General features: G+C 47.8%; 1 long non-coding RNA gene across 1 annotated transcript; it reads left to right on the top strand.

The window, feature by feature from the left end:
• The first annotated feature begins 80930 nt into the window (after positions 1 to 80930).
• LOC144805800 (uncharacterized) lies at positions 80931 to 119689 on the top strand. Its single transcript, XR_013605603.1, has 3 exons — positions 80931 to 80983; positions 82744 to 82862; positions 118946 to 119689. It is a non-coding gene; the product is annotated as an uncharacterized LOC144805800 (long non-coding RNA).
• Positions 119690 to 144179: the final 24490 nt, after the last annotated feature.

Below are 144179 nucleotides of genomic sequence, written 5' to 3'. Positions count from 1 at the left end.
ATCCATGTACAGTGAATGAAGGGTCTGAGGGATATTGCATACATGTATCCATGTAAAGTGAATGAGGGGTCTGATGGATATTCCATGCATGTATCCATGTACAGTGAATGAGGGTCTGATGGATATTGCATGCATGTATCCATGTACAGTGAATGAAGGGTCTGAGGGATATTGCATACATGTGTCCATGTACAGTGAAAGGGAGGGGTCTGATGGATATTGCATACATGTATCCATGTACTGTGAATGCGGGGTCTGATGGATATTGCAGACATGTATCCATGTAAAGTGAATGAGGGGTCTGATGGATATTGCATGCATGTATCCATGTACAGTGAATGAGGGATCTGAGGGATATTGCATGCATGTATCCATGTACAGTGAATGAGGGGTCTGATGGATATTGCATGCATGTATCCATGTACAGTGAATGAGGGGTCTGATGGATATTGCAGGCATGTATCCATGTACTGTGAATGAGGGGTCTGATGGATATTGCATACATGCATCCATGTAACGTGAATGGGGGTCTGAGGGATATTGCATGCATGTATCCATGTACAGTGAATGTGGGGTCTGAAGGATATTGCCTGCATGTATCCATGTACAGTGAATGAGGGGTCTGAGGGATATTGCATGCATGTATCCATGCACAGTGAATGAGGGGTCTGATGTATATTGCATGCATGTATCCATATACAGTGAATGAGGGGTTTGATGGATATTGCATACATGTATCCATGTACAGTGAAAGGGAGGGGTCTGATGGATATTGCATGCATGTATCCATGTACAGTGAAAGGGAGGGGTCTGAGGGATATTGCATGCATGTATCCATGTACAGTGAAAGGTAGGGGTCTGACGGATATTGCATGCATGTATCCATGTACAGTGAAAGGGAGGGGTCTGAGGGATATTGCATGCATGTATCCATGTACAGTGAATGAGGGGTCTGAGGGATATTGCATGCATGTATCCAGGTACAGTGAATGAGGGGTCTGATGGATATTGCAGGCATGTATCCATACACAGTGAATGAGGGGTCTGATGGATAATGCATACATATATCCATGTACAGTGAATGAGGGGTCTGATAGATATTGCATGCATGTATCCATGTACAGTGAATGAGGAGTCTGATGGATATTGCATGCATGTATCCATGTACAGTGAATGAGGAGTCTGATGGATATTGCATGCATGTATCCATGAACAGTGAATGAGGGGTCTGAGGGATATTGCATGCATGTATCCATGTACAGTGAATGAGGAGTCTGATGGATATTGCATGCATGTATCCATGTACAGTGAATGAGGGGTCTGATGGATATTGCATGCATGTATCCATGTACAGTGAATGAGGAGTTTGATGGATATTGCATGCATGTATCCATGTACAGTGAATGAGGAGTCTGATGGATATTGCATGCATGTATCCATGTACAGTGAATGAGGAGTCTGATGGATATTGCATGCATGTATCCATGTACAGTGAATGAGGGGTCTGATGGATATTGCATGCATGTATCCATGTACAGTGAATGAGGGGTCTGAGGGATATTGCATACATGTATCCATGTACAGTGAATGAGGAGTCTGATGGATATTGCATGCATGTATCCATGTACAGTGAATGAGGGGTCTGATGGATATTGCATGCATGTATCCATGTACAGTGAATGAGGAGTCTGATGGATATTGCATGCATGTATCCATGTACAGTGAATGAGGGGTCTGATGGATATTGCATGCATTTATCCATGTACAGTGAATGGAGGGTCTGATGGTTATTGCATGCATCTATCCATGTACAGTGAATGGAGGTTCTGATGGATATTGCATACATGTATCCATGTACAGTGAATGAGGGGTCTGAGGGATATTGCATGCATGTATCCATGTACAGTGAATGAGGGGTATGAGGGATATTGCATGCATGTATCCATGTACAGTGAATGAGGGGTCTGTGGGATATTGCATGCATGTATCCATGTACAGTGAATGAGGGGTCTGATGGATATTGCATACATGTATCCATGTACAGTGAATGAGGGGTCTGATGGATATTGCATGCATGTATCCATGTACAGTGAATGAGGGGTCTGAGGAATATTGCATGCATGTATCCATGTACAGTGAATGAGGGGTCTGAGGGATATTGCATGCATGTATCCATGTACAGTGAACGAGGGGTCTGAGGGATATTGGGAATATTGCATGCATGTATCCATGTACAGTGAATGAGGGGTCTGATGGATATTTCATGCATGTATCCATGTACAGTGAATGAGGGGTCTGAGGGATATTGCATCCATGTATCCATGTACAGTGAATGAGGGTCTGATGGATATTGCATGCATGTATCCATGTACAGTGAATGAGGGGTCTGAAGGATATTGCATACATGTATCCATGTACAGTGAATGAGGGGTCTGATGGATATTGCATGCCTGTATCCATGTACAGTGAATGAGGGGTCTGAGGGATATTGCATACATGTATCCATATACAGTGAAAGGGAGGGGTCTGATGGATATTGCATACATATGTCCATGTACAGTGAAAGGGAGGGGTCTGATGGATATTGCATACATGTATCCATGTACTGTGAATGAGGGGTCTGATGGATATTGCAGACATGTATCCATGTAAAGTGAATGAGGGGTCTGATGGATATTGCATGCATGTATCCATGTACAGTGAATGAGGGGTCTGAGGGATATTGCATGCATGTATCCATGTACAGGGAATGAGAGGTCTGATGGATATTGCATGCATGTATCCATGTACAGTGAATGAGGGGTCTGATGGATATTGCAGGCATGTATCCATGTACTGTGAATGAGGGGTCTGATGGATATTGCATACCTGCATCCATGTAAAGTGAATGGGGGTCTGAGGGATATTGCATGCATGTATCCATGTACAGTGAATGTGGGGTCTGAAGGATATTGCATGCATGTATCCATGTACAGTGAATGAGGGGTCTGATGGATATTGCATGCATGTATCCATGCACAGTGAATGAGGGGTCTGATGTATATTGCATGCATGTATCCATATACAGTGAATGAGGGGTTTGATGGATATTGCATATATGTATCCATGTACAGTGAAAGGGAGGGGTCTGATGGATATTGCATGCATGTATCAATGTACAGTGAAAGGGAGGGGTCTGAGGGATATTGCATGCATGTATCCATGTACAGTGAAAGGTAGGGGTCTGACGGATATTGCATGCATGTATCCATGTACAGTGAAAGGGAGGGGTCTGAGGGATATTGCATGCATGTATCCATGTACAGTGAATGAGGGGTCTGAGGGATATTGCATGCATGTATCCATGTACAGTGAATGAGGGGTCTGAGGGATATTGCATGCATGTATCCATGTACAGTGAATGAGGGGTCTGATGGATATTGCATGCATGTATCCATGTACAGTGAATGAGGGGTCTGATGGATATTGCAGGCATGTATCCATGTACTGTGAATGAGGGGTCCGATGGATATTGCATACATGCATCCATGTAAAGTGAATGGGGGTCTGAGGGATATTGCATGCATGTATCCGTGTACAGTGAATGTGGGGTCTGAAGGATATTGCATGCATGTATCCATGTACAGTGAATGAGGGGTCTGAGGGATATTGCATGCATGTATCCATGCACAGTGAATGAGGGGTCTGATGTATATTGCATGCATGTATCCATATACAGTGAATGAGGGGTTTGATGGATATTGCATGCATGTATCCATGTACAGTGAAAGGGAGGGGTCAGATGGATATTGCATGCATGTATCCATGTACAGTGAAAGGGAGGGGTCTGAGGGATATTGCATGCATGTATCCATGTACAGTGAAAGGTAGGGGTCTGACGGATATTGCATGCATGTATCCATGTACAGTGAAAGGGAGGGGTCTGAGGGATATTGCATGCATGTATCCATGTACAGTGAATGAGGGGTCTGAGGGATATTGCATGCATGTATCCATGTACAGTGAATGAGGGGTCTGATGGATATTGCAGGCATGTATCCATACACAGTGAATGAGAGGTCTGATGGATAATGCATACATGTATCCATGTACAGTGAATGAGGGGTCTGATGCATATTGCATGCATGTATCCATGTACAGTGAATGAGGAGTCTGATGGATATTGCATGCATGTATCCATGTACAGTGAATGAGGAGTCTGATGGATATTGCATGCATGTATCCATGAACAGTGAATGAGGGGTCTGAGGGATATTGCATGCATGTATCCATGTACAGTGAATGAGGAGTCTGATGGATATTGCATGCATGTATCCATTTACAGTGAATGAGGGGTCTGATGGATATTGCATGCATGTATCCATGTACAGTGAATGAGGAGTTTGATGGATATTGCATGCATGTATCCATGTACAGTGAATGAGGAGTCAGATGGACATTGCATGCATGTATCCATGTACAGTGAATGAGGAGTCTGATGGATATTGCATGCATGTATCCATGTACAGTGAATGAGGGGTCTGATGGATATTGCATGCATGTATCCATGTACAGTGAATGAGGGGTCTGAGGGATATTGCATACATGTATCCATGTACAGTGAATGAGGATTCTGATGGATATTGCATGCATGTATCCATGTACAGTGAATGAGGGGTCTGATGGATATTGCATGCATGTATCCATGTACATTTAATGGGGAGTCTGATGGATATTGCATGCATGTATCCATGTACAGTGAATGAGGGGTCTGATGGATATTGCATGCATTTATCCATGTACAGTGAATGGAGGGTCTGATGGATATTGCATGCATCTATCCATGTACAGTGAATGGAGGTTCTGATGGATATTGCATACATGTATCCATGTACAGTGAATGAGGGGTCTGAGGGATATTGCATGCATGTATCCATGTACAGTGAATGAGGGGTCTGAGGGATATTGCATGCATGTATCCATGTACAGTGAATGAGGGGTCTGTGGGATATTGCATGCATGTATCCATGTACAGTGAATGAGGGGTCTGATGGATATTGCATACATGTATCCATGTACAGTGAATGAGGGGTCTGATGGATTATGCATGCATGTATCCATGTACAGTGAATGAGGGGTCTGAGGAATATTGCATGCATGTATCCATGTACAGTGAATGAGGGGTCTGAGGGATATTGCATGCATGTATCCATGTACAGTGAAAGAGGGGTCTGAGGGATATTGGGAATATTGCATGCATGTATCCATGTACAGTGAATGAGGGGTCTGATGGATATTGCATGCATGTATCCATGTACAGTGAATGAGGGTCTGATGGATATTGCATGCATGTATCCATGTACAGTGAATGAGGGGTCTGAAGGATATTGCATACATGTATCCATGTACAGTGAATGAGGGGTCTGATGGATATTGCATGCATGTATCCATGTACAGTGAATGAGGGGTCTGAGGGATATTGCATATATGTATCCATGTACAGTGAAACGGAGGGGTCTGATGGATATTGCATACATGTGTCCATGTACAGTGAAAGGGAGGGGTCTGATGGATATTGCATACTTATATGGTGAGTGAGACTGATTTTTTCACTGAAACATTTGTGGCATTCAGAGCACTGATAAGGTTTTTCCCCAGTGTGGGTTCTTATATGCTGAGTGAGACTGCTTTTTTCACTGAAACATTTGTCGCATTCAATGCACTGATAAGGTTTTTCCCCAGTGTGGGTCCTTGTATGTTTAGTGAGTTTGCTTTTTTCACTGAAACATTTCTGGCATTCAAAGCACTGATAAGGTTTTTCCCCAGTGTGGAATCGCATATGTGCAGTTAGAAGTGATTTAAGTTTGAAATCTTTTGGGCATTCAGAGCACTGATAAGGTTTTTCCCCAGTGTGGAATCTCACATGTGCAGTTAGATGTGATTTAAGTTTGAAATCTTTTGGGCATTCAGAGCACTGATAAGGTTTTTCCCCAGTGTGGATTCTTATATGCTGAGTGAGACTGAGTTTGTTTCTGAAACATTTCTGACATTCAGAGCATGGATACGGTTTTTCCCCAGTGTGGGTTATTGTATGTCGAGAAAGACTTCCTTTGTCACTGAAACATTTCTGGCATTCAGAGCACTGATAAGGTTTGTCCCCAGTGTGGGTTTTTATATGCAGCGTGAGATGGCATTTTTCACTGAAACATTTCTGGCATTCAGAGCACTGATAAGGTTTTTCCCCAGTGTGGGTTCTTGTATGCCGAGTGAGCCAGCTTTTTTCACCGAAACATTTGTGGCATTCAGAGCATTGATAACGTTTTTCCCTAGCGTGGATCTTTGTATGCCGTGTGAGACTACTTTTTAAAATGAAACATTTCTGGCATTCAGAGCACTGATAAGGTTGCTCCACAGAATGGGTTATTGTATGTCGAGAAAGACTTTGTTTGTTACAAAACCTTTCTTGGCATTCAGAGCACTGATAAGGTTTTTCCCCAGTGTGGATTCTCACATGTGCAGTTAGAAGTGATTTAAGTTTGAAATGTTTTGGGCATTCAGAGCACTGATAAGGGTTTTTCCCACAGTGGATTCTTGTATGTTCAGTGAGTCTGGTTTTGTAACTGAAACATTTCTGGCATTCAGAGCACTGAAAAGGTTTCTCTCCAGTGTGGCTTCTTCTATGATGAGTGAGACTGTTTTTGTAAATGAAACATTTCTGGCAATCGGTGCACTGATAAGGTTTATCCCCACTGTGGATTCTTCTATGCCGAGTGAGAATGTATTTGTCAATGAAACATTTCTGGCAATCCGTGCACTGATAAGGTTTTTCCCCAGAGTGGGTCTTTGTATGATGAGTGAGTCCTCTTTTGTCACTGAAACATTTCTGGCATTCAGAGCACTGGTAAGGTTTTTCCACAGAGTGGGTTAATACATGTTGAGAAAGACTTTGTTTGTTACAAAACCTTTTCTGGCATTCAGAACACTGATATGGGTTTTCCCCAGAGTGGATTCTCATATGTTCAGTGAAATAAGATTTACGGCTGAAACTTTTTTGGCATTCAGAGCACTGATAAGGTTTTTCCACAGAGTGGGTTAATGCATGTCGAAGTAGACTCGGTTTGATACTAAACCTTTTCTGGCATTCAGAGCACTGATAAGGTTTTTCCCCAGTGTGGATTCTCATATGCTCAGTGAGATAAGATTTACGGCTGAAACTTTTTTGGCATTCAGAGCACTGAGAGAGGTTTTTCACAGTGTGCATTCTCTCAAATTCAATGAGATGAGATTTATGGCTGAATCTTTTTTGGCACAGGTAACTTTTTTCCTCAACTTGGGTTATTTTGCTTTGATTGAGGCGGGTTTGAACACTGAATTTGTTCTCACAGCCCGTGTTTTTATAAGGTGTATTCATAAAGTTAATATCTCTACATTTAGTTTTCTCTTGCTTATATGCCACGGTAAGAGTGAACCCGATGTTAGATTCGGGCTTGTTTAGATAATGTTCAGCATTTATCGCTAAAAGAAATTGTGTGTAATCTTCTTAGCACTTGAATTGAGCAAAATATGTCTGGAAGCAGCCCTGTAACACCTGTCGAAATGTTTCTAGCAGATAGTCTTTTGGTTATAGCCTCTCCGGCAGCAACTTATTTTGTGCCTGAAGTTTTTCTCACATCTATTTGTATAGGTTCTTAGCAATGCAGTGATATGGTGTTAGTCTGATATTTAATGATTAAACTGAGAAGTACCTGTTTGCACTAACGTAATGGCAGTAACTGAGAACATTAGAACATGCAAAGTACTATTGTAGATCATCAGTCGCAGAACATCAGTTCCTTCTACCCTCTCTATGTTTGGTGTAAGGTTAAGGTTTCTAGTGCTGTAGACGAGGATTTATTTACATTAGCTATAGCACAACGGTGCTCATTTAATCAGTTTTTACAAATCACTCCTGCACAACAGATAATGTTGATTTACATAGAATTACAGTACACAATAAAAAAGGAAACAATCGGAGATGGTCATGAACACAATACAGTGGTGAATTTTTAAGGTTTACGTGAGAGTAAGCAGAGTGGGTCGAGGTGTAATATCCCGAGGCAGATAGTCTCAAACTTGTGTAACTGGTTAAAAATGGTTGTTGAACAAAGGTGACTTTCCAATCTTTTGGTTGGTAGCATGTCAGCTTCGGAGTCTTCTTTCAGCGTCTTTTCTTTGATGGTCTGCAGAAGAAACCTTTTGTTATAACTTTCTTTTATGCAGTGTGTGCTTCCTCTCTGGAATTACATGATGCTTTAGCTGAACGTTATTCCGTCATGCTGAGGCAATTTGTCTTTCTGATAATATTTCAGATGAGGATGAGGTCGTTCTGGGATTATTTCTGATGCTGTGTGCACAGATATGACTTTGCTCTGGGTTAATGAAATGCAAAATTAGAGACTTCACTTACAGGTATAGTACTTTCCTCAGCTCCCACTTCCTCGCCACACCGAGATTTTGGAAATTGTGTTTAAACTTAGAATGCTGGATGTCCATCAGTTTTTCAAAATAATCCTTCTTATGGCACTAACATTCAGTTGCCTGGTGCTTAATCTTGCTTTCTTCGTCAGTAATTTCAATCACCTATAGTATTAAAATTAAATAGTCAATACATGTAAATTTCCCCAAAAATAATTTCCAAGCCATATCAATGCAGAGTTGCAGAATTTTGAAAATGTTGAGCTGTTCTACAGACAGAGAAGAGTGTAGAATGGTAGCCTGAGAGTACTTGAATGTAGGAGTGAGGATTTGTAGAATTTTCAACATTTTATTAAGCTCACAAAGGATATATGTACCCTATGGACTTGTAAAATAGAATCTCAAAGGCAGAAATTAAAGTCATATGGACTGGCACCAAACAGACATTTAAAAAAGAATACTATTAATTAATTTTTTTGGGTTTTAAACAGAGCTTTATTCATCCATATAGTATTTTACACAGCTTGTTGCCACAACCCAGGGGCCGGCAGCGGACATCTCAGTTGTATACCCCCATGGGTCTGGTTGACACAGCCATTTAGCCGACAACCCGGAGGTTTGGCGGCGCATGATCAAAAAAAATGCATAAGAAACAGGATTGTCTTGTACCCCATCCTCAGGGCATATGTTGAGACTTAATGAACGTTACGCTTCATGTCCTGGCTGCTCTGAGTACCAGATCTATACAGCATGGAAGGTCTACCCTGTGTGTCCCAAGCTAACTTTCCCGCAGACTAAACCCCCAACAGTCCCGCACCCCCCCCATGTCAAACCCACTCCCCACTTAGTAAACATCTGCTCTACTCTACATCTACCCGTGTGTCCCTGTGACCCCAGAGAGGTCCTCTGCTCTGTCGTAGTGGCTTAAGTCTCAGTTACCACGTCAGCTACGTTTAGGTGTGCCTGGGCCTCGACCTCCTCCGTCCGAGCGTGTCCTTCCACATCCCTCACTCTCAAATATTCCTGATATAGACCCCAAAAATTCTTAGGGCGGCTCACAGGTGGGAGAAGTTCGCTATAGCACTCTGTTTGTGTACAGCAGTATAGCATGTCATGTGCCCACCTTTTCATGGTAGGAAGTGGCCCTCTCATCCAACACATTGCAATCACCCGTCTGGCCATCGGCATGCCCATATCCGTCAACCGTCGCAGGGCTTTTGGGAGGCCCCTGGAGTGGCCTAGAAGTGCCAAAGGCGGATCGGACGCCAGGTCAGTGGCTAAGACCAAGCTCATTTCTGCAAACACACTGTCCCAAAACTTGCGGATCCCGGGGCACCACCAAGCAAGATGCATAAAATCCGCAATCGGTTTGCGGCACCTATCGCAAGCAGCCGACTGTCTAAGGCCGTACCTATGGAGCCTCTCCGGGGTATAATACACTCGTTGGAGATATTTAAAGTGAATCAGCCTATGTCTGCCGTTTAGTGATAGTTTTCTGGTACTTGAACAGCAATATGCCCACATACCATCATTTATTGTGATCTGAAGATCTCTCTGCCAGTCCATCCTCGCTTTCGAGAGCGAGTGCACCCCTTGCTCTCTGTTCATGCTATATAGTTTTGCCACCAGTCTCCTGGGGGGAGACGTTTTAATGACATATGTGAGCTCCGGGATCTCCTAAGGCTCCGCCAATTACAGGCCCAAGAGGTCCAACATGGCACTGCGGACTCTGTGATATTGAAATCGGAGTAGAAGTGAGGCCCCCTCTGGGCTGGGCACGGCTTGGTCCCAGGTTTTCACTGCGCCCCCAAGAAACAAGTCACCTGCAGTGTGAATGCCCATCGTTCGGAGTGCCTGTACTACTCCCCTCTCCTCTATGGGAGACAACCACAATGTCCATTCAATAGGCATTAGAGGTGAATACAGTAACGCTCCGTCGCGAGCCCGCAGCAGCGCATGCCATGCGTGATTGGTGGTCGTGATCAAGTCTACTATGCCAATTCTGCGGTCCACCGGTTGGAAGACCATGGCAGGGAGCGGAATGGGGACCGCGAACAGGAGCTCCAATCGGACATGTGGTATCATCTCTTGCCCATGTATCCACGTATGCATGTGGGCAGCTTGAGCCACTCTAAAGTATCGTTCCATGTCCGGGTCGCCAAGCCCCCCAAGTTCGTACGGAAGCATGAGAGTCGTCCATTTCACCCTGGGCTGTTTGCCACCCCGGCCAGTTTGATCAGAAGTTGCGTCAGATTTTTGAAAAAAGTCCTCGAGAGCACTATGGGCAGATTGTTAAATAGGAATAAAAATCTAGGGAGTACTACCATTTTCATGATGGCCACTCGACCCATCAAGGATAACGGCAGTTTACACCACACTTCCACTTCATCTTCCAGCTTGCTGTACAAGGCACCATAATTGTCGCGTACGAGAGTTTCCGAGTCAGTATGCAGCATAACTCAGAGATATCTGACCGGTTCTGTCGTTCATTGCAACGGGTATTCCATGTCGAACTGTGTCGTTTTCGGAGTCAGTGGGAACGCCACAGACTTTGCCCAATTTATCTTGAGACCGGAGAGAGCCCCGTAGCGCACCACCTCCCTCAGCACCAATGGGAGGTTCATGTCCGGGTCGCGAACGTATAGCAATGTGTCATCCGCGTATGTTGATATGACAATTTTGTACGTAGGGAAGCTAATCCCTTCATGACTATGATACTCCCTGAGGGCGCAAGCAAATGGTTCAGCCACCAGCGCATATAATAGCGGCGATAGCGGGCATCCCTGTCTGGTGCCTCTGCTAATCGAAAAGGAGTCTGACACTCGATCGCCTATGCGGAGTCTAGCCGTGGGGTGGTGGTACAACGCCCCTATCATTTGTAAGAATGGCTCGCCCAGTCCCATCCTCCGCAAGACTGGTACCATGAAGGGCCATTCCACCGAGTCAAATGCTTTTTCCATATCTAGGAAGATGGCTATTGCTTTTGTGTCCTGCCTGACATGCTGTATAGTGCCCAGTACCGTCCTGATGTTATAGGTGAGATTCCTGCCAGGTACAAACCCTGCTTGTTCCGGAGCTACCAACTCCGGAGCCAGTAGTGCCAGTCGCGTCACCAGCACCTTAGCATAAAGCTTGGCATCGACGTTTAATAAGGACAATGGCCTGTAAGAGCTACATGAGGTCGAGGGTTTGCCAGGTTTGAGGATGGTTACAATCAGTGCTTCCCTCATTGATCGCGGCATACTGCCTTCGACACACACGTTGTCAAACAATGTGGATAAGTGCGGGAGTAGAATATCCTGAAATGCCTTATAAAAACTCACAGTGAGCCCGTCAGCCCCTGGGGCGCTGCCCAAACGCATGCTCGCCAGCGCCTCCGCAATTTCATCCCTGTGTATTGGTTTCATCAAGAATTCCCGGTCGGAATCCTTCAGAAAAGGCAGCTGTATATGGCCCAGGTAGTCATCTATATCGTCCTCCATGTTCCCAGTTTTGGAAGTGTAAAGCCCCGAGTAGTATTTTTTGAACTCGTCCACTATCTCAGCTTCCTCCGTGAGGAGTAAACTGTCGGCCGTTTCCAGCTCGGATATGACCTGTGTGCGTCTGGAGTTTTTCAAGATCCGGGCCAGGAGGGAACTAGGGCGGTCCCCCTCACCGTAGGACCGGGCGGTGGCATACTTTCCCATGTGCCGCACCTCCCTATCTGCTTCTTCGTTGTATTCCGCTATAAGGGACTTGATGTCCTCCGCCACGTTGGCAGTAACATTGCTCAGCTGTCGCTTTTCCAATTCTGTTAGTTGCTTCTCTAAGTGTTGTAGTCTCTGGCGAATGGACTTGAGGACACTCGAATGTTTTGACATTGCAATGCCCCGGATGTACACCTTGAATGCCTCTCAGACTGTGTGGAAGCTATCAACCGACCCTATGTTAGTGTCGAAGTACCTCTCTATTTCTTCCGCTAGCTCCCCCCTAAATTGATCATCTAGTAAGGAGAACGGGGGAAAGCGCCATGTGAAGGGTGGGATTCTTGTCGCAGGGGTCTCCAGTGTCAAGAGAAGGGGCGAGTGATCCGAAAGAGTTCGCGCCAGTACCGTGCAGGAGCTGGCGCGTCTTGCTACTGGGGAAGAAGTCAGCCAGTAATCAATTCTGGTGTGGATGTTGTGGTAGGCGGAATAGTGGGTGAACCCCTCCTCCCAGTGTGTCTACTCCTCCACACGTCCACTAGGTCTAGTGTAATGAGTTCCGATTGAACTGTCAGTGCAGCGGCCGAAATCTTGCGCGGCGGGCCCGATGACCTGTCTAGCTCTGGGTCTAACACTAGGTTAAGGTCTCCCCCCCCCAGAGCATTAGTGCGTTAGTGTAAGCCCGGCAGTGTTGAGCCAAAGTATCGTAAAAGTCTGGGGAGTCATAATTAGGACCATAAACATTTACCACAATGAGATCGTATCCCTTCCCTGTGCATCTGGATATTAGATATCTGCCATCCGGGTCTGCTCTCAGCAATGACAATGACAATTTAGATTTAGGGTTTACCCATGTCAATACTCCTCTGGAATGTGTCGTGAATCCTGCCACCGTGATGTTGCCCACAAGCCCCCTACTACAAAGCATTTTACTTGTGATCTGGAGGTGTGTTTCCTGGATGAGTGCCAGGTCCACGTCCTGACGCTGTAAATAGTTCACTACCTTCCTAAGTTTGCGGTGGTCATTCAGACCCCTCACATTCCACGTCAAAGCTCTGAATGTCCCCACCTCTCTCTCCATAGTCACTTTGTTTGCTGTAGACATCTTAGCAGTGTGACTGGTCTATATATGTCAACAGGAAGCACAAGACTAGCGCAGGCAGTGTGAGCAGACAAAAAACACAACATTGTACCAAAAACATTCCCCGGCCCTCCTCCCCCTCCCACAGCACACCCTCCCCAACTTGGCCTCGCCGATCCCCGACCCGCCCATCCCAACCCATTGTCATACCACCAAACATGGTGACTCGAACTTCAACAAAGCATTGCGCTCGGGGACCAAGGTCGCCTAACAGCTCATGTCCCTCAATATTCTCAGAGTGTTAAGTCAGGCCCCCTCCTCCCTCCGCCATGCACTCCCTGCATTATAATCAGAGCTGCTGTATATTACCACCAATTGTCATACAGGGATACCCCTTCCCCCCCCAAATCGGCAGCGTACTCCTCCCTTTTACGTCTCCATGAGACATTATGCATACAAGTCCGCCTCAGTCTTTCCACTTTCGGTCATCTACATATAGGTCCTTTACAATTCCCTTATTCCTTATCTTTACTTATCTGCAAGGCGTCTGTCCGTCCGTGGAGTGGGTCGCTCAGTTATCTCCATCTCTTCAGCCAGACGGGAAATGTCAGCAGACGGCGATGGTCCGCATTTAGTCCAGTCTGCCGCAGAAGTCCGAGATCTTGGTCACTCCTTGTCATCTAGATGGCTATTGTCCCCTTCCTCCTGCACATCCGCATTACCATGTCTCTTCTCTCTTGACCATTTCTTCAGTGCTTGCTGCAGTTTGTAAGGGTTTGTAAATATGTGCGAGTGGCCCTGTTTGTTGACATGGAGTTTGGCAGAGTACAGCATCGCGTAGTCCAGTCCCAGTTCCCTGAGGCGTTTCTTGTGCGGGGCGAAGTGTTTATGTGCTTCCTGCACTCTGGCCGTGAAGTCTGGGAATATTGATATCGCTGACCCTTCATATTGTAGATCCGCTTTGGTTCTGGCCAGCCGGAGTGCCGTGTCCCTGTCTCTGTAGTTGAGCAATTTTGCTATGATTGGGTGGGGGGGGCATCCCCGGGCGCGGCTGGGGGCCCAGAGACCGGTGCACTCGTTCCACCACGAACAGTGTCGAGAACACCCCCTCGCCCAGGAGAGTAGTGAGAAGCTTCTCAATGAATAGTTCCATCTTGCCAGTCTGAGTGGACTCCGGCAGGCCCGTTATGCGGAGGTTACAGCGTCGCGAACGTGCCTCCAGGTCTTCCGTCTTGTCTTGGAGGGATCTCATCAGGTTCTCCACTCGCTTATGGGCCGTATCCAGCTCTGTCTGCGCCTCCTCGACTTCCGTTATTCTCCTTTCCGCCATGTCATGTTTCTCTGCGTGTTTGTCTAGGCGTTCGGCCATGTGGTCCATCCTGTATGTCATGGCGTCCATTTTGGTGCCCAGCGCAGAGATGCTGGATTGCAGGCTCTGTTCCATGGAGCGAAGCATGGACTTGATGTCGGAGTCCTCCGCTTGCTCCTCTTCCGGGTGTGTGACCTCCCCACGCTGCGTAGGAGGACTCTGTATCTGCACTCGTCTCTGCGCAAAGGGGAGTCTGCTTTGCGTCTTGTCCCCTTTTCCCATCGTGATGGGCCGGTCGTTTCCCAAAGACCAGTACCTTGGAGCCGGCTTCACCGGAAACACCCACGCCTTGTCCAGTCGACACCCCCCGGAGCAGGTCACAACCGAGTTCAGACTGGTGTCTGGCGCAATCCACTTGTTTTGGCGTTTTCAGCAACGTGCCAAAGTTCGGCACCGGTTCGTCTCTGCGTGTCCCTTTAGGATAGGCAAGGTCCGACCTTCACACAGGGCTAGGCGCCGTGAATACAATCAGCAGCCCTTCCAGCACGTTCCCAAGCACTCAGCGCTGCAGCTTGTGCGTGCTGGCCAACGTCGCCTCCACACTTCTGGGTTAGCACTATTTGCGTGTCGGCATCTAGGAGTCGTCGCCACAGTCACTCTATGGGTGTCGCGAATTGGGCCACGGCTGGGGGAACCACCCTTAGGATATCCGTGCTTAGTGTGCGGCTCCCCGCTTAATAAATGTCCCACCGTGTCAAGTTTTTGTATAGTAGGGCACACTGTGTCAACCAGGGGCTTCCAGATGTGTCCCCGGTCCGGCCCCTCAGCCCCCGGCCCCGCCGATTCAAAGTCTCTCTCCTTGCTAGGGCTACCTCCGGTAACGGTGCTTCCCCACGGCGTTTTACCTTCTCTGCCACCCGGGGCTTCTAGGGTGCCTACAGAGGAAGTATCGTCCCTTTCAGGACTGCGCCGTTAGCCTCTCACAGCGCGTCCCTGCTGGGCTGTTGAGAACCATACAGCGTGGGGTCCGTCCGCAGGTCCCCGGGGCAGTCGCGTATCCTGCAGCCGCACGTACGGGCACGTCACTCGGATCGATGTACTGCTGGGGGTCGCGGCTTGCGGCCTACTAGCGCACGGCTCTCCGCTGCTCCGTGCACTCGTCCCTCCGCGTCGGATCTACTCCGCACTGGGTTCCCCGGAGTCTCGGTCGCTTCCGACGTCTGGGGAGGGGGCTGGGGGGTCAAAACGGCAGCTCTGTGCGAGGATATTTAAGGATGTTTGGCAGTGCCTGATGGAGGTGCGGGATTAGGCGGCCATCGTAGCTGACGGCAAGCTCCGCCCCCCCTATTAATTAATTTTTAATGTAGATTTCTGGGACGGAAATTTCCCCTCCACGGACAACAGGCGTATTCCCCTGCCCTGAGTTACCACCTACTTGTATCTGGTATCCTGACTTTTGAGTTGGCCTCTGCCGCACGCAAATCTATTGTGTGTTGTGAGGGCTATGCCTAGACCTATCCCTCAACTATGTCCAGAGTGTGAATCAAGGGCAATGAAATTAGGGGGTACTTTCATGTGTTCATTTTCTTCCACCTGATTATCAGTTAGGTTTTTCTGCACCTAGATTTACCGGGTGCCGAAAAACAGGACACCATTTTTTTTCCAGACAGAAAAATTAGACTGAAAAGACCCACAAGACTATGGGTGCAGCAGAAGCAGCCAAGACCTATGCTATGTTTTTTACCAACTGGGGGAAACACACAATTCTTCCCTCAGTTACAAAATGCTTTCCTCTTCCCTCCCCTGCTTCACCCATCTCCTCCCAACCAACCACATGCATATATCTACCACCTGCTTAAAACAAGTGGTAAATAAAAGCAGAAAAACACTATGAAATAGTGAATGGCATGTGGTATGACAGGTAGAAGAATCCGTTCCTCGTGGCAACTCCCCAGTCCATAGCGCCAAACTTTTAACTGCACATTACTGGGGTAAATATACCACAAAACAATTACATGAGATTTTTCTGCCACCCCAGTAGTTTGCTACTTCTAACAAGGGACTATGAAAGGTCTTGGACCGGTCCTGTGACCTGGTGGGTCACACCAAGTGTGCCCTTATTTAAGACAGAGGACTGTCATTGATTTAACAGCTAGAGCAGTGGTGGCAATGCACCCTGTTTTAAGGCTCAATCGCCTGATGAGATCTTTGCATCATTGTCAGTGGAGTGGTGTCCTGCTGACACACCCATGTAATGCTCCATTTCTATGCCTGTGCCCAGACTTTGCGCTAACATCAAGTGCGTGTTTAGGGTGTTGGTGTGCGTGGCAGAAAAGCAATGTGAGAGTGCGACAGAGTAAACCACATTTCCTGCCTGCCAGTTGTGTATACAAGTGGGACCATCTATCCCTCTTTTATACCCCGTTCAAAGTCCTCTGTTACCAAGGAATAAAGTGCTCTACAAAGTACCCAGGTGCCTGCTGTGACACCAGGGATGGTGTCAGCCTGACAGTCTATCTAAGTTGAAGGGACATCACCTGCAGGCTGAATTACTTAGTTGAGAAGCTGTGTACCTGTCCTGAAGAGCCTAGAAGTCTGCCTAGAAGCCTGCCTGTCTGGTAAGAAAGGGAAGGGAGTTTGACTATACAGCAGGAGGACAAGATTGTCCTGGAAGAAGCAAGGTCCGACACATCTCCGTTATCTGTAGGGCGGACCGGAAAGCCATCCTGCAGGACCAGCTAGTCTGAGGGACCCCCCAATCCCCGCCAAGACTCTCCCAACAGTTCAAGGCAGAAAAAATAACTCTATAACAACATGATTGTTGAGGTCCAGTTGGACGATTGTGTGCTGCCAACCGGCCCATTCCAGGTTGCATTTGCCAAATTCCTAACACAACAGGGTCTGAATCTACTGGCTTCCTGGCGAGCCTGTGTCGGGCTTTTAGCTGCTGAATTTCTGACTACTCTGTGTCAGAGGCCCATGAGGGACTACACCTACTCCAGTGTTGAACACCCGGTCTGAGCTTATGCCTGTGGTCCAGCCGGCCACAGTGTGGGCTCAATTGCTGACGGTCGGGTCTCCAGAGGGGCTGCACTTACCGACAGGCCAGGTGTGACTGCTACCTTGGGACTGCTGATCTTCAGGCAACTGCAAAGAAAAGACAGATGGGGTGCCCTATTGAATGCAGCCCTACATCCAGGACAAAAGCACTCCACAAAAGCCTGCTGGTGGGTCACTGCTCTCTCGAGTCTTCTGGCGTGCCATTCAAGTGCCGGGAAACAGGAAAGAGACCCAGACAAGACTGACTCATCCTGTGAAAGGGTAAGACGCTTACGACAGAGCATACACGCATTGGGGTGACTGGAGTGACAGAACTGACCCTATACTATATTCATGATAGCCTCTTCCCCTCTAGGGGCATTTAGGAGTATCAGAACCGGACGCACCAGTCTGCAGCACATTGTAGTCTGGCATGCCTGCACTATCTTTGCAGCCAGACTGTCCATAAAGATGATTTTAGAGGTGCTATGCACGAATCTCAGACCATTCACTGGTGGAGTTGCAACTCGATGGTCCAGTTGTAGACTTCATGCTACCCCCAAGGGTTGATCCGTGATATTTAAAAGACAAGACGTTCAAAGCTTGTATGAGAGATGGAGCAGACTTCTATTTTAAGGAGAACGGGCGGCCTGTTGGATCAGCTTGCGTGCTATAGGCCTAATTTATCTAGAGACGCTGACGGCCATCTTCTTGCCGGGCGCTTGCTGAAAATGCGAAAGAAGTTTATCAGAGCGTGAGGTCCACTATACATTGCACTTTATCCTGTTGCGTGTATTATAATCACCCCGCTCTGAACACTTCGGGGCATTATTTACATCATGCAGTGACGACCGCCGGCCATTTTCTGCCGGGCCTACGTGATATATCTTAAAGAAAGTTTACCAGATTTTGAGGTCCCACACATATCGTCCTAGAAATCGTTTCCGAGATTGATTTTCGTCAGCAACGACTGACTTTATCAGGGTATTTTAAAAATAGAAATAAGTTCCTTGCTACTAGAGCTTCTAACTACAATCAAATGCGACTAGGAATACAACGCTTTTTTACTACCAATGAATTTCGAACAACCTTCTGATTAGACTCCACTTTGGACTATTGTTTCTATTCACACAGGTATATACAAACTATTCCTTCTTCAGACATTTTCGGAAGGTTCTTTCTACAGAAGAAAGCAAACTTTGTGGTTACTCCTGAAGAAGGCGTTTTACACGCCGAAACGCGCGTCGAGACAAAATTACGACTTTAGTGCCACTTTTTATTATATGTTTTTTATTTTTCATTGATTGTATACTAATTATGTGGATTTATATGTATGAATTGTAATATATTATGTTGTCCCCATTTTCTGGAGATTTTTTAAACAAAACTAACTATTAAAATGTCAATGTACATTTTGCACTTTTTGCCTCTCCACTGTCTTTAGTTTACATACTGTACTGTTCTATTTTATTGTCTATTGAAAGTTCTATATCTCAGATTGCCTAGGACTGTTTTTCTCAAACAATAGGATGAATTCAAGCCAGTGATCCTTGAGGACACTGACAACAAGGGGACGGAAATACTGGGAGAGACTTCCTGAAAGACCTGACCCTGCCAATGCTAACGAATGAGGACTGAGACGCACTAGACCAAGACCTGACAGTAGACTAAATAAATAAGACAATAAGAACCTTGCAAACAGGGCAAGCGACGGGGCCTGATGAGCTCCCCATAGAATTATATAAAAGCATGATGGATAAAATCAGGGAGTGCCTCCAGAGGAGGTTTCAGACTGCCTGAAAATAAGGGTGTCTCCCAGAGGACCAAAGAACGTCTGAGGTGGTGGTCATCACAAAAAAGGACGAACCAGCAACTGAGTTGGGTCTTATAGACCTATCTCCCTGCTTAATTTTGAGACTAAGGTCCTTGCATAGGCCCTGGCGATCTGCGTGCGGAGAGTAATTGCAACAGTGGATCATCCTGATCAATCGGGCTTTATGCCACACCAGGGAACGCGCTTAAATCTCCGACACCTTAATGGAGTACCACATGCGACAGGGGATTCCTTTGCTGAACCAGTGGCGTTGCTGTCAAGCTCTTGTATGTGGACCCTCTAGTGTGCATGTGCGTCAATAATACAGTCTCCTGAGTCTTTGCCGTCCGACAGGGATGTTCCTTGTCTTCTATGCTCTTATCACGTGCGTGGGTTCGCCAGGACCTCTCATGTGGGGTATTCCAGTTGATCAAGGGTGGGATGAGAGAATCTCCCTCTACACTGATGTTTTGGTGTGGGATACATAATCAGCCTTCTCGAGTGAACAAATCCTACAAATCTTTCACATATTTGGAGATTATTAAGGATATAAGATCAATTGGAAGACGTCCTTAATATTCCTGCTGTTGGCAGGGACCCTGCGGCTGGACTCTAGGTGCACAGTTCGGGTGGCACTACATGGCTTTGAATATTTGGGCGTGTTCATTACAAGAGAGCACAGGCAGGAACATACTCCCGAAATTAGACCGGCTTCGCTGGAATGCCCCACACTTGTGGGCGCTCCCGCTCTCCTTACTGGGCCGAGTGGCCCTATTTAAAGTGATGACCCTCCAGGGTTTCCTGTACATCGTGCAAAAAACGTCCTTTAAGATCCCACCAGACATTTTCTTTTAAAAGGTAGACTGAGAACTTTGGCTCCTGTTGTGGGATGGTGGTGCTTTGCGCTAAGTTGCAGAGGGGAGTTTAAGGTGGACTGGCGGTCCGGAGCATTCTCAAGTATTACTGGGCCACGCAGCTGGTGGCAGTCAACAACTGGGTTTTTGTGGACCGTGAGGATCCTGCTTACCGGGTAGATAGATTGGCCATGGGCAAGAGAGGTTACCCCACCCTAGTGCTGTATCGAAGAAAGTATGAGTGCACCCTGCCTACTCATACCTAAACAGTGGTAAGGGTGTGGAGAGAGGCTACCAAGTGTTTAGGCTGAGAAGGTAAGCGGACTGAAATTACTCCACTGTATAATGGTGATCTCTTAAGTGCAGTGGGAGGATTGCAGGGCTTCACAAAATGGGGATTGATTAGCTTAGAAGGCCGGGCGATGTGTGGAGGGGACAGGCGTTTGTGTCCTTCACGATCCTACAACAAAAGTATGAATTAGGTGACTAAAAACGGTTCTGACATTTGCAGGTGGGTCACGCTCTGCAAGGTCACATCTGGGAAGGGGGGAAGTTGCCTGATGCATCCCCACTGGAGGACCAGCTGCTAACTAATCCCCAACCGAAAAAGCAATCTCAACCATCTATAGAAAGTTGATCTACAATTCTCTGGATCCCTTGGGGATGTTTCAGGCGGCCATTCACCAACTTTTGTGTTTTTCAAAAACAAGCTTCCAAAGCTGGAGTTTGTTTTTAAACACCAATAACTAATCACTCTCACACCCTTGGAACTTTCTCCCTGATTAATTTACTCCCAGGAAGTGGGATTCATTTAAAAACAAATTCTCATCACGACCGCTAGGTATTCCCTGGTGGTCCTGAATAGGAGAAAAATACCTCAGACTGCCTGATCTAGAGAGGAAGGGCCATCCAATGTATTTACAGGCAGACCATCCGTTAGTTGGACAGGATACTCCACCACGCTTGTGAAGGAGTACCCTGCTCACCAAACTCTAAATCAAGACCTTTATCTTGTCTGTGCTATGCATGTATATCTAGGTCTGCTTCATTATCTCCATCAGTCTTTGTATTATCTACCTGTCATTGAGGCTTGTGTGTTTAGTACAGGTTTAATCTTACGATGTGCGTGGGTTTATTTGAACCCTGCGGTTTAATCTGCACTTGTTGTTTATGCGGTGTTATGCGGTGTTGTCACACCCTTGTAATCATAAAAAGTATGTTACAGGCGACCAGGTGCCTCTTGCCCGTGACTTCTGAGGAAGTAATGGTGCACAGTTAACAGCAGCAACATTGCAAAGTGTCAAGAGCTTTATTTAGAGTTCGCAGGCCGGGGAACTCAGACACAAACGTGATGGATATCCTGGCTGCCGTATTACAAGCACCGCTGAATATATTATATGGGAGCCTCATTTCTTTCTTTCGTACTTTCTATTTCCCATGTTTTTATTACCTTTATTTTACTCTTTTTTTCTTTCTTAGTTTTTTTTTCTGTTTCTCTCTATTCCTGGTTTATCTTTCATTCATTTCTTAGTTTAAGAGTGCTCAGCCTCCTAAAGCATTTTATTCATTCATTTACATTTCTTCTTTCCTGTCATGGGGATGACTGCACAGATATCCTTACTAGTAGGATCTTCTGCATTCTGCATGAACCTACTTACTAATGGTCCTAGTTGAAGGTGTCATTTAGAAGTTAAACATATGTTTCTTATGTGAGGTACGGTGGGTATGTGTGAGAATGTGTGTGTGAGAGAGAGACAGAGAGAGAGTGTGTGTGTGTGTGTCTGGTCTGTCTATGTCTGAGTGTGTGTGAGTACTTGAGCGTGGGGAGTCGGCTCTCAATATACTATACCAAAAAGAGGTATAGTGTGCAGAGAGTCCAGTGGATCCCCAGAGGTTTTACAGAGGCTAAAGTAGATAATAATAATGCTCTTTTGTGGTAGTGTGGGGGAGCAGTTAGACGTATACAAGGGTAGTTTTAAGCATTTGTTGTACACACAGTGGCAATAAATGACACACACTGTTGTACACACAGTGGTAATAAATGACACACACTCAATGAATAAATCTGAGACCACTTTATAAAATGACACTTGGTTAGATTTATTTTGCGGAACCACAGAATTTCATCCTGAGTAAATACGTTTTGCAATAGAAATTCTGTTCAATATAAAAAGTGGACAATTAGTGCAATTTCCAGACTTTGCAATGTTAACCTATGGGGTGAAGAAAACATTCAACATATATATAGGCAACATCTACTTACAAGACCATTCTTCGGAAGTTAAGGTTAGTATTGGACAAGGTTCAGTTCAGAACCAACAGAGCACCACCAGTGGCACGTGGGTGCCCGGGTGCAGGTGCAAGTTCAAGGTTGGAAACCTAACACAAATTAAGGGGGACTGGGGCAATCAGACAGAGGTTGCTTACAGGTAGGTAACACCAGCTTGGGGGAACTAGTCTCTGGAGGTTGAGGCCAACACTGGACATGGCCTAAGGCAGCGCCATGACTACACCACACCACCAGCGGCACAGGGACACAGGGTGCAAGATGCCAACACAGCATCAAAGACAGGTCAAGTTGGAAAAGGTCTGCAGGCTCAGGCCAGGAGTCCGGTCGAAGGAAACCAAAAGCTGTCATGGTAAGTTTCGATTCTCAGGAACATAGCAACACCCTTTGTCCTCACCAAAGCCCAGGATGTATGGTTGCAAGGGTTCCTTTTGGTGTCAGAAAAGGCATAACAGAGCACGTCAAGGTTGAGGGGGTCTCCTTGCAGAGGCTGCAGGTAACGTCGAGGAGTCCAGACGAGGTCAGCTCATGGTGGTCTCTCGCTCTAGGCTGACTAAGGGCTGAGCCCTGAATGCCAGCTCTTTGACATGGTCCACCAAGATCCCATGGTCGACCCTGTCAAAGGCGGCCGAGAGATCCAACAGCACCACGGCCTGAGGAGTACCGCTGTCAGCTCTCTCTCGCAGGGAGTCCAATACCGCCAGTATAACGGTCTCCGTTGAGTGGGCAGGCCGAAAACCAGCTTGGTGTGAGTCGAGATAGTTTGATTGTTCTATAAAATTGGACAGGCACTTCACCACATGAGCCTCCGGTACCTTTGCCAGGTACGGGAGCAAAGAGATTGAGCGGTAATTCAACAGGTTCTGGGGTCTGCCCCTGATTTATTCAGAAGGGGAACCACAATTGCCTCTTTAAAGGCCTTAAGGACACAACCCTGGAATAGGGACTCATTCAGAAGAGAGCGGGCTGGACCCGGGAGGCCGGTGAAGGCTTCTTTTAGGACGTGTAGTGGGCAGCAGTCCGTAGGGGATCCAGATTTTTTTTTTTTTTAAAAGGTCCCGGAACACCTGTGTACAGTAGTCCTCTGCAATCTTCTCTACTGGTGCAGATTGGTAGTGGCCAGCTCTTCTTAGGTGGTCAGGAACTGAAGTTCAGAGACTGGGGATGCCACCTAAAAACTAGATTTAAGGGCGCTACAAGGGAGTGACAGGCGGTGTCCTATGGGCCCTTTGCCTGGGTGTCTAGGCCCTCTAACATGCCCACCTTCTGTGAGAGGAGGACACAGTCCTAGCCCTAACTGGATAAGTCCCATCGTCTTCAAGATGGTGGGCACTGAAAAGCGTACTTGACCTAGCCTCCAGCACCCGAGGGCTGCAGTTGACAGAGGGTGGGCACTTCTCCTCTTCTATCACAGGTTCCCACCTGTCCTGCCGCCAAAAAGGGGGTGAGGACAGGATGGAGGCCAGCTCCTTCGAACAGGAGAGGCTGGGGTTGCATTACAAAGGGGGCAAGACCTCTGAAGCTCCCCACCACGGATGGCTCTTCCTGTCCAGGGGAGACGTGAACACCTCCAACCAGGAAAGGCATTGTTCTCAGCCTCAGAGTGCGCAGGCACTCTCCCCTGAGGTCAGAACACACTCTGGTGGTAACAGGCTGGCTCAGGCCAGTCAATGACCACACTAAGGATTGGTAGGTTTCAGGGGACCCCTCTAAGGGGCCCTCTGTGTGCAATGTTTAATAAAATCTACACTGAAATCTGTGCAAGTTTATTGTGTCGGGATGCTTGGTGTCGTCGTCAGTTGTGTATGCGTCTTCCGGGTGATGAGACATCGATGCCACCGGAGGGGGCGGCCTGATAATCGATGAAGGAAGAGGAAGAGGCGTCTGTGGGACAGATGAGGCCGACTCTGAGGGAGGAAATCGGCTGTAGTAGCATCAAGCACATGTTGCAAATTAGAGATGAGAGACATGGGTATCTGCACAGTTGGATTCTCAAGTGGTGGTTGAGTATTAGGCTCAGGGTAATAATCATATCCTTGGTCATCATCAATATCTTGCCATTTGATGAGAAGCTCGGAAAGAGTACGAGCAGCACGGAACCGGTCATCCTCTTCCGAATCCTCCTCATTAGCCCCATAGTCAAAAAGCTCCACAGAAAGATTTGGAGATGGTTGAATTGGCAATAGATCCAAAGAAGAGTTCCTACGTTGAAGTAGGGAAACATCCGTAGTTCCTGAAGGCAGCAAAAGTGTTGCTGAAGATTTCAAGGGGACTAGAGACATCAAAGCTGAAGGTGGAACCAAGGATGCCGCGGCCGACTCAGCGGTCGACGATGAAGAGCATGGTTGAAGTTCCGTAAGGAAAGTCTTCTGTGCTGTCAACGAGGCAACTGTTGACGAAGCAACCGTCGACGAGGCGCCCATCAACGACGAAGCAACCTTCTACGAGGCACCCATCAACGACGAAGCAACCTTCGACGACGAGGCATCTGTCGGCGAAGTAGGTAGAGCCTTGAGAGCCATCGACCGTTTCGTCGGCGAGGAGGCATCCATCAACGACCGACCGGAGACAGTTCTCTTTTTCCTCGACGTGAGGGAGGTGGCAGACAAGCGAGGCTTCACCGACACCATGACAAACATCGACGGAGAGGGCGCCGATGACATAATCATTGTATGTTGAGGAGAAGAGAAGGTGGAAGTCATCTTTGTAGCAGTGGCGACGGAAGTCTTCATCGGCGAGGAACCCATTTTTTTAGGCAAATTTGTCTCAAGAAGAGACTTAGATGCCTGAGACTTAGAGGCAGATCTCGGAGGCTTAGAGGGCATAGGTAGTCCCTTAGAAGGAGCAGGAGCCCTTTTTGAGGAAGAAGTCTAGCCTTCATGAGTAGAGGTGTGGTCTTACTTGAGCACCTTAGCCTTAGCAGATAACATTTCTGCCTCCCCAGCCCTCTTCTTAGAGATGACAGTCCTGAGAGAGGAATCCTCTCAACATCTGATAAGGGATTATCCTTTCTCTTGAGTTTCTGTAACCACAGAAGTAGACGTCCCTCTCTGTCTCTTAAAGTCTTTTGAGGAAAAGTCCTGCAGATTTTACAATCTCTCACCTGATGTTCAGGGTGGAGGCAGAAGATACACTTTTTGTGCTGGTCTTCGGAATGAAGCTGGAGTTTTCCTCAAGACTCACAGTGTCTGATGAGTGACCTCTTTGTAGTAGACAAAGCAGTGAAGATATTCTGAAGAGTTTCTGAAGAGAAAAGGTAGAGGTACTGAGCAGAGCTCAGAGAGACTCCCTTCACACGACGTGCGGTAGAAAATCTGAGAGCCTGAGCCTCTGAGGACAAGGTTCCAGAGGGTGCTGTTTCCTGATTGGCTGGAGTTTGTACCACATCTAATGACTTGGACACGTTATTAAAGTGACAAGTTTTTTCCTATTAACATCCATGTTACAATACTTCCTATTGCTCTTTTAGCTATGCTTTCACTATGCTATTGCTATATTGCTATTCTATGTACCGTGGGAATCCCACTTCGACGACGGGCAATAATTCAAGCATGTGAATCTATGAAAGATACCCCATTACTGGAGAACAGCAGATTTCTCACTCCTGAAGCTCTTACCCAAGTTGCTTTAGCCTTACTCATCTCTCACATTGACTACACTAACTCTTTACTTTGGCATTCCGGGATATCAATCTAAAAGACTGCAACTAGTTCCAAACCAGGCTGCTAGATTAATCTATCGCCAGCCAAGAATGCAGTATGTCACCCCTCTTATTCAAAAGTTATGTATTCAAAAGCACAGTATAACATACAAAAGTTGCACAATATGGATGAGGGCGAGGGGCCACTCAGACCATATACTAAACAAGTGGTATAAGAGATACCAATCGAACAGTGGTTAGGCCTAGGGCCTAGGGAATCGCTGGGAGCAGTCAGGACAAGCAGTGCTGAAGTCGGGAAAAGCCCGCGGGATTCGGGTGCAGTGCAGAAAGCACACGCATGCACCAATGTTAACCAATGGTGCGTAAAAGTTACAAAGTTAGAGTTTAAGGACACTTCCGCTGAACCTAGAGGAACAAAACTCAAGACACAGACCCTAGAGGTGTGTACCAGTGTGGGAACACCGGCGTTGCAAAGTTACCTCACCCACAGGAAGCGGGTGCACAGGGTCGAAGTTGAGTCTGGTTTCGTCACGCAGGCTCTTGGTGCTTGGAGCTGAAAGGGCTGCAGGCGGTGTGAAGGAGAAGTGTCCGGTGGAGTCCAAGGGTGGACTCAAGTCGAAAAGTACCTGAAAGCAGAGGGGACAGAGTCTGGGTCACTCAGCAGTGACCAGGGTGGAACCAGGACGGAACCAGGCAATGTCGGGCGCAATCAGGTGGTTGTCGAGGAGCTTCTCTCCGCTGTCACGTGGGCTCTGGGGCATCTGCGACGTCCAGGAGCAGGTCACGATCTGTCCCACGAGGGCTCTCACCGTCGGCGCAGTCGGCTTCAAGATTGGAGCAAACAAGACTTGGCAAGAGCAATCCACGCAGGACCGGGAGATTGCTTCTCACTCGAACCAGGAGGGTCAGAGTGGGGGCTCCTTTTTAGGGGAGCTGGTGCAAGTCTGGAGCAACCAGAATCGCAAGTCGTTTTCAAAGTTTCGTCGGCACAGGGGCCACTAGCCAGCTGGCAAGTGACTGGGCCAACGCGTTGAGCCAAAAGTAGCAGAAGGGCCCCACGCAGCACTCGGTGAGTGTAGAGGGGTGAGCTTCGGTGCAAGAGTGGCTCAGGGTGGGGGCTTCTCAAACCCCGGTGTACAGCTTCGAGGGTCACTCGTGGGCTGCACGGTCAGAGTCTCGTGGTCTTACCAAGATGGCGTGCCCCACGCTTCCGGTCGCCTCCACGGGTCTCAGCTCTGCAGGGACTGTGTATCGGGCTGTTGGAAGGCAGGCAAGCTTGATCTCGTCGATCTCTGTCGCTCGAGTTCCGGCGGGAACTGCAACAAAGCAGACGTCGATGGCTGGATGGTGCCTGTTTGCACAGGGTGGTCACTCCTTGACCACAAGGGAGATTCTTCGGGCTTCTACGTCGAGTAGGATGTCGAAGGGTCCAGAGTTTCGGTTCTTATGTTTCTTCAGGGTAATCTGAAGTGCTTTGGCACTGCTCCCATTCTTATACCAATCTAGGAGGCTGGATTACCTGCTAGGTCCCCTCCTATGGGTGGGACCCAGGAAGTGGGTGGATACACCCCCTTCCTTTGATCCAGGCCACGCTGGCACGAGGGCTGGAGTGCCCCAGAACCGGTTTGGCCGGATTATGCAAGGGGCAGCCTTGTGCGCCCCCAGCACTGTCTGGTTTCTTTCAAACCACCCTGCTACAATCCACTATCTCCTGTCTGGGGAGGTGTAGCACCTCCCTGCGACAGGAAACCCTTTGTCCAGGCCTCCTTGGCTGAGTTTCGGTCAGCTACAGGGGGTCAGACTCGTGTCTGTGGCAGAGGCATCCATTTTGTGGATCTAAGGCTCTTTTAGAAATTAACCGCATTTAAGTAAAGTAACATGTCTTCTCCCTCTAGAGGGGTGGAATGCTATCCCCGTCGCCAGAACTGGCGAGGGGATAGTATTCCAAATCGTATGACACCTTACACGACATGTTTTGATAAAGCCAAACCAGAGTTGCTATATAACCGCGAGGATTATAAGGCACTTAAGAGTATATGGTATGGCATTATCCTGAAACAGCTTAGGGAGTTGTTCCCGACAGCTGCAGACAGGCTCAGCTCATGCTAGAGCTCCATCTCACATTAAACCACGCACTCTGCCTCCAGGATTGATGAGGCCTTCCATAGGAGTGGCTCACAGGTTTATATGTGTCCAGATATAGGTTTAGATATAGGTATACTATATCTAAGCAAGGGGTGATTACACCACCTTACCCCAGCTGAGTGATCAGCCAGTTGTGTCAATTTAAGAACCAGCCAGGGGTGGCAAAAGATATGCTGCAGCCCCTGGTAGGCCTTGGTGGCTCCTATGCCCTGGGCACCTATGGTGCATTATACAGGGGCTGACAAGGAGTCCATTTCCAATTGTGGTATGTGCCTATAGCACATGTATCATGTAATTTAGTGAGAGAACAGCAGGCTGGGGGTCTGATCAGCAGGCCCACAGCCTCAGAAGTCTAAAACCAGTGAAGCAACAAGCAAAAATGTGGGGTGACCATAGGATAGCAGACCCTACTCTCCTACACAACCCCCCCCCCAAACGCAGGGACATTAAACTAACCTTGACCAGATAAGTCTTCATGTTCTAAGTGGAAGTACCTGGAGAGACCATCTGCATTACCATGGTCAATCCCTGGGCGGTGCTCCACTGTAAAGTCCATCCCCTGTAGGGAAATGGACCACCTGAGCAGTTTGGGATTTTCACCCTTCATCTGATTTAGCCACAAAAGGGGCTTATGGTCTGTCTGAACTAGGAAGTGAGTTCCAAACAAGTAGGACCTCAACTTCTTCAGGGCCCAAACCACAGCAAAGGCCTCCCTCTCAATGGCTGACCAACGTTTCTCCCTGGGGGTCAGCCTTCTGCTAATAAAAGCAATGGGCTGGTCTTGACCATCTTGATTAAGTTGTGAAAGCACAGCTCCCACCCCCAACTCAGAAGCATCTGTCTGTACAATGAACTGTTTGGAGTAGTCAGGACTCTTCAGGATAGGTGCAGAGCACATGGCCTTCTTCAGGTCATCAAATGCCTTTTGACAGCTAACTGTCCACTGAACCTTTTTTGGCATCTTCTTGGATGTCAAGTCATTTAATGGTGTCACTATAGACCCATAGTTTTTCACAAACTTTCTGTAATACCCAGTCAGGCCCAAGAAGGCTCTGACTTGTGTCTGGGTAACTGGAGGAGCCCAGTCCTGTATGGTCTGGATTTTGCTCTCCAGTGGCTGAACCTGACCTCCACCTACTAGGTGGCCCAGGTATACAACCTTACTCTGCCCTATCTGGCACTTGGTAGCCTTGATAGTCAGGCCTGCCTTTTGCAGGGCCTCCAGAACTTTCTTTAGGTGGATCAGGTGATCCTCCCAGGTGGAGCTAAAGACAGCAATATCATCTAGATACGCTACACAAAAGTCATCCAACCCAGCAAGGACTTGGTTCACCAACCTTTGGAAAGTGGCAGGTGCATTCTTCAAGCCAAAGGGCATTACCACAAACTGATAATGTCCACTAGGGGTAGAGAATGCTGTTTTGGCTTTTGACTCCTCAGCTAGTCTGATTTGCCAATAGCCAGCTGTCAAATCAAATGTGCTCAGAAACTTGGCAGAAGCCAATCTGTCAATGAGCTCATCTGCCCTTGGAATGGGATGTGCATCTGTCCTAGTGACAGCATTGAGACCCCTGTAGTCCACACAAAACCTCTTTTCTCTCTTTCCATCTTGGGTATGAGGTTTTGGCACAAGGACTACTGGGCTGGCCCATGGGCTCTCTGATGGCTCAATCACTCCAAGCTCCAACATCTTTTGCACCTCAGCCTTGATGCAATCCCTGACATGGTCAGGTTGCCTGTAAATTTTATTCTTCACAGGCAGACTGTCACCAGTGTCCACTACATGAGTGCACCAGTCAGTCTGACTGGGTGTGAGTGAAAACAATGGCCTGTGGGCCTGCAAAACTTGTCTGCAGTCCTTCTGCTGCTGGTCAGTGAGGCTGCCTGCCAAGGCTACTCCATCAACTGAACCATCATCAGGGTTCTGAGAAAGCAGGTCTGGGAGAGGGTCACTCTCTTCCTCCTGTTCCCCATCTGTGGCCATGAGCAAGCTCATGTCCTCCCTATCCACAAATGCTTTCAAACGATTCACATGGAGCACCCTGTGGGGGCTCCTGGGGGTTCCAAAGTCAACCAGGTAGGTTACTTCTCCCTTCTTCTCTATGATAGGATAGGGTCCACTCCATTTGTCCTGGAGTGCTGCTGGGGCCACTGGCTCCAGTACCCACACCTTATGTCCTGGTTGGAACTCTACCAGAACAGCCTTTTGGTCATGCCAAGCTTTCTGTAATTCTTGGCTGGCCTCCAGGTTTTTGGATGCTCTTTCCATGTACTCAGCCATCCTGGAGCGGAGACCAAGTACATAGTCCACTATGTCTAGCTTAGGCTTTTTGAGAGGTAACTCCCATCCTTCCTTTACCAAACACAATGGACCCCTCACAGGGTGGCCAAACAAAAGTTCAAAAGGGCTGTAGCCAACCCCCTTCTGTGGGACCTCTCTGTAAGCAAAGAGCAGGCAAGGTAAAAGAATATCCCATTTCCACCTGAGCTTCTCTGGTAATCCTTTTATCATGCCTTTTAGGGTCTTGTTAAATCTCTCCACAAGCCCATTGCATTGTGGATGGTAGGGGGTGGTAAACTTGTAGTTTACTCCACACTCCTTCCACATTGCCTTCAGATAGCTAGACATAAAATGTGTGCCTCTATCTGATAATACCTCCTTTGGAAAGCCCACTCTTGAGAAAACTGCAATGAGGGCTTTGGCCACCACAGGTGCTGTGGTGGTCCTCAGGGGAATAGCCTCTGGATACCTGGTGGCATGATCCACTACCACCAGTATAAATCTGTTCCCAGATGCTGTTTGGGGGTCCATTGGACCCACAATGTCTATTCCAACTCTTTCAAAGGGTACCCCCACCACAGGTAGTGGTATCAGGGGGGCCTTTGTTGTGCCACCTGACTTACCACTGGCTTGGCAAGTGACACAGGAGCGACAAAACTCCTTGACATTTTCTGACATGTGAGGCCAGTGAAAGTGTGAAACAAGCCTGTCCCACGTCTTGTTCTGGCCTAAGTGTCCTGCAAGGGGAATATCATGGGCCAAGGTAAGAAGGAACCCCCTAAACTTCAGAGGTATAACCAACCTCCTGGTCGTGCCAGGCTTGGGGTCTCTAGCCTCTGAGTAAAGGAGTCCATCATCCCAATACACAGTATGGGTACCTTGGGCATCCCCAGCAGCCTCAGCAGCAGCTTGCTGTCTGAGGGGTTCAAGTGAAGGGCAATCTAATTGAGCCTGCCCCAAGTCTGCCCTAGAGGGTCCCCCTGTCCCCAGGAACGCAACCTGATCAGGTTCAGGCTCCTCAGAGACAGTCTCCTCTTGGACTGCAGAATCAGTTTCCTGTGAAACCTGATCCTCAACCTGGGGCAAGGTGGAAGGCTCAGCCTTTCCTCTCTTGCTCCTCCTCTTGGGTTGTGGTTGGTCTATTGTTCCAAGATCCACCACTGGTTCAGGAAGGCACTTCTTAGCCTGAGACCTTGTCACTGCAAGGACATGAGCTGAAATCCCTAGCATTTCTGCATGAGTCCTGTACTCCACTTCTGACCAAACTGAGCTTTCAAGATCATTGCCTAACAGACAGTCTACTGGGAGGTCTGCACTCACAACAACTTTCTTTAGGCCATCTACCCCTCCCCAGGAGAAGTTCACAACAGCCACACTATGTGTAGAGGTGGTGTTGCTTGCATTGGTCACTAGGTAACTTTCACCTAGTACAATTTGTCCAGGGTCCACAAAGTCAGGTGTCACCATTGTGACACTGGCACACGTGTCCCTGTAGGCCTGAGCCAGTTTCTCATTGATTAAAGGCGTCTGCCTATATTTGCCCAGGTTACTGGGGCTTACTGTAGTGGGCAAAGTCAAGTCCACATCATATAGGAGAACTGCCTGAGTAGGGGTTCTGACTAGGCCAGATCCTACTTCCATACCCAAGGTTAACCCTGCTACACCCTTGGACTGTGTTCCACCACTGCTTACTGAACTAGGGGGTGCAGTTGCTTTAGGAGCTGTAGTGGTGGGGACTGGATTTGTCTTGGTGCATTCACTGCCCCAGTGTGAAACTGATTTGCAGTTATTACACCAAGGTTTCTTTGGGCCATTATTCTTCTTTTTCTTGTTTCCATTTTGGGAACCACCCTCCTTATTACTAGTTTGGGGGCCTGAAGACTTCGGGTCCCTTTCTTTATCTTTCTGATTTCCACCCTTCTGGTCTGTTTTCTTCTGGTCACCACCTTGGTTCTGGGGTTTCTGCTTAATCCTTGTTCTGACCCATTTGCCCGCCTTCTTTCCCAATTCTTGGGGAGAGGTCAGATCAGAGTCAATAAGGTATTGATGCAACAGCTGGTTTGTACAGTTATTAAGGATCTGTTCTCTCATCATAAGATTGTACAATCCTGTATAGTCTGAAACTTTACTTCCCTGCAACCAACCCTCCAGAGCCTTAGTGGCACACTCAACAAAATCAGTCCAGTCTTGAGTCTGTGCTTTTTGGGTGTCTCTGAACAACAACCTGTATTGCTCAGTGGTTAGGCCAAACCCTTCAATAAGAGCACTCTTCAAGACAGAGTAGTTTTTGGCATCCTCAGGTCTAACTGTGAGGAGCCTGTCTCTCCCTTTCTCAGAAAAGGAGTACCATAAAATTGCAGCCCACTGATCCTGAGGAACCTGCTGTACCATGCAGGCTCTCTCAAGAGCAGTCATCCATTTGTGGATGTCATCACCTTCCTTGTAGGGGGCTACAATCTTTGTCAGGTTTCTATTATCATAGCTCCTGTCTTTTTCTCTAGGAATATTGCTGCCACCAGTGGCATCTAAGCCACTTAATTTTTGCTCTCTTGCCAAGGCAAGTCTAGCTTGGGCCAGGGCTACCTCCTCCCTCTCTATCTGGAGTTTCACAGCTCTCATCCTGGCCTTATGCTCTAGCTTTTGAGAAGCAGTCATGCCTCTCTGAGATTCTCTTGAGGCACTAGAAATATGAGAGTCCCCTGAGGGAGATCTCACTCTTCTGTTGCCTGGGAAAATGCTCTGGTGGGGTCTGGGGAGGTGCTGGCCCTCTCCATTCCCCAGTAGGCCCAAGTTGGCCTGGCTAAGCCTGGCAACTTTACCTTGGTTAACCCCTAGTTCCTGATCATCAGGTTCTTCTATGTCTGAACCATCCTCCTCCTCTTCCTCCTCTTCTTCTTCCTCCTCTGGAGTGATATCAGTTACAGGGGGGTTCACTCCATCTCCTGATTCTAAGGGAGCTTCATTTCCCTTCTCTAAGTCATCCTGTTCTAGAATGGCTATCAGGATAGGACTGGTGGGACTTCTGCCCCTTTTTAACCCTCTTGATATGCACAAGGCAATCAAGTCCTTTCTGGTTAATTTGTCATAGCTGGAAGCTGCCTTGGTAAGGTCAGCTGTCACAGGTGCAGACCCTGAGGCCTTACCTGCGTCAGACATGACTCTAGTGTGGTGTAAGTGATGCACCTACCTACACTAAGTGTTTGCCTACTGTACCTGGCTAGTGAGTTGTAGTCAGGGTGTGCTAATCCCTTCAACCTACAACTACTAAGTTCAGTAGAACTTAAATATGCTAAGCTTTTGATTTATATGTACCTAGAGGTACTTGATGTGATCTTTCAATTTGATAAAAAGATTGCAATGGTAAAACAACAGCAAGCTCAAATCCGCACCGCTGCTCACCAATGTGAGAAGTTGGCCTGATAGGTGATGTTTCCAATTCTGGAACCACCTGATATCAGACCAAACAATCCCTTATGGTGTCTGGTTGTAAGTCAACCTTATTAGACAAGCTATCCTAGGGGTAGCATGGACTAAGCAGCCTAAAGGCTTAACTTAAGAGGTCGTGTTAAGCGAGCTGTTTTACCACATACAATCCTGTAATATCAAATGAAAGGACACCACACAAGTATATATTATAAAAATATATGTATTTATTACTAAAACAATCCCCAGTATTCTTTATGAGTAAAGGGGCACAAGCGTTAAATCAAAAGCACAGTATAACATACAAAAGTTGCACAATATGGATGAGGGCGAGGGGCCACTCAGACCATATACTAAACAAGTGGTATAAGAGATACCAATCAAACAGTGGTTAGGCCTAGGGCCTAGGGAATCGCTGGGAGCAGTCAGGACAAGCAGTGCTGAAGTCGGGAAAAGCCCGCGGGATTCAGGTGCAGTGCAGAAAGCGCACGCATGCACCAATGTTAACCAATGGTGCGTAAAAGTTACAAGTTAGAGTTTAAGGACACTTCCGCTGAACCTAGAGGAACAAAACTCAAGACACAGACCCTAGAGGTGTGTACCAGTGTGGGAACACCGGCGTTGCAAAGTTACCTCACCCATAGGAAGCGGGTGCACAGGGTCGAAGTTGAGTCGGGTTTCGTCACGCAGGCTCTTGGTGCTTGGAGCTGAAAGGGCTGCAGGCGGTGTGAAGGAGAAGTGTCCGGTGGAGTCCAAGGGTGGACTCAAGTCGAAAAGTACCTGAAAGCAGAGGGGACAGAGTCTGGGTCACTCAGCAGTGACCAGGGTGGAACCAGGACGGAACCAGGCAATGTCGGGCGCAATCAGGTGGTTGTCGAGGAGCTTCTCTCCGCTGTCACGTGGGCTCTGGGGCATCTGCGACGTCGAGGAGCAGGTCACGATCTGTCCCACGAGGGCTCTCACCGTCGGCGCAGTCGGCTTCAAGATTGGAGCAAACAACACTTGGCAAGAGCAATCCACGCAGGACCGGGAGATTGCTTCTCACTCGAACCAGGAGGGTCAGAGTGGGGGCTCCTTTTTAGGGGAGCTGGTGCAAGTCTGGAGCAACCAGAATCGCAAGTCGTTTTCAAAGTTTCGTCGGCACAGGGGCCACTAGCCAGCTGGCAAGTGACCGGGCCAACGCGTTGAGCCAAAAGTAGCAGAAGGGCCCCACGCAGCACTCGGTGAGTGTAGAGGGGTGAGCTTCGGTGCAAGAGTGGCTCAGGGTGGGGGCTTCTCAAACCCTGGTGTACAGCTTCGAGGGTCACTCGTGGGCTGCACGGTCAGCGTCTCGTGGTCTTTCCAAGATGGCGTGCCCCACGCTTCCGGTCGCCTCCACGGGTCTCAGCTCTGCAGGGACTGTGGATCGGGCTGTTGGAAGGCAGGCAAGCTTGATCTCGTCGATCTCTGTCGCTCGAGTTCCGGCGGGAACTGCAACAAAGCAGACGTCGATGGCTGGATGGTGCCTGTTTGCACAGGGTGGTCACTCCTTGACCACAAGGGAGATTCTTCGGGCTTCTACGTCGAGTAGGATGTCGAAGGGTCCAGAATTTCGGTTCTTATGTTTCTTCAGGGTAATCTGAAGTGCTTTGGCACTGCTCCCATTCTTATACCAATCTAGGAGGCTGGATTACCTGCTAGGTCCCCTCCTATGGCTGGGACCCAGGAAGTGGGTGGATACACCCCCTTCCTTTGATCCAGGCCGCGCTGGCACGAGGGCTGGAGTGCCCCAGAACCGGTTTGGCCGGATTATGCAAGGGGCAGCCTTGTGCGCCCCCAGCACTGTCTGGTTTCTTTCAAACCACCCTGCTACAATCCACTATCTCCTGTCTGGGGAGGTGTAGCACCTCCCTGCGACAGGAAACCCTTATCCAGGCCTCCTTGGCTGAGTTTCGGTCAGCTACAGGGGGTCAGACTCGTGTCTGTGGCAGAGGCATCCATTTTGTGGATCTAAGGCTCTTTTAGAAATTAACCGCATTTAAGTAAAGTAACATGTCTTCTCCCTCTAGAGGGGTGGAATGCTATCCCCGTCGCCAGAACTGGCGAGGGGATAGTATTCCAAATCGTATGACACCTTACACGACATGTTTTGATAAAGCCAAACCAGAGTTGCTATATAACCGCGAGGATTATAAGGCACTTAAGAGTATATGGTATGGCATTATCCTGAAACAGCTTAGGGAGTTGTTCCCGACAGCTGCAGACAGGCTCAGCTCATGCTAGAGCTCCATCTCACATTAAACCACGCACTCTGCCTCCAGGATTGATGAGGCCTTCCATAGGAGTGGCTCACAGGTTTATATGTGTCCAGATATAGGTTTAGATATAGGTATACTATATCTAAGCAAGGGGTGATTACACCACCTTACCCCAGCTGAGTGATCAGCCAGTTGTGTCAATTTAAGAACCAGCCAGGGGTGGCAAAAGATATGCTGCAGCCCCTGGTAGGCCTTGGTGGCCCCTATGCCCTGGGCACCTATAGTGCATTCTACAGGGGCTGACAAGGAGTCCATTTCCAATTGGTATGTGCCTATAGCACATGTATCATGTAATTTAGTGAGAGAACAGCAGGCTGGGGGTCTGATCAGCAGGCCCACAGCCTCAGAAGTCTAAAACCAGTGAAGCAACAAGCAAAAATTTGGGGTGACCATAGGATAGCAGACCCTACTCTCCTACAAATGCGATGTGAGTAAAAAGTTTACATAAACACACAATGCCTGCTGCAGGTGTCCCCCTGCCCTCTCACAGCAGAGTACACACCGGGGCCGCAATGTTAAGTATTTTCGTTAAAGAAATAAAACGCAATGTGCGGAACACCTCAATCGAGCCCCACACAAATTAAGATAATCAGAGCAACACAATTGGGTGCAAGCACAAAGTCGTGCCCCCCGCAGAAACAAGCTTTAAAAAAGATGCACAGTTGTCACGCGGTACCGACACATAAATCGTGCCCCCAGCAGAAGATCTTAGGTCAGCAGTATTGCAAGCACGTACCCTTGTTCGTAGGTCCAGAGCCTGACTTTCCCCTGCATTAAGTAGGGAGGCGGCGGTGTGCTGACTAGACCGCTCACCCCCGCTTCTGCCGGAAGTGGAAAGGGATAGAGAGACCTCCCTCCACCCACGAGCGAGGCTCGGGGAGGAACGGGGAGGGGGAAGAGCAAAGTTCAAACAGTGAGTGTTTCTTCTGTATTTAAAATGCGATGTGAGTAAAAAGTTTACATAAACACACAATGCCTGCTGCCGGTGTCCCCCTGCCCTCTCACAGCAGAGTACACACCTGGGCCGCAATGTTAAGTATTTTCGTTAAAGAAATAAAACGCAATGTGTGGAGCACCTCAATCGAGCCCAACACAAATTAAGATAATCAGAGCAACACAATTCGGTGCAAGCACAAAGTCGTGCCCCCCGCAGAAACAAGCTTAAAATAAGATGCACAGTTGTCACGTGGTACCGACACATAAATCGTGCCCCCCGCAGAAGATCTTAGGTCAGCAGTATTGCAAGCACGTACCCTTGTTCGTTTGCCTTTTGGCATTACCAGAGCTTCTGCAGCTAGGCTGTCTTCAATGTTTTTGCTTGCTTTTTCCACGTACTCATACATACTGGAGCAATCGCCAAGCACATAGTCCACTATATCTTGCTAAGGTCAACAAGAGGTTTCTCCAATCCCTCCTTCGCAAGGCACAGTGGTCCCGACAGGAAATCCCAAACAGAAGCTAAAATAAGGAGGACCCCACTCCTTTCTGTGGCCCTTCCCAATAGGCAAAAAGCAGGCATGGAAGTAAAACATCCCATCTTCTTTTGAGTTTTTCAGGAAGTCCACCAATCATGCCCTTCATGGTCTTGTTAAATCTTTCAACAAGGCCATTACACATAGCAGAGTGGCTTTGGCCACACTGACCAGGACGTATGCAGCGGGGGGTTGGAGGTCCCACATTTCGACCCCTAATATTATGCCGTTCAATTGCAACATGCAGCTCGATCGCTCAACACAGTCCCTAGTTGGGAAATGCGGCTCTCGGCAGGAATGGTGGACGCTGGTTGTTTTCCAGAGCTGTTAATGGAGGAATCAGGTACACCGAGAGATACTCCATATATTGTGCGACAGACGGCCAGAGTATGGCAATGGTTTGTAGTGAGAGTACTTAAGCGCGCACCATTCCATAGGGAGCTCCCAATCTGGATATTAAAACCAATCAGCCAGATGGCACTCAGTATGTCCTTCCAGGCATGGAGGAAGGGGGCTGCGAGCAATAGGGTGAAATGTACCCAGATGAGACTTATCGCCTTAAACATGCCCGCAAAGAGTTTGGTCTAAGCCAGGGGCAATTTTTACAACATGCGGGCTTGCCTGACGTAACTAAGCACACCCGGCCATGCTATTCGACAGCTCCGCCGCATACTCAAACACTTGAGATACTGCTAACCTATGGAGCGTGTAGACACCTAATTATGCATCTTTACAGAACAATGCGATCAGATACAGTAGGCACTACACACGGGCCCGAGAGTCCTGGAATTTAGACTTTGACATTCCAATGGAAGATCAAGACTGGCAGCGGGCCTGTGAACTAACATGCATAATTTCTAGTAATGCCCATTTTCGACTGATACATCATAATTTTCTGCGAAGAACCTACTTAACGCCACAAGAACTTAATCGAATGGTCGGGTCTTGCCCAGATATATGCCTGTGCTGCAACACTGTGGGGGCCGATTTCTTACATTAACCATGGTCCTGCGATGCAATTCACTCCTTCTGGCAACTAGCTGTTGAAGAAATGGTGCATGCCACACAACTAAGTATTGAGCTGACACCCAAATGCTGCTTATTAGGCCTGTTTAGATGTCAGAAGGGCGCAAGATAACCTACACATTTGGTCAGTTTCTATGGTACTGGCATGGCGTAGAATTGCAATCACATGGCTGCCCCAGCATGCCCCACCGATTGCGCTCTGGCATAGAGATGGGCCTCTTCTACGGCGGCCGCTTCTATCTCGTCTTGGTCAGATTCTTCCCCAAAGATATCCAGAGTTTGTTGAATGCTTTGACGCTGCCTCTCTCGTCATCGAGCCTGATGATCAGGTAGAGTCCTCTTGGACCGGAACAACTTACAAGCGTCGCAGTCTTCCTCCTTGTTCTCCGGTGAGAGGCACAAATTACAAACTTGATGTAGGTCGGCGCGAGGGTACTTGGCGTGGCACCCAGGACAGAAACAGAATGGAGTCCGTTCCATTTGCAGATGGCTGGCCCTACGCAGCAAGGCCTGACTGTTGCCCACGAGGTTTTCTATCGAAAATGGAAAGTTTGTCGATCGATTTGAAACGAGAAAAACAGGGAAACGCGTACTGAAACAATACTGTTGAGGGTAGAGTGGACTGCGCACTGAGGGGAACCCGAAGAGCGGTTTCAGAGTGCAGCAATACACATCCGAACCCGTTTGGGGTAAAACAACAATCTAAGAATGGAGTCGATGCCCATGCGCACTATCACCGAAAGGAGGAGTCACCTTACCTCGTGGCTGGAAAGACTTCTTCAAAGAAAAACAACTTGCAAACATCCAGACCCAACACAAAATGGCAGGAGTATGCAAAGCAGGTACATCTACAGGGTACATGCCTCGAACAGAGGATTAATGGCCCCCAAATCCCTGCCGTGGTATCTTGTCATGTTGTGGCTGAGTGTGCCATGTGATGTGGCAGGATATAGTGCTTGGTGTGATTTGGTCATTTTTGATAAGGTGGAGTGCTGAATGGTTAGGCAATTTTTGATTTTCTTTGTTTTTGGGATCGTGTGATATGGTGCGGTACCTACCGTATGATGTAAGTAAATAAATTACATTGCTCTTATACGGTAAGGATGTGGGGGTGAGTGTATTTAGGGGCGAAGCCTTGCCGATTATATGCAGAATAACAGGTCCGGGAAGTCACTGCTGACTAGGGCAGGTTAGCCGCTGCACAGGCCTTGGGCATTGATCCTTTTGAGGATAATATGTGAAGGGCCACTGGTGACTGGAGCTGGCTAGCAACAACGCTGGCCTCTGGTATTCATTACAGGCAGGGTAACAATGCATGTCAATATTGACCGGAACTGGTTGGCAGTAGAGTTAACCTCTGGTTTTGAATATTTGCAGGATTTAAGGTACAGGGGTCACTACTGACTGGAGTTACCTAGCAGGATAATAGGTCTCAGGGGGCCAATACTGACTGAAGCTGGTTAGTATGATCACTAGTCCCAAGGTGCTACTAATGACTCAAGTTGGCTAGAATGATAACAGGTCCCAGGGGGCAGTACTAACAGGAGCTGGCTAGTAGGCTTACATACAGGTCCAAGGGGCCACTACTGACTGGAGCTAGCTAAAAGAATAACAGGCCCAAGGGTGGTGGGGTGCGAGTGGTATTGATTAAATGCAGGATTCCAGGTCACAGGTGGCACTGCTGAATACAGCTGGATAGCAGCAGTGGAGGCCTCTAGGAAGAAGGAATTGACAAAACATAACTGGATATGCTGGTTTCTTTAATACCGATAATTGGGTACACATGAATGTCACAACGTGCATTGATATATTACATTACCAAATTACAGTATTATTCTATTAATTTGATGTGTCTGTTCGCCTTAATATGCCTGCAAAGTTACATGATTCTATTAGGGCCCAGAACCATTTTATTTAGTGATGTCCATCTGCACACTTTCCTGCATCTTGCAGTAACTTGAACATTGACAAACAGAAGTGTTATTTCCAGAAACAGTGAAATCTGCAGCTTGTCTTTGTATCTTTTATCTGCACCTCACGGACTCCTCACATTCCTCTCGAGAGAAGATCCTGCCTCCTACTCATTAGTGTTGTTTCAGTAACTGTTTCTATCACGTGTTCATGTTTCATTGACTTGTATTAGGAGAAAAGTATATAAAAATACTTTGTGTACCATTAGCATTATATACTCCAACTTGCTTTAGAGTGGATGCTCTAGTCCATTGCAAAGACAATTGTCACTTGTTAGTTTGCTTGGCCTTTTGCTATTTTTGCATTAAATGTATGATAGACTTGTTGGCCTCCAGGTGTGTTGTGTTTTATTGTACATATCACAAGAGATGATGAGGAAAATGACAGTCCAGTATACACATTCTTCATATGAATCAGCTTAGAGTATACTGTTCTGGAGGTTCAGTTCCAGAGACATTATCTCTAACTGAACGCAGGCACCCTAGGAAGCATGTACATTTCAAACCAGTTGCCCTCTGATGTGGCATCCTCGCTATTGGATAAGTCAGTATGTCCCGAATTTTAGAAGGGTTACCGTATCTAGTGCACTCTGTTAGACAGCGCTCACCTGTGGTAGTAAGATGGTACTAGGCACCTTAGCACCTATGCACGGCGCAGGGCTTTGAGTTACAGAGCTCCTCACGCTGTGGAGAAGATTAGGCCACATTTCCCCATTTTCCCATATTTGGTCCTGATGAAATGCCAACAGATTGCACCATGACTACACAAGGCATGAAAAACGTTGACCTGAAGTATAGACCCCAGCTTACCAGCAGGTCCATAGGTGATCGACACTTTCACACAGTGATAGGGGCCATTAGTTCCTCGATTTCTCTGCCACTGTTTTTAATCTCAACATGGACCAGGAAGATCACATTAACTATATTGTGGCAACTGGTCGATAATTGATCTTATATTTAGACTTCACCAATCTCACATCTTATGACACAACATCCTCTGTCCTACTATGCTCCTCCGGCGTACTTAATAAAAGATCTGCGACAAAGTGCCCTCTAGTGGTGCCCACCAGGAATTGTAGCGCCGGCTTGGTGTGGAGTATAGCCCAATGATGAAGCATGTCACCTTCAGGTGAGTGAACGCAACTTGTCTTAAAAGCACCTGCTTCCTAGGGTGTCTGCATTCAGTTACAGACAATGTCGCTGGGACTGAACCTCCGGAACAGTATACTGTGATATGATTGTGTTTTATTTTAACAAATGTACATAGCAGATATTGACCCTTCCTTTTTTCACAAAAATGATCGGATACCTGCCTCAGTGCGCACTTCTTACAGACGAGTATGGGGTTATCATGTTGCTGCTACAAGCTCCTTACCTGTGCGAGTTATCGGGAACGATGCAGGGGGCAGACCCAAACCAGCCACACATGGAGATCAATGACAAATACTGAAGAATGAACAGAGCTTCCAAGCTGGTGACCATTACTTAATTGATCCTGAAAATAAAAGACGTTTTTAGTATTCTGGTGACTCATGACCATAAAAACAAAGGTTATAAATTCAATATTGTGTCAAATACTTAAAAAATGGAACTGGATGTGCTGAATCGATGTTGCCCCAGGTCATGCGTAACACCTTCCACCACTATTGCTTATGGGACTTGTAGTTTTGTTTTTCTCATTAAAAGGATGGGTTCTAAAGTCCCAGTGTTCTAAGCGATGTTAGTTAAAATCAGAGGCCTGAGTGAGGGTGAAGCATGAAACTGCTCTGCTTAGCAGTGAGATGAATGATAGTTCCTCAGCCCTTCCATTCTTTGACAGACAGAGGCTCGTCAGCCGTTGATATTTTCTTGCAACGAGAAAGAAACTTTTATTGCAGCTTGTGTCAACGGAAGAGAGAAAACGCCTGGGCGCGTTTCATTAACTACTGACAAACAAGAACAATCAAGAACATGAGTTTCTGGAAAACTATCAAGCACCCAATCAGAATCAGCCGCCCTTCACACCCAGGAATTCTTGAGACTTTGGAGAGGGTGAATTGCACGTGGTATAAGAGGAACACTACATTGACTCAAAGCTCACTTCTCAGGGATGTACTGAAATGCCAGCCTCATGGCACACTTAGCCAGCTCTTCATCTCCTCCTCCTCAAACTGTTGACCAGCTATCAGGGCAAATGAGCCTGCAGCAAAGCATCGCTGGCTTGGTTCCACACCGAACCAGGCAAGGGGGTCATCTCCATACTCCTCCAAATCAGCAAGCACTCTGGCCGAGCCAGTCCTAACCCCACATGAATGTTCCCCATCACAACTATTTTAATAGTACTAAGTTATGTTTCTGCTAAATGTAGGAGCCAAAAAGTGAAAGATTTTACTAGGAAGTACTGAAAGAGAAATCATGAAGTTTTTCAATATTTCTGAGTCTGCCACAGTACACAGGAGCATTATTTCTCTACAGCAGCAAATCATGTATGTGCCCTGTAGAAAGCATGTACGAATGAAACATGGAATTTATTGCAGCCTAGAATTCATGCAACAACATAGAGTGCAAGATAACTTGTGTTATTATTCCAGCAGAACGAAATGCCATTCCTAATGTGTACGTCATTTTAAAGACAAACCCAGAAAAATGTACGGTCAGTGTTGTTCTTCTGCCTGTTAAAAGACAATCTCCATTAATGTGTCAGGAAATAAAATACAATGAGAAATCCTACTCTATGGCAGGGTGCTGCCTGCCACTATATTGCAGGTTACTTCCAACATAATCTGATTTATACATACATACTCCAGGGTGCTGCCAGCTATCGGGTCTGCACACAGCAGTCTGGAGCTACTCAGGAAGGAGGTAAGCTCTTCATTTCATCTTAAGCCCTTAGGTTACATTCACAGCCTGATGGGTCCGGAGAACTTTATCCTCGCTCTAACTGAGCCGACGCAGCCCAACATAGTCTGTGTTGTGTGCTGGGTGATGCCTGACATCTTATTATCGTTGGCGGGAGGATGAAGCTCTGATAAGAGCTACTACAAGAAGAGCAGAGAAACAGGACCACAGATCGCCACAGAGTGATAACTGCCCAGAAGCTGAAGAAGGAACTCTGGAACAGCAAACCTCCTCCACCCTGGAGATTCTCCAGAGTAAGCAAATGATGGTAATGAAATGCAAATTGCAGCATTAAGGTCACTGTAACACTGGGCAGGGGACGGGAGGAAAAGAACCGGATAATGTTGAGTGGTGGCGTAGTGAACTGATGTCCTCCCCCTCTCTGCCTCATTATCAGCATGACTGGAACAGGGGAGAAGCCTGTTCCTGGGAACTAGCCGACGAATTGGATGACGGCCTTTTAACTGGAAGACACACGAGTACGCAGCTCCGCTCCCTGATGACGGCGCGGGATTCCTAGGGGGTAAAAACGCGTAAGAAGATGTCCTGGCGTGTGACGTCACCGACCGAGGATCGAGAGTGGGAGAGCGGCCCGGAGGAGCAGAGAACAGAGCTTTTGGAAGCGAACCTGAGGCCGACAGGAGTAATCCAGGAGGCCACTGGATCCGTGAATCGCCGTGCCACACTCCCAAGGGAGGAGTGTGGCTACAACAGGTACGGCAGCGTTTGGCGGGCTGGGTAGGAAGACGGGGTTCTTCTAAACCGTAGCCGCGTGTGTGCCAGAATATCTGCCCAACCTTTCTTTGTCCTCACCGTGTAAATATACCCCACCTCACCAGTAATCACGCCTCTGCACCCTCGCACGTTTAATAAAGTGTTTAGCACCTTAGCACGGGTGTCTCCTGCACTTGCCCGGTTCCCTGTGGGACAGTCCAGATAGGATACATATCCTGACGATCTGTACCTGTTTCTTTTCCCTGGCGGAATCCAACTAGGAGTTAGGAAGAACGGAAAATCCCCTGAAGTCTGCTTCTTAACCATCTGGAAACAAGACCATAACCAGACGCCATCACGGACCCCAGAGCTTTTCAGAGAGACACCTTGACAACCCGACATAAAAAGACGTTTTCCAAAATAAAACCTTACCTACCCCGAACTGGTCATAGGTCTCTTCTTGATCCCACGCCACAGTCACACACTACAACATCTTTCCCTTTAAACCGAAGATAACAGCCCACAATAAAAAACTAAACAAAATGCAACAAAACTAGAAAATGCATTTCCAAAAGCTGCAAAAGAGAAACTGTTAATACAAATGAACAATATTAAACTTTGTTGGTACCTTAGTAATGTGCTCACTTCTGGGCTTCACTCCATCTGCAGCAATAACGCTCTGAAAGGAGAAATTACTGCTGTGAGTCTCAGAGTCTTCAGTATTACTGGTCTCAGTCACGAAGACTGTGGTGTCGGAAGATAGATTTCACCTATTTGGCTTTATAGATCCACCAGTCACGCCATCGCTATTAGCAGACAGGCCACTGCCAGCAGCATCATAACTTCAGGCAGACCAGCAAAGCGGATCTCACCACTCACATTGGGTGAACAGACTCGCATCTGCTACATACATCCACTTTGTTCTCAAATTTGCTTGGGGCTGCCAAAATGCAAAGAGCTGCAATATATTCGCCACACTTTCCTGACTACCTTGTTTTAAAAAGTTGTGACTTTCAAGCGTGATTCTTGGTTCATCTCCAAGCTGAATTTTTTTAGAGGTTCTATTGCCACACAATACTGTTCCCATATTCCAGTTTGCCCACAGGGTGCTTCAACCCTGATAGGTTATCAACTGCCTGTTTTGCAGATAATTTCAGATAGTTTCTGTAAGAAACTGAATTAATATTTACGGTAGATGAGGAACAATCACAACCGTTGTCAGAATGAACTTTCAAAGCCATTCAATTAACCTAGGATCAACCCCCTGGTACCTAAGCACGGAACAGGCAGGCTTAACTTAAGGTAATATGTAAAATATTTATGCAGAAACCAAAAAAGTAAAAGTCAAAATGCAAAACAATAAAAAACCCAAACCAAAATAGAAAAAAAAAAGTAAAATGTATTGAACAAAATGACACTAAAATGACAAAATCCAATAAGGGGAATGAGATATGAACTGTAACGCTGTAAGAATCACAAGGTGCCAATGGATGAGGGGCCCGGGCATGGATTAGTCTCTCTGGAGTTGACTGCCAAGTCTGAGTGAACTTGTTTTCCCAGTTCTGCAGGAAGTCGCTATACCGGAGGAAGGGCTTTAAGTGGAATGAAAAACCTTGTGATGGCTCCCAGAGGGACGTGGTCGATGTAATGAAGGGCGTGGCTTAAAAACCCAAACTGAAAATCCATGCTCGGCATAGTGTGTCGCCCCACTGGTATTTTGCTGCTTCGCCATTCCATCCATATATAACAAGTAACATTACATCTACTACAAGCCAGGACTATTGGCTTTGTCAATGGTTGTTAGTTGCATAAGATAAATATGCAACAGCGATGGCTTCAAAGCTTGAGGGGGGCTGCTAAGGGTGAGAGGGGGCTGCGAGAGGTGAGATTACTGTAGCTGGTGTGAGAGTGGCGCTGCAAGGGTGTGATGGGTGCTGCGAGGGTGTGATGGGCGCTGCAAGGGTGTGATGGGCGCTGCGAGGGTGTGATGGGTGCTGCGAGGGTGTGAGGGGTGCTGCGAGGATGTGAGAGGCGCTGTGGGGGGGTGAGAGGACGCTGTGAGGGGTGCTGCTGGGGATGAGAGTGGCGCTACTAAGGGTGAGAGGGGCTCTGCTGGAGGTGAGAAAGAACTCCAGGTAGTGTGAAAGCTGCACTGCTTGAGCGAGAGAGGGCCTGGTGGGGGTAACAGATGTGCTGAAAAGGGAGGGAAAGGGCACTGTAGTAGACAAACAGTAATTCGGGGGTTAGAAGGGTAACACAGGGTTCGGGGACGGGGGCTGCAGAGGGCAAGGGATGCCCTGCAAGGGGGGAGAGGGGACATTGCTGGTGGGAGAAGGACACTGACGTGTACCTGGGAGCTGTGCACGAGAGGGGATCGCTGCAGACTTCATCGAGGGCATTGAAGAGGGGAGGCTGGGGGCACTACCACAGTGAGGAGTGCCATGGCAGTGGCTAACAACAACAAAAGGATGGAGCAGATAGTGTGATAAGTGTGTAAACGGGCGCCCCTCTGAGGTGAGATTGGATGCCCCACGGAGGGAGGCCGATCAGCGCATCACTGGTTGAAGGTGTAACTCGGGGAGTGATCAGAGGTGGCCGTCTGGTAGTGAGCAGCCACAGTGAGATCTTGAAAGGAGTGAGTTTGTATGGGAGGGGAAGTCCCTGTCTTCCGGGACTGTGTGTGCACGCGTGTGGTTGAGGTGTGAATAGGGCGCACACTGCAAGAAGTCACTGTGGGGAGAGTGGATGTGTGCACGGGTGATAGTGAGTGTATGGAATCACCGTGTGAAGGTTGCATCTGTGCAGGTGGTGAGGAAGCAAGGAGAGGGTGAACCAGTGTGTGTAATGACTGTCTGCTGGAGGGCTGTGTGCAGCGATGAAGGGCTGCTCGTTGAAGGTGTGTGTAGCGTGATTGTGAGGGGACTGTGAGTGCAGGTAGTGTCTGAGAACAACTGTCTGCCAGCAGTGCGTGATACGTCACCGATGCCCTGAAAACGCGCTGGCGGTATATATATCGCTGTGACACCCCTCATGGAAAGTGCGTGCAAGGCGCGTGTCTTCAGAGAAATGTGTGCACCGGGAACCATTGTGCAGACGTTATATCAGAGGGAGTGTGTCAGTGAGATTGTGCATAGAGAGGCTTCTTGCAGAAAGTCACTACAACAAAGTGTGTGCAGGGGGAGTGCGTGTATGGGGGGGTCACCATTTAGGAAGTCACCACAGCCGATTAGGAAGTCACTGCAAGAAAAGTGTGTGCAAAGGGGGTCACCAGCTAGGTAGCCACTAGCCACTGCAGGGAGAGTGCGTGCAGGGTGAGTGCGTGCATGGTGAATACCAGCTAGGAAGTCACCGCAAGGAAAGTGTGTGCAAGGTAAGTGCATGCATGGGGGGTCACTGGCTAGGAAGTTATTGCAACAAAAGTGTGTGCAGGGTGAAGGCATGCATGGGGGTCACCAGCTAGGAAGTCGCTTTAAGGAAAGTGTTTGCAGGGTGAGTGCATGCATGCGGGTCACCAGCTAGGAAGTCGCTTTAAGGAAAGTGTGTGCAGGATGAGTGCATGCATGGGGGGTTACTGGCTGGAAAGTTATGTGGCCTACACTGCCATCCACTCGAAAGGGTGCTCTGTTCTGTATTATTATATGTGTGGTATACGAGGCTCCTTGTCCACCACCACCACCACATCCACCACCACCACATCCACCACCACCAAATCCACCACCACAATGTCCACCACATCCACCAATACCACCATGTCCACCACCACCATGTCCATCATCACCACCACGAGGCTACCACCACGTCTACCACCACCACATCCACCACCGCATCCACCACCACCGCGTTCAACACCACTGCGTTCAACACCACTGCGTCCATCACCACCACGTCCACCACCACCACATCCACCACCATCAACTCCACCACAACCACCACGTCCACAACCACCACCATGCCCATCACCACAACATCCATCACCACCACGTCCACATCGTCCACCCCCACCATGTCCACCACGTCCACCACCACCATCTCCACCACCACCATGTCCACCACCACCACCATGTCCACCACCATGTCCACCACCATCACCACGTCCACCATGTCCACCACATCCACCACCACCACCATGTCCACCACGTCCACCACCATGTCCACCACCACCACATCCACCAACACCCCATCCACCACCACCACCACCACCGCATCCACTATGTCCATCACCACCACCACATCCACCACGTTCACCACCACCATGTCCACCACCACCAAGACACCCACCTCCACCACCACGTCAACCAGCACCACACCCACCACCACCACCACCACGTCCACCATCACTACCACCACCACCACATCCACCACCACCACGTCCTTCATCACGTCCACTACCACCACATCCACTACCACCACCACGTCCACCACCACATCCACCACTACCACATCCACCACCACCACGTCCACTACTACCACGTCCACCACCACCATGACCACCACCATCACGTCCACCACCACCACGTCCACCACTACCATGTCCACCACTACCATGTCCACCACCACGTCCATCACCACTACGTCCACCACCACCACCGCGTCCACCACCACCACCACGTCCACCACCACCATGTCCACCACCACATCCACTAACAACACCATGTCCGCCACCACGTCCACCACTACATCCACCACCATCACGTCCACCACCATAACATCCACCACCACCACGTCCACAACAACCACATCCACCACCACCACATCCACCACCACCACGTCCACCACCACCATCACGTTCACCACGAGGCCACCACCACGTCTACCACCACCACGTCCATCACCACCACATCCACCATGTCCACCACCACCACGTCCACCCCCACATCCACCACCACCACGTCCACCACCACGTCCACCACCACTGTGTCCAACACCACTGCGTCCATCACCACCTCGTCAATCACCACCACGTCCACCACAATATCCACCACCACCCCCACCACCAGCATATCCACCACCACCAAGTCTACCACCACCACCACTATGTCCACCACCACATCCACCACCACCACCATGTCCACCACCACCGCATCCACCATCACCATGTCCACCACCCTAATTTCCTATGCAATGAATAACGTTAACAGATTTTTCAGTGGCGCATCTGCAGAAAAGTCCTCTTCCTGTTGGAAATTAAGAGAAACTTAACCCCTCACCCAAACAATACATTTACGAAAAAAAAGGACTGAATGAGAGCCGTGGCCTGCGGCCTTGGTGCTACAGTAATAGTACACCTGGAGGCCAAGAAACCAAGCGCGTAGAAGCCCTGAGAGCACGGCCGCCGCACCGCAGATGCACGCACCGCGGCGGCCATCTGTGGGTTCTGCCCCGGTAGCTCGCGTGGTTTAATGTAACAGGCCATTGGCTTTGAATAGATCCCACGGGCTTCCCAGGGGCGGGATACACTTACAGGGGCAGATTTAATCTTCCATGAAAAATCCGTGGGATGCCAGTGGAGCATGTGACAAAGAGGCGCGAGTGGTTTATAGCCGCTGCCAAAAGGACCACTGGACATAACTTCTTCAAACAGTATATGTCCATCTTCACCTTTGACCCAGTAATGCACACCAGAACCGGAGTCCTCAAGGACAACTGTGGCAATCAAACCACACACACAGGTATCTAGGTAATCCATAGGATTGGTTCTGTTGTGGGGTGGGAAGGGGGAATTCCATAAATCTAATGCCATTTGAATATAATTAAATTGGGGACTTTACTATAAGGACAACAGTACTTCAAAGAAGTAAGCGGCCACTGAGGCATTTATGCCACATACATGTTTATTTGTTGACAGGAAAATACACTATGCAAAATGTTTCAGTAACTGACAACTTTTGGTTAAACCTGGGCAGAATCATTCAAATTCAAACTTTGTTGACAACAAATTAGAAATGTATGGTTGTGTGTACAGCGCCCTAGGCCATAAGAGCCCACACAAAAGCTTCACATTTAAGTTTTCTAATGTTACTAAAAAGACCATGAGACTGAAGATAACAAACATTTGCAATGCAAAAGGTAGCGCATTTACACGAGTTTAAGCTATTGGGATTGTAAATGACAAAGCATTTTATTTATGTTTTGAAACCCAAAACATAAATAAAAGGCATTGTCATTTACAATGCCAATAGCTCAAACTTGCGTGAATGTGAGACCAATTGCATTGCAAATACTTGTTCCAGTTTGTTGTGTGTCCAAACACCCATTTGGTAGCAAGTAGCAGGTTTACCCCGACTGCCTGGTATTGAGTAAACATCAAATGAATCGCTAGTGGGCTGCCAACTATCAGGGTCGCACTGAGATAGAGAATATTTACGGGCACCAAAATAAAAATGCTCACCATTAGTGAATAGCTGAAGAAGTGGCATCTATAAGCTAACTGTAATGCACAGCTATCATGCAAAAGGAAAATAATAATAGACTACTGCGTAGAATATCTGTGCAATGCATAGATATGCAAGTCAGATTCAGAGAGCACTATATTCATTCTATATCATGCATTACAATATTTTAGCTTTCTCCCACTGGAAACTTGCTTTGCCCAATGAAAGTCAATGTTAACATGTTCCCCCACGTTTCATTAAAACTCACCCACATTGTTGTACCAAAATACATTTAAGCCTTCTTTATTCATGTACATGAGGGTATACGCTGCTCATGTGCGTGCTTATATTACATGAATCACGGTTCATTACCATTAAAGAGAGGCCTATTAGACTTGCAATGTCCCTCTCTGTGACATTACTGCACACTGCCTATGCTAATTTGCAAACCCTGCCCCTCTAAAACCTATTTTTTGTTTTGTTTAGGGCTCGTGCCCCCTGTACTTTTCATTTTTGTACTTGTGGTTTGCTGTTTTCAGTATCTGTATGGACTTAAATATACAAAAGTGATGTTATTACAATCCTTAAAATAACAAATGTGTCACAAATTGTGGCTCACGTGAGGACGGAGGGACAGGAGACTGATTAGTTAAGTGGTGAATAAATACACCAGCCTCGTCACACTCACACTTCCTTGAAGACTTGACAAGCCTGTCTGCTCAACTGCGACCCCTTTTCGAAGAACGCGGAAATACACATGTAGCTGGGGAGGTCGCCGGGAGGATCTAGATCAGTGATACTCAAAGTACGGCCCGGGGGCCGCATAAAGCCCTTCAGGTCTTTACTTGCGGACCCCTGGGCAGCAGCAGCACTGCTCGAGTCAGAACTAACATGAACAAGAAACATACATATACAGCAAACACTTATTTAAAGGTTAATTGCAGTTAGGAAAAGGAAGTAACTAGGCCTTTAACTTTAGGAACACCTTCATTCTTAAAGGCAGCCACTAGATATACATGCTTTGTTTTCCTACCCCGGCTTTACACCCCCGCTGGCATCAGGGCAGCCCTCGGTCACACCATAGACCAAACTTTGCGGCCCCGAGAAAATGTTTGTGAGTACCCATGACCTAGATCAACAAAATGCGGGAGTAGTTAGACACGAGGACGAAACAGAAGCTTGCATCTCTAAAAGGCACAAACAGGAACCAATGAAAAGAAGCATTGGCATAGCCAATAGGTCGCACCTTTGGGACCTTATACGTGTTTCGCCATGCAACAGTTGATGTTGTTGCACCAAGGGTAATGTGCTGGATAACTAAACACGTATAAGGTCCCAGAGGCGAGACCTACTGGCGATGTCAATGCTTGTTTACCTGATGGGCATTGGTTGACCGCTGCCTGGTTGCTGAGGCCCTAGTGAGGTTGAGACATATTTGGGGGAGTTTTAGCCTCATCAGTGATGCTGTGCACGCCTAAGCCCAGGTACAATGTGGCGCAGTCGGTGCTGCCTGGGAGTGCGTTCTTTCACTTTCAATTGACGGGGCTGCCCCCCTTCACTCTGGTGAAATCCCAAAAACGGAATTCTATTACAGGACCGGAGGCTTCGTATTATGCTTCTCTCTCTTTTATTTGCTACTCACAGCAGCCAATGAAAAACGTTTTGTATGCAAATAAAATTACATTTCCCATGATGCTTGTCCCTACATCACATCCTGTACAGCCCTATAAGAGCCACTGTATCCTGTTTCTCTTCCTCTTTCTTTGCTGCTCACGCGGCCAGTTAAGTACCTTATTCTCTGATTGCATTTTGTGCTGTATATATGGCTTTATTGAGTATTACTTGTATGCTAATATGTGGCATTGTTGACTGCTTGGTCCCTCTGGACTGTGTTGTTGGAGAATCATAATTTGATTTTGCCTTCTTTGATTGTTCATTGATGATTATGTATTTGACTTAGCATATTTGCTCTGCTTACACGTGGATGGTGCTACGTTTGAAACTCTTCTGTTTTGCGTTGTAGGCACGCCTTGCACTGTTAGCTAAGTTCCTCTGATTCAGCCTTGCTATTACTGCACTTCGGTCGCAATCCTGTACACTAGCGCAGCTCGCGCTGGGTTTAAACCTTTCTGATGTTGGGCGCATGCTTCCCGCTTCCCGCCGGCCTTCTGCTATTTCAGGCTTGCTCAAATGCTCCAGCCGGAGCGATAATTTCAGGCGGCTCTCGCTGAGGGCGCAGCTCGAGCGTCATGCGGGCGGCTTCCCGGGCTCATATTTTTTCACCCGTGGAACTGGTATGCGCCGTGTCAGAGGTGCTACCGCTCTTCACTGTTATCCTTGAGTGTTTAAACTTTTCTTCCAGACGGCTGTGCCGAATTACTTGACACGCGAGCGCGAGCGCGCTTTGGCCCTTCTCCCGCCTCCGGCGGGCGCTACGGAGGTTTTCGGACTTCCAGCCTCGGAGCATATGGGACAGCCTCACGTGACGATAATATTGCGCTGTCTTTGGCGGCAGGATTCGGTTTACGCCCGCTAGGGGGCTCCGTATTCTCCCACTGCGGCCCACGTGGCCGTCTGTCGGACTTCCGCTGCAAGCACGTGATATAGCGGATAGCGCTGCCTCTTTGGATGTACAGCGCGTCTGGTGTCGAGCCTCTGCTATTCCTATTACGACGCTGGCTCAACCTTTTATCCTCTTTGATGCCTTACTCTACTGTTCACATGTATTCAATGTATTATGCCTTTTTTGCAACGAAGACCTGACGGATCTCTGTGTTATATATTCATGTATATGTACGCCTGTTATAGCAAAGACCTTGTAGCCTTCTGTGTTATTTACTGCTTCACGCCTCTTAAGGGTTCCCACCTGGAATTGTTTTCGCCTGCTGGCGAGATGGTGGAAATGTTCCCTGACCAGTTGGGTTCTTTAGCGATGTGCGCACCAAGTTGCACTGCCTCTGTAAGTTGCGTTACACGCTTCATGCCTCAAATGCTTAGTGGATGAATGAGTTTTACCACGAAACGGCTAGCCCATTGGTCACACAGCCTTAAGACGCTCCAGTGGGAGTTGAGATGGCATGCTCTCATCTTGTATGTTGACTCTGCATATTTGGCCCAACTGGTTACGGAATTCAGACGCGACCTGAAAAGCATGGCCCCGCGCGGGTTTCCAGCGTTACTACTATGCCACTTCAGTTTGTGGTCAGGTATCTAACTAATATCACATGTTACGTGTTTACTGCAGGTATGTACTAGGTTTATTCCACATTATAACTTCACATTGTACATCCAGGGGTATATCGGGAGTATTCCTGTCATGGCGCAGTTTCGCGCTTATCCGCCACAGGCCTTCCCTAGTGGTCGAGTGCGGATTAGAGCCGATGGCGCTCCGGAGGGCGTAACCCAATCAGGTTAAATTTATACCAGTTTGGATTACGCCCTTCGCACGCGTTCCCCAAGTGCTCCTAATGCCTCACGTTCCGACGGAGCACTTTTTGACTTACGCCTTCCCGGCTGTAACAACAGGAGGGCCTTCGGAGTGCGCACACGCTCCTTATACCTTGACATGGCTCTTACGCCCTGGTGGGCTGCAATGATTTGGACTACAGCTTTGCTGAGGAGTCGGATATTTTATTATTATTTTACTTCTAGTGTGCAAAGGGTTGGCTCCCCCTCTTACTCCTCCGTGATTGGTGCTTTGCACGACAATATTGCATTTGGACACCCTTACACAGGCAGTATGCCCCATGACCACCCATCATTATTATTTACGCATATCCTTTGGGCGTTGTTATTTGTCTTGTTTTTCTTTTTCCTTTTTTCTTTTTCCTTTTTTCCTTTTTTATTTTTTCTAACGTCAAGGTCGGTCTTCTTCCTACCGTTGACACCTCCTCCCTCCTGATTCTAGATCTTAATAGGAAGGATGTTTCCAGATCTGTCGTGCTAGATAGTTCAGTCTCTCTGGTGGTTCCGCAGGTTGCAGTGAACGCGATACGTTTTTTCGTGTACATCTTCCCCATCTCCTTCAAGAGTTGTAAATCCTTTTTCGGGAACATGGCTAATTATCCAGGTCAAATGAGTGACCGTTCATCATTAGCTTTGTTGCACGGTATCGAGTGTATATGGGCATGTTTAGCCTTCCCCTAGATTTCCGAGGATACGTCATAATACCAGTCCTTACATTTGTATTTTCTTATGGTCATTTTTTCGACTAGAATCCCTTATGCTTCAGGGTTTCAACTTCCGGTCCCCTTTCGGGTATACGCAAATTCTTGGGCGGATCTGGTTACACTTCAGTTCCCCTATGCCTCAGGGGGTTCGTCCTCCATACGGTACCTCGTTCTCTGGCACTCGCTGATGGTGCAATCCTTCACATATTCCCTTCAAGCTCAATCTGGAGCTCGCCGTGCAAGAATTCCTTTGGGCGCTTAATGGTGTTTGGTATTATTACATTCGTTCCCATTAGTGTCTCTGACACTTTACGATATATTTTGTGCCGGAGCTATCACCTAATAATTAGCAGGTTCCTGATCTCCTTACTACTGGAGGGGTAAACTCCGACTCCCTCAGACACCCTTCCAATACCTTATATTGGCAAAGGGTGTGACGCTGGAATCTGGGGGTCAAGGTTCGATCCTCGGCGCCAGATTAGCCCGTTACCATGTGACTTGGGCGCTAGCTTGCTTGTTCTTCCTGACGTCCCCTACCTCTCGAGACCCTTACCAAGTAGCTCTACTCAGAGTAAGGCTTGTAACTTTGGTGGTGTCCACCCTCAGAGGCCAGGTTTCGAATCCTGCCAATACTGTAAAAGTAACACCAGGTGGTATTTTGCGGGTGATCGTTCGCGCTTTTCATATGTGCATTATTATTACACTTTCACTGGCAGCAGCACCAGATCCTTACATTTCTGATATAGGAGGACCTCTACACCGACTTCAACACACATGGCAAAGGTTGTGTCCTGCTCGGGGTGCTTTGTACCCTTTCACAAGACTTCTCGCATGTCCACCGTCAAGTAAGCAATCACCCCTTTTGGGTTTAAGGTTCCCGATAACAACGGAAACTTGCCAGACGCTTAACTGCGTGCTGACGCTCCTTTATAACTCCAGGTTCTTCAGCCCATGCGGGTCTTCAATGTGGAGTGACCATGTTAGATGGCAGATACATCACACATGACTTTACTGTGAGGTTGACTTTCCCCACAGGACGGACGCTTTTCTACCTATAAGTGTGTGTATATTGTTTTTCGTTCGGCCTTACTACGGCCGTTGGACCGTTTTTCGGCTAGTTCTTTCCATCGGAGGGTGGATGGATGGGCTTGCGCCAATATTTTTCGTCAGATATTCCTTTCATTTCCTCCCAGATCAGATTATTCCTAAGGGGACCACCCCCCCCTTTTTTGCTCTAGTCTTCCTTATTGATAATGTCCTATTTATACTTACTACCCAGAGTTCGATTCCAGTTCATGCGGTGATGTTAGGTCTTCATAACTGTCGCGGTTCCTACAGCAGGTAACACTACACTGGATTTTTACAGGTACGGTAGTCTCTTCAAACAAGGTTTTTTCATTTCGCTTTATACCAGGATCAGAGCTTATCAGGATCTATACATTCCATACTTTTCGATTACAAATTATGGGTTACTGTTTTGAAATTTACAAGAGGTCCTAGTTAAAACCTGTTACTGCGGTCTCAATAGCCTCTGGCTCAAGTCTGCTATAAAGGCAGCAGGGATACCTATTCAACATGTTTGGGGACCATTCAGTTCCAGTTACTTCAGTATCCAAGATATAATTAATGGTGGTTTGTGTTGCAAAGAATCTTTTAACGTGTGCCAGCGACTATGCTAACCACATGGTTGAGGGCGATTAGGCCAGGGAATGATTTCATACCAAACGTTCAATTACAATCTGTTCATGATGCCAGGGTTCGTAATGTTATATGATTATTTCTGATTGTTCAAACACCTCAAGTCTGAATTTCTGTTTCACCGAGTATTACAGATTCGGTGGGTGATATAAATGTTGTTGTGTATTATAAGCGTTAAACTAGCATAATACGAAGCCTCCGGTCCTGTAATAGAATAAAAAATTAGCTAGCTATCGCGCCAAGAATTTTCAATTCTATTAAGGACACGGAGGCGAGGATTATCCCACCCAGTTTATTACTGAATTGGTAATAATTACCCACCCGCAGGTATTTGATATGGTGCTTAAGCAAAAGTTACGGGGTTTTCCTGTCTCATTCCTTTCAGGTTCAAGAAAGACGACGGAGCTGGTGCGCTTCTGGTTTGAGAGAAGTAAACTTCTCAGTCGGCTTGTGGTGTTTTCCACGTTGGAGGATGGTTGTTGGGATTCCTTCTCCTTGTTTTTGGACTACAATTACTAATGTTATTGACTGTTGCGGTTCAAGCAAAGAAAGAGGAAGAGAAACAGGATACAGTGGCTCTTATAGGGCTGTACAGGATGTGATGTAGGGACAAGCATCATGGGAAATGTAGTTTTATTTGCATACAAAACGTTTTTCATTGGCTGCTGTGAGTAGCAAATAAAAGAAAGAGAAGCATAATCCTCGCCTCCGTGTCCTTAATAGAATTGAAAATTCTTGGCGCGATAGCTAGCTAATTTTTTATTCAAGTCGATCTTTTCATCACACAGACTTTTAAGGTGAAACAAATGTCACCGTTTGCTGAGGCCTTGAAAAGAGCGACCCAACTCCAGCAGCGAGGGCCAATGAGCATTGTTGATATAAAATAATCATCGATCGATGCAACAACAACAACAACAAACATGAATCCCGGAGCAGGCTCGAGACCCTCCAGCACCAGACAATCTTTGTATCTCAAGACCTCACCTGGTCCTGTGGCAATAACACACCGGAACACACTCCTCACAGGCAGCTGGGCCCACGGCGTGCCCCCACATCTCCCCCAGGCCCTGCAGCCTCCACTGCGCGGTGCACAAGGAGAGGTGAGGCACTCTAATCCCAGTTTCCAAGCTCCATTTGTACTGTACTCTTTGCGCGTGCTGGAGACAGTGTCTGTTTTCTACGCATGCGCAGTTGCACGGCACGTGAGCCTGTCTATTTTAAGCCTGGCTGCAGCATCCCCGTTTCTAAGGTGCATTGGTGCGCTTTGTATCTGGGACATTTAAACAGCCACTGGGGCTGGGAGAAGTTTGGAGCTGCTGGCTGCCAGGCTGCCAGCGCTCCCAGTGTGGTAATGGGACGGGCGGGGGGAAGCATTGCAGTGTTGAAGAAGCTGAGTCAGTCATCGGTCACTACTTGTACAGACCCTCCGAGTGATCATAAGAGTGGCAGTAATTTGATGGTTTTGTAGATTATCTTTTCTGAGGAAACCAAAGCCCCCTGCAAGTTGCCGCATTTGTCATACACCAGCACAGCTGCCAGGGTTTCAGATGTGCGACATTTTCTTAATTTCAGTGTAATTGTGAGTGACATTTATATAACTATGAGTGACACTTTCTCACAAGCAAAATCAAGCAATGAGGACGAGGGAAACAAACAATTATAAGAAATGACACCCATTTGAGCAACGAGAAACTCCTAAAAAGATCTTAAAATATATCTGCAAAGCACCAGAAATTGAAGGGCACAACCTAGTGCCCTTGTAGCCTGTTCGGTCAGCGGTCAAAGACTCTCCGCATCAGGCAAGGCTCAGGAGAGTGAGACTGAGGCACACATAAGTTACAGTCAGCCAGGCTCACTGCTGCTCTCAAGCCTGTTAATACTGGACGAACGCTTAGTCAACAGTGGAGTCACTAAGATAGGTGGTAATTCAATTCAGTTGTATGACTTTGGCCATTGCAGAAAAGCACTCGCCTTGTTGTCAGCTGTATGTATATTATTATATCCAGGGCCGGCTTGTTTGTTTGCTGGACCCCCAATGACCGGCGGAGGAGGAAAAGCCGAAGAAGAAGGAGACCAGATCTCAATGAAGGATGCATAGTCACTACGCCACGGCCCCGGAGGGACGTGGCTCTTCCAGGTGCGTCTGGGCGTCTGAAGGGGTTTTGGAAAGGGTCTGAGTCAGAGAGGGACGAGAGGGGAGGCGGAGGGGTGAGGGGTGAAAGGGACCCAGGGAAAAGGATATAAGTGAGACGGAAACAAAGACAAGAGCAGAAATCATTGGCTACTCTTTTTCTTTTTTGATACTCCAACCTCTACCCCCTCCCTTCACATTTATGCATAGCTATTATTTATCCCTCACATACTCCCTTGACTAAACCATAAAGCAAAAACACTTACCTGAGCCTTTTCCTTCTGTCCGAGGGACGACGGCGGCCGATGCTCACCTAAGGGACTGAAGTGAAAGACCTTGTGGGAAAGAAGAATATAAAAGCGACAATCAATCATTGTGATTTTCTGTAATACTAATAAAAAGTGCATACCAAGAAATTATTCAATGCAGTGAGCTCCTTCTCGACCGACTCTTCTAAATACTTGGTGTAGAATGTGGGCATAATACAACAACTAATTCATGGTCAAGAAAAAATGGAATGGGCCATAGAGAGACAGATGACGACGGCCCAAGTGGACAGGGAAATGTTCAAGGCTTCGCTCACCCAGCAGGTTGAATGCATACATAAGGTTGCTGACAGTCAAACGCACTAAACCACGAATCAACAGAGCCACCATGGGGTACATGCAGGGCACCCCAACATATCCCTCTAGAAATATCAACCGGGCGAGGACCCGGATGCCTTCCTTACGAATTTTGTAAGGGCTGCCACAGCTGTGGATGGCCGGAGGGGAAGTTGCCTTTCTTTTTAGCACTGCTAAGGACGGGGGAGGCCCAGGCTGGGTACCAAGTGGCTAACCCCACAGGAAACACTCCTTACAAGGACATTAAGACTGTCATATTGGAACATTTGGGAATGGATTCCTAAGCATATCGGTCAAGATACAGAAAGGAACGAGGTAACCCTGGAGATACCCCAAAGACAATATTTTTAAAGTTAAAGGCGGCTGCGGATAAATGGTTAAGACCCAAAGAGAACAGCAAGGAACACATATTGGTGGTCATTTATCTGGAGCAGTTTTGTGAGGCCTTACCAACACCCACCCAGAGGTGGCTATGTCAACAGCCACATCTCTCTGTAGATCAACCTGTAGAGATGGCAACGTCCTTTGCTCGGGCCAAACCAAAGACACTAGCTTTTGAACCTGATAGGTCCTCACGGTATGCCACAGGATGCATGCAAAATGAGAAGAAAACCGGGCCACCCCAGGAGTCTCTGAAAGGCAAGCTCTTTAGAGGTGATGCCGCTCCGTTCCAGGGACCCCAATGCTACGAGTGTTGGGAGTGTGGGTATATAGCCAGGACCTGTCTGCCAAAAAAGTCAACGGAAGAACCGATGGATGTCAGTTGTATACCCAAAACCATTGTATATACAGAAGAAATGGGTTCTGGCTTCTACATAAGTTTTACACTCAATGGAAAAAATGTGATACCCTTACTGGATTCGGGTTGTAGGCAGTCCGTCGTACAGAGCACACTGGTGAAAGACTTTCAGATCTGCCCGGAGCAGTGCTCAATTTGTAAAATATTAGGTGCAGGTGCTCACATTTTTTTAGGAGGCCACACCCACTCCCCCTGCCCCGCCCTTTCCTCAGTGGCCCCACCCACTTCATGTATTAGCCCCACCCACACCCATAAGCCTCAACACATCAGAGCCGTCTCCTCATCTCTTGAGTTCCGCAAGAAGCTGAAACCCTGGCTCTTCACATAAGCACCTTGGGGGCCTCACACCTACACACCTGTCCAAGCGCCTGGATACCCTCTTGAGTGATTAATGCACTATGCAAATCAATAAAACATAACATAATATTATTATATGGGAACGAGGCTGCAGTGCGCCTGGTTCTGTGTATAACCGAAGGTTGAGTTGTGTGGGAAGATGGTTTGATGGATAAGTGACCGCCATCCTACCGCCAAGGAGTCTTCAGCGGTGATGGAGGCTGGCGTGGCTGCCAGGATGTAAACACAAAACCTGTTGTGTACCTTTCTTGAAACACGCTAACAATTAGCAAATATTAAAGCCAAGATATGGCACCAATGCTTTTATTGATGAAATATTAACTTCTATACTCAGTTTCTTAAAGATATATATTTTTTTAAGTGCTGAGTTGCGGTCTTAGTGATTACAAAAAGCAAGTGATTATGGTTTTGTGTGTCAAGCCAGGTGTGAAGTCACGCCTAAGTGTTTATTTATTGAAATGGCAAGAATGTCAACTTAGTTTTTGCCTAATACGCACAAATTGTACTCCGTCCTCTTCACTTCCTTTTGCCAATGCATTGTGTATTTTTTAAAGGAACATAGCTGGTAAGGTTTAAAAAAAATCAACGTCTGTGAGATTAACTTTTTTTCTCTGGCCATGATTGGTCATTCTTCTGTTCTTGTGTCCAAATTACGCAGTTTGGTACTGATGCAATAGAGTTTTCCTCTAACATGTCTATATATTGCCCACAGTGTAATCAATATCTTTTGAACCTGTTAACCATCTCACCTTCAGGAGTCACCTCAAGACCTGGTTATTCGAGCAGTAGCAGCACCTCCCCACCCCTCCCTTCAGCACCTTGATACCCTCACGGGTGAGTAGCGCTCTCTACAAATGTATTGATTGATTGATTGATTGACCATTGCAAACTTCAATTTTCACACTTCATTCAGTAAATAGCTGTTTTTGCATATCAGGCAGAAGTGCAAATGTCGGTGCAAAATGGTACAGCAGGAGAGCAAAGTGTATGACTCCTGACCATGGCAAACAGAAGTGGGACACAGAGGTTGAGTAGCTTGATCAGGGTACTATCTTTTTGGAATGGGAAGCCTGTGGTATATAAATAAATAATACCGGATCTATTTTTGAATGAATGAATGAATAACAGATAGCTCAATAAAATAAGAGTCAAGATTCGAGGTAGTAGGAGTTTCTGCAGGTTTATTACAGCATAAGGACAGGATCAGGACAACCTGCATAGGATGACCCAGCAGCTGCTGGGGCTTGGTCTGGGATGAGCGCGCTAACTTTTAATAACAATACATTGACTTATATACATAGCGCAAACACATAGCATTACATTGCAGTAGGCGTAACAGTGGGTGGAGCAGAAGGCATGACGCGTAGCAGTCGCGAGAGATAACAGTAAAAGTAGGTGTAACTGGGAGTATACATAGACATGTGATGCAAACGTAACAGAATATGTCATGAATGGGCGGAAACATTGGAGGGGGCTACCTAAGGAGCCGGGACCTCTAACCTAATGGTGCGCGAAAACTGGCAATGACGTATTACTAGGAGAAGCTGGGGGCTATGAACTCTGTGCTAGGAGCAGAGACTAAAGTCTGGAGGGTCGGAGCGACATGTACCTAAACCCTATCTGGTATCTGGTGTTTAGGGAACATGTCGATATAAACTAGAAGTCATGAGGGGAAAAGCTAACTTGACTCTAAGACTGGACCATGCATTATTCTACATGTAGTGCGTGATGAAGAATATTAAATGACCATTAATACAGTATTTTCTCTAGCGTGGAGCCGAATAGGCTAGACAATGACGGAAACTATTGATGCAGTTCAGTAGTTTAGGAATGCAGAGAAGGAGGACTGAACTGATAACTGGAACTATAACATACTTTTGGCAGACTCAGAGGCAGAGCCAAGCTGCACCGGGCACTGCGAGGCAGGAAGTAAGTGAAGGGTCGAGGATACAGGTGGGGGCTGTATCGCTCCTCAGCGAGGCTTTCAGGAGACAGGAGCTGAATCTGATGTCCGGGCCCTTTTGAGGCCTAGAAACGGGGACTTTATAATGGAATAACGTGCACACTAAGAAACGTGGCAACATTACTTTACATAGGCCTGATATTCGTAGTATTCACGAGGACTGGAAACTGACATACCAGAGGTGGACACAACTGTAATTGCGTCATTAAACAGACATGGGGAATAACATATGCATATTGGTCATGCACACATAACATATGATGGATGAGGCGTAGGGACACAGAACATGGCAAAATTTACTTTTCCACATTCCCTCCTTGTCACTACGTTTCCATCAGGAAACATCAATTTTCATGATACCATCTATCATTTCATACAGTATCATTTGCTCGTCTCGAATTGTCTTGGAACGGGATTTAGAACGGGGCTTGGGACTAGGAATACAAGAGGTAGCACACATGCTGCAAATCGCAGGGCCACATTGTATACAGAGGCAGCAGCTAAATATGATCGCTACTGCAATACCTAGAAAGGACAGGACTTTCCATCCCCAGGCGGAAATTATATTCCAGAACCAACCGGACCATGTCCAGGTGCCTGGATCTTGGTGTAACAGATGGGCAATTTTATGGAGTCTGGTTATAGCTGAATAAACAGACGGTGCGTTATTTGGAATGAAAATGCAGCAACTAGATCCGATGACTCTACAGGCCCCGCCCCTATCGGCCAGTATGACGTCAAGGACGAGACGATTTTGCAAAACGACAAATCTCATAGCAGATTGTTCTTCGGTTAAGTTACCTAGAGCAGAGGCAGTCTCATTTACTACAGCTTCAAGGGTTCTTGTTAACCTACGGATCAGTTTACTATTCTGGACAGGTCCTACAAAGAAGAAGAAACCTTTATTGAAATCTGTATACTGTTCTAGAGTAGTTTCAGTATAATCGACAATTGGGGACTCCCTTCTATGTCTAATGTGTACTAGATGTGTGTTTCTGTGATAATCAGATGGGGCTAGGAAAACAGGTGGCAGTAGGAAGGCAATGTAACAGGTTCCCTCCCAATCGAGGGGCAGACGAACATATGCGGTTTGACCACAAATAAAATAAGAATGACGTGAAGCTTTGAAAACAGATTTCCCACTGTCACTATACTGGATAACAGTAGTACATTCACTATGACCTACATGTATGGAACCATAACTACGGACACATAATTCGCCTTTAACAGGTAGTACTGAAATAGCAGGTAAGTCTGGAGTAGTATCAGACTGAACATTCAGGACCATGAAATTCGACGAATAATTACCTAAATTATATACTTCATTTTCTAGATCTAAACCTGTTCTGTGGGGGAGACCTTTCTTGTCTGGAAAACATGTACTGTTAAGAAAAGACATATCTGTTGAGGATGACGTTAACGTGGACCATGCTCCACACGAACCATTGTGTGAGAATGGATAAGGAAAAAGTGGCAGAACTCCCTTCGGTGTCTGGAAAGGGGGGAGTCGACCACACACCCAACAATTAGTGGCATTGCTGGTCTGGTGTGAATAATGTAACATACGGATAAATGTGTTGTTACGCATAGCGAGGCGGTAAGAATATTCGTGAGGAGGCAGATCACTAAACGTGTGCTCTACTGTAGCATTAGCAGACATATTTACATGAAGAACTGGAAAATACAGATAGAACGCATAGCTGGTGCAGGAAATCAAAATGCTGATGAATAATATGAAACTCAGAAAAACAATACATCGGTTTGCGTTTAGACTGACTCTCTCACTATGGGGGTCTATTTTATACATGTCAGAAACAATCTAACCGTTTCACCTAGGGGAGGACTTATACAATCAAACTGACTGACTTATTTTACTAGACCTGAGCTTTAACTTATACTCCTGCTGCGGAGTTTTCTCTAACAGGGGAGGGGTTGTAGTAATGTCTTTTGCGGGACAGTCCTTTAAAACAATGTTTTGGCAGTCTTTAGAATCTTGGGAATCCTTGGAAATGTTCTTGGAGACTGGTTTCAATCCATTGAAAAGTTTTACATGAGAAAGATGGACCCACCCCTTCCTGCCTTCCAACTTGACGGCAGTACGGGTGGTCAAGAGGACCTGACGTGGCTCCTTCCAACGTGGTTCCAGCGGACTTGATCTGTCAAAATTTCTGATCATCACCAAGGAGCCTGGAACGATCTCGTGCGGTGCCACCTCGGTATTGTCTGGAAAGGCGGCAGCAACCTGTGAACGACATGAGTTGAGGGCAGACATCAAGGAAGCTAGGTAATCTGTCAACATATTACATGAAACATCGGTAATACTTCGGGGTCTAGGAGTACCCCACATGTTAGGGGGGCGGCCGAATACGACCTCATACGGGGACAGACCTGATCTGGAATGTGCAACCATGCGCATATAAAATAAAGCGACTGGCAGAGCTACTAGCCAGTCCACACCTTTTTCTTTACAAACTTTGGCAATGCGGATTTTCAGGGTCTGATTATGTCTCTCGACCAGACCGGCTGCTTCAGGATGGCGTACACAATGAAACTTCCACTGGTACCCTAACAAAAGGGAAACGTGCTTCATTAACTCTGAGGAGAATGGCTGACCGTTATCAGAATATACGACTCTAGGGAGTCCGTATCTAGGGAAAAACTCACGAACCAACTGCTTGGCAGTGGTCGCGGCTGTGTAATCTGGGACTGGATATGCTTCTGTCCACCTGGACAAAGCGCATACAACTACAAGGACATACTTGAAACCTCGACATCGCTCCATCTGAATATAATCCATCTGGAGGACCTCAAAAGGGTGGTCAGGGGGCTGGAAACCACCTTGTTCCACCGGGACACTTTTACCTGGGTTAAACTGACAACATATCATACAGGTACGGACTTTCTGCTTGGCTGCAGCTCGTAAATGCTTGTTGAACCAAATGTTCTGGATACTGTCTAACATAGCTTTTTCTCCTAAATGTGCTGGACTATGTGCGGTATTGATAATGACTTGAACCATAGAATCGGGGAGAAACCATGTGGCTCTACCCTTCGTTAACCATCCTTGATCTGTCTGGACCCCTCCTTGTTCGGACCATTTCTTGATTTCTTCAGGAGTAGCATGTAACTGGATATCTATGACATCTTGTGTAGGGTCCTTAACTGTCATGCATGTAGTCGGATCTGGAGTATGTGTCATGTTAACTGGAATGTCTGGAGTCTGTGCTGTAAGCTTGGCTGTGCGATCTGCTAGATCATTACCTTGGGAAATAATGTCAGTAACTTTCGTATGTGCTTTGCACTTCATGATAGCAATAGATGTCGGTAAATGTATGGCATCTAACAGGGCTTGAATAAGGAGACCATGCTGAATCTTGGTTCCATGAGAAGTCATGAAACCTCTCTCCTGCCAGAGCACTCCGAAGTCGTGTACAACTCCGAATGCGTAACGTGAATCTGTGTAAACATTAACTTTCAGGTTCTTGGCATGTATACAGGCTTGTGTCAGAGCGACTAGCTCTGCTGCTTGAGCAGACAGGGTATCAATACGGTGTGTTTCAATAACGTCGGTGTCAGTAGTCACTGCATACGCGGCGACTAGTTCTCCTGTACTAGTTCTCATACATGAACCATCCACATAAAGTGTCAGGTCGGGATCTGGTAACGGAATGTCTGTCAGGTCTTGTCTTGGTTTTGTCGTAATATTAACTACTTCCACACAATCATGTGGGTCTGGATTTGAATTAACTGATGGTAACAGTGTAGCAGGATTCAGGACGTTGCAGCGTCTAATTTCTATGTGTGGCTGGAACAGTGTCAATTCATAACCTGTTAAACGTGCAATTGTCAAGTGCTGTGTTTGTGTTCGGTTCAAAAGAACTTCTACGGAGTGTGGAACTTGTACTGTCAGGGAGTGTCCTAAAACTATGGAATCACTTTGTCTGATAGCTAGTGCTGTGGCTGCAACTGATTTGAGGCACGCAGGCAACGCCTGGGCGACTGGATCTAATGTGCTCGAAAAATAAGCACAGGGCTTGTATTGTCCTGCTTGATCTTGTGTGAGAACAGATAATGCTGTACCTTCACGTTCAGTAACGAAAAGTGTAAAAGGCTTACTGTAGTTCGGTGTAGCTAGAACTGGAGCTTGACATAGGGCTTTCTTTAACTCGTTGAAACTAAGTGTATGGTCAGATGTCCAAGGGAGGACAGTCGATACGGCTGCCTCCTGTGTCGTTAACTGTATCAGTGGCTTGGCTAGAAATGCATACTGGGGAATCCATTGTCTACAATAAGAAGTAAGGCCGATAAAGGCACGTACCTCCTTCTGGGTTCTGGGCTGGGGAAGACTCGCTATTAACTGGATACGGTCGGGTGTCAACTGCCTACCCCTCTTGGACAGTAAGTGTCCTAAGTATACCACTTGCTGGACACAGAATTGAAGCTTCGAAGGTGACACCTTGTGCCCCATCTCGGCTAGAAAATACAAGACTGTAAGGGATGCTCGCTCGCAGTCACGTTCAGAACGGGCTGTGATCAGTAGATCATCGACATACTGGAGCAGGGCAGTGTCAGTTGGCATGTGAATGTTGTCTAGTTGTCTCTTGAGTGCTTGACTGTAAATACTAGGACTTTCTGTGAAACCTTGAGGAGCGCGTGTAAACATATAGCTCCTTCCATTTAAACAAAATCCGAAAAGAAACTGGCTGTCTGGATGAATCGGAACACTGAAAAATGCATTCTTGAGGTCTATGACAGTGAAGAACGTGGCTTCGGAATCAATGGCTGTTAACAGGGAAGAGATATCTGGGACAACTGGGTACTGAGGAATAATACATTTATTAAGCTCTCGTAAATCAATCACTAATCGATATACTCGGGGTGCATTTGGATCAGTACGTTTCATGACTGGAATGATCGGAGAATTGCATACATTGGAGTCAGTTTCTACAACTACTCCTTGAGCCATGAGCTCGTCAATAATTTTGGATAAGGCTGCTACAGCCTCAGGTGGCAATCTGTACTGTCTGATTCGGGGTAACACTACACCTGGTTTGAGAGTCACACGATGGGGTGTGATTTGCATGTAACCTACATCAGTTGGACCTTGCGCCCATAAGTGCTGTGGAACTTTAGACAATCTCGAATCAAAATCTCGTAATACATAGTGACCCTTAAAGTCACGTAGGAACAGACGTATTCCCTCTGGGGAACAGCATATGACTGCACCTAACTCTTTCAGTGTTTTAATGCCTAATAGGTTTTCTGGACATGACTTAGTAAGTAACAGATCAGTAGTACGGGACAATGGACCTACTTCTAGAGTAACTGGCTTGGATATCTCATTAACTATTGGCTTTCCTGAAAATCCAAGGGAAACATTTCTTGAGCCTGAGAGCGGAGCCCCTGGAACTTCGGCGTGACTAATTGTGGTCCTACTTGCCCCTGTATCGATCAAAAACTTTCTATCTTTCCCTAATACTTGACTGTGAACATAGGGACCTTCTTGATCTACAGGTATCTCGATGAGAGGCAAGCCTACCTTCCTCTCTAGGCTGTTTCATGAATATGGCTGATATTCTGGATACTCAGACTGTGCATACTGGTACATCTGCGATGTGACATGCTGTGTTGCAGCTATAGGCTGCGGTACTGTAACTGTCTGCGGTGCATTCTGTGACTGAGGAATCTGTGAAACTTGTTCTTGTCTAGGCGGACGTGGTCTTTCTTTAGTCTTACCAGTAGCTATGTTATGTTTCAGAACTGCACACTCATTTATAAAATGATCTGGTTGTTTACAATAATTGCAGTTCCCTTTAACGGGAGCTGCAGGATGACTGGCTTGATTCGGACCCCTCTTCTGACTGTCTTGAGGAACAGATTGTGCAACTAGCACTTTCATTTTCGTGTCTTTCATACGTTTTCTTTCGTGTTCTTGTTCTTCTCTGATTCTATTCTGGTGATACTGGAGCATCTGGAGCATCTGGGACGGGGTATTTGCTTGCCAGGTGCTTTCGACTTTCAAAACTCGATTTTTAATTTGTGGACTTGAATTCTCGACTAATTTGGTAACAAAAAGATGAGGGTATGACTCACTACTTGTCTTGAGACCACTGTTGATACTGAAACATTTCTCAAATCTAGAATAAAAATCACTAATATCTTCATCTTGTTTCTGTTTACAGGCTGAGATTGCATCCCAGTCTTCTTTCCTAGTTGTCAATAATCTGGGTAAAACTTGAATCAGTAATTCTGGTAATTCTTTACATCTATCTCCAAGACCGGTACCTGGTACTCGTGCCTTGTCTTCAGCTTCTAGAGCTGTCCAATCGATCTTTTTCTCTCCCACCTCCCATTCCTTTTCCTTTAGCTTTTCATACACCCCTGCCGGTAACAGGACCTTTAACATTTTAATGATGTCTGGGTAAGTGTATTCTCCCATACGGAGCATGTCTTTTAATTCTCTATGGAACCCTGCTGGATCTTTGTCATGACAGGGAATTAATTTCTTCATTTCAAGAAGTTCCATCTTTGAAATCGGAGTGTATACAAACACTCGTTGCATTACGCCACCCGCCCCTTGGACTGGGTGGACTTCTCGTAACGGATTCTGTCTGTCTATGTAGAATGATTTACTTTCTGGGGGTGAGACATGAACAAAATGCGGGTTCAGAAACGTTCTATATTTGTGGCGCTGTTCTAGAATGACACTAATTAAATCGGTACCTAGACCTCTCCATCTATACTGGAGTAACTCGTTCAGGATATCATGCAACGGACCTGGACCCGGACATCAGAATGTTGACCCTCATACAGAGTAATGAGGTGCTGGATCATATACATACCCACCAGTCGTTGCTCGGCTGGGGGCAATTTCAGAAACATTTGTGCCACTATTTCGTCTGGAAAAGTGGTAGAATCAGTAATCCATCGGACTGCTGATCGGGCTAGTTCTTGTTCATGCATGGTACTTAACTCACTATAACCGATTCGTGATTTCAGGATGTGATCGGTAGCTTGAAATACTTGTTCTAGAGAACCTTGTTCTGGTGCTGGATGATGAAAAATAGACTTGTGTTCTAGACGTAAATGGCGATCTGGAAATCTAGATTTTCCTACATACGCTATTCTGGCGGGATTCTCGTCTTCCTCTTCAGGATCAGAGATACTTTCTTTCTCGCTTACTTGTGCTGCTTTACGCTGTTCGTGTATCTTTATTATTTCTTTACGGATTTTCTTGTACATACTTTCCATGGCACCGACGGTCTTGTGCTTACCCTCGGCTATATTATCACTCCACCTTGTCAGGATTCTCATTTCGGCAGAATCTTTAGACGGGTAATCTTGTTCTCTTATTAGACAATTGATCAGGAACTTTAATATCATGAGCTGAATCTCGGCTTTTCTTTGAGACATAATCTCACCAATACTTTCTGGATCATCCCCTGTACGGATGAAACGATATATTCTGTCTAGATCTTCTTTCATATTCGGTAAGGTGACTAGATACTCGGTCACTTTTCTTACGCGGAATGAATATAAAACCATATTATCCTCGCCTGGGACTGGATCATAGCAACATTCGGCAAGGGATTTTCTTATTTCTGCAACAGACTGATATCTAGGCGTACGCTGTGATGCTTGTGCATGTAATTCGGCTAACGTTAAACGCTTGTGTGGCGGCGGGGTTTGAGGAGGACCTCCTCCTGCGGCCCCTAGACTAGAATCGTCGACTGACATTCTTCGTGGCGGAGCGGGAAGTTGAAATGCTGGCTGGACCGGGGGTACCGTAGCAGGTACTCCGGTGTCTGGAAGAGCGGGAAGTGCCTGATTTACAGGGACTGGCGGAGTGCGAACAGGATTTGCATATTCTGGGACTGTGTCGTCCAAATAGGACGAAATAAAAATATCAGCTGCGGTCGGTTTATGACGTAGCTTGGTCGGAACTAATGGTGGCGGGAAATTACTGGATGCCTCTGGGGTCGCTTTTGGCAAACCTTCGGCAAGAAGAGGATACATACCCTTAATAAGGGCATGCCTCTGTCTGTCTGACTGTTCGGCTTTGACTTGTTCACCTATCTCGATTAATTCTCTTTCTTGGGCTCGTTCTTGGGATTCTCTACTTAACTCTGACTTTCTGACTTCCTTTTCCGTTCTTCTATGCGCTTCTTTACGCCATAACTCGATGGCATCCTTTTGTGACTGTCTGGCTTTCTTTTTCCATAATGCTTCTTCTACTCGCATGATACATTCGGCATCCCATGTACCCGATACGGGCCATCTATACTTTTCTTCTAACTGTTTGGTATACTCTACCCATAAATCTAGATACATTATGGCGCTTATGCCATGTTTCTGATACATAAAGTGACCTGGACTGTCCCTAGGCGGGACAGGAACCGCTTCCTCTAACAGACCCTTTCTAGTTTTTATCTGACGTAACTTGGAAAAGAGCGGCATGACTGAACTGTAATCTGGACACAATACAATACACAATAAAAACACGAAATCACATCACACTCATACCACAACATTAAAATACATGAAGAACATTATAAATAACAGTTTGAACAGAATATTACCTGGAATACTGAAAACAGAAATACAAGAATTTCTCGAGAACGGAACAGACTAGAATTACTGGATGCACTGCTATAACAGTACGGAACATACCGGTCCCATAAAGGGACGCATCAAGACCCGTATCCACCTAGGTGAACACTTCGTTTGTGAGTCTGGGCACCACCAACCCACGGACCAGGAGTCAATTTAGATTGGTCCTGTCTAGATACTACCCCAGCAATGGTACTCACCGGGCAGCACGGAACGGAAGGCCTCGGACTGGACTGGACGACGGACGACGAACTTCAGTTACAGGTGGGCCTCCGGATACCTCGGACCTTGGACTCTCGGCTTGGGCTCTGGTCGGGACTCGCCGCGTTCCTCCACCGTCTCGTTCGGATGCTGGACCGCCTCCTCCGTCTCCTCCGTGGGCCTGAGGGATACTTGGAGCAGAAATATCTGCCAGTGCACGGTATGGTTCCGTCACGACTGCAGAGGGTCAGGGGGTCGGCGTGGCTTCACCGACGCGTGGGGAAAGGGCAAGTCCCTGTTCGGGCGCCATTATGTGGTATATAAATAAATAATACCGGATCTATTTTTGAATGAATGAATGAATAACAGATAGCTCAATAAAATAAGAGTCAAGATTCGAGGTAGTAGGAGTTTCTGCAGGTTTATTACAGCATAAGGACAGGATCAGGACAACCTGCATAGGATGACCCAGCAGCTGCTGGGGCTTGGTCTGGGATGAGCGCGCTAACTTTTAATAACAATACATTGACTTATATACATAGCGCAAACACATAGCATTACATTGCAGTAGGCGTAACAGTGGGTGGAGCAGAAGGCATGACGCGTAGCAGTCGCGAGAGATAACAGTAAAAGTAGGTGTAACTGGGAGTATACATAGACATGTGATGCAAACGTAACAGAATATGTCATGAATGGGCGGAAACATTGGAGGGGGCTACCTAAGGAGCCGGGACCTCTAACCTAATGGTGCGCGAAAACTGGCAATGACGTATTACTAGGAGAAGCTGGGGGCTATGAACTCTGTGCTAGGAGCAGAGACTAAAGTCTGGAGGGTCGGAGCGACATGTACCTAAACCCTATCTGGTATCTGGTGTTTAGGGAACATGTCGATATAAACTAGAAGTCATGAGGGGAAAAGCTAACTTGACTCTAAGACTGGACCATGCATTATTCTACATGTAGTGCGTGATGAAGAATATTAAATGACCATTAATACAGTATTTTCTCTAGCGTGGAGCCGAATAGGCTAGACAATGACGGAAACTATTGATGCAGTTCAGTAGTTTAGGAATGCAGAGAAGGAGGACTGAACTGATAACTGGAACTATAACATACTTTTGGCAGACTCAGAGGCAGAGCCAAGCTGCACCGGGCACTGCGAGGCAGGAAGTAAGTGAAGGGTCGAGGATACAGGTGGGGGCTGTATCGCTCCTCAGCGAGGCTTTCAGGAGACAGGAGCTGAATCTGATGTCCGGGCCCTTTTGAGGCCTAGAAACGGGGACTTTATAATGGAATAACGTGCACACTAAGAAACGTGGCAACATTACTTTACATAGGCCTGATATTCGTAGTATTCACGAGGACTGGAAACTGACATACCAGAGGTGGACACAACTGTAATTGCGTCATTAAACAGACATGGGGAATAACATATGCATATTGGTCATGCACACATAACATATGATGGATGAGGCGTAGGGACACAGAACATGGCAAAATTTACTTTTCCACAAGCCAAGGTTTGATTTTAGAACATTTGGTTCCAATAGCGTAGCCAGTGTGTCATGGGCCCTAGTGCAAAGCAGAAAATGCCCCTACCCACACCCCACTCCTAGCTGCTGTTTGGATTGTAAACAATAGCACTAAGCCAACTGAATGAGCCTCAGTGCTACTGCACCTGCTGCATCAATGGAAACAACGTTCCTGGTTAATTCAAAACCAAGAAAAGTAGTCCTAAGATCAGCCCCTGCAAGTAAAATCCTAAATAAATACTCTCATCCCTCCGTGTCACCACAACAGAATCATAACTCTGTACCAGCTCCTCGCTGAGGAGTCACTGGACCTAGGAGGTAAGAGTGTGATTGAGAGGGTGGGCTGTGCCTGTGTGGAGCTTGTTCCAGAGTGTAACGCTGCTCTCTGTGGGATGCACATTCCTGTGGTGGCCATGGTGGTGTGTTAATAATGCTCGTCATTGCAGCATGAATGACTGGCCGTGCACTCATAGCACTGTCCTATGAAGCCCGGGTTCTGCAGCGCACCCGTGTGCACAGAGTATAAGCGATAGTGAAAGGTAGACTGGAGTCCTCGGCACACGACATTTGCCTCCGCCAGCGCCAAGCACCATCTCTGACAGAGCGCGCACCACATTGGGCCTAAGGGCAAACTGCCCCTTCGGAGAATGACTGGAATGACTAGCTGGGGGTGGCGGTTAGAAACGCTGGGCTTGGACTGGTCTGTGTGTGCCTTTTTGCATTTATAAAATTCAGAAACAGATCTTTCGGGGGAACACCAGGCTCTTAGAAGAGACTACTTCTGTATTAGTTAGGATCTGGCAAGAGGACTTTTTCCCCTTTTGCTCAAGAAAACACCCCTCCTCCCCCGCTACCAGCACTCTTTCCATCCCTGCCTCTTTGCAACATTTTTTCCTAATGCGTACGCAAAATATGGCATTTGACAGAAATCATCGGCTACTCTTTTTCTTTTGGTTACTCCAACCTCTAGCCCTTCCCTTCACATTTATGCATAGCTATTATTTATTCCTCACATCCTCCTTTGACTAAACCATAAAGCAAAAACACTTACCTGAGCCTTTTCCTTCTGACCAAGGGATGACGGCGGCCGAGGCACACCTAAGGGACTGAAGTGGAAGACCCTATGGGAAAGAAGAATACAAAAGAGACAATCAATCATTGTGATTTCCTATAATACTAATACAAAGTGCATACCAAGAAATTATTCAATGCAGTGAGCTCCTTCTCGACAAACTCTTCTTCAATGGGGAGCTACAAACTCTCCCCCCAGGGAATGGGAGACAGAGACACACACACACATACACACACACAGGAAAGCATCGTAGGAAAACGTCGGATACAGTTTTTATATGCTGGCATATGTACATTGTTTTAGAAAGATGGTGGAACTATTAATTTTGTTCAATGTGCTTATACTGCTAATTACTTTTATCACCTTTTTCCTCACCGGCAGAACCCAGAGAGTCCGCCTCCCCCTTTCCGATCCAAAGCCACCACGATCACCTGTGGCGTACCCCAAGGATCATCCCTCAGCCCTACCCTCGCCAACATCATCCGAGCACACCACCTCAACATCATCTCGTGCGCCGACGATACCCAGCGGATCCTCTCCCTCACCAAGGACTTGATCACCGCCAAATCCAACCTCCAAAAGGGAATAAAGGCTGTCGCAGACTGGATGAAGACAAGACGGCTGAAAGTGAACTCGGACATGACAGAGGTCCTCATTCTCAGATCCACCCCCTCCGCATGGGACGACTCCTGGTGGACGGCTATGCGGGGAGCTGCCCTGACACCCACCAACAACACATGCAACCTGGGGTTCATTGTGGACTCCACGCTCTCTATGACCCAGCAAGTTAATGCTGTTTCCTCTTCCTGCTTCAACACCCTCCGCATGCTCTGAAAGATCTACAGATGGATCCCCACCAAAACCAGAAGGACGGTCACCCAAGCAATCGTCAGCAGCAAGCTGGACTATGGCAACGCCCTCTACGCAGGAACCACGGCCACACTCCAGAAGAGACTCCAACACCTACAAAACGCCTCGGCACGCCTCATCCTCGGACTCCCTCGCAACAGCCACATCACCACCCACCTGAGAAACCTGCATTTGCTCCCGGTCAACAAGAGGATCACCTTCAAGCTCCTTACCCACTGTACAGCAGCACTCTGCAGCACCACTGTACAGCAGCACTCTGCAGCACCACTCTGCAGCACCACTCTACAGTACCCCTTTACAGCACCAATCTAAACCACCACGCTGCAGCACTACTGTACAGCACCACACTGCAGCACCACTCTGCAGCACCAATCTAAACCACCACTCTGCAGCACCACTCTACAGCACCACACTGTAGCACCCCTCTGCAGCACCACTGTACAGCACCTCTCTACAGTACCCCTGTGGTTGGGTGTGGTTGTGTGTGTATTTGTGGTTGTGTGTGTGGGTGTGGTTGTGTGTGTGGTTGTGTGTGGGTGTGGTTGGGTGTGTATGGTTGAGTGTGGTTGTGTGTGGATGTGGTTGTATGTGGTTGTGTGTGTGGTGTGTGTGCATTTGTGGTTGTGTGTGTGGTGTGGTTGTGTGTGTGGTTGTGTGTGGGTGTGGTTGTGTGTGGTTGTGTGTGTGTGGTTGTGTGTGTGTGGTTGTGGGTGTGGCTGTGATTGTGTGTGTGTGTGCATGGTTGTGATTGTGTAAGGTTGTGGGTATGGTTGTGTGTTGATGTGGTTGTGTGTGTGTGTGTGTGTGTGGTTGTGTGTGGTTGTGTGTGTGGTTGTGTGTGTGTGGGTGTGGTTGGGTGTGGCTGTGGTTGTGTGTGTTTGTGTGTGTGTGTGCATGGTTGTGATTGTGTAAGGTTGTGGGTATGGTTGTGTGTTGATGTGGTTGTGTGTGTGTGTGTTTGTTTGTGTGGTTGTGTGTGGTTGTGTGTGTGGTTGTGTGTGTGGTTGTGTGACTGAGTGTGGTTGTGTGTGTGGTTGTGTGTGATTGTAGTTGTGTGTGGTTGTGTAAGGTTGTGGGTGTGGTTGTGTGGTTGTGTGTGTGTGTGTGGTTATGTGTGTGTGTGTGGTTGTGTGTGTGTGGTTGTGATTGTGTAAGGTTGTGGGTATGGTTGTGTGTTGATGTGGTTGTGTGTGTGTGTGTTTGTTTGTGTGGTTGTGTGTGGTTGTGTGTGTGGTTGTGGGTGTGGTTGTGGGTGTGGTTGTGTGACTGAGTGTGGTTGTGTGTGTGGTTGTGTGTGATTGTAGTTGTGTGTGGTTGTGTAAGGTTGTGGGTGTGGTTGTGTGTGTGTGGTTGTGTGTGTGTGTGTGGTTATGTGTGTGTGTGTGGTTGTGTGTGTGTGGTTGTCATTGTGTAAGGTTGTGGGTGTGGTTGTGTGTGGGTATGGTTGTGTGTGTGGGTGTGGTTGTGTGTGGGTGTGGTTATGGGTGTGGTTGTGTGAGTGTAGTTGTGAGTGTGGTTGTGTGAGTGTGGTTGTGTGTGTGTGGTTGTAGTTGTGTGGTTGTGGGTGTGTGTGTGTGTGTGTGTTGTGTGTTTATGTGTTGGTTGTGCTGAAAGGCTAGGCAGGGAAGGGGGTTCGAACAGAGGAGGAGGGCTGCGTGGGAGGGGATGGAGGAGCATGCTGTAAGGCTTACTGAGCCATGAAAGAAAGGAACAAGCAACTTAATGACCCGTGACTGAGGAGACAGATGGCGGCTGCAGCGTGTGCATGCTCGTGTGAATGCAAGGCTGTAGCCAGTCTGTAGCATTTTTAAAACTCACTTACTAAAGTCTCTCTGAGCAGCGCATGCACGCTGACTCAGCGAGACCTAAAAACACACTGACATTTTTAATTGGACCATTCCAGTTTGGACCCAGCCATATGCAAATCAATCTTGACCCTGCACCCAATGGGAACAGTCCAGCCCAAAAAGCCAGGGCAGGCCCTCCCTGAACTGGAAATAAGCATCCTAGGACCGGTTTCGGGCTTTCAGTGACTGAGTGTGAAGCGTATACAGGTAGAAGCATCTCCGATAAGGGACTGATTTTTAAGCGGACACAGGTAAAGAGTATAGGCTCATAGATATCAATATTGAGTAAACGATGCTTTTCGGTCAACCACATGATACCCCTTGATTTATCTTTGTAATGTGCAGTGTACTGCAGACAGATAATATATTGATAAAAGGTCATCACCTGTGGACTGACTGTCAAGCGTATACAGGAAGAAGCATCTCCGATAAGGGACTGGTTTTTAAGCGGACACAGGTAAAGAGTATAGTCTCAGACATATCAATATTAAGTACACCATGCTTTTCGGTCAATATATATTTTGGAGAATATAATGACAAAAGGTCACCTGTTGACCGATAGTCAAACGTATCCAGGTAATGTGTATGGACTCTTAGATACAAATATTAAGAAAGTGAAGTATTGTGTGGTTATCTCCATAGTTATCTCCTTCTCTATCCTTTGTGTGTGTAGTTTCCACATTCACCAAGGCCTTCAACATTAGGATCACTGGCGCCAGGCTCAGGTGCTTTTTGTGGCAAATATATCTTGTCACCTCTAGTGATCTATGTGAACAGGAAAGGCAGAGCTTTGCTCTTAAAATAGAAAATGCAGAAGAGAGATAATTAAACATATATGGAGAGAGAGGCGTCCATCTCTAGAGTCGGGCCTCTCTGTTCTTTCCAACAGTCCTCGTTTGTGAGCCTTCGAGATGACATACCCTGAGAATATATAGGTATAAATAAACATAAAAGCAAAATCGAACAGCTTTGTAACCTAAATACCAGATATTCTGTCTCCTCTGATACTTCTGTTGGTGAATGTTTTCATAAATTTAAAATCACGCGCGTGTTCAACTTCCGGCTTTCGATCCCCTCTGCTTGAGCACCGGAGAGGGGGGAGGAGAGAGAGGGGCCGTGAGGAGGAACAAAACATCACGTCTCACGACTGCGCACGCGCAAAACTGCGCGTCACAGCTGCGCACGTGCGAAGCGCAGACACTACTTCTCATGGCAGAGCAATCACAAGGTGTTGGGGCCTCGCACAGAGTGCAGCCTGTGAACAGCCTTTGACAGAGGACACGGCCTCACTGCGCCTGCGCAGAAGAGAGACCCGCCCAGGGGAGCAGAACTAAGGAGCTCTACAGTGAAATACAGCTCAGCGTTTCCATACATCTCAGCGCGTGCTGCGGCGCGAGGCGCCTCGTGCTCTGCGGCGGACACTGTCATTGTTGGGCTTGTGTCCCTGCGCGGAGCCCGTCCCACCTGTGCTGGCTCTGAGCTGAATCCTTTGCTGCGCTCCGTGCTGTCGGGGCCGGTGCTGTGAACTAAGTAAAGAAATCTTTCTTCCACCGACTTCTGGAGTTGGATTGTCTTAACGGCGGTGTCTGTCCCCTGCGCATGCGCAGTTGTTAATGCAAGGCCTTCCTTTGCTCGCGTTCCGCGGCGGGGCGCAGTGTCTGTCCTCAGCGCATGGGCAGGTAATTCAAGGGCTCTTTAGCCCACGCCGTGGTAAGCAGTATCTATCTCCAGCGCATTCGCAGTTGTTCATCCAAGGCCCTCTTTAACCCGCGCTGTGGGAGCAGTTTCTATCTCCAGCGCATGCGCAGTTGTTCATCCACAGGCCTTCTGTAACTACGCTGTGGGAAGCAGTGTCTATCCGCAGCGCATGCGCAGTTGGTTAATTCAAAGCCTTCCTTAACTCGCGCTCCGCGGCGGGAGGCAGTGTCTGTCCCCGCGCATGCGCAGTTGTTAATTCAAGGCCTTCCTGGCTCCCGTTCCGCGGCGGGGCGCAGTGTCTGTCCTCAGCGCATGGGCAGGTAATTCAAGGGCTCTTTAGCCCACGCCGTGGTAAGCAGTATCTATCTCCAGCAGGCGCAGTTGTTCATCCAGTTGTTCATCCAAGGCCCTCTTTAACCCGCGCTGTGGGAGCAGTGTCTATATCCATCAGGCTCTCTGTTAACCTGACCACAGCAGGGCCCACAGCACCCACACATACATGCCAACATTTAAGGACCAGGAAGTGGGAGATTTAAAAGAAAAAATCGGGAGAATGAAAATTCCCCATTGACTTTTGTTGTAGAAAATGCAATTTCAGGCGGGAGACAGCTAAAATAAAGCCATTTTTGGCTTTTAAAATCGGTAGTCTCCCGCCTGAATCGGGTCTGTTGGTATGTATGCCCACATGAAACCCCAGGTGAGGCCACAAGATACAAAGACTGTCTGCTGGGAGGGTTAATTCCCAAACTGATAACCTCCATGGGCAGCATAACACAGGTTATACCCGTAGCCTGAGACCAAACCTAGGACATCCGGTGACCACCCCACAGGAATGGCATATAGCACACAGAGGGCAGTAAATCCCCCCCACAAGAAAAGCCCCCTGGGTAGTCTACCACCCGCAAGCTTACGAAAGGGGGACAGGGAATGGGGGAACAGACGGAGAAAAGTAGCACCTCAACAAGCACCAGACACGGAACCTCCACGCCAGCCCCATGTGGGTTTTCCTTCTCATAATGTTTTTCTTACAAATGTCCCTAGATTGAAACCAGGAACCAGGGAGGATGGGGACTCCCTGGTTAACAAGGTTATACATTGGATAAGGACCAAGCGCCTCTGCCTTTCTGTTATCAAATCTGACATAAAGAGCGCCGATCGGCTACAGCAAGAAGGAGGGGGCTTACATGATATTAGGGTGACCGTATATTCAAAAGTTATAGCTGATAACTTAAAAACCTTGAACCTAATCAATTCTAACATTTCCATTCGGCAAAATCAAACTGATAGAATGAGCAGTAGTTTCCCCCTTAACCCTGGAGCCCCTGGAACCATCCTGATTCCCCAAAGCGGCCTCGAAGCAGCAGATTGACTAAATTCATCTACTGACCAGACAGCAACAAGTCTAGGGACACAGCTTCTCTGTTGGGGAACTCACAGGACAAGAAGTTTGAACAGGGAAATTGCTTAAGATGATGATGCTAAGGGCGGACCCATCTTTGGTTCGAACCAAGGATCAAACTTAGATCGGGATAGGGGGCAAAGAGAAGAGATTAGTGCCCCCAATATAAATGGTGTTAAATTATTGTCCTGGAACATTGCTGGTTTAACAAAAAAACTCCTGGAACCTGACTGGCAAGACTATATAGACAAATATGACCTATGCCTCTTCCAAGAGACCTGGGCGTTTGGAACCCCTATATAAGGTGGGATATCGAACATTCATTATCGAGGGAATTCAACCAAAAAAAGGCAGACCCTCCGGCGGGCTCTTGAAATGGGCTGAAAACCAAGTAAACATCAAAATAGTCGTCCAGTTCAGATGATATCCAGGGTGTATGTTTAAAGTTCTCCAACAAATCTATGATCTCTCTCCTTAACATATACATAAGACCAAGAGATCATTCTAAAGAATCACCATTCATTATCCAACTAGGAGGGATTATTGATTCTATTTCAAATAATAACCCCATTGTAATTGCTGGCAATTTTTATTGCTGTTATGAACCACTAAGGGGCATGGAAACCATACTGGAAGAAGAAAACCTTGCATTGGGCATCCCATTACTCAGCTCTGAAAAACCAGAGAGGTGCACCGCTTCAGCCCTGCAGATCTTTAACTTAACAGTAGAAAAAGGGCTACGGGCTTGGAATGGGAGATGTCCCTCTGATTTTGAGCCCACAAACACTTTTCTGAAGCACCATGTGGACAAACTGGAATATGGAACTAGTATTGTGTGGCAATAGAACCTCTAAAAAAATTCAGCTTGCAGATGAACCAAGAATCACGCTTGAATGTCATACCTTTTTAAAACAAGGTAGTCAGGAAAGTGTGAGGAATATATTGCAGCTCTTTGCATTTTGACAGCCCCAAGCAAATTTGAGAACAGAGTGGATGTATGTAGCAGAGACGAGTCTGTTCACCCAATGTGAGTGGTGATATCCGCTTTGCTGATCTGCCTGAAGTTGTGATGCTGCCGACAGTAGCGTGTCTGCTAAAAGCGATGGCGTGACTGGTGGAACAATAAAGCCAAATAAGAGAAAGTTATCTTCCGACACCAAAGTCTTCGTGACTGAGACCAGTAATACTGAAGACTCTGAGACTCACAGCAGTAATTTCTCCTTTCAGAGCGTTATTGCTGCAGATGGAGTGAAGCCAAGAAGTAAGCACATTACTAAGGTACCAACAAAGTTTAATATTGTTCATTTGTATTAACTGTTTCTCTTTTGCAGCGTTTGGAAATGTATTTTCTAGTTTTGTTGCTTTTTGTTTAGTTTTTTATTGTAGGCTATAATCTTCGTTTTAAAGGGAAAGATGTTGTAGTGTGTGACCTTATTGCTGCAGTTTGCATTTCATTACCATCATTTGCTTATCCTGAAGAATCTCCAGGGTGTAGGAGGTTTCCTGTTCCAGAGTTCTTTCTTCAGCTTCTGGGCAGTTGTCGCTCTGTGGCGATCTGTGGACCTGTTTCTCTGCTCTTCTTGAAGCAGCTCCTATCAGAGCTTCATCCTCCCGCCAACGATAATAAGATGCCAGGCATCACCCAGCACACAACACAGCCTATGATGGGCTAAGTCCATCTGCTCGGTGTATTTAGAGCGAGGATAACGTTCTCCGGACCATCAGGCTGTGAATGTAACCTAAGGGCTTAAGATGAAATGAAGAGCTTACCTCCTTCCTGAGTGGCTCCAGTCTGCTGTGTGCAGACCCTATAGCTGGCAGCACCCTGGAGTATGTATGTATAAATCAGATTATGTTAGAAGTAACCTGCAATATAGTGGCAGGCAGCACCCTGCCATAGAGTAGGATTTCTCATAGTATTTTATTTCCTGACACATTAATGGAGATAGTCTTTTAACAGGCAGAAGAACAACACTGACCGTACATTTTTCTGGGTTTGTCTTTAAAATGATGTACACATTAGTGATGGCATTTCGTTCTGCTGGAATAATAACAGTTATCTTGCACTCAGGGCACATACATGATTTTTTGCTGTAGAGAAATAATGCTCCTGTGTACTGTGGCAGACTCAGAAATATTGAAAAACTTAATGATTTCTCTTTCAGCACTTCATAGTAAAACCTTTCAATTTTTTGACTCAGTCATTTGGCAGAAACATAACTTAGTACCATTAAAATAGTTGTGATGGGGAACATTCATGTGGGGTTAGGACTGGCTCGACCAGAGTGGTTGCTGACTTGGAGGAGTATGGAGTTGACCACCTTGCCTGGTCCGGTGTGGAACCAAGCCAGCGATGCTTTGCTGCAGGCTCATTTGCCCTGATAGCTGGTCAACAATTTGAGGAGGAGGAGGTGAAGAGCTGGCTAAGTGTGCTATGAGGCTGGCATTTCAGTACATCCCTGAGAAGTGACCTTTGAGTCGATGTAGTGTTTCTCTTATACCACGTGCAATTCACCCTCTCCAAAGCCTCAAGAATTCCTGGGTGTGAAAGGCGGCTGATTCTGATTGGGTGCTTGATAGTTTTCCAGAAACTCAAGTTCTTTATTGTTCATGTTTGTCTATAGTTGATTAAACATTTTATCTCTTCAGTTGACACAAGCTGCAATATAAGTTATTTTGTCGTTGATAAAAAATATGATTGGCCAACGAGCCTCTGTAGGTCAAAGAATGGAGGAACTGTCAGTCATCTCACTGCTAAGCAGAAACATGTCATGCTTCATCGTCCGTCAGGCCTCTGATTTTAACTAACATCGCTTAGAACACTGGGACTTTAAAGCCCATCCTTTTAATGAGAAAAACAAAACTACAAGTCCCATAAGCAATAGTGGTGGAAGGTGCCACACATGACCTAGGACAACATCCGATTCAGCACACCCAGTTCCATTTTTTAAGTATTTTACACAATATTGAATTTATAACCTTTGATTTTTATGGTCATGAGTCACCAGAATACTAAAAACGTGTCTTTTATTTTCAAGGTCAATTAAGTAATGGTCACCAGCTTGGAAGCTCTGTTCATTCTTCAGTATTTGTCATTGATTTCCACATGTAGCTGGTTTGGGTCTGCCCCCTGCATCGTTCCCGATAACTCGCACAGGTAAGGAGCTTGTAACAGCAACATGATAACCCCATACTCGTCTGTAAGAAGTGCGCTCCGAGGCAGGTATCCGATCATTTTTGTGAAACAAGGAAGGGCCAATATCTACTATGTACATGTGTTAAAATAAAAAGTCAAATCACAGTATACTGTTCCGGAGGTTCAGTCCCAACGACATTATCTGTAACTGAACTCAGACACCCTAGGAAGCATGTGCTTTCTAAGTCAAGTTGCGTTCACTCACCTGAAGGTGACATGCTTCATCATTGGGCTATACTCCTCACCAGGCCGGCGCTACAATGCCTGGCGGGCACCACCAGAGAGCACTTTGTCAGAGATCTTTTATTAAGTACGCCGGATGAGCATAGTAGGACAGAGGATGTTGTGTCATAAGATGTGAGATTGGTGAAGTCTGAATATAAGATCAACTATCGACCAGTTACCACAATATAGTTAATGTGATCTTCCTGGTCCATGGTGAGATTAAAAACAGTGGCAGAGAAATTGAGGAACTAATGGCCCCTATCACTGTGTGAAAGTGTCGATCACCTATGGACCTGCTGGTAAGCTTGGGTCTATACTTCAGGTCAACGTTTTTAATGCCTTGTGTAGTCATGGAGCAATCTGTTGGCATTTCATCAGGACCAAATATGGGAAAATGGGTAAATGTGACCTAATCTTCTCCACAGCGTGAGGAGCTCTGTAAATCAAAGCCCTGCACCGTGCGTAGGTGATAAGGTGCCTATTGCCATCTTACTACCACAGGTGAGCGCTGTCTAACAGAGAGTGCACTAGATACGGTAACCCTCCTAAAATTCCGGACATATTGACTTATCCAATAGCGAAGACGCCGCATCAGACGGCACCTGGTTTGAAAAGCACATGCTTCCTAGGGTGCCTGCGTTCAGTTAGAGATAATGTCTGTGGGACGGAACCTCCAGAACAGTATAGTGTGAGTTGATTTATATGAAGAATGTGTATACTGGACTGCCATTTTCCTCGTCATCTCTTATGATATATAAAATAAAACACAACACACCTGGAGGCCAACAAATCTATCATACATTTAATACAACAATAGCAAGAGGCCAAGCAAACTAACAAGTGACAATTGTCTTTGCAATGGACGAGAGCATCCACCCTAGAGCAAGTTGGAGTATATAATGCTAATGCTACAACAATGTATTTTATACACTTTTCTCCTAATACAAGTCAATGAAACATGAACACGTGATAGAAACAGTTACTGAAACGACACTAATGAGTAGGAGGCAGGATCTTCTCTCGAGAGGAGTGTGAGGAGTCTATGAGGTGCAGATCAAAGATACACAGACAAGCTGCAAAATTCACTGTTTCTGGAAATAACACTTCTGTTTGTCAATGTTTAATTTACTACAAGGTGCAGGAAATTGTGCAGATGGACATCACTAAATAAAAGGGTTCTGGGCCCTAATAGAATCATGTAACTTTGCAGGCATATTAAGGCGAACAGTCACATCAAATTAATATAAGAATATTGTAATTTGGTAATGTAATATATCAATGCACGTTATGGCATTCATGGGTAACCAATTATCGGTATTAAAGAAACCAGTATATCCAGTTATGCTTTCTCAATTCCTTCTTCCCAGTGGCCACCACTGCTGTTAGCCAGCTGTATTCAGCAGTGCCACCTGTGACCTATAATCCTGCACTTAATCAATACCAAAGGTCGTCAATGCTTCTAGCCAACTCTGGTCACTGGTGCCACTCGCACCCCCACAACCCTTGGGCCTGTTATTCTTTTAGCTAGCTCCAGTCAGTAGTGGCCCCTTTGGACCTGTATGTAAGCCTACTAGCCAGCTCCTGTTAGTACTGGGCCCTGGGACCTGTTATCATTCTAGCCAACTTGAGTCATTAGTAGCACCTTGGGACTAGTGATCATACTAACCAGCTTCAGTCAGTATTGTCCCCCTGAGATCTATTATCCTGCTAAGTAACTCCAGTCAGTAGTGACCCCTGTACCTTAAATCCTGCTAATATTCAAAACCAGAGGTCAACTCTACTGCCAACCAGTTCCAGTCAATATTGACATGCATTGTTACCCTGCCTGTAATGAATACCAGAGGCCAGCGTTGTTGCTAGCCAGCTCCAGTCACCAGTGGCCCATCGCATATTACCCTCAATAGGATCAATGCCCAAGGCCTGTGCAGCTGTTAACCTGCCCTAGTCAGTAGTGACCTCCCAGACCAGTTATTCTGCATACAATCAGCAAGGCTTCGGCCCTAATAACACTCACCCCACATCCTTATGGTATATTAGCAATGTAATTTATTTACTTTCATCATACGGTAGGTACCGCACTATATCACACGACCCCAAAAACAAAGAAAATCAAACATTGCCTAACCATTCAGAACTCCACCGTGTCAAAAATGACTAAATCACACCAAGCACTATAGCCTTCCACATCTCATGGCACACTCAGCGACAACATGACCAGATACTACGGCAGGGATTTGGGGCCATTAATCTTATGTTCGAGGCATGTGTGCTGTAGATGCACATGCTTTGCATACTCCTGCCATCTTGTGTTGGGTCCGGATGTTTGCAAGTTGTTTTTCTTTGAAGAAGTCTTTCCAGTCACGAGGCAAGGTGACTCCTCCTTTCGGTGATAGTGCACATGGGCATTGACTCCATTGTTAGATTGTTTTTTACCCCCAACGGGTTCGGATGTGTATTGCTGCACTCCGAAACTGTTCCTCGGGTTCCCCTCGGTGTGCAGCAATACACTCTACCCTCAACAGTATTGTTTCAGTATGCATTTCTTTGTTCTCCGCATTTCAGATTGATCGATAAACTCTCCATTATTGATAGAAAACCTTGTGGGCAACCGTTGGGCTATGTAGGGCCAGCCCTCTACAAATGGAACGGACTCCATTCCATTTCTTTCCTTGGTACCACGCCAAGTACCCTCGCACTGACCTACATCAAGTTTGTAACTTATGTCTCTCTCCGGAGCACAAGGAGGAAGACTGCGACGCTTGTAAGTTGTTTCGGTCCAATAGGACTCTACCCGATCATCAGGCTCGATGACGAGAGAGGCAGAGCCAAAGCATTCAAAACACTCTGGATATCTTTGCAGAAGAATCTGACCTAGAAGAGATAGAAGCGTCCTCCGTTGAAGGAGAGGCGATTCCAGAGTCCGATTCCGAGCTCGAAATCTATCTGGAGTCCCAAGATGTGCCTTTGGGACACGTTGCCGTGAGTACCGAAGACCCCTTGCCCCCTAAATCCTCTTCTAAAACTCATATGGCTACAGCACCACCTCTGCCTTTTGGCCAAAGTCGGCACCGAGACAATGTTTCCAACGTCACGTCCCTCGGCTCGGCACCAAAACAAACCGTCAAGCTTTCCAGCTCCGGATCGAGTCAGAAGAAATTACCTTCGGATCCGAAATCATCAGGCTCTAGGACAAATCTGGTTTGGAGCCGAACCCCTCCGCTTCGAAACACCATCTCGCTTCTGAGGCGAAACATTCTAAAGACTAGCTGAAATCCGAGGACAATGCTCTCGAGCCTCCATAACCAATTTTAGACGTTCTTAAGGCCAAATTGGATCCCAAACAAAAGAACATTTTAATTAATCCTGATACTGGACATAAATCCAGCGAAACACAGCATCCTGGAGAGGACACTTCTGATAGGATTCCCTTAAAGAAGAAGGACATGGCTACTAGCCATGTTTATCCTGTCCCACAACCCTCCCCACCTTCACCTTCTTCTCCACAGTAAATAATTGAAGAGCCCTTACACATAACACCTCAGGGATCTCCACATCGAGATCCAGATGTGGACAAGGTGGTGATGACACTCATTTGCCTGCAGACCCTTGGAATGATTACACCAGTGACCTCCAGTAGACAATGAGCCAGACCTTTACCCAGCAAAGCCGTCACCACCAGATGATAATATGGCTTATGGACAGCTCATTGCCAGAGCAGCAGAGTATCATGGGGGTACCATCACATAAAGAGACATTAGAGGAGGACTTTTTATTTGAAACTCTTGAGTCTACGCACAGGTCAAGTCAAACACTCCCTCTGCTTGAAGGCATGATGAGCCATGCAGATGATATCTTTAAAGACCCTGTCAGAGCATGTATTATAACTCCAAGGGTAGATAAAAAATATAAACCCTCACCATCAGATCCTGTGTTTATTAAGGGACAATTACCTCTTGACCCTCTACAACGCTCGCAAAAGAGCTAACTCGCAAAGCTGTGGGGATGCACCTCCCCCAGATAAAGAATCCAAACTTACAGATGCCTCGGGGAAACGAGTAGCTGTTCAAGCCGCTAACCATTGACGCATCACAAACACACAGGGCCTACTAGCTAGGTACGACAGGGCACACTGGGATGAGATGGAGCAACTGCTCCAATATCTCCCAGGCGAACACAAAACTAAGGCACAGCAGTTTGTTGAAGAGGGGAAACTCATTTCTAACTCCTCATTGAGATGTGCTTTAGACGCAGCAGACACCGCAGCTAGGGAGATCAATATCTACCTAGATGGCGTGCATGGCTTAGGATCTCAGCTCGGGAGATCAATACCAAGCTTCTCCTCCGAAGGCCTGCATGGCTTAGGATCTCAGCTCGGGAGAGCAATACCAGCATTCTCCTCCGAAGGCCTGCATGGCTTAGGATCTCAGCTCGGGAGATCAATGCCAGCATTCTCCTTAGAAGGCATGCATGGCTTAGGATCTCAGCTCGGGAGATCAATACCAGCATTCTCCTTAGAAGGCGTGCATGACTTAGGATCTCAACTCGGGAGATCAATACCAGCATTCTCCTTAGAAGGCGTGCATGGCTTATGATCTCAGGATTTAAGCCTGAGGTTCAACAGCCCATTGTGAACACTCCCTTTGACAAAGAACACCTGTTTGGTCCTGTAGTTGACCAAGCCTTAGAAAAGAAGAAAAAGGACACTGAAGTAGCAAAATCCATGGGAGAACTCCAGTCCCCATCCAATAGATGCTCCTTTTACCGCTTATTTTACATAGCAGGGTCCAAAACAACATCCTCAAGCACAAATGCTTCCTCCTACAAAGGTATCATCCAATCTTTTTCCACATACAACAGCTTCTCTGGGTACTCTGCACAGAACGGGTGGGTGTGTGCTACTCCCAGGACTGTACTACTTACAGACAAGAGAGTGTCAGCAGTGGCGTTGTGCAATACAGAAGACAGGAAGAGGGGGGCATCTGCCCTGCGCACAGACATCCAAGTCATCGAGGGAGGGCACTGCGATAAGTACTTCGGGAACCAGTCACTTGGCGGCACTTAATTCCCCAGGTTCAGTCACAGCCAGGCCACTGCAGCCAGGCCTCAGTCCTCCGCATCTGTTTCACCCCAGAAACCGAGATGCTTCTCCGCTGCCTCTTACGGCATCCAGAGCACCACAGCAGCGAGTGCAGCTGAGTGGAGGCCACTGCGATCACTGCTCACTGCAGCTGCAGAGTGGAGTCCGTTTTCCTTCACTGCACACCTGGGACAGCAGTGAGTCTGGAATGACTGAACTCCCTGCTACACGGAATCAGTCTCCCTCGTAGCGCCAGAACTTGAGAAGTGCTGCAAGGCGCTACACTGGAATCACTGCGGCAAAAAAGAGCATTTGCAATGCAGTAGGTCTCGCATTTGCACGAGTGTAAGCTATTGGCATTGTAAATGACAATGCCTTTTTTATATTTTAAAAACGAAAACAAAAATAAATTATTATTATTTGCAATGTCAATAGCTCAAACTCCTGTAAATGCGAGACCTATTGCATTGCAAATGCTTGTCTCCTTTGGATATCGACGTAACCCTTACCTGCATTGCGATTGCGCTTATTAGTATCAAATCTAGATATATCTTCCCACAGGAACCATTGTTTCTGTTTATAAAATACTTATCCTGGTTCCTTGTGAGTAGGGTCTTCCTGGTCTCTTGTTCTCGCTTCTTACCTGTAAGCAGCCTTTGTCCGATTGCCCCAGTCCCCTTTAATTTGTATTCGGTGACTGATCTCGAACTTGCACCGTGAGCCCGGCCACTCCTTTGTCGCTGGTGGCGCTCTGTTGGTGCTCAACTGAACCTTGCCTTTTACTGACCTTAACTTCCGAAGACTGGTCTTGTAAGTCAATGTTGTGTATACAAATGTTTAATGTTTTTTTCCTCCCATTGCTTAACATTGCAAAGTCTGAAAATTGCAGTGTATCCACTTTTTATATTGAAAATGCATTTCTATTGCGAAATGTATTTACCTAAGACAAAGTTCTGTGGTTCTGCAAAATAAATCCAACCAAGTGTCATTTTTATAAATTAGTCTCAGATTTAATCATTGAGTGTCTGTCTCTTTTATTGCCACGGTGTGTACAACAAATGCTTACGACTACCCTCGGATAAGCATAACTGCTCTTACACATTACTACAAAAGAGAGCATTAGTATTATCTACTTGAGCCTCTGTAAAGCCTTTGGGGATCCACTGGACTCTCTGCACACTCTACCTCTTTTTGGTATAGTATATAGAGAGCCAGCTTCCTACACTGGTGGCGCAGCGGTAGGGTACACGACTTTGCGTTTGCTGGGCCACTCTGACAATAAGTGACAACAAGATTCAATCCAGAAATTGCCTTTCGTTAAATTGTAGTTTTGTAAATTGACTATTTTCCCAAATTTTGAAATATGTCAGGGCCCTGGTTCGGTCCCCTTGAGTACAGCTGTTTCAAAAGTCAAACTCTTGCTGTAGTTAGGAAACCAGTATTAGGGATTTTTCCTCTCCAACAGGTTCCCAACTTTGTAAAGACAATGAGTGCTAGAAGTAGTCACTCAGAAGAGCTGATACAGGTGAAGGAGATCGACCTCACACCTTATGTCTTTAAATATAAAATAGCTCAGAGGCTTGGGTAAAACCTATAGCCTCAGGACTGGCTCAAACCCTACCAAAGCAAAGCTCCAGGATCTTTGGCAGAATATGACAAAGAGCATCCAGAGGATGACTCTGATCTTACAGATCAAAATACTGACAGTAGGAGTGACCGTGTGACACCCCAAGACAAAGAAGCCTCTTCAGAGGAAGAGCTTGCTCTGCAAAGACGAGCCAGGAGGGCAGCTCTAGAAGCCCAACTCCTAGCTACAGAAGAGAGAGAAAGGAGTTTGGCCTAGGACCCATCTTTGGTGGCATCACACTCATAAATAAGGAGAAAGTAGATTCCTTTGACCCTAAAAACCCCAAAGGGATTGGCCCAACATTATTTGAGGGTGATGATCTCACCAAGTGGTTCATTGCTTTTGAACAGGCCTGTCTTAGCAGGCAGGTCCACAGGAAACCGTGGAGTGCTATCCTGTGGGAAATGCTCTCAGAAAAGTGCAGGGATAGACTCCTGACACTCAGTGAAAAAGAGGCTGAATCCTATGACCTCATGAAGGGGCCCCTAAGTGAGGGCTTTGGATTCAGTACGGAGTATAGCACCAGTTTCAGGGAGGCTCGAAAAACCCAAAGCCAGGCCTGGGTAGATTTTGTAGACTATTCACTGAAATCAGTAGGAGGTTGGTTAGTAGGTAAGAATGTGCATGCCTTTGAAGGGCTTTATCATTTGATAATGAAGGAGCATCTTTTAAGTAATTGTTACCAAGGGAAGCTACATCAATTCCTGGTAGACCTTGGTCCACTTTCTCCTCAAGAGTTGGGGAAGAAGGCAGACCACTGGGTCAAAACAAGGGTGACCATGACTCCTGCTGGTGGGGGAGACCAAAAGAAAGAGGCCAGAAAGCGACCCTAGGGAAATGGGGTAACCCGAAAAAGAAAGATTCTTCTTCAGGCCCCCAAAAACCTGTTCAAGAGAGTGGGCCCAGAGACTCTTGACAGCCAAAGGGTGCGTACCAGGGTAAGAACACCTTGACCAGACCAGAACTAAAGGCGAGGGATGCACCAGAAGGTGAAGGAGATTTGTAACTCCTGTCCCATCTGTCAAGCCAGTGGCACGACAGGTGGGAACCCAAAGGCCCTCTTAATCCCGCTTCCAGTTGTTGGCGTTCCCTTTGAAAAGGCAATGATTAACGTTGTTCCCCTTGACCCCCTACAGCATCAGGGAACAGTTCCGTTGGTAGTAGATCATGCCTCCAGGTATTCTGAGGCTATTCCCCTCAGGACTACCACTGCCCCTGCAGTGGCTAGGGCCCTCATTAGCATCTTTACCAGGGTGGGCTTCCCTAAGGAGGTGGTGTCATACAGAGGTACCAACTTCATGTCTGGCTACTTGAAACACATGTCGAAGGAGTGTGGCGTGAATTACCGGTACACTACCCTCTACCACCCACAATGTAATGGCTTTGTTTTGTTTTGATTTTAATTTTAACAACATACAACCTGGCAGTCAGAGTATACAGAGACATATCATACCAATATGTTCTACGTAAGTAGGTTAATCAAGAAGCAGTCAATAATTACACATGCACTAATCTGCTTTCCAATTCTCCAGGTGATCAATAAGTGTCCCATTCCCCTAATTGGGAATGTACCTTATAATTATCATGTGGAGACACCTCCTTGCTCATCCCCAGTGTGTAGTGTTTTGCCTCGTCAGTTTCAGAGCCAGAGTCTGTCTGTTGTCACTCGGGAAGCAGGAGCTAGGAGTTAGCTGTATGAGCACGGCAAGTGTTTAGTGTATCCTCAAATATGTCATCCTTTCTGCTAAGGCGCATATGTGTCTCCCCAGCTAGGGCCCAGTCAAGCGCACCTCTATGCCAGAGCGCAATCGTTGGGGCATGCTGGGACAGCCATGTGATTGTATTTTTACGTCATGCCAGTACCATAGGCGACTGACCAAATTGAAAGGTTATCTAGCGCCCTTCTGGCAACTAATGAGGCCTAATAATCAGCATTTCGGTGTCGGATCAATACCTAGTTGTGTGGCATGTACCATTTCTTCAACAGCTTGTTGCCAGAAGGAGTGTATTGCATCGCAGGGCCATCGTTAATGTAAGAAATCAGCCCCCACAGTGTTGCAGCGCAGGCATATATCTGGGCAAGACACTACCATTCGATAAAGGTCTTGTGGCGTTAAGTAGGTTCTTCACAGAAAATTATAATGTATCATTCGAAAATGGGCATTACTAGAAACCATGCATGTTAGTTCACAGGGCCGCTGCCAGTCTTGATCTTCCTTTGGAATGTCAAGGTCTAAATTCCAGGCCTCTCGGGTCCGTGTGTAGTGTGTAGTGTCTACTGTACAGTTTAAAATGCTGCCCTTTGGGGGTGCGAGGGGTCGTGCCTCCTCCTCTTCCTTTCGGGGATGTTACAACCAATATCAGCAGTACCATCCCTATCCGGGCCAACCGCGTTACTCCTCCTCCCTGCAACAGCAGTCGTTTCGACAGCCGCAGGCTGCCTCTTACAAGCAGTACAGAGGGAAATCCTCCTGCTGAGGTAGAGATTCCTCAAAAAAGCACTGCCAACTGCCAACTGTAAATGTAAATGTCAAGGTATTTGTAGAGCGCACTGTCACCAAGCGGTTTCCTGGCGCTATTACTCATACCGCTGTGGAACCCCTCCTAGCTTTCCCTGTGAAGTGTCCACTCCTGGGCACCCCCATGGTGAAGCCAGGCATTCTAGCGCTGTTGGGGCCGGTGTGGAGGTTAAGCAAGCTATTGCCCAGAGTTGCAGCGAGGGACCCATGATTAGAATAGGCACCGAGGCGAGAATTATCAGGTCCGAGGAAATTGAGCCCAAGACCCGCCGAGGCCGGAATTGAACCCTGGTCCCGGGCCAGAACTCTGCATCAGGGTCTGCCACTCCAACCAAAGTTGGAGGGCGGATCTCCCATTTCTTCTCCAATTGGTCCGTAATAACTACAGATCGATGGGTTTTGGACATAGTGTCTAGAGACTACACTCTGGAATTTGTGAAATTCCCTCAAAAATCTCCCCCCGGAGGTCCTCCTCCTGCCCGTCTGATGGAACTTTTATGCCAAATCAATCTCATGTTAAGGAAACGAGCGATCAAAGTGTACCGAATCTTCAAAGGGGTGCAGGCTTCTAGTCAAGATTCTTCCAAATCAGGGAAAAATCGGGGGAGTGGCGCCCCATTCTGGACCTTCGTTCCCTCAAAAAGATTCTCAAGAAGCAAACTTTCCGGATGTTGTCTCTCCTAGAAGTGCTTCAATTACTTGTCTTAAGGGGATTACAAGCCAACACTGGACCTTCAAGATGCCTATTTTCATTTCCCTATTCTACCGAGACACAGAATATTCCTGCGCTTCAGAGCGGCTGGCAGAGATTTCCAATTACAAGTCCTTCCATCTGGCCTTCGCTCTGCACCCGAATGTTCACTAAAGTCTTGGCACCGGTGGCAGCATATCTTGGTCAAGCTGATGTCCAAATATTTCGCTACCTCGACGACTGCCTTATAAAGGCCTAGTCGTTCGCAGTCGCAAGCAGACGCACTCAATCATGCCTGTCTCTGTGTCTTTCCATCACTCTGGAGAAGTCTCAGTTCACCCCCTCTCAAGTGAGGACCTTCTTGGGGGCCATCATAGACACACAGCAAACAAGGGCTTTTGTCTCCAATGAAAGACAACAGCAGATTTCCAAACTGGCAACTCTCCTGTGCACATAAAAGTATGTTTTTGTTCGACAGTTCAAATCGCTTCTGGGGATGCTGTCTTCCGGTATTCCCCTAATTCCCAACTGTCGCCTCAAAATAGGACCCCGACTGGAGAACTCGACAACCAATTGCAACAAGTCTCAGGGTCCTTCGACAATGTCATCAACATCACGTCTCAGATATAAAGAGCATTGCTATGGTGGACTCGCATACCAAACATCTCTGCAGTTCGTTTGTAGTGGACACTCCAAGTTTCATCCTCACGACAGATGGTGGGAAAGTCATCTTCAAGCCCTCACAGTCAAGGGGAATTGGGACAACCACCTATGAACTTGGCACATAAACCTTGTTGAGTTACTGGCAATATTTTCGGCTCTGAAGTCCTTTTGCACCCTCATTCAAGGAGCTTCAGTGTTGATCCGAATGGACAACACTACAACCTGACCCCAGGCCACCCCCCATGCCGCACGGCTCCTCCGCTGTGACCGCGTCTCTGCCCCCGGCGCCGCAGGTTCGCCCCTGACCTCGGTGTCCCCCTGCTGCTACCTTCTCCTTTCTACTGCTGCCCTCACTTGTGAATTGTGCTTTTTTTTCAGGACTTCTGTATTTTTCTGTATTTTTCGTAGTTGCTGTTGTATCCCTGTCCTCTGTGTGTGCCCCCCTGCTCCCCGCTTCCCGCCGCAGCTCCCCCGCGGCCCGCCCCTTTTCTTTTATACCCCATGCCCATTGGCCGCCCCGCTCCCGCCTCCCAGCTACTCCTCCCTCCCACTTCGTCTCATATGGAGGCCGCAAGGTGGCCGCGCGCAGAAGGCACGCCAAAGGCAAGCCCGTCTGCGCCTGGACCACGCCCAGCGCCAGGACCCCTGGCCCTCAACGATGCCTGCCCACCCGACGGACTTACGATGCCGCCACCATCCACACACTCAACGCCGGCCGGAACCCCGCCTGCTACCGAGCCATCCCGAAACGCACCCAAGGACCCTTCACCTGCCAAGCCTGCAAATTCACCTGCCTCCAAACTTGCACCGCACCCGCCAAGTCAGCTACCAGCAACAATCACCTCAAGTGCATCCTGCTCTACACACGCTCCGTCCACAGGCACACAGTCGAACTCTGGAACTCTGGAACCTCCTGGACACATCACCAGACGTCGCCTTCCTCACAGAAACCTGGATGAACGCCTTCTCAGCCCCCGACATCGCTATAGCCATCCCGGATGGCTACAAAATCACCCGGAGAGACCGCGTCAACCAAATCAGAGGAGGCATCGCCATCGTCCACATAAACACCATCCAAATCACGACCAACTCCGACGACACCCTCACTGCCGCCGAGCACCTTCACTTCCAGGTACACACCGACCCCAAGACCACCCTCAGGGGCACTCTCATCTACAGACCCCCGGGACCACGCACACAATTCAGCGAAGCCATCGCAGACTTCGTCAGCCCGCACGCCCTAACCTCCTCAGACTACATCCTCCTAGGGAACCTCAACTTCCACCTGGAGAACAACAATGACAGCAACACCGCCGCCCTGCTGGACAACCTCACCAACCTCGGACTCAAGCAACTGGTGAACACCCTCACCCACTACGCCGGCCACACGCTTGACCCCATCTTCTCCTCCAGCAAGCACATCTCCTTCAGCCACTCCACCGGACTACACTGGACAGATCACAGCTGCGTCCACTTCAACTTCAGGAGAACCACGACCCACCACCACCCGCAATAGGTTCCTCGCAGAAGCTGGCGCAAGATCACCACCGACCAGCTCACCACCTCCCTCAGCCAGAACTCTCCCACCAACACGACCGACCCCAACGAAGCAGCCCGCACCCTCGCACAGTGGCTTACCAACTGCGCCGATGAACTCGCACTATTGAAGAACCCTCCCAGCAGACCCGGCAGCAAGAAAGCCTCGTGGTTTACCAACGACCTCAAAAACTCCAAGAAAACCTCCCGCACCCTCGAGAAAGCCTGGCGCCACAACCAGACAACAGAAAACATAACAGCCCTCAAGTACACCACCCGCAAACACCACCAGCTGATCCGCACCACCAAAAGGACAAGATTCAAAGAACGACTGGACAACAACACCCACAACAGCAAGGAGCTCTCCAACCCCAGCACCTGCAACAACAACATTAAACCATCGCAAGACCTCTGCGACTCACTCGCCTCGTTCTTTCACCGCAAGATCGCCGACATACACAACAGCTTCGGCGCACAGACCACGCACCCTACCACCGAACCATCTCACCCGCCACCAGCACCCTATGCACCTGGACCTCGGTTAGCACCGAAGATACCACCCGAACAATTAACACCATCCACTCCGGCTCCCCAACCGACCCCTGGCCACACCACATCTTCAACAAAGCGGACTCCATCTTCGCACCCCAACTCCGGGACATCATCAACAGTTCCTTCTCATCCGCCACCTTCCCGGAGAGCTGGAAACATGCCGAACTCAGCGCCCTCCTGAAGAAACCCACCGCGGACCCCACGGACCTCAAGAACTTTCGCCCCATCTCGCTCCTCCCGTTTCCGGCCAAAGTAATCGAGAAGATTGTCAACAAACAACTCTCCGCCTTCCTCGAGACAAACGGATCCCTCGACCTCTCGCAGTCCGGTTTCCGAGCAAACCACAGCACCGAGACCACCCTCATCGCAGCTACCGACAACATCAGGTCCTTGCTCGACAATGGGGAAACAGCTGCCCTCATCCTCCTGGACCTCTCAGCAGCCTTCGACACTGTGTGCCACCGCACCCTAATACAGCGCCTCAGCAACACCGGAATCCAATGAAAGGCCTTGGAGTGGATCATCTCGTTCCTCGCCGGAAGAACCCAGAGAGTCCGCCTCCCCCCGTTCCGATCCGCGTCCACCGAAGTCATCTGCGGCGTACCGCAAGGATCCTCGCTCAGCCCCACCCTCTTCAACGGCTACATGAGCCCCCTTGCAGCCATCGCACACCAACACAACCTAAACATCATCTACGCTGACGACACCCAGCTGATCCTCTCCCTCACCAACGACACCGCCAGAGCCAGCCTCCAGGAAGGAATGAAAGACGTCGCGGAATGGATGAAGCTCAGCCGTCTGAAACTGAACTCAGACAAGACGGAAGTCCTCATCCTGGGCCCATCCCCCTCTGCCTGGGACGATTCCTGGTGGCCCCCTGCCCTAGGCACCGCCCCCAAGCCAAAGGACCATGCACGCAACCTAGGCTTCTTCTTGGACTCCTCCCTCAAGATGACCAGGCAAGTCAACGCCGTCTCGTCATCCTGTTGCAACACCTTGCGCATGCTTCGAAAAATCTTCCGGTGGATCCCCACCGAAACCAGGAAGACGGTCACTGTGAGAAGTTGGCCTGGTAGGGGATGTTTCCAATTCTGGAACCACCTACTACCTGACCAAACAATCCCTTATGGTGTCTGGTTGTAAGTCAACCTTATTAGACAAGCTATCCTAGGGGTAGCATGGACTAAGCAGCCTAAAGGCTTAACTTAAGAGGTCGTGTTAAGCAAGCTGTTTTACCACATACAATCCTGTAATACCAAATGAAAGGACACCACACAAGTATATATTATAAAAATATATGTGTTTATTACTAAAAACAATCCCCAGTATTCTTTATGAATAAAGGGGCACAAGCGTTAAATCAAAAGCACTGTTTAAACATACAAGTTGCACAATTATGGATGAGGGCGGGTGGCCACTCAAACCATATACTAAACAAGTGGTATAAGAGAGGCCACTCGAACAGTGGTTAGGCCTAGGGCCTAGGGAATCGCTGGGAGCAGTCAGGACAAGCAATGCTGAAGTCGGGAATGGCCCTCGGGATTCGGGAGATGTGCGGAAAGCGCACGCATGCACCAATGTTAACCAATGGTGCGTAAAAGTCATAGAGTTAAAGTTTAAGGACACTTCCGCTGAACCTAGAGGAACAAAACTTAACACACAGACCCTAGAGGTGTGCACCAGTGTGGGAACACCGGCGGAGCAAAGTTACCTCACCCACAGGAAGTGGGTGCACAGGGTCGAAGTGGCGTCGGGTTTTGACACGCAGGCTCTTGGTGCTTGGAGCTGAAAGGGCTGCAGGCAGGTTGAAGATGAAGTGTCCGGTGGAGTCCAAGGGTGGACTCAAGTTGTAGAGTACCTGAAAGCAGAGGGGACAGAGTCTGGGTCACTCAGCAGTGACCAGGGTGGAACCAGGATGGAACCAGGCAATGTCGGGCGCAATCAGGTGGTCGTCGAGGACCTTCTCTCCGCTGTCACGTGGGCTCTGGGGCATCTGCGACGTCCAGGAGCAGGTCACGATCTGTCCCACGCAGGCTCTCACCGTCGGTGCAGTCGGCTTCAAGTTTGGAGCAAACAAGCCTTGGCAAGAGCAATCCACGCGGGATCGGAAGATTGCTTTTCACTCGGACCAGGAAGGTCAGAGTCGGGGCTCCTTTTCAGGGGAGCTGGTGTGGATCTGGAGCCACCAGATTCACGAGTCTTCTTTGTAGTTTCGTCCGCACAGGGACCACTAGCCAGCTGGCAAGTGACCGGGCCAACGCGTTGAGCCAAATAGAGCCAAAGGGCCCCACGCAGCACTCGTCGAGTGTGGAGGGCTGAACTTCGGCTCAGGAGCAGCTCAGGGTGGGGGCTTCTCAAACCCCGGTGCACAGCTTCGAGGGTCACTCGTGGGCTGCACGGTCAGCGTCTCGTGGTCAATTCAAGATGGCGTGCCCCACGCTTCCGGTCGCCTCCACGGGTCTCAGCTCTGCAGGGACTGTGGATCGGGCTGTTGGAAGGCAGGCAAGCTTGATCTCGTCGATCTCAGTCGCTCGAGTTCCGGCGGGAACTGCAACTAAGTAGACGTCGAGGGCTGGATGGTGCCTGCTGCTGCAGGGTGGTCACTCCTTGACCACAAGGGAGATTCTTCGGGCTTCCACGTTGAGATGGAGGTCCAAGGGTCCAGAGTTTTGTTTCTAATGTTTCTTCCAGGAAATCTGATGTGCATTGGCACTGCTCCCACTCTTATTCCAATCTGGGGGGCGTGATTACCTGCTAGGTCCCCTCCTATGGGTGGGACCCAGGAAGTGGGTGGATACACCCCCTTCCTTTGATCCAGGCCGCCCTGGCACGAGGGCTGGAGTGCCCCAGAACCGGTTTGGCCGGATTATGCAAGGGGCAGCCTTGTGCGCCCCAGGCAGTGTCTGGTTTCTTTCAAACCTCCCTGCTACAATACACTATCTCCTGTCTGGAGGGCGGTGACACCCTCCTGTGACAGGAAACCCTTTGTCCAGGACCCATTTGGTCGAGTTTCGGTCAACTGCAGGGGTCCAGACATTTGTCTGTGGCAGAGGCATCCATTTTGTGGATCTTAAGGTCTTTGGAGAAATTAACCGCATTTAGTAAAGGAACATGTCTTACCCCTCTAGAGGGGTGGAATGCCATCCCCGTCGCCAGAACTGGCGAGGGGATGGTATTCCAAATTGTATGACACCTTACACGACATGTTTTGATAAAGCCAAACCAAAGTTGCTAAATAACCGCGAGGATTATAAGGCACTTAATAGTATATGGTATGGCATTATCCTGAAACAGCTTAGGGATTTGTTCCCGACAGCTGCAGACAGGCTCAGCTCATGCTAGAGCTCCATCTCACATAAAACCACGCACTCAGCCTCCAGGATTGATGAGGCCTACTATAGGAGTGGCTCACAGGTTTACATGTGTCCAGATATAGGTTTAGATATAGATATACTATACCTAAGCAAGGGGTGTTTACACCACCTTACCCCAGCTGAGTGATCAGCCAGTTGTGTCAATTTAAGAACCAGCCAGGGGTGGCAAAAGATATGCTGCAGCCCCTGGTAGGCCTTGGTGGCCCCTATGCCCTGTGCACCTATAGTGCATTCTACAGGGGCTGACAAGGAGTCCATTTCCAATTGGTATGTGCCTATAGCACATGTGTCATTAATTTAGTGAGAGAACAGCAGGCTGGGGGTCTGATCAGCAGGCCCACAGCCTCAGTAGTCGAAAACCAGTGAAGCAAAAAGCAAAAATTTGGGGTGACCATAGGATAGCAGACCCTACTCTCCTACACAACCCCCCCCCAAACGCAGGGACATTAAACTAACCTTGACCAGATAAGTCTTCATGTTCTAAGTGGAAGTACCTGGAGAGACCATCTGCATTACCATGGTCAGTCCCTGGGCGGTGCTCCACTGTAAAGTCCATCCCCTGTAGGGAAATGGACCACCTGAGCAGTTTGGGATTTTCACCCTTCATCTGATTAAGCCATAAGAGGGGCTTATGGTCTGTCTGCACCAGGAAGTGAGTTCCAAACAAGTAGGACCTCAACTTCTTTAATGCCCAAACCACAGCAAAGGCCTCCCTCTCAATGGCTGACCAACGTTTCTCTCTGGGAGTCAGCCTTCTGCTAATGAAAGCAATAGGCTGGTCTTGACCATCTTGATTAAGTTGTGAGAGCACAGCTCCCACCCCCAACTCAGAAGCATCTGTCTGAACAATGAACTGTTTGGAGTAGTCAGGACTCTTCAGGATAGGTGCAGAGCACATGGCCTTCTTCAGGTCATCAAATGCCTTCTGACAGCTAACTGTCCACTGAACCTTTTTTGGCATCTTCTTGGATGTCAAGTCATTTAATGGTGTCACTATAGACCCATAGTTTTTCACAAACTTTCTGTAATACCCAGTCAGGCCCAAGAAGGCTCTGACTTGTGTCTGGGTAACTGGAGGAGCCCAGTCCTGTATGGCCTGGATTTTGCTTTCCAGTGGCTGAACCTGGCCTCCACCTACTAGGTGGCCCAGGTATACAACCTTACTCTGCCCTATCTGGCACTTAGTGGCCTTGATAGTTAGGCCTGCCTTTTGCAGGGCCTCCAAAACTTTCTTCAGGTGGATCAGGTGATCCTCCCAGGTGGAGCTAAAGACAGCAATATCATCTAGATAAGCTGCACAAAAGTCATCCAACCCAGTAAGGACTTGGTTCACCAACCTTTGGAAAGTGGCAGGTGCATTCTTCAAACCAAAGGGCATTACCACAGACTGATAATGTCCACTAGGGGTAGAGAATGCTGTTTTGGCTTTTGACTCCTCAGCTAGTCTGATTTGCCAGTAGCCAGCTGTCAGATCAAATGTGCTCAGAAACTTGGCAGAAGCCAATCTGTCAATGAGCTCATCTGCTCTTGGAATGGGGTGAGCATCTGTCCTAGTGACAGCATTGAGACCCCTGTAATCCACGCAAAACCTCATTTCTCTCTTTCCATCTTGGGTATGAGGTTTTGGCACCAGGACTACTGGGCTGGCCCATGGGCTCTCTGATGGCTCAATCACTCCAAGCTCCAACATCTTTTGCACCTCAGCCTTGATGCAATCCCTGACATGATCAGGTTGCCTGTAGATCTTATTCTTGACAGGCAGACTGTCACCAGTGTCCACAACATGGGTACACCAGTCAGTCTGGCTGGGTGTGAGTGAAAACATTTGCCTGTGAGCCTGCAAAACTTGTCTGCAGTCCATCTGTTGCTGGTCAGTGAGGCTGCCTGCCAAGGCTACTCCATCAACTGAACCATCATCAGGGTTCTGGGAAAGCAGGTCTGGGAGAGGGTCACTCTCTTCCTCCTGTTCCCCATCTGTGGCCATGAGCAAGCTCATGTCCTCCCTGTCCACAAATGCTTTCAAGCGATTCACATGGATTACCCTGTGAGGGCTCCTGGGTGTTTCAAAGTCTACCAAGTAGGTGACTTCCCCCTTCTTCTCAATAATAGGATAGGGTCCACTCCATTTGTCTTGGAGTGCTGCTGGAGCCACTGGCTCCAGTACCCATACCTTCTGTCCTGGTTGGAACTCTACCAGCACAGCCTTTTGGTCATGCCAAGCTTTCTGTAATTCTTGGCTGGCCTCCAGGTTTTTGGATGCTCTTCCCATGTACTCAGGCATCCTGGAGCGGAGACCAAGTACATAGTCCACTATGTCTAGTTTGGGCTTTTTGAGAGGTAACTCCCATCCTTCCTTCACCAAACACAATGGACCCCTCACAGGGTGGCCAAACAAAAGTTCAAAAGGGCTGTAGCCAACCCCCTTCTGTGGGACCTCTCTGTAAGCAAAGAGCAGGCAGGGTAAAAGAATGTCCCATTTCCGCCTGAGCTTCTCTGGTAATCCTTTTATCATGCCTTTGAGGGTCTTGTTAAATCTCTCCACAAGCCCATTGCATTGTGGATGATATGGGGTGGTAAACTTATAGTTTACTCCACATTCCTTCCACATTGCTTTCAGATAGCTGGACATAAAATTCGTCCCTCTATCTGATAGTACCTCCTTAGGAAAGCCCACTCTTGAGAAAACTGCAATGAGGGCCTTTGCCACCACAGGTGCTGTGGTGGTCCTTAGGGGAATAGCCTCTGGATACCTGGTGGCATGATCCACTACCACCAGTATGAATCTGTTCCCAGATGCTGTTTGGGGGTCCATTGGACCCACAATATCAATTCCAACTCTTTCAAAGGGGACCCCTACCACAGGTAGTGGTATTAGGGGGGCCTTTGTTGTGCCACCTGACTTACCACTGGCTTGGCAAGTGACACAGGAGCGACAAAACTCCTTGACATCCTCTGACATGTGAGGCCAGTGAAAGTGTGAAACAAGCCTGTCCCACGTCTTGTTCTGGCATAAGTGTCCTGCAAGGGGAATATCATGGGCCAAGGTAAGAAGGAACCCCCTAAACTGCAGAGGTATGACCAACCTCCTGGTCATGCCAGGCTTGGGGTCTCTAGCCTCTGAGTAAAGGAGTCCATCATCCCAATACACAGTATGGGTACCTTTGGCATCCCCAGCAGCCTCAGCAGCAGCCTGCTGTCTGAGGGGTTCAAGGGAAGGGCAATCTAATTGAGCCTGCCTCAGGTCTGCCCTTGAGGGTCCCCCTGTCCCCAGAAACTCAACCTGGTCAGGTTCAAGCTCCTCAGAGACAGTCTCCTCTTGGACTGCAGAATCAGTTTCCTCTGAAACTTGATCCTCAACCTGGGGCAAGGTGGAAGGCTGAGCCTTTCCTCTCTTGCTCCTTCTCTTGGGTTGTGGCTGGTCTATTGTTTCAAGATCCACCACTGGTTCAGGAAGGCACTTCTTAGCCTGAGCCCTTGTCATGGCAAGGACATGCTCTGAAATCCCTAGCATTTCTGCATGAGTCCTGTACTCCACTTCTGACCATGCTGAGCTTTCAAGGTCATTGCCTAACAGACAGTCTACTGGTAGGTCTGCACTCACCACAACCTTCGTTAGGCCATCAACCCCTCCCCAGGAGAAGTTCACAACTGCCACACTATGGGAGGTAGTGGAGTTGCTGGCGTTGGTTACTAGGTAGCTCTCCCCTAGTACAATCTGTCCAGGGTCCACAAAGTCAGGTGTCACCATGGTGACACTGGCACAGGTGTCCCTGTATGCTTGAGCCAGTTTCTCATTAATTAAGGGAGTCTGCCTGTATTTGCCCAGGTTAGTGGGGCTTACTGCAGTGGGCAACTCAATGTCCACATCATAGGCCCTGTCTTTTTCTCTTGGAAAATTGCTGCCACCAGTGACATCTAAGCCACTTAATTTCTGCTCTCTTGCCAAGGCAAGTTTAGCTTGAGCTAAGGTAAGTTTAGCTTGACTCAGGGCTACCTCCTCTCTCTCTATCTGGAGTCTGACAGCCCTCATCCTAGCCCTATGCTCAGCTTTCTGAGAAGCAGTCATGCCTCTCTCTGATTCTCTGGAGGCACTAGAAATATGAGAGTCCCCTGAGGGAGATCTCACTCTTCTGTTGCCTGGGAGAATCCCATGTGGGGTTCTGGGGAGGTGCTGGCCCTCTCCATTCCCCAGTAGGTCCAAGTTGGCCTGGCTAAGCCTGCCAACTGGAACCTGGCTACCCTGATCCTGAACTTCTAAGTCCTCAACATCTGAGTCCTCATCTAAGTCATCATCATCCTCCTCCTCCTGAGGGGGATCAGTTTCAGGGGGGTTCCCTCCACTTCCTGTGTCTAGGGAAGCTGCCTTTGCCTTTTCTAAGTCATCCTGTTCTAGGATTTCTACCAGGATTAGGCAGGTGGGGCTTCTGCCCCTTTTTAACCCTCTTGCTTTGCACAAGGCAATCAAGTCTCTGCGGGTTAGTTTGTCATATCCAAAAGTTGCCTGGGTAGGGTCAACTGTCACAGGAGTAGACCCTGAGGCTTTTCCTGTGTCAGACATGGTTACTAGTGAGGTGTAAGTGGTGCACTTACCTACACTAAGTGTTTTCCTACTGTACCTTGCTAGTGAGTTGTAGTCAGGGTGTGCTAATCCCTTCAACCTACAACTACTAAGTTCAGTAGAACTTAATATGCTAAGCTTTTGATTTTATATGTACCTAGAGGTACTTGATGTGATCTTTCAATTTGATACAAAGATTGCAATGGTAAAACAACAGCACGCTCAAATCCGCACCGCTGCTCACCAATGTGAGAAGTTGGCCTGGTAGGGGATGTTTCCAATTCTGGAACCACCTACTACCTGACCAAACAATCCCTTATGGTGTCTGGTTGTAAGTCAACCTTATTAGACAAGCTATCCTAGGGGTAGCATGGACTAAGCAGCCTAAAGGCTTAACTTAAGAGGTCGTGTTAAGCGAGCTGTTTTACCACATACAATCCTGTAATACCAAATGAAAGGACACCACACAAGTATATATTATAAAAATATATGTGTTTATTACTAAAAACAATCCCCAGTATTCTTTATGAATAAAGGGGCACAAGCGTTAAATCAAAAGCACTGTTTAAACATACAAGTTGCACAATTATGGATGAGGGCGGGTGGCCACTCAAACCATATACTAAACAAGTGGTATAAGAGAGGCCACTCGAACAGTGGTTAGGCCTAGGGCCTAGGGAATCGCTGGGAGCAGTCAGGACAAGCAATGCTGAAGTCGGGAATGGCCCTCGGGATTCGGGAGATGTGCGGAAAGCGCACGCATGCACCAATGTTAACCAATGGTGCGTAAAAGTCATAGAGTTAAAGTTTAAGGACACTTCCGCTGAACCTAGAGGAACAAAACTTAACACACAGACCCTAGAGGTGTGCACCAGTATGGGAACACCGGCGGAGCAAAGTTACCTCACCCACAGGAAGTGGGTGCACAGGGTCGAAGTGGCGTCGGGTTTTGACACGCAGGCTCTTGGTGCTTGGAGCTGAAAGGGCTGCAGGCAGGTTGAAGATGAAGTGTCCGGTGGAGTCCAAGGGTGGACTCAAGTTGTAGAGTACCTGAAAGCAGAGGGGACAGAGTCTGGGTCACTCAGCAGTGACCAGGGTGGAACCAGGATGGAACCAGGCAATGTCGGGCGCAATCAGGTGGTCGTCGAGGAGCTTCTCTCCGCTGTCACGTGGGCTCTGGGGCATCTGCGACGTCCAGGAGCAGGTCACGATCTGTCCCACGCAGGCTCTCACCGTCGGTGCAGTCGGCTTCAAGTTTGGAGCAAACAAGCCTTGGCAAGAGCAATCCACGCGGGATCGGAAGATTGCTTCTCACTCGGACCAGGAAGGTCAGAGTCGGGGCTCCTTTTCAGGGGAGCTGGTGTGGATCTGGAGCCACCAGATTCACGAGTCTTCTTTGTAGTTTCGTCCGCACAGGGACCACTAGCCAGCTGGCAAGTGACCGGGCCAACGCGTTGAGCCAAATAGAGCCAAAGGGCCCCACGCAGCACTCGTCGAGTGTGGAGGGCTGAACTTCGGCTGAGGAGCAGCTCAGGGTGGGGGCTTCTCAAACCCCGGTGCACAGCTTCGAGGGTCACTCGTGGGCTGCACGGTCAGCGTCTCGTGGTCAATTCAAGATGGCGTGCCCCACGCTTCCGGTCGCCTCCACGGGTCTCAGCTCTGCAGGGACTGTGGATCGGGCTGTTGGAAGGCAGGCAAGCTTGATCTCGTCGATCTCAGTCGCTCGAGTTCCGGCGGGAACTGCAACTAAGTAGACGTCGAGGGCTGGATGGTGCCTGCTGCTGCAGGGTGGTCACTCCTTGACCACAAGGGAGATTCTTCGGGCTTCCACGTTGAGATGGAGGTCCAAGGGTCCAGAGTTTCGTTTCTAATGTTTCTTCCAGGAAATCTGATGTGCATTGGCACTGCTCCCACTCTTATTCCAATCTGGGGGGCGTGATTACCTGCTAGGTCCCCTCCTATGGGTGGGACCCAGGAAGTGGGTGGATACACCCCCTTCCTTTGATCCAGGCCGCCCTGGCACGAGGGCTGGAGTGTCCCAGAACCGGTTTGGCCGGATTATGCAAGGGGCAGCCTTGTGCGCCCCAGGCAGTGTCTGGTTTCTTTCAAACCTCCCTGCTACAATACACTATCTCCTGTCTGGAGGGCGGTGACACCCTCCTGTGACAGGAAACCCTTTGTCCAGGACCCATTTGGTCGAGTTTCGGTCAACTGCAGGGGTCCAGACATTTGTCTGTGGCAGAGGCATCCATTTTGTGGATCTTAAGGTCTTTGGAGAAATTAACCGCATTTAGTAAAGGAACATGTCTTACCCCTCTAGAGGGGTGGAATGCCATCCCCGTCGCCAGAACTGGCGAGGGGATGGTATTCCAAATCGTATGACACCTTACACGACATGTTTTGATAAAGCCAAACCAAAGTTGCTAAATAACCGCGAGGATTATAAGGCACTTAATAGTATATGGTATGGCATTATCCTGAAACAGCTTAGGGATTTGTTCCCGACAGCTGCAGACAGGCTCAGCTCATGCTAGAGCTCCATCTCACATAAAACCACGCACTCAGCCTCCAGGATTGATGAGGCCTACTATAGGAGTGGCTCACAGGTTTACATGTGTCCAGATATAGGTTTAGATATAGATATACTATACCTAAGCAAGGGGTGTTTACACCACCTTACCCCAGCTGAGTGATCAGCCAGTTGTGTCAATTTAAGAACCAGCCAGGGGTGGCAAAAGATATGCTGCAGCCCCTGGTAGGCCTTGGTGGCCCCTATGCCCTGTGCACCTATAGTGCATTCTACAGGGGCTGACAAGGAGTCCATTTCCAATTGGTATGTGCCTATAGCACATGTGTCATTAATTTAGTGAGAGAACAGCAGGCTGGGGGTCTGATCAGCAGGCCCACAGCCTCAGTAGTCGAAAACCAGTGAAGCAAAAAGCAAAAATTTGGGGTGACCATAGGATAGCAGACCCTACTCTCCTACAGTCACCCAGGCCCTCGTCACCAGCCGACTGGACTACGGGAACACCCTCTACGCTGGAACCACAGTCAAACTCCAGAAAAGACTCCAGCGCATACAGAACGGCTCTGCACGACTCATCCTGGACATCCCCCGTCACAGCCACATCTCTCCCCATCTGAAAGACCTGCACTGGCTCCCCGTCAACAAGAGGATCACGTTTAGACTCCTCACCCATGCACAGAAGCTCTCCATGACATGGGCCCCAAATACCTCAACAGCCGCCTCACATTCTACACACCCACCCGCCAGCTCCGATCCGCCAGCCTCGCCCTCGCCACCATCCCATGCATTCGCAAAGCCCCCGCCGGAGGAAGATCCTTCTCCAACCTGACGTCCAAGACATGGAACTCCCTCCCCATCCACCTACGGCTGACCCAGGACCATCTCTCCTTCAGGAAACAACTCAAGACCTGGCTCTTCGAGCAGTAGCGAGCCCCCCACCCCCTCCTCCCAGCGCCTGAGACCCTTACGGGTGAGTAGCGCGCTTTACAAATCTGTTGATTGATTGATTGAACAAGCATGCATTATGTGACCAAACAAGGGGGCACGAGATACACTTTGCTATCCCTACAAGCTCAGCAAATTTGGGATTGGGCGATTCAACATCAGATCACAGCAGTCCATGTTCTGGGGGTGTCCAACCTTCTAGCGGACTCCCTGAGCAGGTCGGTCTCGTCAAACCACTAGTGGGAACTTCATCAGCCGACGCTGGACCGCATCTTTCAGCTTTGAGGACACCCCAATCTGGATTTATTGGTGACCAACCTGAACCGCAAATGCCCATTCTATGCAAGTTGGCTTCCCAACTCAGAATCGTGCAGAAATGCGTTTTTGATGAACTGGGCAAAAATATATGCTCATGCTTTTCCACTGATTCCTCTAGTCGCAAGGGTACTTTGGAAAATGCAGAAAGAACCCTGCGGCATTCTTCTCATAGCCCCCAGATGGCCTCGCCAGTTCTGGTTTACAGAGCTCCTCCTTCTGTCGGAGTGCAATCCAATTTGGCTGCGCCCAATTTCGAATCTTCTTACTATGAACCATGGCCTGATCTGCCATCCGAATCCTACTGGTGCCTGAGCACTATGAGTTTGCTAAATTGATTATTCCTCCGGACTGCAGGGAGGTCCTCACTAATGCTAGAGCACCCTCCACTATCAAAACCTACAAACTCAAGTGGAAACGGCTCTATCTTTGGTGTGAAGCTTCAAATTCTTCAGTTTAACCCTGAGAAGACAGAGATTCTACACTGTGCAGTAGATAGAATCCCTCCTAAACTTACGCTTGAGTTTTGGCCAACATCCCCTGCTACTCCATTGGCTCCCAGTAGTGTGGTACATAATCTGGGAGTCATGGTTGACAACAAATTGACATTAGAAAACTGTCAACAAAACAGCTGGAAGTGGTTTTACTCTGATCAGAGCATTTCGGAAAATCCTTCCGATGTTCTCTTACAGAACAGAGCGATGATAGTCCGGAGCACCAGCCTAAGTAAGCTGGACTATTGTGATGCCCTGTTACTAGAATCCCCGCAATATCTGATTGAGAGATTGCAGAGAGTACAGACCATGGTGGCCAAAATGGTACTAGTGCAACCACGCCACTCCTCCGCCTCCCAGGCACTCTCAGATTTACACTGGCTGCCAGTCTCGCAGAGGATACGATTCAAGGCACTATGTATAGTATTTAAGGCTCCACATGGTCACTGTCCCAGATCTCTGCAGGAGAAACTGACATGGTATGCCCCTCCACGAGCGCTGCGCTCCTCATAGGCTAATCTGGTGAGGGCACCTAGAGTTAGGAAAGTCAAATCAGGAGGTAGGGCCTTCAGTGCGGCAGCGTCCTGCCTTTGGAATACTCTTCCATTTGATATGAGACAAATGAACAACATCCTGCAGTTTAGAAAAAGGTTAAAAACCTGGCTCTACCCTCGAGTATGCTCCTTGGCATCCTGCTAACTCCTTCCAGGCAGGGGACACTGTCTCTCGGCCCTAAGCTAGTCGCCTGTATCACAGCGCCAGGTTACCCGTAGGGTGTCAGTTGCTAACTTAAATAAATAAATAAATGTTCACCCTGTTCACTCTACGCCAGAGCAGCTTCTGCCTTTTTTCTTACAATTAGCAAAATCCGGCCACTCTCACTCTACCCTGAAGGTTTTTCTGGATGCAATTTCCAGATTCAAGCACGATAGCTCCAATTCTCTTTATTCTTCAAGAATTATTCAACAATTTTTCAAAGGCTTATTTCAGATGTTCCCTCCAATCGACGCCCGCCTCCTCCTTGGCATCTGAACATTGTGTTGGCACAACTCATGAAGTCCCCATTTGAGCCCATTCTTAGGGCTGATCTTAAATTCATCTCCTGGAAGACATCACTGCTTTTAGCTCTTACTTCAAGTCAGCGAGATACAAGCTTTTACTATCAAACCAACTTTTCTTCAATTCACCAAAGACGCTGTGGTGCTCCGCACTAATCCGGCCTTAATTCCTAAAGTTCCATCTGATTTCCACCTGAATGAGCATGTCATCTTAAAGACTTTTTTCCCTAATACACAGTTGCCAGCAGGAAAGACTTTACATTCTCTAGATGTTAAGAGATGTTTGACATTTTATTTGCAAAGAACAACCAGTATCCGTTAAACTGATCAGCTCTTCATAGCCTACGGCAGGATGCGTAAAGAACCTCCAGTTGCTAAATAGACTATTGCACGTTGGATATCTAGTGCAATTTCCTTTTGCAATCAGCAAGCAGGCAAGACACTTCAAGCAACGATTAAAGCGCACTCTACTAGAGCAGTCTCCTCTTCTACTCTCTTTGCTGGTGTGCCTCTTCATCAGATTTGCAGAGCTGCGACCAAGCACTACTGTCTGGAAGCTGCCAACAATGCTGACACAGCTGTTGGGCAAGCGGTGCTACGTAATCTTTTTAAGTAAGGTGAGCCTCTGTTTCTTACCTCCTCCTGCACACATTGTATGTATATTTCTGCTTTTGCAGATGTGCCCATGTTTACTGCTATACTGTAATATACGTATATGTATTCTCTCGTACTCTGTTTACGATTTACTTATGGCTTACCATGCACAGTTCTCGAATTACTGCTATCTACTCTGATTCAAGCATGTGAATCTATGAAAGATACCCCAATACCGGAGAGGAACATAAGTTACTTACCTGAAAACTGTGGTTCTCCAGTGTTAGTATCTTTCATAGATTCACATGCGACCCACCCACCTCAGAGGCTCCTCTCTTCTCCTTGGCTTTTATACCACACTTGTGCTCAAAAATCTGAGAGCCTGCGCCTCTGATGAGAATGTTCCTGAGAGTGCTGTTGACTGATTGGCTAGAATTTGGAAAATATCTAATGACTTGGACAAGTTATTAAAGTGACAAGTTTTTTCCTATTAACTTCTATGTTACAATACGTCCTATTGCTCTTTTAGCGATGCTATTGCTATAACCCTTTTTATTCTATGTACTGTGGAACTCCCACAAGCATGTGAATCTATCAAAGATACCAATACTGGAGAACCACAGTTTACAGGTAAGTAACTTATGTACATCTTCCTGATCTTCCGGAGCTGAAAAAAGCAGGTAGAGACCACCGTCCCAATCTGGGATTTCATAGACAGATCGCAGTCAATTGAGATGCCAAGGCTTTTAGTTGATCAAGATCACGGGTACTCATAGTACGGCCCAGGGACCTTGCAGACATCATACCCGTGTTTTAAAAAAATATGTTTTTAAAGAGTTTCTGCAAACACTGGGCGCGACATTGAGAGACTCTGCTGCTCTGTGGGGGCACGGCATTCCAGTGATAGTCAGAGTGGAGCTGCAGGGGCACTATGAGGTGAAATACAAAAGCCTCATTAACATGAAAATGTTCATTTAAAGACCTGTGAAATGCTCGGGTGCGGCTGTGTGTGTGTGTGCCCGGGAAGCTGTCTCAGCTCGGGCACACACAGGCAGGGTGAGATGACATAGGGAGACAGAGGGAGATAGAGGGAGAGACACAGAGGGAGAGCGAGGGAGATTAGGAAAGGGAGGTAGAGGGAGGGAGAGGGAGGGAGAGCTGGAAAGGGCGGCAGAGGGAGGGAGAGCGATGGAGAGCGGAAAGGAAAGGGAGGCAGAGGGAGGGAGAGCAAGGGAGAGGGAGGGAGGAAGGGAAAGGGAGGGAGAGCGAGAGAGAGGGAGGGAGGAAGGGAAAGGGAGGCAGAGGGAGAGAGAGCGAGGGAGAGAGAGGAAGGGAAAGGGAGGGAGAGCGAGGTAGAGGGAGAAAGGGCGATGGAGAGCGGAAGGGAAAGGGAGGCAGCGGGAGGGAGAGCGAGGGAGAGGGAGGGAGAGCGATGGAGAGCAGAAGGGAAAGGGAGGCAGCGGGAGGGAGTGCGAGGGAGGAAGGGAAAAGGAAGCAGAGGGAGAGGGAGGGAGGAAGGGAAAGGGAGGCAGAGGGAGAAAGGGCGATGGAGAGCGGAAGGGAAAGGGAGGCAGCGGGAGGGAGAGCGAGGGAGAGGGAGGGAGAGCGATGGAGAGCAGAAGGGAAAGGGAGGCAGCGGGAGGGAGTGCGAGGGAGGAAGGGAAAAGGAAGCAGAGGGAGAGGGAGGGAGGAAGGGAAAGGGAGGCAGAGGGAGGGAGAGCGAGCGGGAGGGAGGGAGGGAAAGGGAGGCAGAGGGAGGGAGAGCGAGGGAGCTGGAGGGAGGGAGGGAAAGGGAGGCAGAGGGATGGAGAGGGAGGGAGGAAGGGAAAGGGAGGCAGAGGGAGGGAGAGAGAGTGAGGGAGTAAGGGAAATGAAGGGTGAGCGAGGTAGAGGGAGAGAGCGATGGAGAGCGGAAGGGAAAGGGAGGCAGCGGGAGGGAGAGCGAGGGAGAGGGATGGAGGAAGGGAAAGGTAGGGAGAGCGAGGGAGAGGGAGGGAGGAAGGGAAAGGTAGGGAGAGCGAGGGAGAGGGAGGGAGGAAGGGAAAGGTAGGGAGAGCGAGGGAGAGGGAGGGAGGAAGGGAAAGGGAGGGAGAGGGAGGGAGAGAGCGGGAGAGGGAGGGAGGAAGGGAAAGGCGGGAGAGGGAGGGAGAGAGAGGGAGGGAGGAAGGGAAAGTGAGGCAGGAAGGGAGAGCGAGGGAGCGGGAGGGAGAGCGAGGGAGAGGGAGGGAGGAAGGGAAAGGGAGGGAGAGGGAGGGAGAGAGAGGGAGGGAGGAAGGGAAAGTGAGGCAGGAAGGGAAAGCGAAGGAGAGGGAGGGAGAGGGAGGAAGGGAAAGGGAGAGAGAGGAAGGGAGTGCGAAGGAGATGGAGGGAGGAAGGGAAAAGGAAGCAGAGGGAGGGAGAGGGAGGGAGGAAGGGAAAGGGAGGCAGAGGGAGGGAGAGCGAGGGAGAGCAGGGAGGAAGGGAAAGGGAGGGAGAGGGAGGGAGTGCAAGGGAGAGGGAGGGAGGAAGGGAAAGGTAGGGAGAGCGAGGGAGAGGGAGGGAGGAAGGGAAAGGGAGGCAGAGGGAGGAAGAGAGAGGAAGGGAAAGGGAGGGAGAGCGAGGGAGAGCGAGGGAGAGGGAGGGAAGAAGGGAAAGGGATGCAGAGCAAGGGAGAGGCAGGGAGGCAGAGCAAGGGAGAGGGAGGGAGGCAGAATGAGGGAGGCAGAGCGAGGGAGAGGGAGAGAGGCAGAGCGAGGGAGAGGGAGGGAGTCAGAGCAAGAGGGAGGGAGGCAAAGCAAGGGAGAGGGAGGGAGGAAGGAAAAGGGAGGCAGAGCGAGGGATAGGGAGAGAGGAAGGGAAATGTAAGTGACCCCAGCCTCTCCTGTTCGAAGGAGCTGGCCTCCATCCTGTCCTCACCCCCTTTTTAGTGGCAGGACAGGCCGGAAACCTTTGATAGAATAGGCAAGTGCCCCCCTCTTCCAACTCCAACCCTCGGGTGCTGGAGGCTAGGTCAAGTACACTTTTCAGTGCCCACCATCTTGAAGATGATGGGACTTATCCAGTTAGGGCCAGGAGTGTGTCCTCCTCTCACAGAAGGTGGGCATGTTAGAGGGCATAGACACCCAGGCAAAGGGCCCATTGGCCACCACCTGTCACTCCCTTGTAACACCCTTAAATCTAGTTTTTAGGTGGCATCCCCAGTCCATGAACTTCAGTTCCTGACCACCTAAGAATAGCTGGGCACTACCGATCTGCACCAACAGAAATGATTGCAGAGAACTACTGTATACAGGTGTTCCAGGACCTTTTGTCTAAAGTAAAATCTGGATCCCCTATCGACTGCTGCCCACCACACGTCCGGGTCCAGCCCTCTCTCTTGTGAATAAGTCCCTATTCCAGGGTTGTCTCCCTAAGGCCTTTAAAGAGGCAATTGTGGTTCCCCTTCTGAAGAAATCAGGGGCAGACCCCCAGATCCTGTTGTAATAACCACCCAATCTCTTTGCTCCAATACCTGGTAAAGCACGGTCGACCATGGGATCTTGGCGGACCGTGTCAAGGAGGCTGGCATTCAGGGTTCAGCCCTTAGCTGGATTAGCTCCTTTCTCGAGGATCGATCCCAGTCAGTCTAGAGCGAGAGTCCACCATGAGTGGACCTCTTCTGGACTCCTCGACATTACCTGCAGCCTCTGCAAGGAGACCCCCTCGACCTTGACATGCTCTGGTATTACTTTTCTGACACCAAAAGGCACCCCTGCAACCATCCGTCCTGGGCTTTGGTGAAGAGGACAAAAGGTGTTGCTACGTCCTCAAGAATCAAAACTTACAATGACAGCTTTTGGTTTCCTTCAACCGGCCTCCTGGCCTGAGCCTGCAGACCTTTTCCAATTTGTCTTTGATGCTGTGTTGGCATCCTGCACCCCGATGTCCCTGTGCCGCTGGTGGTGTGGTGTAGTCATGGTGCTGCTTTGGGCCATGTCCAATGTTGGCCTCAACCCCGAGAGACTAGTTCCCCCAAGCCGCTGTTACTTACCTGTAAGCAGCCTCTGTCCGATTTCCCAAGTCCCCCTTAATTTGTATTGGGTTTCCAACCTTGAACTTGCACATGGGCGCCCCTGTGCGACTGTTGGTGCACTGTTGGTTCTGAACGGAACCATGTCCAATACTGACCTTAACTTTCGTAGAATGGTCTTGTAAGTAGATGTTGCCGATACGTATGTTGAATGTTTTCTTCACCCCATAGGTTAATTTTATTTATTTATTTATTTATAACACTTATAAAGCGCGCTAATACCAGTCGGTGTCCTGGCGCTGAAGTGATAGTTCCCAGGGAATGGACATTCGGGTGCTAGAGGGAAAAGAGCCAAGTTTTCAGATCTTTCCTGAATGCTAGCAGATTCTAATTTTGTTTCAGGGAAGAAGGGAGGAAGTTCCACGCCAGCGCTGCTCCTCTAACAAAGCTTCTTCCGCCCCAGCGCGCCTTCCTGATACGAGCTGTTTTGACCAGTCCTAAACTGGCCGACCTAAGTTGTCTTCCTGGTCTGTACCATTGAAAATGATCGTGAAGGAGCAGAGGGCCAAGACCATGCAACGCCTTAAAGACGATACAGAGAGCCTTGAACAAAATTCGCTTCTGCACCGGGAGCCAGTGCAACTTCTCCAGCTCCTGGGTAACTGAGGAAAACTTAGGCAATCCCACAACAAGGCGGGCGGCCGCATTTTGTAGGACCTGAAGTTTGTTAAGCACCCCCTGTTGTGCCTCGAGAAAAAGACTATTGCAATAGTCGAGGCGTGAGAGTACCAGAGCTGTCACCACCGTCTTTCTACTTCCCTCTGGTAGGAAGGGGAGAACCTTCCTAATAATTCTCAGAGTCCAATGTATGGAGGAGCTCAACGCCTTGACTTGGGGTTTGAAGGAGAGTTGGTTGTCAATTATGACACCAAGGTTCTTCACCTTCAAAACCGGGGAGGGTGGAAGACCCATGTCAACAGGGCCACCAGTTGGGGCACCAAAGATTCGTGTTTGACCCTAAGATAAGCACCTCAGTCTTGGAGGAATTCAATTTTAAACAGCTCTTTGCCATCCAGGAACTAACTGCTGACAAGCAATCCCGAAACCTGGCTGCCACACCCACCTCTGTCCCCGGGAGAACCGAGACCACAATCTGGGTGTCGTCTGCGTAGGATGTTAGCGCAAACCCAAAGGATCTGATCACCAGGGCAGGGGAGGATACATAAATATTGAATAAAGTGGGGCTTAGGGAGGAACCTTGCGGGACCCCCCAGGAAGTTCGAAAGGTCTTGATTCGAACTCCCCCATCGCCACCACTTGTGCCAGGTCTGTTAGAAAGGCTTTCAAGATGTTAAGTGCTTGACCCTGGACCCCGCAGCCCTCCAATCGATCCACCAGCAAAGCATGGTGGACCGTATCGAAGGCCACAGACAGGTCCAAAAGGATCAGCACTGCCTGGCCCCCTTCATCAAGCACCTTCCGGACCTCCTCTATAGATTTAATAAGAGCGGTCTCGGTGCTATGACTCGGTGGGTCTAAGCCCTTCGAGTTACGCAGGAAGGAACAGAGCTGGGAGTTCATGTTTTCTCAATCAGCTTAGCCTGCAGTGGCAGCCTGGATATTGGCCTATAGCTGTTGGGATCCGTAATATCAAGGGAGGGCTTTTTGAGAAGTGGGCAGATTGAAGCCCGCTTCCAGAGTTTAGGGAATTCCCCCTTCTCGAACATTAGATTGAAAATGCAGGCCAAGTAATCCACGATAGGAGCGGCTGCCAGCTTAGCAATTGAGGTAGGGCAGGGATCATGAGGTGAGCCTGATTTGGTGGTCAGCAGGAGTTTTAGCACATCATCTGCCTTGACTGGCTCGAAGTTCGAGAGTTTAGCCCCCGGGGTTCCGGCCGGAAGATTCCCATGGGGCATCTCCGAGAGACTCTGGGCCACCAGAGGTTCAAGGGAGGTAAAAATCAGTTGAACTTTGTTCAGGAAAAAATTTGCTAATGATTTACAAAGTTCGATATTGGGTGGCACAATCACAGATTTAGGGGCAGCCAGGCTGGCCACTGTCTCAAAGAGTTCCTTTGCTGAATTCTTGGCCTTCTCAATGCGGTCCGTAAAGTATACACTCTTTGCTTTCCTAATGTTATCTTTATAAGCCCTCTGACTAACTTTCAATCTCTCTTTATCAAACTCGGTGTAGTTAGCTCGCCAGATCCGTTCGAGTTTTTTGCATGCTACTTTGGCTTCTCTGAGCGCGTCGGAGTACCAAGGAGCTGATGGAGCCATCCTGGTGGGCCTACACCTCTTAGGAGGAGCTAACTTGTAACAGGCCCTATCAATTCACTCCGTATACTCGGTGGTGGCAATGTTCACGTCTGTAGACAAGGCCGGGCCAGAGGCCGTGAGCAACTCCTCCAAGGCTGTACCATCGATGTTTTTCCAAGCCCTACACATGCTAATTATTTGCCCCTCACAGCGGGTTGTCTTAACCCGTGGGCTGAAGATGGAAAACAGCACCACCCCATGGTCTGTCCAGGGCAAGGGTTCAGCTTTGGAAAATACCAAATCAGGACTGCTGGAAAATATCCCATCTAGTGTGTGGCCGGCCTGGTGCGTTGGCCCTACGACCAACTAGGTCAGACCCACTGCAGACATCACATCAACTAAGGCCATGGTATCAGCTTCAGAGGGGTCTTCTAAATAAAAATTAAAATCACCCAGAACGGTGAAAGAGTTGGCACAAAGGGCTTCCTCTAGAATACTACCAACTGTGTCAAGAAAAAGGGACTTCGTCCTAGGGGGTCTGTATAGGAGGCCACCCTTAAAAGAATGATGATTAGAAAGTTCTAGTTTAAACCCCAAGGCCTCACATGCCACGGAGGTAACTGGAAAAAAGTGTCCCTGAATGGACGCCTGATAAATGATAGCAAGACCTCCGCCCTTCTTCCTTGGTCTATCCAGGACAAAGTTAAGATAATTAGGTGGAGTAGCCTTTACCAGGTCGGGCCAGATGCAGCATTCGTCCAGGTCTCATTGATAAAGGCTATTAGTGCGTTCATGTCCAGAATCAACTCAGCGCACTCCACACTATGCTTTACCAGAGATCTGGCATTAATTAGAATACAGTTGAAAGTTTGATTTCCTCGTCTATCCTTAGTAGTGGGAGTACGAGTGAAAGCCTTAGTTTTGCCCCCAATAATAGGAGGAAGATTCAATTTACAGAGGGGACAGCATTGCAATCCTACCTGTAGATGTATATCCGGGGACATCCTTGGACACCTAGTCCTCTCACAGCCCCCCCCAGGTTCCACAGTTGCGCTCTATCATAGGTGCGCCTCTCACGGAGTTCTGGAGGAAACCTCACAGGGGTTAACATTGCAAAGTCTGGAAATTGCACTAATTTTCCACTTTTTATATTGAACAGTATTTCTATTGCAAAACGTATTTACTCAAGATGAAATTCTGTGGGTCCGCAAAATAAATCTAACCAAGTATCATTTTATAAATTGGTCTCAGATTTATTCATTGAGTGTGTGTCATTTATTGCCACTGTGTGTACAACAGTGTGCGTCATTTATTGCCACTGTGTGTACAACAAATGCTTAAAACTACCCTTGTATACTGCTCCCCCACACTACCACAAAAGGGCCTTAGTATTATCTACTTTAGCCTCTGAAAATCTCTGGGGATCCACTGGACTCTCTGCACACTATGCCTCTTTTTGGTGTAGACCCAGGCACGACCAGCAACAGGAAAACCACATGGTTCACCGACGCCCTCAAAGACTCAAAGAAATCCTGCCGTACTCTCCATGAAAGGATGACAGAAAACATGACAGACCTTAAGAACACCACTCGCGAACACCACCAGCTGATCCGCACCACCAAAAGGACATCGTTCATAGAGCGGCTGGACAACAACACCCACAACAGCAAGGAACTCTTCAACATCGTAAAAGAGCTCTCCAACCCCAGCGCCAGCAACAACGACATCACACCGTCGCAAGACCTCTGCAACTCCCTCGCCATGTTCTTCTAACGCAAGTTCGCAGATATACACGACAGCTTTGACGCCCAGAATCTGCCTCCAGTTACCAAACCAACGACCCCCACAACCACCCTCAGCACCTGGACCCCCATCAGCACAGAAGACACCACCCACGTCATGAACACCATCCACTCTGGCTCTCCCTCTGACCCGTGCCCCCATCATATCTACAACAAAGCCGACACCATCATCGCACCCCAATTCCGGAACATCATAAACAACTCCTTCGATATCTGGGGCATGTCAACTCTTGAAATTCGGATACCAGGAGGGTCAAGAAGGGTCGCCACAACTCAGGGAACTCCGACCCCCTACCAGCCAGTGTGAGTGTGAGTTTCTCCATACCCAGTATCATCCAAAGCCGTTGAAGCCAGCCGTAGAGTGTAGGGATTTGGGCGGTGCGCCAGGGGATCAAGATGTTCTGCAAGGCCGCCCCTATGGCAATCGCTATTAGTCGTCCCCTTCGGGATTTTAGTGGATACATCAATGGGTTAGGCAGGCCCAGGAGGATATAGGAGGGAAAACGAGCGAGCCGAGTTTCTAAGTGAAGATCTATTTCATCCAGTACTTGGGACCAGTATGGCTATATGTGGGTGCAACTCCAGAGGATGTGTTCCAATGTTATTTTCTCCCCACACTCCCTCCAACAACAGATCGCTACGTCGAGGGTCAATGCGATTCACGCGCTCCGGCATATAGTACCAGTTAGTAACTATCTGACACATAAAAGTACACCTTAATATTATTGCCCTTGATTCATACTCTGGACCATAGTTGAGGGATAGGTCTAGGCATAGTCCTTGCAACATACTATAGATTTGTGTGCGGCAGAGGCCAGAGCTCAAAACTCAGGACACCAGATACAAGAAGGTGGTAACTCAGGGCAGGGGAAAACAACTGTTGTCCGTGGAGGGGAAATTCCCATCTCAAAAATCTACATTACAAATAAATTAATATTATTCTTTTTTAAATATCTGTTTGATGCCAGTCCATATGACTTTAATTTCTGCTTTGGGAATCTATGTTACAAGTCCATAGGATGCATGTATCCTTTGTGAGCTTAATAAAATGTTGGAAATTCTACAAATCCTCACTCCTACATCCAAGTACTCTCAGGCTACAATTCTACACTCTGCTCTGTCAGAAGAACAGCTCAACATTTTCAAAATTCTGCAATTCTGCATTGATATGGCTTGTAAATTATTTTTGGGGAAATGTACATGTATTATGTATTAACTATTTTATTTTAATACTATAGGTGATTGAAATTACGGACGAAGAAAACAAGATTTAGCACCAGACAACTGAATGTTAGTGCCATAAGAAGGATTATTTTGAAAAACTGAAGGACATCCAGCATTCTAAGTTTAAACAATTTCCAGAATCTAGGTGTGGCTAGGAAGTGGGAGCTGAGGAAAGTACTATACCTGTAAGTGAAGTCTCTAATTTAGCATTTCATTAACCCAGAGCAAAGCCATATCTGTGCACACAGCATCAGAAATAATCCCAGAAAGACCAATCACAGCATCCTCATCTGAAATATTATCAGAAAGACAAACTACCTCAGCATGACAGAATAACTTTCATCTAAAGCATCATGTAATTTCAGAGAGGAAGCACACACTGCATAAAAGAAAGATATAACAAAAGGTTTCTTCTGCAAACCATCTAAGAAAAGACACTGAAAGAAGACTCCGAAGCTGACACGTTAACAACCAAAAGATTGGAAAATCTCCTCTATTCAACAACCGTTTTTAACCAGTTACACAAGTTTGAGACTATCTGCCTCGGGATATAACACCTCGACCTACTCTGCTCATTCTGGCGAAAACCTTAAAAATCCACCACTTTATTGTTTTCATGACCATCCCAGATTGTTTCCTTTTTAATGTGTACTGTTCTGTAATTCTATGTAAATTGCCTCAACATTATCTGTTGTGCAGGAGTGATATGTAAAACTGTTAAATATAAAACCGGATTAAATGAGCACAGTTACGCTATAGCTAATGTAAATAAATCCTTGTCTTCAGAACTACACTTACACCAAACATAGAAAGGGTAAAATTAACTGATGTTCTGCGACTGGTGAGCCACAATAGTACTGTGCATTTTCTAATGCTCTCAGTTACTGCCATTATGTCAGTGTAAAAAGGTTCTTCTCAGTTTAATCATTAAATATCAGACTAACACCATATCACTGCATTGATAAGAACCTATACAAATAGATTTGAGAAAAATTTCAGTCACAAAATAAGTTGCTGCCGGAGAGGCTATAACCGAAAGACTATTATCTGCTAGAAACATTTCGACAGGTGTTACAGGGATGCTTCTAAACATATTTTGCTCAATTAAAGTGTTAAGAAGACTACACACAATTTCTTTTAGAGATAAATACTGAACATTATCTAAACAAGCCAGACTCTAAAATCGGGTTCACTCTTACCGTGGCATATAAGCAAAAGAAAACTAAATCTAGAGCTATTAACTCTAGGAATAAATCTTATAAAAACACGGGCTGTGAGAACAAATTCAGTGTTAAAACTCGCCTCAATCAAAGCAAAGAAACCCAAGTTGGGGAAAAAAATTACCTGTGCCAAAAAAGATTCGGCCATAAATCTCATCTCACTGAATTTGAGAGAATGCACACTGGGAAAAACCACTCTCAGTGCTCAGTGTGCCACAAAAGTTACAGCCGTAAATCTCAACTCACTGAGCATATGAGAATCCACCATGGGGAAAAACCTTATCAGTGCTCTGAATGCCAGAAATATTTCAGTGAAAAAAGAGACCTTACTGTACATATAAGGTCCCACACTGGGGAAAAACCTTATCAGTGCCCTGAATGCCAGAAAAGGTTTTGTTACAAGCAAAGTCTTTCTCAACATGTATTAACCCACACTGGGGAAAAACCTTATCAGTGCTCTGAATGCCAGAAAAGGTTTCGTAAAAAACAAAGTCTTTTTCAACATGTATTAACCCACACTGGGGAAAAACCTTATCAGTGCACACATTGCCAGAAATGTTTCAATGCCCAAGCCACTCTCACTCGGCATAGAAGAACTCACACTGGAGAGAAACCTTATCAGTGCTCGGAATGCCAGAAATGTTTCATTGACAAAAGCAGTCTCACTCATCATATAAGAACCCACACTAGGGAGAAACCTTTTCAGTGCTCTGAATGCCAGAAATGTTTCAGTGTAAAAATCAGACTCACTGAACATACAAGAATCCACACTGGGGAAAAACCTTATCAGTGCTCTGAATGCCAGAAACGGTTTTGTAAAAAACAAAGTCTTTCTCAACATGCAATGACCCACACTGAGGAAAAACCTTATCAGTGCTCTGAATGCCAGAAATGTTTCAGTTTAAAAAGTAGTCTCACACGGCACATAAGAATCCACACTGGGGAAAACCCTTATCAGTGCTCTGAATGCCCAAAACATTTCAACCGTAAATCACTTCTAACTGCACATGTGAGATTCCACACTGGGGAAAAACCTTATCAGTGCTCTGAATGCCAGAAATGTTTCAGTGACAAAATAAGTCTTTCTCGACATACAATAACCCACACTGGGGAAAAACCTTATCAGTGCTCTGAAAGCCAGGAAAGGTTTTGTAACCAACAAAGTCTTTTTTAACATTCAATAACCCATTTGGTGGAACATCCTTATCAGTGCTCTGAATGCCAGAAATATTTCAGTATAAAAAGTAGTCTCACACGGCACATAAGAATCCACACTGGGGAAAAACCTTATCAGTGTTCTGAAAGCCAGAAATGTTTCAGTGAAAAAAGAATACTCACTACACATACAAGAACCCACAGTGGGGAAAAACCTTATCAGTGCTTTGAATGTCAGAAATGTTTCAGTGAAACAAGAATACTCACTCAGCATACAAGAACACACACTGGGGAAAAACCTTATCAGTGCATTGAATGCCACAAATGTTTCAGTGAAAAAATCAATCTCACTCACCATATAAGAACCCACACTGGGGAAAAACCTTATCAGTGCTCCGAATGCCAAAAATGTTTCAGCCGTAAATCTGATCTCACTGAACATGTGGGAATCCACACTGGGGGAAAAACATTATCAGTGCTCTAAATGTCAGAAAAGATTCAGAGGTAGTGATGGTTACATGCACCATAAGAAAACACACCATCAAAAATACTTCAGTGCTCCAAGTGCCAGAAAAGCATCAATTTTAAATGCAATCTCACTCTACATGAGCAGACGCACACAGGGAAAAAACATTACCTATGCTGTGAATGCCCGAAATTCCTATTTTTTGATAGGCACAGCCTCACTAACCATAATCAACTCCATACTGATGAAAACCTTATGAGTGCTCTGAAGGCCAGAAAAGCTGCAGAGAAAAACGCTATCTCACCATGAGAAACTCCACGCTGGAGAAAATCCTTATGCCATAAAAGCCTGAATCTGAAAGACAGTGTTATGCTTCAAGAGAGATCCCACTCTGGGGGAAAAACCTTATGAGTGCTCGAAATGCAAGCAAAGGTTTGGTCACAAATTACTTCTCACTTGACATGTGCGAACTCACACGGGAGAAAAAACCTTATGTGTGTTCTGAATGTCAGATAAGGTTTAATCACGAAAACAATGTCATTTCACATGAGAGAAGTCACACTGGACTAAAGCTTATATAGGAGGGGAAAGCCAGAAACGTTATACTCAGAAAGGAGATCTCACTAAACTTGAGAAATGCATCCACATGAGGTGAAAAGTAAGGCGTATCTTGAGTTGCAGAAAAGCTTCTAACAACATGACCTAGCATGAGAGAGCACATATTGTAGTTGCAATAGGATTCATCAAGAAACTCTTGCAGGATAACTTAGGCTGCCCGCATGCAACCTTCAAAGAAATTTCAGGCCTTAAAAATGTTTTAATTGCAACAAAATCCACAATTTGAGTATCTGAAAGTTACAAAACTCTCAAGGTCTTTACTTGACACAGTGAAGTGTTCGTACTTGCAAACATCAACTAATTAACAAAAAATTCAAAATATTAATGTCTTAAATTTTCTCCACCCAAAAGGTTTCTACTCACACTTGTTTCTTAACATATGACTGAAATCTAGATTTTCATGATAAGATTAGGCCTGGAGACGTGGAGTTCTGCGAGCAGCAGAGTGTTTTAGGGTCATGCCGTTCGTGGTGATTTTGATCTCTGATTGTTAGTGCCGCCCTGTAAAATTAATCGTGAATGGAACCATGTGCAGCGCAAGAGGGTGCAGCTGCTTCTACTCGAGCGGCAGCTTTGTCAATACAAAGGAAGGTTTCTCAACGCGAGTGCTTGTGTCCTGCCGAGATTACTCGCATTGAGAAATCAGACGACGAATTTCGCCAGGAAGTTGATTTTGCTCGCCAACTAGACCTTGGCAAGCGCGAGCAAGGAAAAATCGAATCAGGAGGTGGATTTTCCTCGCTCCAGTTAATGGCGTTGAAGAGCGCGAGTGTGGAAAAAACCTCGCTCCGCTCCACAGTGCAGAGTTTTTAAGAACTATGCAAGCTCCGCTGAGTATGGAAAACTCTGCTAGCGGAGTTCACCACCCGGAATTAGATAATATACAACAGCAGGAAAACATAACAAACCAGTTACTTGCCTTCGGTAACGCTCTTTCTGGTGGATACTCCTTTACCTGCAGATTCCTCACCTTGTGAATATTTCCCACACGCCAGAATGGATCCTCAAACTTTAAAGCCGTCCTGCTGCACGCGGGGCTCTCCCTCAGCAATGGGAGCCCCGCACGGGCAGGCACCAGCATTCTCCTTCGGGCGGCTTTTCCGGCGGCGGCGAGCGTGGGACTTCCTTTCGAAACCGAAAGTCCCGCCCGCCGTCAGGCACTACGGTGCCTGGCTTCCTGTTTTGCTGTGGGCTGCTGCGGTGATCTCTTTTCCAGCAATAAGAGGGGCAGGCTCCCTCGTAAGTACAAATATACAGAGGGGTTGGCACACGCTTAATTAGGCAAAGTTGCGGGGTGGGCACCAGCGCATAAATTAAAAATAGCACACCAAGACGCAGGGTGGGCACCTGCACACCATAAATAACGAGATAAGCGGGGTGGGCACCCGAAAGGCTCAAGAGGAGAGGGGAATCCCTACAAGGCTCTCCCTCGCTGGGGGCACTAAATCAAAAGCGCACCCAGTCTTCATATAAAGCGCAGGAAGGCTGTAGCAAGCCTTGGTAAAAGCAGAACACAGAGCAATAGGTCCAAGAAGTCCTGGGCATCAGGGAGGGCAGTGTAGGGCCCCTGGCAAGCACACAGGGCACTCCAGCAAGGAGACAGCCCCGTGGTGGTCCCTCCTGGGCCACACCAGCAGCAAGACCCCTCTGTCAGGATCCAAAAGTAGAAGGGTCCCCAAGAAGTCCTCCAGGAATCCAGGGGCAGGGCAGGGCCCAGGGAGGTAAGTCTTCCCCTGGGGCCCAGCAGCAGCACTCCCCTGGTAGATTTAAGTAGCAAACAAGAAAATGTTCATGGGGTCACAGCCCCTTATTTATACAGCTAAATACACGTGTGACACTGCACAGGGCTAGGAGAGAACCAGTTACAACTGGTTCAGGAGCACTTGAGCACTTTGTTTTGCTCAGCTCCTCTCCTCTATTCACAGGACAGGCCAGGGACATCAGACGCACCACAGGGGGTGGATCCAGCATTGTGGAGGGAAGGCTCAGCCCTATTCAGGTCCTAGATGCAACTCCTCCCTCCCATCTACATGCAGATCTCCCTATTCACCACCGGGAAGACCCATCCTGGCTCCTGGAGCCAAGCACACCAGCCAGCTCCTGTCAATCACAAACCAGACAGTCAATTCACATTCACTGCACGCAGAAATGCCAACTTCTAAAAGTGGCACTTCTCCACTAGTCACATTAAATCTGCGCACAACATTGCGCAGCATTTAATCTCACGAGTCCGCACATACCATAACCTGCCCCTGCACTCTTCTCACATCAGGAATTATCATGGACACTCATCCCCCATGCATTCCTATGGGAGGGCAGGCACTCTCACCACACGCACTCAGAGAGCACACACACTTTACATTGGGCCACAGTGCTACAGTACGCAGAGGCCGCAAATCACTTAACATCAGGTCAGAGTTCAAGGCAAAAAGTTCAGGGGTGAACCTGCCAAAAGGGCCAAGTCCAACAGTTTCGCAATAGGGACAATGGTAGAGTAGGGGTCAGTTTGGGTGGGGGTGGCAGGATAGGGTGAGCAGAAAGGGCCAGTGTTTTGTGGGAACGGATGTTGGCAATGTTTTGGGGAAGGGGGCTATGGTTTTCAAGGTTATTGTGGTGGGGTTGGTGGCAGTGCTGTGGGGTAGGGTGACATGGAAAAGGGCTAGGCTATTCTAACTCCTATTTGTTCTTGTGTAGAGTCTTGAAGCGTAGATTCTGCTGGTTATAGAGCTCTTGGGCTGTCTGGTAACTACAATATACTCTTGCTGCTTCAAGTCTCCGGTCAGTCTGGGGTTCAGTACACTTCTGGGAAACTCAGAACCTTGTGGGCTGGATCCATATTTTTGAACTCCCACTAGAAAAGGGTGGAAGTAACATGTGCCCTCTCCCTTTCACAATTTGCATCATGCGTATCCTACCTCTCCTAGACAATTGTTGCAAGTGTAAAAACAAGCCCCCTTTCACAGGACTGGCCCAATGGAAACTCTTTGTTTTGTAGCACATTACTGTTGTTTTATGCATTTCTCAAATTATTTGATTTTGGGGATATTAAGTGTTTACAACAGGGGTCTTCAACCTTTTCTGAAGTGAGAGCCACTTCTGATCAGTGAAAGTCTCGAGCTACTTAAGGCTAATCATCTCACACATTGTTACCAGACAGTTTATCAAGTAGGGCCTTTTAGATTGAAGATTAACCATCTGTCTGCGCCTTCCGCGCCATGGTACTCCTATGATCTGAAAATGTAGGCACCAATAACAATTTTGGAGGAAGAGTTACAGCCTATTGTTCAACACAGTTAAATCACTTTCATCCTTTGGTTATAAAAATATAGTAACTCCCAGCCAAAAAGCTGTGATGAAGTAACCAAATTCTTTTTTCCAAAATAAATAAAATATTCCTGAATTTTACGATAACACCAGATAATCTTTAGGGACAGATACAGTGGAGGAACGTACGGTGAATAAACTAACTTACCATTTCCTGGTAATGAGTACATTCACCCCACTTACTGAAGAGAAAGTATCTAATCTTATCAACACTATGAAATGTGGAACCCCTGCAGATTCTTGCCCTCCATCCGGTTTCATCTAACATTTCTGCTTATCTCATTTTGTTACTAAGAATGGTGCTGAAGTCCGTCTTTTTTCCAGATGCTTGGAAAAAGGCATCTATTTTGCCACTTCTAAAGACTCCTTCCCTCTATCCCTCGGATGTAAAGAGCTACGGATCCAAATTGGTATTTCCTCTTCCCGATAAAATTTTAGAAAAGGCCATGAATCAGGAGATCACCGTTGTGAGAAGTTGGCCTGGTAGGGGATGTTTCCAATTCTGGAACCACCTACTACCTGACCAAACAATCCCCTTATGGTGTCTGGTTGTAAGTCAACCTTATTAGACAAGCTATCCTAGTGGTAGCATGGACTAAGCAGCCTAAAGGCTTAACTTAAGAGGTCGTGTTAAGCGAGCTGTTTTACCACATACAATCCTGTAATACCAAATGAAAGGACACCACACAAGTATATATTATAAAAATATATGTGTTTATTACTAAAAACAATCCCCAGTATTCTTTATGAATAAAGGGGCACAAGCGTTAAATCAAAAGCACTGTTTAAACATACAAAGTTGCACAATTATGGATGAGGGCAGGGGGCCACTCAAACCATATACTAAACAAGTGGTATAAGAAAGGCCACTCGAGCAGTGGTTAGGCCTAGGGCCTAGGGAATCGCTGGGAGCAGTCAGGACAAGCAATGCTGAAGTCGGGAATGGCCCTCGGGATTCGGGAGATGTGCGGAAAGCGCACGCATGCACCAATGTTAACCAATGGTGCGTAAAAGTCAAATAGTTAAAGTTTAAGGACACTTCCGCTGAACCTAGAGGAACAAAACTTAACACACAGACCCTAGAGGTGTGCACCAGTGTGGGAACACCGGCGGAGCAAAGTTACCTCACCCACAGGAAGTGGGTGCACAGGGTCGAAGTGGCGTCGGGTTTTGACACGCAGGCTCTTGGTGCTTGAAGCTGAAAGGGCTGCAGGCAGGGTGAAGACGAAGTGTCCGGTGGAGTCCAAGGGTGGACTCAAGTTGTAGAGTACCTGAAAGCAGAGGGGACAGAGTCTGGGTCACTCAGCAGTGACCAGGGTGGAACCAGGACGGAACCAGGCAATGTCGGGCGCAATCAGGTGGTCGTCGAGGCGCTTCTCTTCGCTGTCACGTGGGCTCTGGGGCATCTGCGACGTCCAGGAGCAGGTCACGATCTGTCCCACGCAGGCTCTCACCGTCGGTGCAGTCGGCTTCCGGTTTGGAGCAAACAAGCCTTGGTAAGAGCAATCCACGCGGGATTGGAAGATGGCGTCTCACTCGGACCAGGAAGGTCAGAGTCGGGGCTCCCTTTCAGGGGAGCTGGTGTGGATCTGGAGCAACCAGAATCACGAGTCTTTCTTTGTAGTTCGTCGGCACAGGGACCACAAGCCAGCTGGCAAGTGACCGGGCCAACGCGTTGAGCCAAATCGTGCCAAAGGGCCCCACGCAGCACTCGTCGAGTGTGGAGGGCTGAACTTCGGCTCAGGAGTAGCTCAGGGTGGGGGCTTCTCAAACCCCGGTGTACAGCTTCGAGGGTCACTCGTGGGCTGCACGGTCAGCGTCTCGTGGTCACTTCAAGATGGCGTGCCCCACGCTTCCGGTCGCCTCCACGGGTCTCAGCTTTGCAGGGACTGTGGATCGGGCTGTTAGAAGCTGGGCAGGCTTGATCTCGTCGATCTCAGTCGCTCGAGTTCCGGCGGGAACTGCAACTAAGTAGACGTCGAGGGCTGGATGGTGCCTGCTGCTGCAGGGTGGTCACTCCTTGACCACAAGGGAGATTCTTCGGGCTTCCCCGTTGAGATGGAGGGCGAAGGGTCCAGAATATCGTTTCAAAATGTTTCTTCCAGGAAATCTGATGTGCATTGGCACTGCTCCCACTCTTATTCGAATCTGGTGGGCGTGATTACCTGCTAGGTCCCCTCCTATGGGTGGGACCCAGGAAGTGGGTGGATACACCCCCTTCCTTTGATCCAGGCCGCCCTGGCACGAGGGCTGGAGTGCCCCAGAACCGGTTTGGCCGGATTATGCAAGGGGCAGCCTTGTGCGCCCCAGGCAGTGTCTGGTTTCTTTCAAACCTCCCTGCTACAATACACTATCTCCTGTCTGGAGGGCGGTGACACCCTCCTGTGACAGGAAACCCTTTGTCCAGGACCCCCTTGACTGGGTTTCGGTCAGCTCCAGGGGTCCAGACATTTGTCTGTGGCAGAGGCATCCATTTTGGGGATCTTAAGGCCTTTGGAGAAATCAACCGCATTAAAGTGAAGTAACATGTCTTACCCCTCTAGAGGGGTGGAATGCCATCCCCGTCGCCAGAACTGGCGAGGGGATGGTATTCCAAAGCGTATGACACCTTACACGACATGTTTTGATAAAGCCAAACCAGAGTTGCTAAATAACCGCGAGGATTATAAGGCACTTAATAGTATATGGTATGGCATTATCCTGAAACAGCTTAGGGATTTGTTCCCGACGGCTGCAGACAGGCTCAGCTCATGCTAGAGCTCCATCTCACATAAAAACCATGCACCCAGCCTCCAGGATTGGTGAGGCCTGTCTATAGGAGTGGCTCACAGGTTTACATGTGTCCAGATATAGGTTTAGACATAGGTATACTATATCTAAGCAAGGGGTGTGTACACCACCTTACCCCAGCTGAGTGATCAGCCAGTTGTGTCAATTTAAGAACCAGCCAGGGGTGGCAAAAGATATGCTGCAGCCCCTGGTAGGCCTTAGTGGCTCCTGTGCCCTGTGCACCTATAGTGCATTCTACAGGGGCTGACAAGGAGTCCAGTTCCAATTGGTATGTGCCTATAGCACATGTGTCATTAATTTAGTGAGAGAACAGCAGGCTGGGGGTCTGATCAGCAGGCCCACAGCCTCAGTAGTCGAAAACCAGTGAAGCAAAAAGCAAAAATTTGGGGTGACCATAGGATAGCAGACCCTACTCTCCTACACAACCCCCCCCCAAACGCAGGGACATTAAACTAACCTTGACCAGATAAGTCTTCATGTTCTAAGTGGAAGTACCTGGAGAGACCATCTGCATTACCATGGTCAGTCCCTGGGCGGTGCTCCACTGTAAAGTCCATCCCCTGTAGGGAAATGGACCACCTGAGCAGTTTGGGATTTTCACCCTTCATCTGATTAAGCCATAAGAGGGGCTTATGGTCTGTTTGCACCAGGAAGTGAGTTCCAAACAAGTAGGACCTCAACTTCTTTAATGCCCAAACCACAGCAAAGGCCTCCCTCTCAATGGCTGACCAACGTTTTTCTCTTGGGGTTAGCCTCCTGCTAATGAAAGCAATTGGCTGGTCTTGACCATCTTGATTAAGTTGTGAGAGTACAGCTCCCACCCCCAACTCAGAAGCATCTGTCTGAACAATGAACTGTTTGGAGTAGTCAGGACTCTTTAGGATAGGTGCAGAGCACATGGCCTTCTTCAGGTCTTCAAATGCCTTCTGACAGCTAACTGTCCACTGAACCTTTTTTGGCATCTTCTTGGATGTCAAGTCATTTAATGGTGTCACTATAGACCCATAGTTTTTCACAAACTTTCTGTAATACCCAGTCAGGCCCAAGAAGGCTCTGACTTGTGTCTGGGTAACTGGAGGAGCCCAGTCCTGTATGGCCTGGATTTTGCTTTCCAGTGGCTGAACCTGGCCTCCACCTACTAGGTGGCCCAGGTATACAACCTTACTCTGCCCTATCTGGCACTTTGTGGCCTTGATAGTTAGGCCTGCCTTTTGCAGGGCTTCCAAAACTTTCTTCAGGTGGATCAGGTGATCCTCCCAGGTGGAGCTAAAGACAGCAATATCATCCAGATAAGCTGCACAAAAGTCATCCAACCCAGTAAGGACTTGGTTCACCAACCTTTGAAAAGTGGCAGGTGCATTCTTCAAACCAAAGGGCATTACCACAAACTGATAATGTCCACTAGGGGTAGAGAATGCTGTTTTGGCTTTTGACTCCTCAGCTAGTCTGATTTGCCAGTAGCCAGCTGTCAGATCAAATGTGCTCAGAAACTTGGCAGAAGCCAATCTGTCAATGAGCTCATCTGCTCTTGGAATGGGGTGAGCATCTGTCCTAGTGACAGCATTGAGACCCCTGTAATCCACGCAAAACCTCATTTCTCTCTTACCATCTTGGGTATGAGGTTTTGGCACCAGGACTACTGGGCTGGCCCATGGGCTCTCTGATGGCTCAATCACTCCAAGCTCCAACATCTTTTGCACCTCAGCCTTGATGCAATCCCTGACATGATCAGGTTGCCTGTAGATCTTATTCTTGACAGGCAGACTGTCACCAGTGTCCACAACATGGGTACACCAGTCAGTTTGGCTGGGTGTGAGTGAAAACATTTGCCTGTGAGCCTGCAAAACTTGTCTGCAGTCCCTCTGTTGCTGGTCAGTGAGGCTGCCTGCCAAGGCTACTCCATCAACTGAACCATCATCAGGGTTCTGGGAAAGCAGGTCTGGGAGAGGGTCACTCTCTTCCTCCTGTTCCCCATCTGTGGCCATGAGCAAGCTCATGTCCTCCCTGTCTACAAATGCTTTCAAGCGATTCACATGGATTACCCTGTGAGGGCTCCTGGGTGTTCCAAAGTCTACCAAGTAGGTGACTTCCCCTTTCTTCTCAATAATAGGATAGGGTCCACTCCATTTGTCTTGGAGTGCTGCTGGAGCCACTGGCTCCAGTACCCATACCTTCTGTCCTGGTTGGAACTCTACCAGTACAGCCTTTTGGTCATGCCAAGCTTTCTGTAATTCTTGGCTGGCCTCCAGGTTTTTGGATGCTCTTTCCATGTACTCAGCCATCCTGGAGCGGAGACCAAGTACATAGTCCACTATGTCTAGTTTGGGCTTTTTGAGAGGTAACTCCCATCCTTCCTTCACCAAACACAATGGACCTCTCACAGGGTGGCCAAACAAAAGTTCAAAAGGGCTGTAGCCAACCCCCTTCTGTGGGACCTCTCTGTAAGCAAAGAGCAGGCAGGGTAAAAGAATGTCCCATTTCCGCCTGAGCTTCTCTGGTAATCCTTTTATCATGCCTTTAAGGGTCTTGTTAAATCTCTCCACAAGCCCATTGCATTGTGGATGATATGGGGTGGTAAACTTGTAGTTTACTCCACATTCCTTCCACATTGCTTTTAGATAGCTGGACATAAAATTTGTCCCTCTATCTGATAGTACCTCCTTAGGAAAGCCCACTCTTGAGAAAACTGCAATGAGGGCTTTTGCCACCACAGGTGCTGTGGTGGTCCTTAGGGGAATAGCCTCTGGGTACCTGGTGGCATGATCCACTACCACCAGTATGAATCTGTTCCCAGATGCTGTTTGGGGGTCCATTGGACCCACAATATCAATTCCAACTCTCTCAAAGGGGACCCCCACCACAGGTAGTGGTATTAGGGGGGCCTTTGTTGTGCCACCTGACTTACCACTGGCTTGGCAAGTGACACAGGAGCGACAAAACTCCTTGACATCCTCTGACATGTGAGGCCAGTGAAAGTGTGGAACAAGCCTGTCCCACGTCTTGTTCTGGCCTAAGTGTCCTGCAAGGGGAATATCATGGGCCAAGGTAAGGAGGAATCCCCTAAACTGCAGAGGTATCACCAACCTCCTGGTCATGCCAGGCTTGGGGGCTCTAGCCTCTGAGTAAAGGAGTCCCTCATCCCAATACACAGTATGGGTACCTTGGGCATCCCCAGCAGCCTCAGCAGCAGCCTGCTGTCTGAGGGGTTCAAGGGAAGGGCAATCTAATTGAGCCTGCCTCAGGTCTGCCCTTGAGGGTCCCCCTGTCCCCAGAAACTCAACCTGGTCAGGTTCAAGCTCCTCAGAGACAGTCTCCTCTTGGACTGCAGAATCAGTTTCCTCTGAAACCTGATCCTCAACCTGGGGCAAGGTGGAAGGCGAGGCCTTTCCTCTCTTGCTCCTTCTCTTGGGTTGTGGCTGGTCTATTGTCTCAAGATCCACCACTGGTTCAGGAAGGCACTTCTTAGCCTGAGCCCTTGTCATGGCAAGGACATGCTCTGAAATCCCTAGCATTTCTGCATGAGTCCTGTACTCCACTTCTGACCATGCTGAGCTTTCAAGGTCATTGCCTAACAGACAGTCTACTGGTAGGTCTGCACTCACCACAACTTTCTTTAGGCCATCAACCCCTCCCCAGGAGAAGTTCACAACTGCCACACTATGGGAGGTAGTGGAGTTGCTTGCATTGGTTACTAGGTAGCTCTCTCCTAGTACAATCTGTCCAGGGTCCACAAAGCCAGGGGTCACCATGGTGACACTAGCACATGTGTCCCTGTAAGCTTGAGCCAGTTTCTCATTTATTAAGGGAGTCTGCCTGTATTTGCCCAGGTTAGTGGGGCTTACTGCAGTGGGCAACTCAATGTCCACATCATACAGGAGAACTGCCTGTGTAGGGACTCTGACTAGGCCAGATCCTACTTCAATACCCAGGGTCAACCCAGCTACACCCTTGGACTGTGTTCCACCACTGCTTACTGTACTTGGGGTTGCAGTTGCTTTAGGAGCTGTAGTGGTGGGAACTGGATTTGCCTTGGTGCACTCACTGCCCCAGTGTGAAACTGATTTGCAGGTATTACACCAAGGTGTCTTTGGACCTTTGTTCTTCTTCTTCTTGTTACCATTTTGGGAACCACCCTCCTTACTATTAGTTTGGGGGCCTGAAGACTTCTGGTCTTTTTCTTTATCTTTCTGATTCTGATTACCACCCTTCTGGTCTGTTTTCTTCTGGTCACCACCTTGGTTCTGGGGTTTCTGCTTAATCCTTGTTCTGACCCATTTGTCTGCCTTCTTTCCCAATTCTTGGGGAGAGGTCAGATCAGAGTCAATAAGGTATTGATGCAACAGCTGGTTTGTACAGTTATTAAGGATCTGTTCTCTCATCATAAGATTGTACAATCCTGTATAGTCTGAAACTTTACTTCCCTGTAACCAACCCTCCAAAGCCTTAGTGGCACACTCCACAAAATCAGTCCAGTCTTGAGTCTGTGCTTTCTGGGTGTCTCTGAACAACAACCTGTATTGCTCAGTGGTTAGGCCATACCCTTCAATGAGAGCACTCTTCAAAACAGAGTAGTTTTTGGCATCCTCAGGTCTAACTGTGAGGAGCCTGTCTCTCCCTTTCTCAGAAAAGGAGTACCACAAAATTGCAGCCCACTGGTTCTCAGGAACCTGCTGTACCATGCAGGCTCTCTCAAGAGCAGTCATCCATTTGTGGATGTCATCCCCTTCTTTGAAGGGGGGCACAATCTTGGTCAGGTTTCTATTGTCATAGGCCCTGTCTTTTTCTCTTGGAAAATTGCTGCCACCAGTGACATCTAAGCCACTTAATTTCTGCTCTCTTGCCAAGGCAAGTCTAGCTTGAGCCAAGGCTACCTCCTCCCTCTCTATCTGGAGTTTGACAGCCCTCATTCTGGCCCTATGCTCTAACTTTTGAGAAGCATTCATGCCTCTCTGTGATTCCCTGGAGGCACTAGAAAGATGAGAGTCTCCTGAGGGAGATCTCACTCTTCTGTTGCCTGGGAGAATCATTTGTTGGGATCTGGGGAGGTGCTGGCCCTCTCCATTTCCCAGTAGGTCCAAGTTGGCCTGGCTAAGCCTACCAACTGGAACCTGGCTACCCTGATCCTGTACTTCTAAGTCCCCAGCATCTGAGTCCTCATCCAAGTCATCATCATCCTCCTCTTCAGGGGGATCAACTGCAGGGGGGTTCCCTCCAGTTCCTGTATCTAGGGAAGCTGCTTTTGCCCTCTCTAAGTCATCCTGTTCTAGGAGTTCTATCAGGGTCAGGCAGGTGGGGCTTCTGCCCCTTTTTAACCCTCTTGCTTTGCACAAGACAATCAAGTCTCTGCGGGTTAGTTTGTCATATCCAGAAGTTGCCTTGGTAGGGTCAACTGTCACAGGACTAGACCCTGAGGCCTTTCCTGTGTCGGACATGGTTACTAGTGAGGTGTAAGTGGTGCACTTACCTACACTAAGTGTTTTCCTACTGGACCTTGCTAGTGAGTTGTAGTCAGGGGTGTGCTACTCCCTTCAACCTACAACTACTAAGTTCAGTAGAACTTAATATGCTAAGCTTTTGATTTTATATGTACCTAGAGGTACTTGATGTGATCTTTCAATTTGATATAAAGATTGCAATGGTAAAACAACAGCAAGCTCAAATCCGCACCGCTGCTCACCAATGTGAGAAGTTGGCCTGGTAGGGGATGTTTCCAATTCTGGAACCACCTACTACCTGACCAAACAATCCCCTTATGGTGTCTGGTTGTAAGTCAACCTTATTAGACAAGCTATCCTAGTGGTAGCATGGACTAAGCAGCCTAAAGGCTTAACTTAAGAGGTCGTGTTAAGCGAGCTGTTTTACCACATACAATCCTGTAATACCAAATGAAAGGACACCACACAAGTATATATTATAAAAATATATGTGTTTATTACTAAAAACAATCCCCAGTATTCTTTATGAATAAAGGGGCACAAGCGTTAAATCAAAAGCACTGTTTAAACATACAAAGTTGCACAATTATGGATGAGGGCAGGGGGCCACTCAAACCATATACTAAACAAGTGGTATAAGAAAGGCCACTCGAGCAGTGGTTAGGCCTAGGGCCTAGGGAATCGCTGGGAGCAGTCAGGACAAGCAATGCTGAAGTCGGGAATGGCCCTCGGGATTCGGGAGATGTGCGGAAAGCGCACGCATGCACCAATGTTAACCAATGGTGCGTAAAAGTCAAATAGTTAAAGTTTAAGGACACTTCCGCTGAACCTAGAGGAACAAAACTTAACACACAGACCCTAGAGGTGTGCACCAGTGTGGGAACACCGGCGGAGCAAAGTTACCTCACCCACAGGAAGTGGGTGCACAGGGTCGAAGTGGCGTCGGGTTTTGACACGCAGGCTCTTGGTGCTTGAAGCTGAAAGGGCTGCAGGCAGGGTGAAGACGAAGTGTCCGGTGGAGTCCAAGGGTGGACTCAAGTTGTAGAGTACCTGAAAGCAGAGGGGACAGAGTCTGGGTCACTCAGCAGTGACCAGGGTGGAACCAGGACGGAACCAGGCAATGTCGGGCGCAATCAGGTGGTCGTCGAGGCGCTTCTCTTCGCTGTCACGTGGGCTCTGGGGCATCTGCGACGTCCAGGAGCAGGTCACGATCTGTCCCACGCAGGCTCTCACCGTCGGTGCAGTCGGCTTCCGGTTTGGAGCAAACAAGCCTTGGTAAGAGCAATCCACGCGGGATTGGAAGATGGCGTCTCACTCGGACCAGGAAGGTCAGAGTCGGGGCTCCCTTTCAGGGGAGCTGGTGTGGATCTGGAGCAACCAGAATCACGAGTCTTTCTTTGTAGTTCGTCGGCACAGGGACCACAAGCCAGCTGGCAAGTGACCGGGCCAACGCGTTGAGCCAAATCGTGCCAAAGGGCCCCACGCAGCACTCGTCGAGTGTGGAGGGCTGAACTTCGGCTCAGGAGTAGCTCAGGGTGGGGGCTTCTCAAACCCCGGTGTACAGCTTCGAGGGTCACTCGTGGGCTGCACGGTCAGCGTCTCGTGGTCACTTCAAGATGGCGTGCCCCACGCTTCCGGTCGCCTCCACGGGTCTCAGCTTTGCAGGGACTGTGGATCGGGCTGTTAGAAGCTGGGCAGGCTTGATCTCGTCGATCTCAGTCGCTCGAGTTCCGGCGGGAACTGCAACTAAGTAGACGTCGAGGGCTGGATGGTGCCTGCTGCTGCAGGGTGGTCACTCCTTGACCACAAGGGAGATTCTTCGGGCTTCCCCGTTGAGATGGAGGGCGAAGGGTCCAGAATATCGTTTCAAAATGTTTCTTCCAGGAAATCTGATGTGCATTGGCACTGCTCCCACTCTTATTCGAATCTGGTGGGCGTGATTACCTGCTAGGTCCCCTCCTATGGGTGGGACCCAGGAAGTGGGTGGATACACCCCCTTCCTTTGATCCAGGCCGCCCTGGCACGAGGGCTGGAGTGCCCCAGAACCGGTTTGGCCGGATTATGCAAGGGGCAGCCTTGTGCGCCCCAGGCAGTGTCTGGTTTCTTTCAAACCTCCCTGCTACAATACACTATCTCCTGTCTGGAGGGCGGTGACACCCTCCTGTGACAGGAAACCCTTTGTCCAGGACCCCCTTGACTGGGTTTCGGTCAGCTCCAGGGGTCCAGACATTTGTCTGTGGCAGAGGCATCCATTTTGGGGATCTTAAGGCCTTTGGAGAAATCAACCGCATTAAAGTGAAGTAACATGTCTTACCCCTCTAGAGGGGTGGAATGCCATCCCCGTCGCCAGAACTGGCGAGGGGATGGTATTCCAAAGCGTATGACACCTTACACGACATGTTTTGATAAAGCCAAACCAGAGTTGCTAAATAACCGCGAGGATTATAAGGCACTTAATAGTATATGGTATGGCATTATCCTGAAACAGCTTAGGGATTTGTTCCCGACGGCTGCAGACAGGCTCAGCTCATGCTAGAGCTCCATCTCACATAAAAACCATGCACCCAGCCTCCAGGATTGGTGAGGCCTGTCTATAGGAGTGGCTCACAGGTTTACATGTGTCCAGATATAGGTTTAGACATAGGTATACTATATCTAAGCAAGGGGTGTGTACACCACCTTACCCCAGCTGAGTGATCAGCCAGTTGTGTCAATTTAAGAACCAGCCAGGGGTGGCAAAAGATATGCTGCAGCCCCTGGTAGGCCTTAGTGGCTCCTGTGCCCTGTGCACCTATAGTGCATTCTACAGGGGCTGACAAGGAGTCCAGTTCCAATTGGTATGTGCCTATAGCACATGTGTCATTAATTTAGTGAGAGAACAGCAGGCTGGGGGTCTGATCAGCAGGCCCACAGCCTCAGTAGTCGAAAACCAGTGAAGCAAAAAGCAAAAATTTGGGGTGACCATAGGATAGCAGACCCTACTCTCCTACAACCGTCTTCTTTGAAAATACGGACTGTATGGGTCCTGCTCAACATGGGTTTAGACCCTACTACTGTACAGAGTCGGCCTTATCGGCAGTAACTGAAGAGATCAGATCCATTGTGGATAGAGGAGATTAATGCGTCCTTGATCTTATTTGATCTTTCAGCCATATTTGATCGGGTTAACAATTTCTCTTTGGTAAGCCGTTTAGAACGTATAAGCATCAACGGTACTGCTCTAAAACTGACCAGGTTCTTTTTGTCAAACAGAGGGCAATTGGTACCTTTGGAAGATTTTACCTCTGCCCCATTTTCACTTGCTTGTTTGGTTTCGGGGCTCTTCAATAAGTCTGACTTTGCCTAATGCCTACAGCACTCCATTAATTGATCTAGTTTGATCCTGTTAGTTCTCTGCATTCTTTTATTCCAATGATACCCAAATAGTGGTATTGGTTACTGCAGAACCTGAAAAAGTGGCAAAAGATTTTAGAACTAGTATGACTAGCATCGCTAATTAATGCAGAAGAATTTCTTAAAACTGGATGCATAAAAAACAGCGTTAGTGCTATTTTGTAGGGATTCCTCCTTCTGGAACACCTTTTGGTGGCCACACAGTCTTGAGCCCCTTCCACTCCCAGTCCAGAAGGCTAGAAATTTGGGTATTCGTCTTTGACTCAAAACTCACTTTTATTGACCACTCCAATCAAGTAACCTCTTCCTGTTTCCTTATGTTAAAACATTCAAAGAAAATCTTGCCTTTCCTTCCCATGGAGCTTAGGAAAAGTGTTATCCTGGCTCTTGTCGTATCTAAAATGGAATCTTTTTTTGAACTTTATATGGGCTCCCAGTTGTCTTCTCAATAACTTTCAAACAGTCCAAAATGTGGCAGCAAGAGTGCTGAAGAACCTCCCCAAATTTTGCTCAGCCTTTATTGCCATTTAAGACCTCTATCGGCTGCCCATTAGGACAAGAATTAAATTCAAAGCCTCATGCTGTGCCCATAAGGCACTGCATTAGATTGGCCCTTCCTTGAAGACGTTCAAATGATATTCCTATTCTCGTACTCTATGGTCCAGCAATACTAGGCAGGTAGGTTTATTTTATTTATTTTATTTTAAGAGTTTTATATAGCGCTGGCTAGACCCGGAGGTATCAGAGCGCTTTATATGAGGTTCCACAATGTTACACGGTTACATCAGTTACAAGTTACATTTGTTGCAAGAAAACATTTAAAGAGAATAGAAGACGAGATAAAAGGAGTTTAGAAGGGTAGGGGAGTAAGGTAGATGGGTAGGAGGGAGATATGGTGGAGAGACGAAGGAAAGTCTGTCCAAAGTCCGGCTGGGTAGGTGATGGCCGAGGGGGAAGCCCAAAGCCCTTCTCCTCTATAGCTATCAAGGTAGCTCCACTGGGCATCGGCCAAACTGCTAGGTCTCAACGGTCGGCGGCAAGTTCGCAGAGTCAATGTCTTAATGGGTGAGCCGGATAGGGGATATGCTTGAGGACTGGTCGATGTCCAATAGTAGTAGCACAACGTGGTAAAGGACCACTATGGGTACGAGCGGGTCGCTGGTGTCTTGATGAGGCGCGGGTATTTGGTAGGTTTCCCAGTGTAGTTTCTGGTCCCGTCGCGTTCTGTGAGAACTTTGGTTTCCCCATTTTGCTGCGTAGAGCTGGTGCCACCTGATGGTCTAGTCTAGTGCACTGTCTGTTGTCTGTGCGGCTCCCCAGCTCAGAAAAGTGTGTGTGGCCTCCCACTCAGTAGTCACTTCCGCGCAAGCGTAGTCCACACCCCACTTCCCAGTGGGTACTCAATGCGCGGGTGATGGATTGCGCCTCAGGAACTCAGTCCATCTGGCAGGCGCTGGGAAGCCTCACTCCAAAGAAATCAGTGGGGAGGGAGGTTGATCAAACTGGGTGCAGACCGGGCGGTCCGGCAGCCATCTTAAGGTCAGGCGATGACCTCCTGCCGTGCCTCTGACCGGTCTAGGTCAGTAATGGGGGGGTTGTACCGGAGACAGCAGGCGGCTCAGTGGGGTCTCACAGCCTACCTCCCAAGCTCCGCTGCGGTGTCCTTACGGAGTGTGCTGTATCACCTCTCCCGGGCCGTCTCAGCCACGAAGTCCCTCAGGCGCCATTTTGAGTCCAGGCAGCCCCGGTGTTGGATCGCGTCTAAACTGATGCTGGGGCCGGGGGTGAGAGTGTGCTCCGTGCCCTCAGATGAAGGATGCTGAAATGACCAAGTGTCCGTGGTTTATACTGCAGATATGCAGGGGCCTTATCTGCCCCTGGACGATGCCGCCATGGGAGGGGGGAGGGGACGGTTCGGCGGCAGCTCCGGATCGCTGTCCCGATTTCCGGCTTTTCCCCTGAGCTCGCGGTGGCCTCCTGCGGAGTTTATGCTCATATTGTCGCCCCCTCTGTCCTCTGCTCCTTGTCTCCCGCTGCGAGGGCCGTATCACAGAAGCCCGATGTTTGGTGCCAGACTGGCCGATCAGGAGAGAGTGTCAGAGACGGGCAGGCGCCTTTTACATTTCCAGAATAAAAAGTGTCTATTGGGGAGGAAGAAGTTTCCCCTACTCTACCTCCAGATGGTGGAACTCTATCCAATCATTTGAGGTCAGCCTAAACTATTGAAGTTCAGGAACTTAAGCCTTTTCTTTTCAGCCCATAGTTTAATGTTGTCATCTAACTGCTTAGCAAATGTTTAGGTATTTTATATCCGGTACTGTCAGGTTTGAAATGACACGAGTGCCAAGATGCCTTTTTGGTAATCGTTCGCTTGATTTAAAATTTATTTAAAATTGTTGATCTCCAAAAAGGCCTAAATCAATAAATTGAATTTCAATTCAAGTTTATCATTTGAATCCTATTGTTGGAAAAGATGTGATTTTGAACCCCATGAGGCGGTTCCTTTCCAGAAAGCATTCAGGTTGTAATCATGAGTCAAATAAGGCTGAGGAGGTTAAAACTTTCAAATTGAATTCAAATTACACATGAAATGTTCATTGTCCAATATATTTCTTAGTATTTTAGTTTGCAGACTTTATTGCTTTGGAAAATAATTAGTTTTGTTTTTCTATATGTAGGAAGCATTACATTAATGAAATCACTGTATGACACCTTCTTTCTTTTCTTTCCTGTTCTTTATGAACGTTTCTATCGTTGAACTTTAAAGATTGCCCGACATTAGGAATTGTGCTCTACATAACTTTGCTGTGTTACAGTATGTTGATTTTTATGTACTACTTTTGTCTCTTATGTGTATGGCAACTGATGTTTTGTTTTGCTTAAATAATCAGCTTATGTTTATTATGTTTTATTATTCAATAAAATGTTTCAAACACAACAAATGGTAGTTGATATGTATTTACAACTGCAGCATTTTTTATTGAGTGGGCACTTTCAAAGGGGCTAAAAATATGGTCTGCGGGATGACGGAGGACCACATTGGCATCAGCAGGGAGAGGTTTGGGCAGGTGATTGGGGAATATGTAAGGTTGGATGTAGGGGGAACAAAGCATGTACATTGTGTGGACTGTGACTCCTGGAGTTATTGTGAGGGATACCATGCTACCCTGTAAATGAATCCCCTAGAGATTATTATCAACAAACTTTTTTCGGTTTTATAAAAGAAAACGATAAAAGTCATGCATAAAATGATAAAACATCTTCCAAGTTACAGATTGACATATATAATATGTCCAAGTTTATCAAAACACAAGATAAATATTCATGAATTACAGTACAGAAGTTAATCGCAGCTTGACCTGAGTCTAACCGCGACCCGTGAAAAGTTAAGCGTATGCAAAACAGTGTCATTAGAGAGGAGTTGTAAAAAGATAAGTGCTGGTCTCACCCTCCTAAAACCCGCTTTTTTGAGAATGGGAATAATAAATAGCTTTCTAGGGACAGCATAAAAACTACAAAACAATAAAAAGTTCATCATGTCCTGAGGAGACTCACCGTTGCAGCCACAGGACATGAGGCACTGGCCTCTGTGGGAGCCACGAGGGTGTGTCAAGAGGTAATGGAAGAGGTTGAGCTGAAACCGGATCAATAGAAAATGATTATGGATGCTTTTAAGCCCTAGAAGATAAGGTTTGGTGGTTGGTACAGTTTTTACCACAATGTACTTACGCACACTAGCCTTACACAGCTCATAGTTCCCTCTCTATCACAGGAGCTCATTCTTAAAAAACACTCTTTGACCAGAGAAAAGTCCCTCTTACATATGCGCTCAGGGTTATCAAATAGTTCCTACCTACCCTGGAGAGGCCAACTCTTATATACTGGAGCCATCGGATGAGTGAGACACGGTCAAGTGAAAGGCATTCCCATAGGACATCTTTGCTAAGTATATTTTCTTGCTTAGCCCAAATATTAAGCCACAAAGCCAGGGGACGGAAAGCCAGTACACCTGAGAGGAAAGGCATCCCCAACTCTTCGTGCACTACATAAAACGAGGTGCTTTGTGGGACAGAGAGGGCCTGTTGCAGGAAAGAGTTTTCAGGACTTTGCACTGCCTCTACCCCAATGTGGCCCCATATCTCACTCCCATAACTAACTATTGAGATATATTTGGCTTCATATATCTTCAAAAGATCCCCTATTGGCTTCCCTCCCACTCTGCTGGCAAAGTTAAAAACAGCTGCAAAAGCTTTCACTATATCCCCTTTCTTCCAAGTATGCAAAGGGCACCAACTCAAGGAATCGTCAAACACAATTCCCAGATAGGAGAAAACATTGGTCTTCGGTATTGACAAAAGTCCGAATTTAAAAGTGAACTGCTTAGCTTCACAAGGTCCCACCTGCATAATGAACGACTTGGAATGATTAAACGAAAGGTTCAAGTCTTTCATAAAAAGGGCAAAAGAAGTCACAAGAAGTTGTAGGCCCCTAGCTGTCCTCGCCGAAGGACTGTGTCGTCTTCGTATAGGAGAACTGGCAGGCTACACTTGCCTACCTGGGGATAGTGAGCTAAAAAACGGTGTTGGATCTAGCCCTGATCTCTTGACAGGGTGAGAGTATTCTGCTTAATTCAGAGACTCTGTCCCTCACCACCCCTTGTTGTAAATATTTTTGTCCACCCTAAGCGTGGAAGGGTATACTCAGACATGAGTCCCTTGCTCATTGCACCATCAGGATTCAAGCAAGCCGGGCCGAAGACGGCTGTAATGCCAGAAACCGGTCCCCGGAAGCTTGTTTCCTTCCCAGTGTAAGAATTGGCTTTTGTAGTTTGGTTTGCCCTGTTCCCATCATGCACTGGGACAGGAACAGACTAATTTGCATACAGCCAGGTTCTGAAACTGGGATGGTGCAGTGAGCTAAAAAACGGTGTTGGATCTAGCCCTGATCTCTTGACAGGGTGAGAGTATTCTGCTTAATTCAGAGACTCTGTCCCTCACCACCCCTTGTTGTAAATATTTTTGTCCACCCTAAGCGTGGAAGGGTATACTCAGACATGAGTCCCTTGCTCATTGCACCATCAGGATTCAAGCAAGCCGGGCCGAAGACGGCTGTAATGCCAGAAACCGGTCCCCGGAAGCTTGTTTCCTTCCCAGTGTAAGAATTGGCTTTTGTAGTTTGGTTTGCCCTGTTCCCATCATGCACTGGGACAGGAACAGACTAATTTGCATACAGCCAGGTTCTGAAACTGGGATGGTGCAGTGAGCTAAAAAACGGTGTTGGATCTAGCCCTGATCTCTTGACAGGGTGAGAGTATTCTGCTTAATTCAGAGACTCTGTCCCTCACCACCCCTTGTTGTAAATATTTTTGTCCACCCTAAGCGTGGAAGGGTATACTCAGACATGAGTCCCTTGCTCATTGCACCATCAGGATTCAAGCAAGCCGGGCCGAAGACGGCTGTAATGCCAGAAACCGGTCCCCGGAAGCTTGTTTCCTTCCCAGTGTAAGAATTGGCTTTTGTAGTTTGGTTTGCCCTGTTCCCATCATGCACTGGGACAGGAACAGACTAATTTGCATACAGCCAGGTTCTGAAACTGGGATGGTGCAGTGAGCTAAAAAACGGTGTTGGATCTAGCCCTGATCTCTTGACAGGGTGAGAGTATTCTGCTTAATTCAGAGACTCTGTCCCTCACCACCCCTTGTTGTAAATATTTTTGTCCACCCTAAGCGTGGAAGGGTATACTCAGACATGAGTCCCTTGCTCATTGCACCATCAGGATTCAAGCAAGCCGGGCCGAAGACGGCTGTAATGCCAGAAACCGGTCCCCGGAAGCTTGTTTCCTTCCCAGTGTAAGAATTGGCTTTTGTAGTTTGGTTTGCCCTGTTCCCATCATGCACTGGGACAGGAACAGACTAATTTGCATACAGCCAGGTTCTGAAACTGGGATGGTGCAGTGAGCTAAAAAACGGTGTTGGATCTAGCCCTGATCTCTTGACAGGGTGAGAGTATTCTGCTTAATTCAGAGACTCTGTCCCTCACCACCCCTTGTTGTAAATATTTTTGTCCACCCTAAGCGTGGAAGGGTATACTCAGACATGAGTCCCTTGCTCATTGCACCATCAGGATTCAAGCAAGCCGGGCCGAAGACGGCTGTAATGCCAGAAACCGGTCCCCGGAAGCTTGTTTCCTTCCCAGTGTAAGAATTGGCTTTTGTAGTTTGGTTTGCCCTGTTCCCATCATGCACTGGGACAGGAACAGACTAATTTGCATACAGCCAGGTTCTGAAACTGGGATGGTGCAGTGAGCTAAAAAACGGTGTTGGATCTAGCCCTGATCTCTTGACAGGGTGAGAGTATTCTGCTTAATTCAGAGACTCTGTCCCTCACCACCCCTTGTTGTAAATATTTTTGTCCACCCTAAGCGTGGAAGGGTATACTCAGACATGAGTCCCTTGCTCATTGCACCATCAGGATTCAAGCAAGCCGGGCCGAAGACGGCTGTAATGCCAGAAACCGGTCCCCGGAAGCTTGTTTCCTTCCCAGTGTAAGAATTGGCTTTTGTAGTTTGGTTTGCCCTGTTCCCATCATGCACTGGGACAGGAACAGACTAATTTGCATACAGCCAGGTTCTGAAACTGGGATGGTGCAGTGAGCTAAAAAACGGTGTTGGATCTAGCCCTGATCTCTTGACAGGGTGAGAGTATTCTGCTTAATTCAGAGACTCTGTCCCTCACCACCCCTTGTTGTAAATATTTTTGTCCACCCTAAGCGTGGAAGGGTATACTCAGACATGAGTCCCTTGCTCATTGCACCATCAGGATTCAAGCAAGCCGGGCCGAAGACGGCTGT

This window comes from Lissotriton helveticus (genome assembly GCF_964261635.1).
Source record: "Lissotriton helveticus chromosome 1_1 unlocalized genomic scaffold, aLisHel1.1 SUPER_1_unloc_26, whole genome shotgun sequence".
In the NCBI taxonomy this organism is placed as follows: Eukaryota; Metazoa; Chordata; class Amphibia; order Caudata; family Salamandridae; genus Lissotriton; species Lissotriton helveticus.
Note: the sequence above shows the minus strand (reverse complement) of the source record. Positions and strands in the feature narration are given on the sequence as shown.